At 42.6% G+C, this 121,896-nt stretch overlaps 1 protein-coding gene across 3 annotated transcripts; it reads right to left on the bottom strand.

Annotated features, from left to right (window-relative positions):
• Positions 1 to 212: 212 nt before the first annotated feature.
• On the bottom strand, positions 213 to 120,505 carry syk (spleen tyrosine kinase). 3 transcript variants are annotated; one of them, XM_067983238.1, is made up of 14 exons: positions 120,208 to 120,505; positions 62,478 to 62,944; positions 54,235 to 54,395; positions 45,364 to 45,502; positions 38,619 to 38,700; positions 37,237 to 37,286; positions 28,958 to 29,026; positions 23,334 to 23,424; positions 20,749 to 20,926; positions 18,385 to 18,588; positions 14,105 to 14,294; positions 13,509 to 13,649; positions 8,310 to 8,422; positions 213 to 3,672 (listed from the first exon to the last, which is right to left on the bottom strand). In XM_067983238.1, the coding sequence occupies exons 2-14, from the start codon at positions 62,877 to 62,879 to the stop codon at positions 3,597 to 3,599; spliced, it is 1,896 nt and encodes a 631-aa protein (XP_067839339.1). In that variant the 5' UTR covers positions 62,880 to 62,944; positions 120,208 to 120,505; the 3' UTR covers positions 213 to 3,596. The 3 variants fall into 3 exon arrangements, with proteins under 3 accessions (XP_067839339.1, XP_067839340.1, XP_067839341.1); XM_067983239.1 differs by lacking the exon at positions 120,208 to 120,505 and adding an exon at positions 119,733 to 119,813; XM_067983240.1 differs by lacking the exon at positions 28,958 to 29,026.
• Between the last annotated feature and the right edge of the window lie 1,391 nt (positions 120,506 to 121,896).

Raw genomic sequence — 121,896 nt, 5'->3', positions numbered from 1 at the left:
TTTAATGACTAGTTTTCAGAGTTTGTTGGCAAACAGTTAAATTACCAGTTCTTTCTGACTAAATAGAAAACTAAATAACCCGTCATCACTCCATTGCGTAATTCAAAGCATTAGTCGTCAATAAACTCATCTTTGGCAAATCTGTTACTAGAATGACTTCCTACAAGTAGGGTCAACGAGGTGTTAATTATGAAACAGACCAAATTCATCAATTTGAATGAGACTTTTTTATTTAAACAAGTTTTGCAAATTGAATCCACACTCATTTTTTTCTGCACATACTTATAGCAATTTTTTTTTCGATAAACACAAAAGATGAAACAATGGCTATCACAAATATAATCATTAAAAAAGTTGTTATACAAGGAACTCATTATAAAAATTTTAAATATTCCCTCTGTCCCCCAGCGAAATTACCTGCCCCTGTTCTGAGTCATATAGAGAAATCTAACTTGTAACTACATTGTTACACCACTGGAGGGTGCTTTTGCTTCTCTTACAGAACACATTCTAGCTGGATGACATCCCTGTTGCTGGCTTGAACAGCCTTTGGGGCACTTTTATAAAATCGCTCTCCTGGCGGGGAGCCTCACCTGCTGGGGGTGCAGATCGGGAACTCTCCACAATTATCTATCCATTAATTTTTAGTTCCTGATTTGTGCTCCCTGTAGACCAGGTTCTATGCCAGGTGTACCATTCAGTAAAATTATCCCTCATAACTTGTCCAGATTTGTGACTTATAAATGGAACAGATATTTATCGTCACATCAAGCTCTTACCCCGGTTTTCAACTTGGTAAAAGGTAGCAATCGCAGCCTAAATTTTCTGTGTCTGTACCAGCAACGAGGCACCTTGCCCTTCACCAGAGGAGATGAAAAAAGCACGGACACTTATGATTTTCTGATACGCACCGGCAGCAGCCACGGTACTTCACTGCCAGCACAGCTAGGAACATTTACCCCCTAATGTTATCTTTTCTAGAAAACATCATGTGGAGATAACAGTGAAACCCTGGTGTTGAGAAAATGCAGCATTGGATTCCTTCACAGCACAATACTGTTTGCATCCCCTGAAGGAAGATTTGGTTTTAAACAGGATAAAATAACACTGACCAGACTTTTATAAATTTTCAAAAATAAAAAGCACATTTTTATAATACTTGTGTATGGCCTACAGAACTTTGGATCGTAAAAAGAAAATATTTTTATACTTGTCTGTCAGAATTATGCTCCTTGAACATGTTCAAAACATTTCCTGTATGTATTCTCCTTGCATTTTGTCTGTATATCCTTGACAAATTTCTTTGATGAGAATGGGTGAGAATGCATCAAAAATGCATGGAAATAGTGGAACTATTAACATATTTTGTTCAAGTGATTACAGTGTAATATTTTAAAGTCATGCATCCAATGACCTTTACACCTGGGCCATTCAGCCCCTTGAGCCTGTTCCGCTATTCGATTAGATCATGGCACCTCAACTCCATTTACCCGCCTTTGCTCCATATCTCTTGATACCCTTAACTAACAAATATTTTTCAATCTCAGTCTTGAAAATTTCAAGTGACCCAGCATCTACAGCCTTTTGGGGAACAGAGTTCCACATTTTCATATCTACTGTATTGAATCCATTTATCATTTTAAATGCCTCATTTAGATCACCCCCTCAACCTTCTAAACTCAAGGTTGTGGACCTGATTTTTCCATTGACTTTGTGGAAATTCCAGTAAATACAGCAGTGCCATTATTACTCTGTAATTCTAGCCTTAAACAGACATAATGTTAATGAAAAATGCTTGGTAAACCTTTAGAATTTATTTGTAATGACATAAATTGTATGGAGGCGCACCATTACATTACTTTCATGTAATATCATTGTGATAACATTTTTAAGCGCATCTGCGATTAACCACACTTTTTCATGGAGACAGATCCATTTTGAGAAAATAAAATAAGCAACGAAAAACTAATGTTATAAACAGAATAATTCATGAAGGGCCCTGTAAAGTGGTTTCGTCAGTCTTGAGTCTTGCAGATAACTCAATTTGAAACTAAATGCCACAACAGAATTGGTGAATTATTGGCTTCCACCAATTTTTAAAAAATTCTCAGTGTTTCAAACAATACAAATTTATAAATTATATCAAATTAGCAGAAGGCAATGATAGCCACATGTAATGTGCCAGGAGACTGCAGGAAGAACCACAACATATTAGGCTCTGTTGTACTTTCACTGTAGACAGACAAATTGGATCTTCCATTTAAACATCAACTAAAGATCTGAAAGTTAAAAAGATGAACAACATGTTTGCTTTGTCTGTTATGAAGGAATGAGAGTGTGTTTTCTCTGTATCCCTGCCAATAAGACTATATTATCTGGCTATTCATGGTCAGAAAATCCAGCCCAAAAATAACCAGACAAAATGCTAAACAGTAATTTTTGAATATTAGTTAGTGCCTGAATATTAGACTGCCGATTTAATTACTTGTAATATTTTAATCAAAAAGTTGTATTTTTTCAATAATAGCACTATTTTGTAGTATCTGTAGACTTTGAAATAAAGACTGCATTTACATAGCCCGTGACCATGTCTCTCAGAAATGTCTCAAAGCATTTCACATACAATGAACTACTTTTAACTGTAGTGGCTGTTGTTATGTTGGAAAAATGTCAACAACTTTGCACCGAGCAAGATCCCATAAACAACAATGAGATGAATCTGTTTTTGGTGGTGTTGATCCAGAGAAGAGTGTTGGCCAGCACACTGGGAAAACTCCGTCCCCTTCTTCAAATGTTGCCAAGGAATTTTTAATATCCATCTGATGTACCATGTTAATGTACCACTGGTACTAGCAACAGGGCCTCAGTTTAATCATTGACCCAAAAGTCGGTACCTCCAACAATGCAGCACTGTCTCACTACTGCAGTGGAGTGTCAAACTAGAGTATCTGCTTAAGTCCTGGAGTGGGACTTGAACTCACAGCCTTCTAACTCAGAAGTGAAAGTGCTTTTGGATGCTTTGTTTCATGATAAATTAAAATATAAGGACTGTCCCACTAAATATAATGGCCTGAAATTCTTGGGGTCACTCAGCCAGTGCAAGTGCAGCAGAATGGAACCAATATCCACCCTAGCACAAGCCAGAGACCCTGTCCCAAATCCCAGGATCAATTACCTTTCACTAGCAAAGGTTTTGGGCATCTTAAGATCTTCAGTTGGCAGGAGATCCACTGAGGGCTTCGGAGGGTGCAAAGGGCTGAATTCCATGGGTAGCGTGGGAACTCTCCCAGACACATCCCCTCAACAAGGGTGGAAGATCTGCCCTTGGTCCCACCTACTGGAATTTAAAGGGCAACAGCAGGTAGGGCAAAATCCTGGCATAGCCAGTTTGTGCCCCAAATTCCTGGTCTCCCAGGTGGAAACAGGGTTTTCCACCCTTTCCAGCCCCCAAAATTTTTGGTCCATTTTTTTTATATATAATGTAATGAGGCAGTTTCATGTTGATCAAAGAGTATAACTTGCAGATGAATAGCATGGAAAATCTAAATCTTTTTCAGTCCTGTCTAAAATTATCCATGAGATTATTACTAAGCATTCTATTCCTTTGAAATAGTGTAGTAGTAGTCACGCAGCCTGTGCTCCACAGTGACAAATCCTGGTCGTTCATTAGCTCTGAAGAGACAAAAGAGAAAATGCAGAATAACTATACTTTGCAGTGGGTTAACCTGGCAACAGATTTGTCACTTCCTTTACACAAAGCCTTTCCCAGCTGCAGGTCTTGGCTCCTGCTATTGGCAGATTCAACAGATGACATCAAATTATAATACGTGCTAGATTTTCTGACCGGTGGTAGTAGGTAGTCACTCATGGCAGATCAATTCTTTTTTGACCTGGTTACTGTGGTAAACACAAGCTTCTCTTTAGTACCAGCAATAAAGTTTTTCTCTTTGGTGGCTGTTGGTGGAGGGAGATAAGACCAGCTTTCATCATGGTAACTAGAAACTCTTCTCAGCAGCTGTACGTCATCTCAAAGATGGGGAAATCCCATAACTGCAGAACTCAGCTGGGCGTCTCGCTGCTAAGGCGGGAACTGATGCTCCTGATTTTTGTCTGAATACGTTCCTGTGAAGTGCCTACATTAAAGGCACTATATAAATGCAAGCTGTTGTTGATGCTGCTGTTCTACAATGGAGTAAAAGTAGGGAGGCAAAGCGGCAACGTGAGGCAACAGGCAGGAACAGGTATTTGAAACATAGGGAATAAGCAGGAGTGCAGATTCCTCCTCACTTTAGGAATAGGCTGAAGAGAAGGTTAGGGAATGTCTTCAGCCATGACGTCACAGTAGAATCTTGCAATGGTCTATCAAAATTTTCGGGTGGTGGGGGCAGGATAGGAATGTGGCCAGTTATATGTGTGTGAAATCTGAAATATGGAATGTGAATGCAGGAATACAAATCATATTTCAGAATCTTTCATTGGAAATGCAAAGTGCATCCTCTGGTGAAATGAATAGGATTCTGTTGTATGGTTAGACATGTGTTCAGCTATTTAGAATGTTGATTGATAAATCAAAACCCCTCCAAAAACAGATCTGAGTTTTAAAAAAAATTCCAATTATCATCACTGCAAACTTTCTCAGCTTTAATAATAAAAATTACTAAAGGGTAAATAATTACAAAGAGTAGGAAAGTGTCATAAAGGTAATCAAGGAGCGCAGAATACTAACAGATTAAGTCCAAGCAGGTATTATTAAATAGATCAGAATAAATGAATTTGTACTTCTTATTTAAGAATGAAGGTGCTTTCTGTTTACAGGCTGCGCTATGATTTATTGTATGAAAGTAGGTAAGGGTAGAAATTGTGGAGGTACTGGCCATAATTTTCCAAACATCCTTAGGTACAGAGGTGGTGACAAAGGACTGGAAAATTGTGAATGTTGCACACTTGTTCAAAAAAGGGTTTAAGGATAAACCCAGCAACTACAGGCCAGTCAGTTTAACCTCAGTGGTGGGGAAACTTTTCGAAACAATAATCCAGGACAAAATTAACAGTCACTTGGACAAGTGTGGATTGATGAGGGAAAGCCAGATTAGGGAAAGCCAGCATGGATTTGTTAAAGGCAAATTGTGTTTAACTAACTTGATAGAGTTTTTTGATGAGGTAACAGAGAGGGTAGATGAGGGCAATGCAGTTGATGTGGTGTGTATGGACTTTCAAAAGGTGTTTGATAAAGTGCCACATAATAGGCTTGTCATCAAGATTGTGGCCCATGGAATAAAAGGGGCAGTAGCAACATGGATACAGAATTGGCAAAGTAACAGGAAACAGAGAGTGGTGGTGAACGGTTGTTTTTCGGACTTGAGGGAGGTGTACAGTGGTGTTCCCCAGGGATCGGTACTGGGACCACTGCTTTTTTTGATATATATTAATGACTTGGACTTGGGTGTACAGGGCACAATTTCAAAATTTGCAGATGACACAAAACTTGGAGGTGTAGTGAACAGTGAGAAGGATAGTGATAGACTTCAAGAGGATATAGACAGGCTGGTGGCATGGGCGGACATGTGGTAGATGAAATTTAACGCAGAAAAATGCGAGATGCTACATTTCAGTAGGAAGAATGAGGAGAGGCAATATAAACTACAGGGTAGAATTCTAAAAGGGGTACAGGAACAGAGAGATCTGGGGGTACATTTACACAAATCTTTGAAGGTGGCAGGGCAGGTTGAGAAAGTGTTTAAAAAACATACGGGATTTTGGGCTTTATAAATAGAGGCATAGAGTACAAAAGCAAGGAAGTCATGATGAACCTTTATAAAACACTGGTTCGGCCACAACTGGAGAATTGTGTCAAGTTCTGGGCACCGCACTTTAGGAAAGATGTGAAGGCCTTAGAGAGAGTGCAGAAGAGATTTACTAGAATGATTCCAGGGATGAGGGACTTTAGTTACATGGATAGACTGGAGAAGCTGGGTTGTTCTCCTTGGAACAGAGAAGGTTGTGAGGAGATTTGATAGAGGTATTCAAAATCGTGAAAGGTCTGGACAGAGTAAATAGAGAGAAACTGTTCCCATTGGCGGAAGGGTCAAGAACCAGAGGACATAGGTTTAAGGTGATTGGCAAAAGAACCAAAGGTGATATGAGGAAAAACTTTTTTACACAGCGAGTGGTTAGGATCTGGAATGCATCGCCCGAGGGGGTGGTGGAGATTCAATCGTGGCTTTCAAAATGAGAACTGGATAAGTACTTGAAAGTAAAAAATTTGCAAGGCTACGGGGATAGGGCGGGGGAGTGGGACTAGCTGGATTGCTCTTGCATAGAGCTGGTACGGACTCAATGGACCGAATGGCCTCCTTCCATGCTGTAACCTTTCTATGATTCTATGATAAGGCTCCCATTATTTATGTTCTTTATTATCTGTGAGAATTGTCAATGTTTGCCAGTGATTTTTTTCTGTGCCTGCTGGTAAGAGCAGCTGGTGCTTGAACAGCTGAACTGCTGGCTCAAAACTCCCCTACAACCTACTAGCGATTCCAGCTGCTTGGACCCAAAAGACATGGCCAAATAGCTTGCCCAATTATAACTGTAGTCTCACAGCTATAGAAGCCTTCTATTTCAGTGTTTGATGACTCTCTGCAAAAAGTAATACTTCCTGGCACCTAACTGAACTCTATGGGGTAGATCTTGACTTTTTGCGATAGTATAAAACAGGTGATAGCAAGTCGGCAGCCCGTTTCACATCTCTCCCAATGGAAATAAAAATTGGGAGAGATGTAAAATAGGCTGCCAACTCACTTTCACCTGTTTCACACTATCACACAAAGTCAAGATCCACCCCTACGTTTTTGTATTTTGTACTGATATCTCCAGTCTCTCCTCTCTATCTAGCTCAAAAAACCTATCCACCCAAACAGAATCTATTCCCTTTATCATTTTAAAGTCCTCAAACAAGTCACTTCAAAATCTTCAGTTCTCAAGATATTGAGTTCTGTGCCCAGTTTTGATCCCTTCACATGTGGGGAATATCACGACCCTAATGCAGAGAAGGGCCACTAGAATGGTACCAAGTTTTAGGCCTTTTAGTTAATGGGATGGGCTCAGGGAGTGAGGGCTTTTTTCGCTGGAGAAACATAGGAGGTAATTTGCAACTTGCCACCCGTGTGTAAAACTGGCGTTGTGTGTCGACCGCCTCTTATAGAAATCAGCCGGTTTTAATTTCCATTGATTTCTATAATGGCCGGCCAATCTGCAATCTGCAACAGGTGGTTGAAAATTGCCCCATAGACTTTGAGGTGTGAAACTGTGGAAAGGCGGATTAAACAGCATCTACAGTGTTATTCAAGGGTTTTTACAGATCTCCCACCAAAGTTAAGGTCTGATGAGCGGGAGTACCCCTGAGGAAATTTACTCCCTAAGAGTCTTCAAAAGACTTCTCAAAGTCTACCTCTTTGTGCTTTTAGTTACCCCTTATAACTTCTTTCTTATTCTCTACTCAGTGTCCAGTGCTCCCCCTTTTAAGTGGCTTGGGCTGCTTTGTTACGTGAAAGGTGCCATATAAATGTGTTGAATGATTCCTTGGTTGATGCAGGATCGCTAGGGATAGGTTCATGCTGCCTTGCTTCAGTGCTGGTGGACTGTCAGGGAAGCATTTGTGGCCAACTCTCTTAGGTTTAGTGACTGGAGCCAACAAATAAAGGAAACTTTCCATCCATTTTTTTTCCATAGAAATGTCCCAGTGGCAGTTTGGTGTACAGTTTCTTTATTTGTCTGTTTTTTTGTGACTTTGGCTTCCTGTGTGATGGAGGCTCAATATTGGGCCGGACTTGATTTTCAATACCCAGTGAGACAGAGATTCTTCGATGCATAATTAACATATTCAGCTGAAATTTGTCTTTTAACAAAGTTGACAACCTATTTATTCCAAATGTGTCATTGACTTTAAAAAGCAGAGGAATTTCACCTGAACGCCTTAACCATTGTTCCAAATATCACAGAGGAATGTGCATGCCGGTGCAATTATTAATTAATCCTTTGAGCGATTAACTTCCTCTGTAACCCTCAGAATATATGCTTAAGTTTTGTATCATGCAACTACTGTAGAAGAGATAACTTCCTAGAAAGTAAATCAGAGGATAATGGAGAACCACTTCATATTTCTTAATCAGCAATATCTAGAATAAACAGAGAGCAGAGGTTGTATAATAACCTACCAAAGGTCTATGTAACATTGCTTAAAAAAAGTCACCCATACATAGCTTATGATTTACGCTACATTAAAAATTCAACTGAGACAAGGGGAAAGGACTCACTTGTATGTCCAACATTCTCGCATCAATTCATACATTTCAGCAGGACATCTAGCTGGAGCGTCCAGTCGCCCGCCCGATTCGATCATTTGTACAACTTCTTGACCTTTCATTCCCTATGCAGACAAATCAAAGACAGATACAGGCTCTTAAAACATGTTGCAAACAAATGTAATGAACAACTAGATACTAGTTTACAGTATTTAATCTTATGATGTGAAAGGAGGGTCACCAGGAAACACCAGGTCTGGTGTCGATGTTCTACCATCGACAGATCATTATTTTACAAATTCTTCCTAATTCTTCGGCCTAGTCCAACCTCTTCAGCTCATTACTGGAATCTCTTCACCAAATGTGGACTAATTTCCCTGCCCCTGCCCCCCACATTGGGTAATAGACAAGCACAAAGTGCCTTAAGTCCTCTGTGCCTCTCAAGGCCTCAGATTGCCTGAATATTCTGTCCTAGGCATTAGCATGGCCCAGGCACACTCACAGCATAGGGGAACCCCTGGCAGGACCTTGCACCAGGAAGCAAAGGCAGTAGTTACACTCCTGTGTGGTAGCCTTGGGACCTTTTGGCTGATGCTGGAAGAGAAGAAAAGTGGTAAAGGGGAACGTTGGCCCATTAAGGGCAGATGCAGGCGAGGCTATAATGGACAATAAGGAAATGGCAGACTTGTTAAATAATACTTTATATCCATTTTCACAGTGGAGGAAGAGGACAAAATTCCAGTGATTCAAGGAAACCTAAAAATAAGTCATAGGGAGGAACCTAGTAGATTTAATATAAGTAAAAAATGGTAATAGAGAAAATAGCAGGACTTAAGATAGAGAAATCTCCAGGACTTGATAATTTCTACCCCGGAATATTAAAAGAAATAGGTGAGGAAATTGCAGATGCATTTATCTTAATTTTCCAAATCTCTCTAGATTCAAGAACAATGCCTTTGGAGTTCTCACTCCATTATTTAAGAAGGGAGGGAGAAAGAAACCGGTTCACTATAAACCTATCAGTTGTGGAGAAGTTACTGGAATCTATCATCAGAGATGGAACGACTGAGCACATGGACAAGTAGGAGCTGATCAAAGAGAGTCAGCATGGATTTGTGAAGGTTAGGTTGTGTATGAGTAATCTAGTTGAATTTTTTGAGGAGGTAACCAACATGGTGGATAGGGGAGTGTCCATAGATGTTGTCTGTATGGACCTCCAGGGCATTTAATAAGGTTCCTCACAAAAGATTATTTGAAAAAATGAAAGCGCATGGAATTGTTGGTAACCTTGTGACATGAGTTGGTAATTGGTTGGGAGGTAAGAGACCGAGAGTAGGGGATAAAGAGAATGTTCTCTGATTGGTAGGATGTGACAAGTGGTGTTCCCCAGGGATCTGAACTGGGAACTCAGCTTTTCACACTATATATTAATAACTTGGTTGAAGGAATATAGAATTGTTTATCCAAGATTGTAAATGACACTAAGTTACAAGGTACAGCAAGTTATGTAAGTCGGAGCAGGAAGTTACATAGACATACTAGGTCAGTGGGCAAAACTACAGCAGATGGAGTTCAAAGTCAGGAAGTGTGAGGTCAGAACTTTTGTTCTCAGAAAGACAAATCAGAATATTTTCTGAACAGTGAGAGTTTGGAAGCTATGGGAAAGCAAAGGGATTTAGGTATACAAATCACTAAAAACTAGTGCACAGGTACACAAAGCAATCAAAATGGCTAATGGAACATTGTAAGGAATCTTACAACACCAGGTTATAGTCCAACAGTTTTATTTGAAAATCACAAGCTTTCGGAGGCTTTCTCCTTCGTCAGGTGACAAAGGAGAAAGCCTCCGAAAGCTTGTGATTTTCAAATAAAACTGTTGGACTATAACCTGGTGTTGTAAGATTCCTTACATTTGTCAACCCCAGTCCATCACCGGCATCTCCACATAATGGAACATTGGCCTATCTCAAGAGGATTGGAATACAAAAGTGAGGAAGTGATGCTACAGTTGTACAGAGCCTTGGTCAGACCCCGTCTGGTGTACTGAATTCAGTTTTGGGCACCAAACCTCAGAAAAGACATATTGGCCTTGGAAGGGGTACAGCATAAATCCAACAGAATAATACCAGGGCTTAAAGAGTTAAATTACAAGGACAGGTTGCATAAAATTGGCTTGTATTCCTTTGAGTTTAGAAGGTTGAGGGTAATCTAATCGAGGTCTTTAAAGTGATAAAGGGATTCCATAGGATACATACAGAAAAAATACTTCCTCTGGTTGGGGAATCCAGAACGAGAGGACATAATCTTCAAATTAGGTCATTTAGGAATGAAGTCAGGAAGCACTTTTGTACACACAGCCCAGTGAATATTTGTAACTCTCCCCCAAAAGGCTGTCAATGCTGGGTCAATTGAAAGTTTCAAGACTGAGATCAATATTTTTTTTATTAGGTTGGTTAATCAAGGGATATGAAGCATAGGCGGGTAAATGGAGTTGAGCTATAGATCACCCATGATCTAATTGAATGGCGGAACATGCTTGAGGGGCTAAATGGCATGCTCCTGTTCCTATGGTCCTATGGAAGCATGGGGATGGTGGGGGTGGGGATGGGGGGGTGGAGGCAAGAACACAAGAAGCCCGACCTCTGGGTAAAAAGGGCCAGAAACCCGGTGGAATCATCCCCCACCTGACCTACACATCAGAAGTGCCAACACAGTATTTTGCGGCTTCCTGAGACAGGCAGACTCCTAAGATGTGCCACTAATAGTGCGGGCGCCTGCTACTCATTTTTAAATTTCGGGCTCTATGATTCGGTACTATAGCCCAGTGCATTAACCAACCGAGCTCTCAGGGGGAGTGCTGCTGAGTGATCCCTGATGGGACCGAACACTAAAACAAATTATTTATCAGTTCTACGAGATGCATTGCCCCTGTTGTTCATATTTGTAGTTTATAGAACAGCATTTCCATGTTTTCACTATTTACATTTTTACTACCGTATCAGCATTATGTGAAAAAGAAACATCGATACAGAATAATCTTAAGAAAAGGAAGGCTATAATTAATACTTTGACACCGCCTGATGATGCTTGATATTTAATATATTTTGACAGAAAGGAAATGCCAATCTGTTTTCTAAAGAAGTGTTTTTAGTTTTATCAATGCCAACAGTTAACTTTGTCTAAACTATTGCATTAAAAAAGACTATGTTGGAGATTGTGCAGTGAGTTTAACAAAACAAACACCTTGATTAAAATGATGGGACTGAAAATTTGTGGCCCTTCAGGTGCACTCCTCCCATAACTCTAGAGAGAGTATAGCAGATGGGCCTCAAACAAGGCTCAGGAATTTCCAGTGGCTTACATTTGGGATGGGGGTGGAACCTCCACCCACTCAAATATGGCCATTGATGTAGAGGGTGTAGGCTTGGGGCAGGGACACTGAAGCCCAAAAGTTTCCATGGGCTCAGCTTGGCAAACGGCAGTTTGGGGAATAGTGCCTGGTATGCACAGAAACGTGTACTGGTCTCAGAAATGGTGAGGCCCACACCGGATGTTCACGTCTGGAGTGTGGCCTAGACCCCCGCAGAGGTGAATTTTTAGAGTGGCTCCCTTGGCTAGGTTTCTTAGCAAGCCAGAAAGTTTCTGGGGGTGGCAGGCTCTAACGCCACGTTGGCCCAGCCGTCAACACTGTATTTTGCAGCCTGTTCGGGCAGGCAGACGCCAAAGATACGATCCTAGCGGTGCTGGCTGACCATTTTTAAGTTGGATGAACTCTGTCTGACCCAGGATACTCTGAGGAGGTCAGCGGCAGAGGCGGGACTGTTGGGATCACTGGTCTTACTATAAATGAAAGTGTAGGGTAAATAATCCCGATTATTACATTTTTAAATGTATAATTTGCTGAAGTCATGGAAAATAGCCTGTAATTTAGGAGAGGCGTTAGAGGAGAATGGTGTGGTCAACCATGTCAAAGGCTGCAGACAGATCGAGAAGGATGAGGAGGGATAGTTTACATGGTCACAGTCACATAGGATGTCATTTGTGACTTTGATAAGGGCCATTTCAGTACTGTGGCAGGGGTGAAACCTGATTGGAGGGATTCAAACATGGAGTTGCAGGAAAGATGGGCATGGATTTGGGAAGCAACAACATCTTCAAGGACTTTGGAGAGGAAAGGGAGGTTGGAAGGACAGAGGGGTCAAGGGTGGGTTTTTTGAGGGAGGGGGTGATAACGGCAGATTTGAAGGGGAGGACCAGAGTAACTGAGGTTCTTAAAACTGAAATTCACGAGTAGATGTTGTAACTGATGGAATTGAAATCTAGACCATCAATTACGCTGTTCACGTGCATGACATCAGTAACATCGCCTGTCTCCGCCCCAGCCTCAGCTCATCTGCTGCTGAAACCCTCATTCATGTCTTTGTTACCTCTAGACTCGACTACTTATGCTTTCCTGGCTGGCCTCCCATCTTCCACCCTCCGTAAACTTGAGCTCATCCAAAACTCTGCTGTCTGTATCCTAACTTGCAGCAAGTTCCATTCATCCATCACCCCTATGCTTGCTGACCTACAATGACTCCCAGTCCGGCAACACCTCAATTTTAAAATTCCTATCCTTGTTTTCAAATCACTCCATGGCCTCACTCCTCCCTATCTTTGTCACCTCCACCAACCCTACAACCCTCCGAGATCTCTGCGCTCCTCCAAATCCGACCTCTTGCCCAACACCAATTTTCGTCACTCCATCATTGGTGGCCATACCTTCAGCTGCCTAGGCCCTAAGCTCTGGAATTCCCTCCCTAAATGTCTCCGCCTCTCAACTTCTCTCTCCTCCTTGGACACTCCTTAAAACCTACCTCTTTGATCAAACTTCTGGTCACCTGTCCTAATGCCTCCTTATGTGGTTCGGTGTCAAATTTTGTTTGCTAACGCTCCTGTGAAGCACCTTGGGACGTTTCATTATGTTAAAGGCAGTATATAAATGCAAGTTGCTTTTGTTGTGAGCCCCACAAAAAGGCTAAATAATTCAACACAGTCTCAATTTGTTACAGTATTCACTATAAATTGCAGCATTGATTTGAATAGCACCATGACAAACCCATTAATCTGTGATACCTTTGATTTCAGGACAACACTGCAATTAGGGGAGGGGACACACTGGCATTAAAGAAGCAACATTATTATATTGTATTACAGAAAAAAGGAACTCACTTTGTATGGCTTCTGACCGTAGGAAAACGCTTCCCACATCATCACACCAAAGCTCCAGACATCGCTTTTGCTGGAAAACTTGAAGAAATTAATGGATTCTGGTGCGTACCACTTTATTGGCCATTTGCCTGTACTTTTGGCCTAAAATAAATTTAAAAGTAAAAAGAACCTGTTGATTTTGTAGCAGTCAGCATTCTTACAAAAAATAAAATGTAACGTAGTCTCATAATATTCACTTATTTCTGTATGCTGCACTTCAGCACTAACATTGTGGCCATTCTCAATAAGAAGTACAATTTAGTGCCCATTTTTATACTCTGAACTGGGTAGAGCACAAAATTAACAACTAAAGCACTTCACAAAGGCAAAACAGATAGTGAGCAGTAGTAGGAGGAGAACTGAGACAAGTGACTGAAGGCTTGTTTGCAGGGTATGAAAGTTTTCTTCAAGAATTGGATAAACTTTCAATCCAACCACAGTCCACCATGGATTACATATTATGCCACACAAGAGATATGAGCTTGAAATTAATGAAATAAGGCATCAATGATACTTACGAATGGTTGAAATCAGAAAAGGACTTTTTTGAAACTTACTTTATAGTAATTCTCCTCAGAGTTAATGGCCTTCGACAGGCCAAAGTCACTGATTTTAGCATAATGCTGAGTTACAAGGAGTACATTCCTTGCAGCCAAATCCCTGTGTACATAGTTTTTCTCCTCCAAGTATTTCATGCCCATGGACACCTGATGTACCAATTCAACAATGTTGTTTACGCTAACATCCCTGAAAATGTAAGACATTTTTATTAAAATGTTGTTGGAGGAGAAGCACAAACAAAATAGCTTCATTATCAATCACTGAATGACATATATTTACAAGGATTGCAGCATGTGGATCCTCATGGCAGATTTTCTAACCCATGCTCCTCAGATTTTGTATTTTTGTTGCTAGTTTCTTGATGTATTAATTTGCTTTTGTGTAATTATAAATTTTGTAAATAAATCCAATTGCTCCTGGGGCAGTGTGTTGTTTTCCACATTTTTGGGTGACAAGATGCACGATGTGCAGCCCATGCAATCTCAATAACAATAACTTGCATTTATATGGTGCCTTTAACATAAAAAAATGACCCAAGATACTTCACAGATAAGTGAAGTACCTTCACATTTAATCAGACAAAAATGGACACCAAGGCAAAGGAGGAAATATTAGGATGGATGATCAAAAGCTTGGTCAAAGAAGTGGGTTTTAAGGAGTGCCTTAAAGGAGGAGAGGTGGAGAGAGTTCCAGAGAATGAGGCCAAAATGATTGAAGCTACGGCCACCAATGGTGGGGTGAAGTGGCAAAAGCACAAAAGGTCAGAGTCAGAGGAGAGTTGTAAGGCTGGAGGAGGTTACAGAGGTCTGGGGGTAATTTTAACCCCCAAGAACGGGTGGGTTGGGGGCAGGTGGTAGGTTAAAATAACAGCTTTTTGGAGCTAGACCGCATCCCGGCTTCAACCCGCCCACTGCTGGGTTTAACCCAGGCAGGTTTGTCTGCGTATGCGCAACAGACACCAGGAAGTCCCACCCCTACTTAAAACCAGCGGGCCGATATTTAAAGGGGCAATGTACCTCATTGAAATACTTGAGGTATTTAGTTCTTTGAGTATTGGGAAACTTAAATGAATTTAATCATATCTGTTCAATTTCCCATCGCTTCCGATTCACGAAGGTTCACCAGACTGATTCCTGGGATGGCAGGACTGTCGTATGAGGAGAGATTGGGTCAACTCGGCCTGTATTCACTTGAGTTTAGAAGAATGAGAGGGGATCTCATTGAAACATATAAAATTCTGACAGGGCTAGACAGACTGGATGCAGGGAGGATGTTTTCCCTGGCTGGGGAGTCCAGAACGAGGGGTCACAGTCTCAGGATATGGGGTAGGACATTTAGGACTGAGATGAGGAGTGCTTCATCCAGGCCCAACAAGATCAATTGGTCGGCAGCACCCCGCGATTGTCCCCCTCCCCATCACGGTGGCCCCCCAACCCTAGATGGTGGCCCCTCCCAACTACCTTTGAATCTTCATCTGACCTCCAATCTCCAAGTCCTGGCCCTCCGATCTCCTTGGTGGCCCATCCGATCACCTCCCCGGCCCATGATCCCTCCCTCCCTCCCTTCGATCCCCGGTTGTGGCCTGCTACCACAAGCCTTCCTGCCCGCCAGCCAGCCAACCTGTCAATCAGGCTGGCTGCTGGGCGCGAAGCCCGGAAGTAAAATTTGTCGACCTCATTAAGCGATCACAACCCACCAACTTACCTTCTGGGTTTTGCATCCGAAAATCATCCCCCCTGCTCCCTTCCTAGCTCGAGGTCAAAATTCTGCCCACGGAGGAGCAAGACCGTAAAGGGATTTAAACACGAGGATGTGAATTTTAAATTGGAGGGTTTTTTAAATTCATTCTCGAGATATCAGTGTCGCTAGCAAGGCCAGCATTTATTGCCCATCCATAGTTGATCTTGAGAAGGTGGTGGTGAGCCACCTTCTTGAGCCGCTGCAGTCCATGTGGTGAAGGTGATCCCACAATGCTGTTAGGCAGGGAGTTCCAGGATTTTGACCCAGTAACAATGAAGGAATGGCGATATATTTCCAAGTTGAGATGGTGTGTGCCTTAGAGGGGAATTTGGAGGTGATGGTGGCCCGATGCACCTGCAGCCCTAATCCTTCTGGGAACATAGGAACAGGCATAGGCCATTCAGCCCCTTGAGCTTGTTCTGCCATTCAATTTGATCATGGCAGATCTGTATCTTTACTCTATTTACCCGCCTTGGTGCCGTATCCCTTACCTAACAAAAATCTATCAAGCTCAGTTTTGAAATTTTCACTTGTCCTAGCCACAACAGCTTTTTGGGGAAAGAGTTCCAGATTTCCATCACACTTTGTGTGACATCACACCTGAACGGCCTACTCTAATTTTAAGGTTATGCCCCCCTTGTTCTGGGCTCCCCACCAGAGGAAATAATTTTTCTCTATCTACCCTATCAAATCCTTTAATCGTCTTAATCACCTCAATTAGATCGCCCCTTAATCTTCTATAGTCAAGACAATACAAGCCGAGTCTGTGCAACCTGTCCTCATAACTTAACCCGTTTAGCCCCGGTATCATTCTGGTGACTCTGTGCTGCACCCCCTCCAAGATCAATATATCCTTCCTGAGGTGCGGTACCCACAACTGAATGCAGTTCTCTAGATGCGATCTAACCAGCCCCCTTTGAGATAAAGGCTAGCCTTTTTAGTTATTTTTTGTACCTGTCCACTAGTTTTTAGTGATTTCTGTACTTGGACCCCTGCTCTGCTCCTCCACAGTTCCTAGCTTCTCACCATTTAGAAAATACACTGAACTATCTTTCTGATTTATCTTTCTTATGTCCAAAGTGGATGACCTCACACTTCACCACACCGAACTCCATTTGCCACAGTTTTGCCCACTCAATTAATCTATCTTTTGCAATTTTCTGCTCCCATCTACTCTACTTATAGTGCCACCTAACTCAGGTGGTGGAGGTCGCGAGTTTGAGAGGTGTTACCAAATTAGCCTTGGCAAGTTGCTGCAATGCATCCTGTAGATAGTACACACTGCAGCCATGGTGTGCCAGGGTGGAGGAAGTGGTTGTTGGGGGAACTGGGAGCCAATGCAGGCCAACAAGGATAAGGGTGATGGTGAGCAGGATTTGATGTGGGATAGGCTACAGGCTGCAGAGTTTTGTATGTGCTGAAGTTTTATGAAGGGTGGAGAGTGTGAAACTGGACAGGAGAGCTTTGCCATAGTCAAGTCTGGAGGTGATAAAGGCGGGGATGAGGCTGAAGCAGGGGCTCAGGTGAGCGATGTTACCACGGTGAAAGTAAACACAGTATATGAGGTCGGACGCTCAACTCCGAGTTGAATAGGATGCCGAGACCGCAAATAGTCTTTTTCAGCCTGAGGCAATGGCCGGGATAGGTGATGGAATCGGTGGCGAGAGTACAGAGTTTGTGGTGGGGGCCAAAGATGATGGTTTCAGTCTTTCCAATGTTTAACTGGCGGAGATTGCGGTTCATCCAAGACTGGATATTGAACAAACCAGTGCAAAACAGCAAAAGAATAATTGTTAATCCTGTGGTTTTATACTCTCAATCAAGACACACATAAGAATGCAAGTTCCAGATTGTGGCAGATGCAGGTCTGCTTATGGAAACTGCCTTTTCCTTTAAACACAAATAAAGAGAGTTGGGAGAGAGCCTGATCTTGTTTTCAAATGCACAGTTTCTGAGGCAACAATGTATTCTCAGCTATTCAAAGTGCTGACAAGTGAGACTTGCATTAATGAATGTAACACAAACTAGATATTGTGATCTGTTTGTCAATAATCTGTGGTCTTCTGCTTGGCATTTTAAACAGCTGAGCATTACGTCGGGAGGAGGCTGCACAGAGAGGACTTGTCAAAATGCCTGATTTTTCAAAAACATCAGAATTGACCAGTTTAGTATTGTTCTAAGTGCTACTTCTAATTCAGAAAGTAGTGTGCTGGGTCAGCAATTGTCCAGTGAACTATTACTTGGTTATTCAATAGCAACATTCCTTAAAAGGAACAGATACAATGGGGTTTGATGTTTGCAACTCATTTTATTCATATTCAGAAGCAAAGTAATCTGAATTAACTATTTAAAAAATAACCACAGTATAGGTTCGTATAATGTTATGGATACCCAGGCATACAGACTAATGAAATACTGATTAATTACACTCCAATATGTGATTAAAAACCTTCACACTGACAAACCTACAGGGAACTATTTGAGCGATTTATTATAAACTGCAACATCACACCATGCAAGGAAAAATTGGACTCACTTGTGAGCCTGTAGAAATTTGTTCATCTGGCCTTGCTCTGCGAGTTCCATCACCAGCATCAAACACTCCCGTTCACAGATACCAATTATGCGGACAATGTAAGGGTTATCAAGCTGGTGCATGAATTGTGCCTCCTTCATCAGCTCATCCTTTACTGCAGGATCATCACTTTTCAACACTTTTACTGCTACACTTATCTCCTTCCTGTTAAAACAAATGCAAAAACAATGATTCTGAAAGTTGATCCGTTCTTAAAAGTAGGGGACATCAAAAGGGTTACAAGTGATAACTTCTGTTTCCACCCCCCCCCCCCAGTACAATGCAAGATGTAAATCTGGAACCTTGATCTTTGCACCAAATGTTTCTGTGGGTCTATCAATATCTCGCTGGTTAAAAATGGAGGTAAATTGATTATCAGTGTCGCTGTTGTTAATTATGTTGTGTTGCCAAGTTATTATAGTAACACATCCAGCCAGCATTTCTGTTTAAAGTGATTCTGTGCTGTTAAATTATTATTAAACAATAACCTGCTAGCATTTGTGTTTACAATGATATACCGTCAGATTATTATAGGGGTGCACAATTTGTCTGTTTATGGTGGTATGTTGTCAGGTTATTGCAGAGATGACCTACGTCAGGTCCTTGTTCTGTAATGATTAGGGTTCCTCATTTACAGCTTTTATTTTTTCCTCAAACAAATCCAGGTGAAAATCAGGAAAAAAATTATTTTCTGATTTTATTTTATCTTAAAAAAATTATAATTATTACTTATGTGATCTAGGTCCTTTATTGCCAATGTACTTCCCTTTTCTCCCTCCTCGATACTGACCCTGACTGGGGCACATTTCCAAGTACAATGGCAGCCCTCTGTTTTCCAACCCACAGTAGGTTATTTTATCATGAAAAGCATCACACCAGACAGAGTGAATTTCCCGCTTGGTTGTTCCAAGTGTGGAACCAAGATCACCAGATGTCGAGAAATTGTGCACCTGCAATGTGTGATTTTCCACTGTGGTCTGTGATACTGGGAGAACCGTCACCATACGGACTGCAGCGGTTCAAGAAGGCGGCTCACCACCACCTTCTCAAGGGCAATTAGGGATGGGCAATAAATGCCGGCCTTGCCAGCGACGCCCACATCCCATGAACGAATAAAAAAAAAACTTTTTCTCATCTGCCCTCAAGTAAACCATCAAAAGCTAAGTTACTTTAAGCTAGGTCAGCCTTATATCCTATTCTTAATCAGTATCTACTGACCCTGCTGGAAAATACTCATATGTAAATGTCGGCTGAGGACAAGATTGAGCCCAGCTGTGATGCTTTCCACAGTCAAGTAGTCTGCTGACCCTTAATGTCAAAACTGACATTTCAAAATTGACAATTTGGATGAGATACTACAGTGCTGCTGATGCACAGAAAATCACAGGCTATGGGTGCACAAATTTATAATATGCGCTCCAAGCTGGCACAATTCCTCACTGGGAGCACTAAAGCAGGAAATTAATCTGACTATCCCTACGTACAGCTGAGGGAGGCGTACAGAGCTAAATGACGGCAAACTCACAAAATCAGTGAGATTTTGTGGGATCATATGTATTGGGAAGTTCAGAATTTTTGGGGGGTGAAAATCAGTTAAATCTGGAGTTTCATCAGCATAAACTGAAAATAAAGATATTTATTAATGATCAAGGCCAACAGTTTGCGGTTCCCACAGAAAAATAGCAGAATTGTGTAAATGCAATCGCCAAAACACCAGTTAAAATCCTGGAAAATCCTAAGGAGTAATTTTAACCCAACTTGCTGAGCAGGAAACCCACGGGATTGGGTGGAATGTCGGTTTTACATATCGCCCAATATTACTCTCCATTGACTTTAATGGAGAGTAAAATCAGGCGGGGTATAAAACCAGCGTTGCGCCTGATGGGTTAGGTTAAAATTGCTCCCATAATCCTGTATAACAACAATGGAATTTGACCTATTCAATCACCATAAACCAGTAACCCTAATAATGACATATTATCAGGTTATTATAATGCCTCCATTTTCTTTAACTTGGCCAGGAGAGATAGAACTGCAAGCAATGCTGTATTTTCTTCATGATTATGAAAATATAATTTAAAATAGTTTCTGGCCTAATGTTTATAATGAGTTGTTGGAATAAACCCTAATTATTGCTTATATGCTTTGTGTGTTAGTTTAATTTGGAGCGGAGGCTTCTGACAGATCTTGAGAATGAAGTTGGTCTAGTGATGGCCCTTGAACTATCTAAAATATAACCAATAAGGAGCTGGAGACATCTTTTATCTTGCCCTCTTTGCATTTTGTGTCATGTCTGTTTGTTCCATCTAACTCACAAACACTTACTTTCTCATTTTGTAGACTCCCTTCTTTACTGTGCCAAAGTTACCAGACCCAAGTTCCTTTTCTTCCAAAATGAGGCAATCATTTTTCAAGTAGAGCGTCTTTTCCTGCAGCTCATCAGGGTCAGCATATGGACTTTCATAGACGTTGGTATCCATAGGCATGGCATCTTTACGAGTACCTGCAGAATGGTGGATATGTGTTCAGTGCTGACCTTAATTATGTTAACCCATTGCACTTATGCTGCAGTTATTGGTTTGACACGAAAAGCATTTGACAACACGGCTATTTGGCAGCACCAAGTTATACTGATCATGACACAATCCCTGATCATGCCTTTAAGTATGCACGTCTTATGTTTTACTTACTGGCCTTCAACACCCAGTGGAATTTCTAACGTTAGAAAAGAGTTGATTGGATAGTTGACCGTGAGAGTGAATTTCCGCGGGGGTTCTCCCAAATGTCTGCCATGACTTCAGTGGAAAAGCTAGGATTTCCGTGGGACCTTCTGCCGAAGTCATGACGAACAATCGGAAGAACCCTCATGAAAACTCAACCCCTATGTGTTTAATATTAGAAATGTAATGGTGGCTCAAGCTTTAGGTCTGCTTGAACCACCATTTTTGAGGATAAAACAGAAATATTACTAGCAGATAGCTATGCCTTCTTCCTCACTTATTTTAAGTGATGTGGCTGATGAGCATAAAACGATGCCATGGAGTGTAGGGTGTAGGTTATGCTCATAGTTTTCAATTTAGCCAGTTTCTAATATCAAGCAGCCCAGTTAGCAGAGGCACAGACTGGAGAAGAGGTGCTTCCCTATGGTTGGGGGAAGGGGAAGAAAAACCAATGGGTATTTCACTCGAACCAAAGAGTGGTACTGACAGAGCATGTCTATAATTCCCCTTCTATTGGTGTGCTGCAGAGACAAAAAAGGAGAGAACATTTACATTTAAATTAGGATGATTTTGCAAATCAAAAAATTGCATTATAAGATCCCTGTCTGGCCAAGAATGGGAATATAATCCATGTATTGGAAGACTGGAATGAAGTCAATACTGTGTGGCAGACACAGTAATCTGACAGCTGAGTCTGGCAGGATGAAATATTCTAGGAAACTACTATGATTGACAGACAATCCAGCTCATTAATAGGCTCTGTAGGGATAGAACCATCACTAGGACTGGAATTCTTTAAAGATGACTCCAGATAACCTTGCAAGCCAATGCCCTAAGTAGTAGGGTGGTCCTCGCCAGACAAACAGCAAGAATATTATTAATCCTTTTGCTAATATGTTGCTTGGTTTTAGCTTGTTAAACTCCAGTGTCCCTGTTCACCATTGGGGGTTCCTGAGCATCAGCCCCTCCCAACTTGTGCCCATGTTCTCCGGGTTTAGGTAAGTGAGACATGTGGGGTAATTTTAACCCCAAAGACTGGGGGTTGGGGCGGGTGGGAAGGTAAAAATTGTAATAATGTAAAATCCGACCCCAACTCGCCAACTTCCGGTTTTAATGGAGGCGGGTCGAGGGGCGCGCGACCAACTTGCTCTCAGGAGGCGGGTCAGTCAACAAAATCTTTTAAGGAGGCTGTGTCCTTCCATTTGAAAAGTTTTTTATTTTTAGCTCCTGGGGGCCGGGATTCCTGGGCCTTCTGATTCTCGCCACGTAAGAGGAGGCGAGAAGGCCCGGATCAACAGGTGAGTGCCTTTATTGCACTGCTTGTGGGCCAGGAGGAGCAGGTGTGTTTCCTCCAGGCCCAACAAGCTTACCTGCCGCAATCCCTCACAAGCGATTGACCAACCCTCCCCCCCCATATCTGAACCCCCCACGATCTCTGTGTCACCACCCCCCCACGATCTCCGACCCCAAGCCCCATGACTGACCTACCTTCCCCCCTCCACCACCGATGACCGACTCCCCTCCCGATGTCCAGCCCCAAACCCCTCCCTTGATGTCCCACTTACTTGGCATCCGCTCCCCAGCTGCTTTCCTGTCCAAACAGGCAGCCAGCCTGTCAATCATGCTGCATGTCAGGCAGAAAACTGCTAAAAAAATTTAAAAGACATCCTGACATCAAAATCGTCAGGATGTCCGGGAAAGCTGTACTTCCGGGTTTCCCGTCCGGAAATCCTCCCCCCCACCCCGTTCTCTTCATGGCCCCGAGTAAATAACGGGCCATGACGCCTACAGGGAGAGAATACGTTTTCCATATCAGGCAAATACTCTCTTTGTATGGATTTCTCAGTACTGTAGTTTGGAGACTCTTAAGCATAGTGATGGGTTTCCAAATATGTTGGAGCAAAAAAATAACAGGCTTTATACCATAGGTAAACAAAAATCTTTTCCTTCTGCTTAGATGAAGCATATGCACTGCTGTAGTCTGGTACATCCTTTCTGAATCGGTACTGATGTTGACAGGCAGTGTCAGGCCAGCCAAGGAGACGAAAATAGCTTAGCCATAGTCACATCTTTTTGCAATAGTAACATTTGCATTTTTGTTTCATTGTGACGATTTCAATCATTTATGTTTTACTGTAGCAGAATGAATAGTTGCAACTGTTAATAATTGAAAACAATAGCATGACTCACCAGAATATGCTCCTCCAGTCAGTCTATTGGGGCTGGACATGTATGGGTTAAGATTTGCTGCACTAACAGACCGATCGGGCTTGGATGACTTCTAAACAAATATAAATCAACATTAATAAGGAGTGCATATTTTAATGTCTTTATTTATTGGGGGAAGGTTTGTATACTTTAAAAAAGGGAAAGAAAAATGTTAATTCTCAAGACCATTCCACTCTAAGCATGTAAATAAAGCATGTGCCACAATTCGTGTCAGTGCCTGATATGCCAGCTCAGTGTAGGGAAGTGGATGTAAGCAATGAAGTGGAATAATTAGAGGTGAAAGAGTCATTGAAAGGTCACCCAGTGCATAATTAAAAGACCAAATATTAGATTACCAGTTCTTGTGAGAAGAGTTTGAGTGTAATATAGTTTCTTTCTATTTCATTCTACTGATCTGAAATTAAAAATCAGATTCAAAATAATATCAATGGGGAAGTCTCGACAGGTCAGGTGAGCATTAGGATTGCACCTGAATTCCTTGGTGGACTAGTGAAGGCTGGGAGAGGGTTGCTCTAGTGGGGATATGTCACAGTGAAGAATGGATCTTCCTAACCTTCTTCCCAATTCAACCCCATCCCTGTATACTCCTCCATCTCCACCCTGAGCCCTCATCAAACTTATTTCCCACAAACACAGTATATTACACTCAGAAACTCTCCCACCACCTGCTCCTTCAACCTCTTTCCAATCCAACTCCTAACCACTAAAGTTCCTCTTCTTGGCCCAAACTCACCTGACATTGTCAACCTCTCCTTTACTTCAGGTATTATTCACACTCCTTTTAAAATCACATTCATTGCCTTCCTTAAAAAGCCCACTCTAAACCCCTCTTATCCTTGCAAATAGTTGCCATTGTCTAACCTATATTTTCTCTCTGGTGTCTTCAAATAAGCCAATATTGCGCACCATTACCTGTTCAAGTGCCTCCAATCTGGATTTCTGACCAGCTCACAGAACACAGACCACTCTGCCAAAGTCCTGCCTGATGGCGACTATGACTAGCTGTCCCTCTTCAACCATTTTTCCGCTTTTAGCGCCATTGACTGCTCCACTCTTCTCTCTTCCATGGCACCGTGCTCTATGATTCCACTCCTACATATCCCAACACAGTCACTGCAGGATCGATTCACACTCCCAGTGAGCATATTGTGGGATCTTAATGGCCAGAAAATCATTGGCTGTGCACCGTGATTTCCTACGATGTGCTCCCTGTAAGTATTGCTCCCCACTGGAATGGCAGAATCAGTCCTGACTTCTCCTCAAACAGTTTCTCCCACCATGCCTGTGCCCACAGTTACCATCATTGTGCCTGAAGGCTGCATCCTTTGTTTCCTCTTGTTCATTAACCACATGCTACTCCATGGTGATTCAACCGTAAGCATAGGGTCAGCTTCCACACGTACAACAGTGACACTCAACTTTTCCATCTCCGTAATCACCATTCACTCCCTGGCTATTTCTGTACTATTCAACCGCCTATTCGACATTAAGTTCTGGATTAGTTGAAACTTCCTACACCTTAATATTGGCAAAATTATCCTGTTTGAGCCCCCACTAGCACATATGTGTCTCTGGCATCAATTCCTAACTCCTCTGGGTGTTCGCTCAGTTTGAGACAAGTAGTGCTCAATCTCAACTTTTTCTTTGACTCAAAGCTGAGCTTCCTACCCCACATCTGGTTCATCACCATGATTGTTTTCTTCTACCTCCAGAACATTGTCATTCACTTCTCTACCTCACACCCTTGCTGCTGAAATCTTTGTCCATGTGTTCATCATCCACAGAGATAATTTCTCAAATGTTTTCCTCAACGGCTTCCCACCTTCACCCTCCACAAATTTCAGTTAATCCAGAACATTATAGTCCCAGTCCTCTCCCATGCATACATCACTCATGTCCTTGACTAACTCCAATTACTTCCTATGCCCCAGTGAACCATCAAGATCTTTGTCTTTATTTTCAAATCCTTCACAATCTTGCCCTACTCTACTTGGGAAATTGTCTCTAGGCACACATCATAGTTCACATTCTCTATGCTTCTCACTCCGGATTGTTGCTTGTCTTCCTCATTCCGCATTGGAGGCTGATATTTTAGCCTTTGTGCTTCAGCACTTTGGAACCGTCTTCCAAAACTACTCAGTCTTGTAACCTCACTACCTACCATCAAAAGCTTCCTAAAATCTTATATTTTGACTGTACCTTTGATCTCCCTCTCATTAATTTTCTCTACGTCCTGCTCAGTATTTACCCGTGCTCTCTCATTGAGGGCTGACGTTCTTCTACATGAGGATTGTTGTTTAAATTAAAGCTCTTGTTCTCTATTGGGCTTGTGGGACTCATCTTGTTCTCTCAGTAATTTGGAATTAGACCATCTCAATTTTAATGTAAGGGAAGTGTCACAATCTGGATCTTGTCCAAATTCATCCCTAGCACCATATTTATCATATTAGAGTTGGCAGCAAAGTAACTTCTGCCCTCTCCTGACAGTCATCTCTTTTCTCATCTGTGTTATTTTCATGAGGCAAGAAGTGCGCGAGGATTACTTGTGCAAGGTCAGTATATACAGAATAGGATTTTATTGACTGTCAGCTTTCAGTTCAGTGCTGAGGTCAAGTCCAGTACTCCCGCATTGTGCTGTAGTACTTTGAAAATGTTCATGGAATAAGTATAATAGCCACACTCATGTTGATAAGCAGAAAAACTGCTATTATTTTAAAAAGTTAAAAATCAAAACCAGATATGTTTAAAGCAATATCTTTGACATCAGTAACAACAGAGGGCAGCACAAGACCAGTTTCTTCCAAATTCGTCATTTTTATCTAACCACCAGGGAGCTCCCTCTTACTAATAACTATACTTAAGGCTGCACCTTTGTCAGAGAGGTGTCTCTGGAGTCCAGATTCCATGATTTTTATGTTTATCACATAAAAACGGAAGATTGAGGTGGGTGTTATTAACCAAACGTGCTCATCTTTAAAATAAAATGCTGCCAAAAATCAGTCAGGAATAAAATAAACAAACAGTGCTGCCATTTCTCTCAGCAGGGGCCCACATGTCTATTTCCATGCCTCCTGCTTCTAGCAGTGCTCCCCTGCTCCTCCAGTTATGCTGTTCAGTCTGGTTACAGCAGCAATAAACACTGCTAAAGCAGCCCTTAGAGGCTCACATTGGGTTACCAAGTTTGAGAGTGTCAGCATTCTTGCTCTGCCCAACCCACAGACTGCACCCCCACAGAAGGCTACCAGCTAGGAGTAATCATATCCTTTCCCACAGTAACATTAATATAACCTGCGGGAGGTAAGGGACGAGGAGAGAGTAAACTATCTTAGGAGCAAGATTAAAATTGTTGAATCTGCAGAGAAGCAGGAAGATTAGGGGTCATATTAGGACTTTGCACTCCCACCAGGTGAGGCTTCGAGTCGGAAAGCAATCTCGTAAAATTACCCTATTGTGTTCTCCATTGAATTCTCCCTCCTAGTATTTCTGGGTGTTTTGATTCTCCTTGCATCACTTTCTGGTATTATTGAAATTATTAACGGCTGTTCATGATTTTTACTATGTTTCCCGTGGCTTTGGACATCTTTTCCCCAACATTTACTATAACAAAATCACAGTCCAAACTACACTTTACAACTGTTTATAGATAAGTTTCCATCTGCACCATCCCACAGTTGTTGCAACTAACAGTTTTTCTGACATATATTTTGTCACTAAACAAATCCACCTGCTCCCAAGCATCTCCCAATGCTGCTCCCAATGAGCCAAGTGCCAAGAGTTGTACAGGAGCATTCTGTGCAGGGTTATCAACACCAGGGAAAGGTTTGGAGTGAGGTTTCTGATCAAAATAGTGAGGCAGATTGCAAACCCATTTAAACAAATGAAGCTGGTTATTTTTAAAGAGTGTTATATGTCAAACTAATGACATTTTTAAAACAAAAGTAGTGAGCCTCACTCCAAAAAAGAATTGGCAGTTCTGGGATTGTGGAGGTAATTCTAACTTTCGGCAGTGACTTAAAATGGGCATTATTGGATCGGCTGCCCATTATACACCCTGCCCGATTTTCCTTTACATTGAAGTCAATAAAAAAAAAGAAAAATCAGGCGGGCAGCCGATCCGACATCACCCGTTTTACACCACCGCTGAAAGTTAAAATTACTCCATGAGTGAATCACCCTCTGATTTTCCTTCTTCTCCTGTGGAGAACAGCATAGCATTCAGCCCCAGTTCTCCTTGTAGGGATTGAGGATGTGTGCCCACAAGCTACCACTCTGTGGCACAGTTTGTTGCTACACCAATTAGATGCACCACTGTGTTATTTCAGTGCCCAGAACCTGCCTCAGCTACTAACTATACTGGGCATAAATAATAAAACCTGGAGGCCAGCGATCCTGGCAGCTGTGTGGAGATCACGCCCACTGGTAACCTCCATCGCTGAGTCTATTGGAGTCAGGCACTATTAGCATACCATGGGCAGACGTATCCGTGTACTAGGGGCGCATCTTAGGAACCCGCCTGTCTCACTCTGCCAGGAATTTTGGTGAATTCTGCCGGGTTGCGGTCTAAAGTTAGAATTCCTTAAGGTCTGTTGAGACCTGCCAAATGGTGGTAGCAGGGCCCACCTAAGAGTTCAGGCCACTATCCAGGTCTGGATCCACGAATGGGAAAAAGATTTGGGCAATGCTCAGTGGCCTCATTATAAGTAGTTCAGGACTCTTTCTGGATGACGTTGGCACCCTTTTTGGACCAGCAGCATTGGTCAGCTTTCCCAGCAGCTTGGAGCAGGCAGGCTCCTGAGATGTGCCTCTAGCAGCAATTTTATAATTTGGTTCCTCAATGCCTTGAGCTTTTTCAATAGGCATGTTGACATTCAGTGCATGAGTTCAGGATCACACTGAAAATTTGCATGCAGCGTGATCAAATCACAGGAGGCACACAAGCAATGCTCTAGTTGTAACGTTGTTGCTAACCTCGACAAATGGTCTTTTGCAAAAAAAAACACTGCATAAAAGAGCATTTTAGCAAATCATCGACAGCTTTCTAAATTTGGATTTTAAAGCTTGTTTCTTTGGGAGTAAGACCAAAGCAAGTTCCAGACCTTTGTCATGGAAATACACATCACTGGCCTAAAATGGTAACCAGAGTGGCATTTGCTGCTCCACTGCATTAATTGTTGAGCTAATAATGAACTCCAACCTGCAACAATTTCTATACAACATGAATGGATCAGGGATATTTCGTATTAGCTCAGCCAGCTCTCCATCATTAAATTCCCAGGCACTTGATTTCCTTTTAAAAGTATGAAACTAAAATCAGAAAGTGTAAGAGCAAATAATAATGCTTAAAAGGAATGAAGGCCACACGATTATGCATTATTAATTCATAGCAGACAGGAATGCGTTTGCATGCTTTAATTTCTGCACGTTCTTAAAAACTGTTAGTAGTGAGTGCAGAGAGAAAGCGATCCCAGAGATTTTATTAGTAGCTATAACCAAACATTAGTTGAGGTTATGCACAAATCATGTTAGGGATTCAACAGCCTACCAAACCTTTTGAAAATTGTGAAATAGTTACACGGGTCAAGCACCTTTTTGGAACCAGGCTTTGGAAAGGATGAGGATTTGATCCTTGAGAATATTCCACCTTCGCCCTCTTGCTGGAAACCACAATTTCAAAGAGGAAAATTTAATTTCTATTCAAAGTACCATAGTTAATCTTTCCATATTATAAAATATTTAATAGGTTCTTCAAAGAAGGACTTCAATGTAGTTTGCTTTGGATTTCAGCCCAAGGTTACAGCTCTTGGCCATTCCAAGAACTTCATCTGTTACAATTCTTCTTTAAATGGAAGTAAAACTGATGGGCAAATGCCAATGATTAAAAAGTAGAGGGATCTGTAATGGCACAGCATGGTGAGGTATATAATAGAGGAGAGAGATCCTAACTGGTCAGTCATAGGCTGAAGTCCCTGGAGTGCACATCACCCTAGTCCTCCTACTACATTTGAAATGGTAACATTGATGAACCTGGTTTGATGTGTAGAGAGTTTAAAAACAGGACAAAGCAGTCTGTTTCCTTAGCAAAGGTGTAATGAAGGTGTAAACAGTAGATATAGAACCTATATACAACCTATAGAACGTGTGCACCTGTGCACAAATGAACTGACCTCGCTGGGTAATGCATGGTCAGCCATTGAATAATTTTGTTGTGCTCCATGCATGTCTCTCACGATGTGCCTGGGATACTAAAGCCACAATATTGGGTAACAGCAGTCAGTGAAGAGCTGCTAGCTGCTTGTGACATTCTCGGCAACTGTCCAGCAAAAAGGAAAAGCACCACCCATGGGGTGGGGGAGGGTGAACTGGGAAAGGGGGCTGTGGTGCCAAGGGGTGGTGGTGTCCATAGTTTGTTTTGAAGCTTTTAACGGCTGGCTTCCTTTCAGCGCCAGTTCCAAACAGGTGTACTGGCTGCATTATTGGTGGCTGCCTAATTTAAATGGAACTCATAGGCCTAATGACCTCAGACATCCAGACTTCTTTACACTTGACATCAGCATGGAGGTGCACTGGAGCTCAGACCTCTGTCTGATTTTTGGCCATAGTATTACTGGCTTCATGTTAAAACAGAGAATATAATACCAAAATTATCTTTAACTGAATCCAATTTTACTGCAGCCTTCAGATTTTTCACCATTATCTCCATGTATCACCTCCTGTAGTCTCCACAATGCTGGGAAAAACTGCTTTTTTAAAATTGTTGACAAAAGGAGAAAGTTGCAAACATTTTTTCTTTCACTATCTTTCCCTCCATGTTCAAATATTCCAAGAGGTGCACAACACTGCAGCCTGACCGTAAACGGAGAAAAGTCATCCCAACTTTATAAGGAGGACGAAGGTGACAAGGTAGACTTGGGATTCAATTCCATGACTGGCTATGTCCTCTGTCACATACCTTATCATGCCGTACCATAACAAACCAGTTTTTAAAATTATTAATTGTCACTTTCTATTAGCTTCACTTACATTTAAAGGAGAATTGTTGTACTATAGAGGAGGTTTAGGGCAGTATCAGTTCTTTGTCCAAACCTGGTACATTAGGCATCTAAGAAAATTTGCATTGCAGAAGTTATATCTGCTACAGAATCAATGGTTGCTTTCAACAAGATTTTACATTAATTTTTTAACAATATTAACTGACAAATCTAACAAATATTAGGAGTAAACATGATTATGTAACTACATTAACAATTGTCACATTGCTTATTTATGCTTACAGACCTGTTAAAACAAGTGTCTATACCAAGACAAGAATAACACTTTAACTGTATCTTCCAAGGTAAAATGGTGCTTACGATGTACCAATTAAAATACTTTAAGAATTTCTGTGAGAATAATAATTAGCTGTCTATAGATGCTTCTGCTGATTAATATGTACTAATGCTACCTTCGGCAGCCATCTTGGAGCTGCAGTTATAAACTCTAACTAAACTGACTGTCACACTGAGCAGCATGGACTTTATTCATAGCTTCACTGCGTGGTTTTTGAGGTAGCTGAAGTACTTTTAAAAAGGATAAATGTCTAAGTTTGAAGAACAGGTTATAAATTCTTAAAACAGTCGTAAGAAAACAGAACAACCAGTAACATTCTATTATTTCAATATTTCTAGCCATAAACAGAAAGCAGAAGACAATTTCAAAATAGAGGCAAAAAAACTCTACCCCACAGAAAAAAAGAACTAATCTTGTTAGCAACAAAATGGATGAAATAGTCATACAGTTAACGATCAGAAAAGGGATGGGGGGGGGGTGGGGTGGAGGGAGAGCTATTGTGAAAAATATCTTTGAAACTGTCATCCATGTACACGTCTGAAAAATAAAAACAAAGTCCTCAGTTGTATTAGAGAATCATAGAATGGTTACAGCACAGAAGGGGGCCATTCAGACCGTCGAGCCTGTGCTGGCTCTCTGCATGAGCAATCCAGCTAGTCTCACTCACCCGCCCTTTCCCCATAGCCCTGCAAATTTTTTCCCTTCAAGTACTTGTCCAATTCCCTTTTGAAAGCCAAGATTGAATCTGCCTCCACCACCCCCTCAGGCAGTGCATTCCAGATCATAATCACTTGCTGTGTAAAAAAGTTTTTCCTCATGTCGCCCTTGGTTATTTGTCAATCACTTTAAATCTATGTCCTCTGGTTCTTGACCCTTCTGCCAATGGGAACAGTGTCTCTCTGTCTACTCTGTCTAGACCCTTCATGATTTTGAATACCTCTATCAAATCTCTTCTCAAACTTCTCTGCTTGAATGAGAACAACCTCAGCTTCTCCAGTCTATCCACGTAACTGAAGTTCCTCATCCCTAGAACCATTCCAGTAAATCTTTTCTGCACCCTCTCTAAGGCCTTCACATCCTTCCTAAAGTGCAGTGCCCAGAATTGGACACAATACTGCAGTTGTGGCTGAACCAGTGTTTTATAAAGGTTCATCATAACCTCCTTGCTTCTGTACTCTATGCCTCTATTTATAAAGCCTAGGATCCTGTATGCCTTTTTTAACTGCTTTCTCAACCTGCCCTACCACCTTCAACGATTTGTGCACATATATCCCAAGGTCTCTCTGTTCCTGCACCCCCTTTTGAATTGTATCCGTTAGTTTATTTAATTCTTCTCCTCATTCTTCCTACCAAAATGTATCACTTCGCACTTCTCTGTGTTAAGTTTCATCTGTAATGTGTCCACCCATTCCACCAGCCTGTCTACGTCCTTTTGAAGTCTATCAATATCCTCCACACTGTTCATTACACGTCCAAGTTTTGTGTCATCTGCAAATTTTGAAATTGTGCCCTGTACACCCAAGTCTAAGTCATTAATATATATCAAGAAAAGCAGTGGTCCTAGTACCGACCCTTGGGGAACACCACTGTGTACCTTCCTCCAGTCCGAAAAACAACCATTCACCACTACTCTCTGTTTCCTGTCACTTAGCCATTTTCGCATCCATGCTGCCACTGCCCTTTTTATTCCATGGGCTTCAACTTTGATGACAAGCCTATTATCTGGCACTTTATCAAACACCTTTTGGAAGTCCATATACACAACATCAGCCGCATTGCCCTCATCAACCCTCTCTGTTAGCGCCTCAAAAAAATCAATCAAGTTAGTTAAGCACGATTTGCCTTTAACAAATCCAAGCTGGCTTTCCTTAATTAATCCACACTTGTCCAAGTGGCTGCTAATTTTGTCCCAGGTTATTGTTTCTAAAAGTTTCCCCACCATTGAGGTTGGCTGACTGGCCTGTAGTTGCTGGGTTTATCCTTACACCCTTTTTTAAACAAGGCAGAGGAATAGAATATAAATAAAAATTATGATATTGTTGCTATATAAATTAGACCCCATCTGGCATACCATGTGCAGTTCTGGTCTGCTGGTTAGGTCTCAGGAACTTAAGCTATGAAGATAGGTTAAAGAAGTTGGGCTTATTCTCACTGGAAAAGAGGAAAACTTCAATTAGGTCACCTCAAGGATTCCTAGTTATGAAGAGAATTGATAAAGTTGATCAAGGAAAATTGTTCACACTGGTAAATGTTTCAGAAATGAGGGAACATGATTTAAAAGTGTGGAAATTAGGGGTAAATAAGGATTTCAAGTAGAACTATTTCACATAAAAGATAATAAACATCTGAAATAAGTTACCAGGGAAGGTCATTGAAGCAAATAATAAAATGGGTTCAAAAGACAATTAGAACTTTTCTCAAGAGGGGACAGAGCAATAGTTGAGAATAGGAAAAAGTGGGGCTGCGATTAAAGATGGGACAAATGAGGTTTTGTTGTTCTTAAAAATTCCTGTGCCCTATAATTTTGGTAGAAATCGTTACCAATAGTTAGAAATCTTTTTTGAATTGTGTCCATAACAACCGAAATAGCTTTATATTGTATTTCTGTCCTATTGGTTAATTATGTCACTTCTAAAACTCTATAGTATATGAATGAGTGAGTTACTGGCCAGAACTTTAGAGTTCAAAATTTCACAGATTCTTTCAAAGGGCAGAATTGCGGATGGGTGGGACTTCCGCCTGCTGCCCTGCCCAGCTGTTGATCCAGTCGCAAATTGCAGGCATGGGGTCATTTACATAGGAGGGGCTGGTGGCCCATGCCTGAAGTGCACAACAGAGGGTCCAGTGATGTGGTGGAACTCGGACCAAAGATTTAATCAGGTAAAAATAATATTATTCCCTTCAAGGAACATCTGGACAGTAGGCTTAAGGTAATCAATCTTTCTGGGATCAATTACCTTTGATTTCTTTACTGTTAGGGACTTCAGGGCTCAAAACAGAATCCATGCCTGCTGGACCTATCAGGTGGCGAGCTGGGTGGAATTCCCAGGATAGTCGAGGAATGCCCTCCAGACATATTCCCAAAGTGCTCTATGGGTGTAATAGGGTGGGCCTAAGTAGTAATCAGCATGGGCAGGCAGCCCTTCAAATTGTTTGAGATGATGCAAAAAAGAGTGTGTTGACCAGAGAGAACTTGGTGGTAGCCCGACAAGGCAAGTGAACTCTTCCACTTCTTTTTCTTGGTTCCTCCTTCAAACTCATTTACTAACATGCAGACACATCTGCCTAGTAGCAACATGGCTCCCAATGTATTGGCATTGGTATTGTGTGCTCAAATATTTCATGCAGACACTCTGGTAACATGTGTTCCCTTTCTATTTGTATAGGGGCCTCCTAAGATGATGCACCTGCCACCAGAGAGGAGCAGGATGCTGAGCCATCTCAGGAGCCTGCACATACACTCCTGAGCATGGTGGCCCCAGATCCGATACGTCCAACTCAGGGAAAATTAGATAGGGAGGTGAAGAAGAAGCATCCAGCACACAAGTGAGGAATAACAAGTGGAAGTGACTGCAGAGAAGTAGGACCAATCTGAACGAAGGGCTTAGCCCAGCTTGCTGCACATCTCAGATTCTCACCTTATGGTGGGGAGTTTATTAGCAGAAGCACTTCATGCAGCCCTTTCAGAATATTCAGAGCATGGTATGTCAGAACCTCTGCAGAAATGCTGTTCTGCCATCTATGCAGTAATAAGAGAGATATACTGGGAAACCTGCAGTCTACCATGAAGCCAACAGCAATTCCTGGGGCACCTGCAAGTGACTCTCTGAGAGTTTCAATGTGCAAATGGTCAGTTGATAGCCATGTATGGTAGTAGAGGCAGAGTTGATGATTAGGCAGGACATGTTGCTCATGCGGCCACCATATTGTGCTCAAGACAACAGGACTGTTCATGCACAGGCATGTTGACAGAGTTAAATCAAAGTCCTGTCTTTCAATGATTGATGCACTTGTATCCTCCTCTTTCTCTTCTTCTGCCAAATCTTCAAACTGCCCTTCCTAATCTTGCATGGTTACTCCTCTATGGATGGTGAAATTGTGCAATGTACAGCCAATGCAGAGAATTTTGGACATTTGTCAGGGCTGCAGAGCAGGATCCCCGCTACTCCTTCAAATAGGCAGAGTGGACTGGCAAAAAATGAGGGCATTTTGGCTGCATTTTCTGTTCCAATGGTCCAACACTACTTTCACATTAACAGAACAGACGACCTCCTTATTCACATATGCCATGGTGTTGTTGTTAGGGTTGATGGCCACAATCTGGATGGATCATAAGGAAGTGTGGGGACAGTGCAGTAAAACAGTATATTATGGATCAGAGAACTTCAAGTTAACATTCAGTTTTGTTAATTTTAATGCTGAATTCTTCTGAAAGTCAGTAGCCAAAACAATATGATGTACTGTAAAATCCTGCAACATGGGGCCTGATTTTAACTCTGGGTGGGTGCCGAGTTGGGGTGGGACTCATCCACTGCTGCAGAAATCAGGCCTGGGCTATTTTCTGGCCTCATTAATATCCGGGCAGCAGCTGCTGGCCTCTGGAAATTGAGTGGCCCACAGCTGCCGCCAGCAGCCCGGTAAATGTAGGGAAGTGGGTCTGGAAGGATCTCATGGGTGGGAAGAACTCTGGGGCGGGGAGCCCTAAACTTTCCTTGTTGGGCCTGGAGGAGCTCTCCTGCTCCTCCTGGTCTCACAAAAGGAAAGTAAAAATCGATCCTGTTTGGGCATCTATCTTCTTGGCAGGTCCTGGCTCTATTCAGTCTGGTGGAAAGCCACAGTGGGTACTCCACTCAGGCTGAATTAAAATAGCAATCAGGGCTCAATGGACCCTGATCTGCAGATTTAAAGAAAGCACCTTTGCTTTCCATCCAGAAGCCCGCGTAACAATTGCAGTTGGCAGGATCCGGGCAACTCAATGGCAGGTAAGTAATCTGGCCAATTTTAACCGTCCATCTATCTGTTTTCCAGTGAAGTGATGTTACAAAACTAATGCAAAGAAGGAACAACAATCATTTAAAAAAATAGTCACAGGAGGTCTGTCAGAATACGATATTTAGTTCTATAACGATAAATTTTGCAAGGCCCAGCTCCCGATACAGAGCCTCACCTGATGGGAGTGTTGTTTGGGAATTTGGTTGCAGATGTTTGTGGGCCAGATTTTTCAAAGACATCTGTACTTGATTTTCTGATCCATGTTCCTGTTGAGTGGGACTCTGCATCAGGAACACAGACTCACAAACTGTTCACTAAAATCCTGTGGTTCCTGTGGCAGATAAAGTACCTGCGTTTCCTTTTGTGGTGAATGACACTATTTGAAGCCTACTGTTAGCTTACTGCCTAGTGATCCTCTGCGGTAGAAATTATTATGAGCTGCGCTCGTATCTCTTGGTTCGGGCATGCTCTAGTTGCTAAGTGCCGAGTCTGGGCCCAAATATGTATGAGCCTCCTGCCTGTTACAGGCAGGAATTCTGGCACTAGGATCAAGGTCTGTCTGAAAGTCAGAATGGACAGGAACTCACCAGTAATTTGGCACTTTGACCAGTCATGCAATTTGGGTTCTGCTTCCGCCCTGTTCTTGTGCAAATGGGGAGGTGGCAAGATAAAAATCACCCCCCCTCCTGTATATGGTATGGTAAGGCCTTGTCTTATGTAACAGCTCAGCATTGTCCAAGATTTTCCTGCACAATGTAAATATAACTGTCCAAACACGACAAGGCTAGTTTCTTTCAAACAAATTACTTCTATAAAGTGTTCTCACTGGATGTTGTTGTTGTTACAAACAAAATACCCTTACTTACAGCACCTATTAGCCTTAAGCATCAACACAGCGATTTACTTTTAGCTGGAGGTGAGCACACTGAAGGATTTGTTATGTGCAAATCAAAATTTGTAAATCCAGTATAAGGAATCTTTTGTGAAAAGCCAAACTGAAGCCTATTCCGTGAAAACATTAGGTGGACTGGCTTAATAGATTAGGAAAATCAAAGTGCTATGGAATTATAGTAATCTGATAGTCCAGCACATTCGTCCATTAATGCACTCACTGAATTGGTTTTATCCCTGCAGTTCCCCATGCAGTAAAGTTCTGGTTTCAACAGGATCTTTGTGGGAAGAGCCAAGAAAAGACAAGCCTCTTCCCCAGAGAGAGGGTAAAAAAAAAATCAGTGGGAAAGTCACCCAGCACCACTCTAATGTGTCATCAAAGGAGCCATGAAAAACAGAAAGTAACTTGTTAGAGAGTTGAATAACCTGTATGTTAAACTAAACTTTTACTTTACACAAGTGTGTACCACTGGTTGTACTGCATATTATTTTACTGGAGATTATATTTCCAGTAATCCTAGTGAGTTAAGACAACACCTTTCAAGGTTTACCATAGTCAGATATGTTTGTGATAACTCAATGAGCACTTGAGTTATTTTGAAGAGTCTGTAAGCTACCCAGCTCTTTATCACATTGGTGATAAATACTTTCTTACCCGAGGATGGTTACTTGGAACAGGTGGTGCTATGGTTAATCCAAAGGAATCTAGAAAACAAAATCACAATAAGAATATCTGTGGGACACAATTAAAATTATAAAATCTATACATTAAGTATTTTTTTATGTGGAATTTCGATACTTTTTGAATACAGTCTATAGGGAAAACCAGTAATTCAAATAGAGTGCAGTACTGTTTTATTTGAAATCATGGACATGACATTTTCATGAACAGTTGCAGGCATGTTATTTTCAGCAAACTTGTTACATAGATGTGTAAATGACAGGCTGAAAGTTTACTGCATAAGTTGCAAATGTCACAGGAATTAACAGTTTTGACAATTCTACAGCACACTGCAAAATTCACAAGGAGGTGAAAGAGGTGCTCAAGATACCAGGATTGGGTGAAATACTTTCCTCCTCTAAAATCTTGCAGTCCCTTTGTAACACCAATCACTAGTGGATTGAAAAGTGTGAAGATACAATTTTGTTGCAATTAACCCAGTGCACGTCGCAATCCCACTCATCAATCCCAAAATGGGAAATTCTTTATACCTCTTCAAGAGACATAGCTTGCGATAAATTTTTAACTTTAGCACAAGTGGCTATTGAGGGATGGGAAACTATTCATTCACTGTAGAGAGTGTTGACAATTGTGTTCATTGATAATAGCGACATCATACCAGCCCTGTAGCACCATTACTCTTATCACCACCATGTCAAAGGCTGTGTAGTAATGACACCATGCAAGCATTGTTAGAAATAAAGAAACTGGCCTGTGTAGCATTAGGTCAAACATATCAGAAAATCCTACCTGTTATTCCCGGTCTATGCTGAGTTAACTGATCTCAGTCAGTCCCTCTGGACTATAGGTGGGCAAAAAAAAAATCAGCCAGGCTTCCTTCTCCTGATTGATATCAAGTGGCTTTTGTTGAAAAGTGCATGTCTACAGCTGTCAGGTGGGTACAGGAACAGGCTAGGCTGTGATGTCTCTGTAGTTGAATAGCCTGCTGAAATCATTGTCTGAGCTATATACATGAAGAAAGGCCATGTGGGCAAGGTACCCAAGGGGAGATGATGCCCATGAATTTGTACCCCATGAGGAGGCAGCAAGGTCAGGGGAAAAAAGGGAAAACACTGGGGGGATTGAAAGAAAATAAATATTTGATGTATTTCTATTTTAAAAAATCCTATTAAGGTCATTTTGTAGATAAATATCCTCAAGAAGAATAGTTTCATGTATGTTGAAATTTGAACACTCATGGTTCATTGCTTGTTTTGCTTTCACTCAGCAACCATCCATGATGCTAGCTCCCCTGCTACCTCCCTCCGACCCTGCCCACTACAATAAAAAGTAGAACTGCAAGAGTTGTAACATACCAACTGGCTGATCGGGATTTGGACAAGGTTCAGTGAGAACGCGAAGAAGTCCGTCCGACTTGTAACAGTAATGGTCAACCATCTAGAGAGAACATTTTCCGTAACATTAAAAATACATTCAACGGTGTTTTAGGTAGAAAAAATTGTCAGACTTCATCTTAACATCTCTTTTCTCCAGTTATAAGACATAACCAGTTACTTCATAACAGTTCTTCATCTGTTATAAGTAATGTAATATAACGTCCGAGTTTAATTTTCTCTGCGTTATTTTAATCTGTGAATGAGTGAACAAGTGCACAAAGAAATTTTAAGCAGACAGTTAATCAGTGCGCTACTAAAAGAAATGAAACCCTTTTTGCCTCTTTTTCTATAATGATGACTCTGCTTGTCTCCTCCTGACTAATTTTTTCTGTCTTCCTTTCTCTTTCTGTTCGTTATTTTTTTAGCCACTGGAATAGTTCAAATTGGTTCAGTTTTGACATTTCACTTTAAACCCCAGAATGTTGGGTGAAAAAAAAATCTGCCACAACCCGGAAAAGTAGACTTTTGCTGCTTGGTTTACATTAAAATATAAAGCCAGGTGCTCAAAAAACACTGTCCAGCCAAAAAACTGACCAGTGGATGTGTATACACACAATCAGATATATACACACAAACACACACATGATTGCACTCATACTTAATTAAGGTTTATCCAAGATAGTATGTTTTTCTGCACAGAAATATTCAATCCTTGGTAATTCTAGATTAACCAGCTGTTATCTTTTGTAATCTCCCATTTTTGTGCTCTTCCCTAAACCCAAGTGCACAGGGATCCAATTGCAAATGGATTCAGCAGAAACTCACTTTTCTGGTCTTCATGCTCTCACACTGGAAAGAGCACAACTGATTACGAGAAAAAAATAATGCCTGTTTTAAGGAAATGAATAGGGAAGCTTTCATGCAGAAGTTGACTTCTACAGTGTACACCATTTGGTTTTGGATAGTCGGGAAGATTCCAATTAGGATCAGGAGGGCAAATCAATGTTGGGTTGAGTAGAGAGGCCAGGTTGGGGTGAAATTGTACAAGGCAGAGAGGTGGGGATGGGGTCAGTTCTGGTCAAGTAGAGAAGCTTGGTTGTATGTAGATGTTGAGCAAGCTGTCTACAGTCAGAAGCGAGGTGAGATTTGGGTCAAGCAGAGCAGAGAGACTGAGCAGGTTACCACTAGGGCGAAAAAAATGTAAAAAGGGAAAAAAACTAAAAAGAATTAAAAACTGAAGGCTAAAATTGAAGGAATTTTTTTTAAAAAAAGGCTGCCTTATGCATTCTTGTGGTGATCTGACTAATTCATGGTGCCCTGTGGTTAGTGTAGACAACTGATAGGACCTAACTGGTCATTGGTGTCATTTGGCTAGCATAGATGAAACAATATTAAAACTGAATTTTTATTACCATAGAACCATGGAGTAATGATAATGAGGGACTTCAACTACCCAAATATAGGCTGGGTCAGTAATAGTGTAAAGGGCAAAGAAGGGGAAGAATTTCTGAAGTGTGTTCAGGAGAACTTTCTTGATCAGTATGTTTACGGCCCAACAAGGAAGGCGGTATTGCTAGATCTGGTTCTAGGGAATGAAGTGGGTCAGGTGGAGCAAGTGTCAGTGGAGGAACATTTAGGGAACAGTGATCATAGTATCATAAGGTTTAGATTAACTATGGAAAAGGCCACAGAGCAGTCTAGAGTAAAAATACTTTATTGAAGGGGGGCCAATTTCAGTGGGTTGAGAACGGATCTGGTCCGAGTAAATTGGATTCAAAGATTGGCAGGCAAAACTGTAATTGAAGAATGGGTGGCCTTTAAAGAGGAGATGGTTCAGGTACAGTCTAGGCACATTCCGAAGAGGGATAAAGGTAGGGCAACTAAAGCCAGAGCTCCCTGGATGATGAAAGAGATAGAGAGCAAGATGAAGCAGAAAAAGGGGGCGTATGACAGATATCAGGTTGTTAATATAAGTGAGAACCAGGCGGAGTGTAGAAAGTTCAGAGGGGAAATAAAAAAGGAAATAAGCGGGCAGAGAGTATGAGACTAGACTGGCAGCTAACATAAAAGGAAATCCGAAAGTCTTCTATAGGCATATAAATAGTAGATGGGTGGTAAGAGGAAGGGTGGATCTGATTAGGGACCAAAAAGGAGATATACACATGGAGGCAGAGGGCATGGCAGAGGTACTAAATGAGTACTTTGCATCTGTCTTTGCCAAGGAAGAAGTTACAGCCAAAGCCACAGTAAAAGAGGAGGTAGTTGAGATACTGTATAGGATAAAAATTGATAAAGAGGTACTAGAAAGTCTGGCTGTATTTAAAATAGATAAGTCACCAGGTCTGAATGGGATGCATCCTAGGTTGCTGAAGGAAGTAAGGGTGGAAATTGTGGAAGTACTGGCCACAATCTTCCAATCCTCCTTAGACAGAGGGATGGTGCTGGAGGACTGGAGAATTCCAAACATTACACCCTTGTTCAAAAAAGGATGTAAAGATAAACCCAGCAACTACAGGCCAGTCAGTTTAACCTCGGTGGTGGGGAAACTTTTAGAAACAATAATCCAGGACAAAATCAATAGTCACTTGGACAAGTGTGGATTAATAAGGGAAAGCCAACATGGATTTGTTAAAGGCAAATCATGTTTGACTAACTTGATTGAGTTTTTTGATGAGGTAACAGAGAGGATAGACGAGGGAATGCGGTTGATTTTGTGCATATGGACTTCTAAAAGGTGTTTGATAAAGTCCTACATGATAGGCTTGTCAATAAAATTAAAGCCCACAGAATAAAAAGGGCAGTGGCAACATGGATACGAAATTGGCTAAGTGACAGGAAACAGAGGGTGGTGGTGAACGGCTGTTTTTCAGACTGGAGGAAGGTATACAGTGGTGTTCCCCAGTGGTCGGTACTGGGATCACTGCTTTTCTTGATATATATTAATGACTTGGACTAGGGTGTACAGGGCACAATTTCAAAATTTGCAGATGACACAAAACTTGGAAGTGTAGTGAACAGTGAGGAGGATAGTCATAGACTTCAAGAGGACATGGACAGGCTGGTGGAATGGGTGGATACGTGGCAGATTAAATTTAACGCAGAGAAGTGCAAAGTGATACATTTTGGTAGGAAGAATGAGGAGAGGCAGAATAAACTAAAGGGTACAACTCTAAAGGGAGTACAGGAACAGAGCGACCTGGGGGTATATGTACACAGGTCGTTGAAGGTGGCAGGACAGGTTGAGAAAGTGGTTAAGAAAGCATACGGGATCCTGGGCTTTATAAATAGAGGCATAGAGTACAAAAGCAAGGAAGTTATGTTGAACCTTTATAATACACTGGTTCGGCCACAATTGGAGTATTGTGTCCAATTCTGGGCACCACACTTTAGGAAGGATGTGAAGACCTTAGAGAGGGTGCAGAAAAGATTTACTAGAATAGATCCAGAGATGAGGGACCTCAGTTACGTGGAGAGACTGGAAAAGCCAGGGTTGTTCTCCTTAGAGCAGAGAAGGTTGAGAGGAGATTCGATACAGGTATGCAAAATAATGAAGGATCTAGACAAAGTAAATAAAGGAAAACTGTTCCCACTGGCGGAAGGGTCGCGAACCAGAGGACACAGGTTTAAGCTGATTAGCAAAAGAACCAAAGGCGACATGAGGAAAAACTTTTTTACGCAGCGAGTGGTTAGAATCTGGAATGCACTGCCTGAAAGGGTAGTGGAAGCAGGGTCAATTGTGGCTTTCAAAAAGGAATTAGATAGGTACCTGATGGAGAAAAATTTGCAGGGCTATGGGGAAAGAGCGGGGGAGTGAGACTAGCTGGATTGCTCTTGCAGAGTGCTGGCGCAGGCTCGATGGGCTGAATGGCCTCCTTCTGTGCCATAACCATTTTGTGATTCTATGATTCTAATATTACATTCTTAGAATATCATAGACATACAACATTGCATTACAAACATACTTTTTTAATATAGAGATATATATGTGAAAACAGATAAGGACTACCCCTGAGCAACTGGCCTGGCCATTGCCGCTGTTTGAGAATTCAATAAAGAACTGTGCAGTAGATCAAGTCTCAGGATACATGGAATTTTCTGATAATTGGTCACCATAGGGATTTACTGCATAACTGAAATCTTCTTTGGGAATCAATTACAACATTTCTCTCCAAACCAACACCACCAAAAATGGATTAGCTGCTCATTCATCTTGTTGCTGTTTGTGGGATCTTAGTATGTGCTAAATGGCTGCTGCATTTGCTTAAACAACTATTAACTTTGAGATGATTCTGAGAGGTGTCATAAGGCACAAAATAAATGCAGGTCTTTCTTTCCCCAACTAGGACTCCTGGCTTCACCAGATTTCATGAAATTCCAGAATTAGCTGAGAGTCCAACATCTTTGTATTGGACTTTGGTGAAACACACATCAGAAATTTACTCGGAGGTTCTCCTGATTGGCGTCTGTAACTTCTCCGGAAGCTCTGTTCGCGTGGTATATCTAGAGTTTCCAATGAAATTACGGCGGCCGATTGGGAGAACTCCCGAGGACATTCCCAGTGACATTCCGTGCCTAACGACGTCTCTCAGAATCATCTTGAAGCACTTTTCAGACAATGAATTACTTGAAGTTATTGATGGGTGAGATAATACAGGAAGAAAATAATTACAGCCATCCTTCATATTGAAATGAAGTGGAAATGAATTGTCTACAACAAAGATGTTATGTGTATTTCTGCTTCTGCTGTGCAGTCAGTCGTATCTCTTCCACTGCACATATGTTGCACTGAGCAGTCTGTTTTTTTTATTATATTAGCGACACAGACAACATTTTGTGCCTCAGGGCCATCTCACTTTTAAAATACTGTCTGTAAGCAGAAAGCTAAATGGCATTTCAGATCCTATCACCAGTACAGTACTTCTCATACATTTGAGATGAGTATTTTTAAATTTTATTTTTATCTTTTTATCTACCACTTCCCATGACAGTATGCCAGCAAGTGGAATCAAGGAATTGAATTCAATCAAGCATCAAACCCATTGAAGATTGCTCTAGTCTCTGTTTAATTGCTGAGAAGCCAATCTCTTTTCAATCATTTTTTGGTCTCTAAAGTGGAATTCTTAAAAGGCACAATGTTGAGTTTTACACCACGCAATATAAATGGAAGTTTTGGCCTAAATTTGCAACAAGGAGAGAAATAATATAGATATATGTGGCCATAGTATTGAAAGGACATGCTCCAGTCTTCAAAAATGCACTCCCTTTTTCCAGTTCCCACACCAACCAACCTAGTAGTTTCTCTGAATAAATTGGCAATTTAGTAACAACTTGTGCTGAATTAATGGCAGTTTTGTGTTGTATACCTTTGCCTACTAGAAACTAATTTCAGATTGCCCAAAATTAATGTCCTATAGACTTGTACAACCAGCAGAGTTAGGGGGCTCATTCCATCAGCTTGAGCCAGACTTGCATCTAGGATACCAACCACTCCCACTTAAATGATTTTATTTCATCCCCATTTCCCTTCTCTAGGTTTACCTGTGAAATGTGTCACATTCTAGATCAGGATGTCCCTGTGAAGGAAATTTTGGGCATTAGGTAATGCCATATAATTATGTTTTAAAAAGAAGTAATTTTTTTCAAATGTTTTTTGCATTTAAAATTGTGCAATATGTACTGTCCTAGTGTTGCACAACTTTGCTGGTATTTGTTATCTTAAAGCATTAATAAAATATTATCCACCTCAGTGGTCAAGTAATAATTTGGAAAAAAGTTAATGAAACAATCAAAGGGCAAAAATCCAATTATTCAAGTCCAATCTACTTCACCGATTTACTTCCCCCACCCCGTTCTCTTCCCAGCTCCAAGTTAAAATCCAGACCTAGGTGCCTTCTCACAGGGATAGTGAAAAAGTTGAAGGTGAGCTTGTAGACTTGTTATTAGAATCCAGATGCAGATCATATTCTTGCCCTATTAACCAAGAAATAGTGTGTAACATAAAGTGATAGGAAAAGTTGATTGAAATTTAACCATAATGGCTCAGCTGGCAAATGCACCACCTGGTCTGGTGGAGACCAGGAAAATGCGATGCTTAATCCCTAACAAGTGATGTGAAAGCTGTCAGAATAGTGGGGGGATTCATGAATTGGCTTCAGTGTCCCTAGGCTAGAGAAGGTTAAAATTAGCCAAAGTTCCAATCCCACACTCTAGCTATAAACATTGCTGAAAAGTGTGCATATGTGACTATCGTCTAAGGACATGATAGTGTTCAGCTGGGAAACTCCCTATGGTCAAATAATCTGATCACATCCAATACCTAGGATCAGGCAAGAAGAAAGGCTCCTTGCTTAAATACCGGAGGACTGCTGGTACCTGTGGAACTGTATCCTGACATAAATCACTGTCTTCAGGATAGGATAGGAGGTGGGAAAATTAGGAGAAGCAAAGAAAAATAAAATTTATAAAATGGACAGTGTGGTCAGTGAGAGTTAAGCTATGTTTACGCATTAAATTATGACGAAGCATGGCTAGCTAGTACTTTATTCAAGAAAAATGTGTCACACCGAAGGATTTAATTTTGTCTATCTGCTATTATTAGCATACTGGTTGACACATTCATGTGTAGTGCTGTAGATTTTACGCTGAACAGATTTTGGGTAAAAGAGCAGCATCATGAAATATATTCAACTGATCAACAACACCTACGATCACTGAATTACTCTACCTGCCAGAGAGTGTCAAACTTTTTCCCATCTGTAATGGACAGCTTGCCCGTTTTTTCCCTGTCAATTCGGTAATGATATATTTTACCCTCGTGAATCAAGCAGAGAGCATACGATCCCTTGTCATCACGTTCTCTTACTCTGAAAAGAAGAAGAATTGCAGTGATTATTTAAGCAAAGTCACTATGTCAGTGTGCTATGGTATTTTCTCAGGGTGGTTCCCCTAACAACTTCAATTACATCAATTCTCTGCATCTTTGGTGAATTTATTGCCAATTAAAAAAATTCTACTATAGTTCTGCATAGGTTGTTGACCATTAGCATTTTTGAAAGTTTTGTAATAGATGGGTAAAACCAATGCCCAGCAATTCTTAGGATTCTGTTTATGCCACTGACAAGCAGACAAATTGGAATATGGCGAAGAGGCTTCATGCTTCCAATAACTTCTCCAATGCATGTCAAGTTTCTAACAGCAGAACTGTACTAGGGTGTAATAAGGTTAGCGCATAATCTTTGACTGCCTTTCTCTCAACTAGTTACTCATGCGATAGATGTACCAATCGAGTTTGTATTTTCGCATTATGTGGCAGCTTACTCCTAAGTGACAATTTTAAACATAGAAACATTGTCTTTTCCTTTTTTATAGAACCATTGATTGGCACAATAGCTTTAATATTAGCCAGGGCCAAACACTTTCCCCACAGACATTTTAGGTAGAAACCCAAGATAATGACCTGTTAAAACATAAGAAAACATAAGAAATAGGAGCTCGAGTAGGCCACACAGCCCCTCGAGCCTGCTCTGCCATTTAATAAGATCATGGCTGATGTTCACCCTCAACTCCACTTTCCCACCCGATCTCCATATCTCTTGATTCCCTTAGAGTCCAAAAATCTATCGATCTCAGTCTTGAATATACTCAACGACTGAGCATCCACAGCCCACTGGGGTAGAGAAAACATCTTCTTCCTGCCACTATTTATTCTAAAGATATTTCAGATTTTTCTGCTTGGGTCAATTTTTGAAGCATATATTTTGTCTACTGATGTTATTGACATCTGTTCTTCACCCCTGGGTTTCTGCCGACCATAGAACCAGAACCCAGGTGCAAAAGGCGGACGTGAGAGATATGACTACACAAACCACAGGTTGTTGAAATTGTTCTCCACCGTAAAGTAAAGTACTTTCATTGAGAGTAGCACTACAAGAAAAAGTTGTGACAAGTAGGCAGATTTACCTCTTACCTGACTCCAAAGGATCATATATGTGCTACAATGTCCCCAGTACTGCAGGACACCTCACATCAACCAAGAAAGTGATGGAACAGGACTATAAAGGTAAGATATGGAACTCAGATGGGATATGAATGATCCTTAGTTGCTCACAATGAGACAAACTAATCACCCTGTGCACATTTGCCAAATGTGGCCCAAGCAATTACACAAGTAAATTTGATATCACATGGCCAGTTCTGTACCTAGTTACTCCACTATCTCTTCCCCTAGTACTAAAAACTCGAGCAAACTGTAAACATACATTGATAGCCTTTCTGTAAAATATGACTCTAATGCAAGTGAACCATACCCCAAACAGGCTGCCTGTCTGTCAAATGCAGCAGTGGTAACCCTTCTCACACACATTCTATATTGTATTTGCTTGTCTACAATTCCTTTTTGCTTATGTCAAAACAACCTAAGCCTTTCAGTGCCAATCACACGTCCCTACATTGCAATTAAGGTCCAGGTAGCATTCCTGTTTCAGCCACTTGACAGGGAATTGGTTCTACTGTGGCCACTATTTTAGAGATTGTGCTTATCAATTTGCAATCATTGTTCATCTGATAATCACAAAATATCTGTTGCCCTAATCAATGCAGGAGACTTGTGAAAAGTGGGGGAAATTATGTGCAGCTTTTCAATTGTGAGATATAGGGGGAGAAATTGGACTTCGCCCAAAATGGGCAGCAAGTCGGCAGAATGATTGCTCTCCATGCTGATCTGTGCTGACCTAAGGCCAGAGCCAAATTCGGCATCGAAACTCATTTGAATTGAAGTGGCGAGCTGTTGGTGCCAAATAGCCATCCCGATGCAGCTCGCCAGTCGGAGCCCAATGAATTTCAGTTGGCTCCAATGCCAATATAGCCGCAGGTAGTTCTGGGTGGGGGCAGGCAAAGCAGAGGGGGCGAGCCTGGGTCATCAGTGGCCCGCAATATTTTTGTGGAGTCAAGAGAAGCAATCCTGATCTTTCTGGCATCCCAAAAATCTAACTTTGAAAAAGTTTCATGGCTGTTTTTGAGTGACCACTGGTTAGGCTGCTCAACACCTGGGGCAACTTGGTGATGCTTGCTCTGCCCATTTTTACCTGGATTTTGCATTGGGGTACTGGCGAAGGACCCTGATTTGCATAGTAAAACAGCCTGCCTGCTGATTCAGGCAGGCAAGCTGCTTGTCCATTTACAGGCCTGTCTGAATACGGCATCAGGTGTGCCTTGGGCACCAATGGGGGAGCTGAGGTGTCCCCCTCCGCCCGATTCACAGCCTCAAATTTCTCCCCTATATGGGCAGAAATTCTTCGGGTAGAAGGTTTGATGGGCGGCTGTGAAGATTGAGGAGACTTGGGCCCAGTTGGCCTTTGGGATTAAATTTCAGGCCACTTGGGAATTGAATTAAGGAGGTGAGGGCTCGAGCTCCAAGGTAGAGCTCAGGTTGATGAAGGTACAGGAGGAAATGTAAGCTTAGCTTTTAAGCACAAAATAAATAAGCAATAAGGAAAATAAATTAAAATAGATAGTATACATAAGAAACAATGTAAAATAACAATTAAAATGGTGATATAGGAGAAATGTTCATCATGGTAGTAGAGAATAATGACTGAAGAACTAAGGTTTTTAAAGTCATTGTAGTTACACGGGTATCTCACTTATTCCCAAAATTCCACGGTCTATTAAGGCGCGTAATTTTTTTGCGCCCAGATTACTTATGTATCTGGGTGCAAATGCAGAGGAAATTCCAGGCCATGATCCTTTTAACACAACACATAGGAAAATGAATGAACCCAGACCTGACTGATAGAATTTACCATATCAATTTAAGAACAGTCTCTTTACACTTAATCATTAATTTAGGCATAGATTCTCATTTAGTGCAAAAAATACAGACTCTGTTGAAGGATTTTCAAATGAAATTGGCCAGCATTAGATGAAAAATCAGCAGATATTTACTCTGCTGTTACATAAGTAACTAGTTGAGAAGCTAGCAGTTAAAGATTCTGCACCATACTACATGCTAGTACGAGTCTCTTGTTATTGACTTGCATTGGACAGTTTAAGGGAGATCTTCAGCCTCTTAGACATATTATAGATTGTCTGCTGGTAAGTTCAATGGAAATGGTGAATGCACCGGACATATTGAAGATGACAGATAGTAAATAGCTGCAGCTAAATTTTGAGCTGGCAGGAAACCTACCCTAAAGGCAAATTTACTTTATGTTGAGACTATCTCAAAGCTCAGAACACCGTGAGTTAACGATGACAACCATCAGCTGGACTGCAGGTTCAATGTGACTTTTGTCATTGCAAAAAAGATGAATCGAAGCAATGTCACTGACCCATAGTACAACAATCTCACAATTTGTCTGCATTCAAGAGGACTTGGACAGGCTAGTGGAATGGGTGGACATATGGCAGATGAAATTTAATGTAGAGAAGTGCAAAGTGATACATTTTGGCAGGAAGAATGAGGAGAGGCAATATGAGCTAAATGGTACAATTCTAAAGGATTCACAAATCGTTGAAGGTGGCAGGACAGGTTGAGAAAGCGGTTAAAAAAGCATATAGGATCCTGGGTTTTATAAATAGAGGCATGGAGTGCAAAAGCAAGGAAGTTATGTTGAACCTTTATAATACACTGGTTTGGCCACAACTGGAATATTGTGTCCAATTCTGGGCACTGCACTTTAGGAAGAATGTGAAGGCCTTAGAGAGGGTGCAGAAAAGATTTACTAGAATGGTTCCAGGGATGAGGGCCTCAGTTACGTGGATAGACTGGAGAAGCTGGGATTATTCTCCTTACAGCAGAGAAGGTTAAAAGGAGATTTGATAGAAGTGTTGAAAATCATGAAGAGTTTAGATAAAGTAAATAAAGAGAAACTGTTCCCATTGGTGGAAGGGTCGAGAACCAGAGGACACATATTTAAGGTGATTGGCAAAAAAACCAAAGGTGACATGAGGAAAAACCTTTTTACGCAGCGAGTAGTTATGATCTGGAATGCGCTGCCTCAAAGGGCGGTGGAAGCAAATTCAATCGTGGCTTTCAAAAAGGAATTGGATAAATACTTGAAGGAAAAAAATTTGCAGGGCTACGGGGAAAGAACAGGAGAATGGGACTAATTGGATTGCTCTTACAAAGAGCCGACACGGGCTCAATGGACCAAATGGCCTCCTTCTGTGCTGGAACCATTCTATGATTGTATGATTCTGGATTTTGTGTATTGCTATTTTGCCAGTCATGCTTGTTAGAAGGAAGTGACTCAAGGCTTCTTTGTTTTTACCCCAAATGTTTTATTTCAATTTAAAAAAATATCTCCAGTGTATTTTCCATAGTGATTTGGGGTATCGGTTCATTGCTCATCAGCCATTAATGGCTAGTGATTAATTTTATTTGATGATCTGGTGCCAGTAAGTGTGCAGCATTCTAAGTGGTCCCATGCAAATCTGTGTCTAATTCTCTGGAGTTCTAATACCAATCAGCATCTGATTCCTTGATGTTCAGTGACAATCTAATGTCTGACATTGGTTGAGCAGGGGTGGATGTAGGCATCTGGTTGCCTAGGGATCTAGGAAGGCTTTCTCTACTTGCAAAGTTTTTTGCACATTGAATTAATATAAACTGAACTCACCAGTGAGACTCTGCAAGAACTCCTTTGAGAACCATTGTTGCATCGTTATTGTCAGCATCTGCCTGCCACTTAACCACAGGTCAGTGCAGGAAGTACATGCACACATTCTTTCATTAAGCTATGAAACCACAAGCTTCCAGTAAATATCTTGACAACAATTTAAGTGCAACTGATGTTTTTTTTTAAAACTACTTTTTTAAACTTCCCTCCACCATTGGGCTGACACAATCATTTGTATGGACTGACCAGTAACCGTTTCTTTTGTTTTCTGACTACCAGACAGCTAAGCATTAGAAATGTTTTCTACCAAAGATTATGGGGTAGATTTTACGAATTCATGCTCTCAGTGCAGAGCTTTGCACTCCAGGAGCACATGTTGGGAGTTCAGGTGCAGAAGTCAGTGGGCTCCCCAGCATGTTCTGCCCATTAAATTAAAATTATTGGATGGGAAATTTTACAGGGCTTATTGATCTTGGCGTTCTTTTTTTATTATTCATTCATGGGATGTGGGCGTCGCTGGCGAGGCCAGCATTTATTGCTCATCCCTAATTGCCCTTGAGAAGGTGGTGGTGAGCTGCCTTCTTGAACTGCTGCAGTCCGTGTGGTGAAGGTTCTCCCACCAGTAACCTGACTGGCATTGGCATGGTTTAAATTAGGTGTTTCACACCTTAGCCTTCTCAAATGACTTATGAGGGAAGGGAGTTCCAGGAGTTTGACTCAGTGATGATGAAGGAATGGCAATATATTTCCAAGTCGGAATGGTGTGTGACTTGGAGGGGAACATGCAGGTGATGTTGTTCCCATGTGCCTGCTGCCCTTGTCCTTCTAGGTGGTAAAAGTCGCAGGTTTGGGAGGTGCTGTCGAAGAAGCCTTGGCGAGTGGCTGCAGTGCATCCTGTGGCTGGTACACACTGCAGCCACAGTGCGCTGGTAGTGAAGGGAGTAAATGTTTAGGGTGGTGGATGGGGTGCCAATCAAGCGTGCTGCTTTGTCCTGGATGGTGTCGAGCTTCTTGAGTGTTGTTGGAGCAGCACTCATCCAGGCAAGTGAAAAGTATTCCATCACACTCCTGACTTGTGCCTTGTAGATGGTGGAAAGGCTTTGGGGAGTCAGGAGGTGAGTCACTCGTCGCAGAATAACCAGCCTCTGACCTGCTCTTGTAGCCACAATATTTATATGGCTGGTCCAGTTAAGTTTCTGGTCAATGGTGAACCCCAGGATGTTGATGGTGGGGGATTCGGCGATGGTAATGCCATTGAATGTCAAGGGGAGGTGATTAGACTCTCTCTTGTTGGAGATGGTCATTGCCTGGCACTTGTCTGGCACGAATGTTACTTGCCACTTATCAGCCCAAGCCTGGATGTTGTCCAGGTCTTGCTGCATGCGGGCACGGACTGCTTCATTATCTGAGGGGTTGCGAATGGAACTGAACACTGTGCAATCATCAGCGAACATCCCCATTTCTGACCTTATGATGGAGGGAAGGTCATTGATGAAGCAGCTGAAGATGGTTGGACCTAGGACACTGCCCTGAGGAACTCCTGCAGCAATGTCCTGGGGCTGAGATGATTGGCCTCCAACAACCACTACCATCTTTCTTTGTGCTAGGTATGACTTCAGCCACTGGATAGTTTTCCCCCTGATTCCCATTGACTTCAATTTGACTCGGGCTCCTTGGTGCCACACTCGGTCAAATGCTACTATGCTACCGTACCCGAATTTGATTGTCCAATATGCACTCCCAGTGTGCAAAGCTGTGCACCTGTGGTGGATTTTTAAAATCTACCCTTATAATTCATTTGAGAAGGCTAAGGTGTGAAACACCTAATTTAAACCATGCCAATGCCAGTCAGGTTACTGGTTCAAACTTACGTAACTACATGGAAGCTGGCAAACAGATTAGTGCTGCTTTAAATACTTCAAAATGGTCAACTATTCCATCCTTCTCCACTACCTGTTTTCTGTAGTCCACTTCTATAACACTATCCTTTCATGGTATCTGGTCCCACCTATCCAAATGTAGTCTGCACATCTACTGTAATGCCTTCTGCTCCCAAGCTAACTCAGTAACATCCAGTATGCGCCAAGACTCTATTCTTGGCCCCCTCCTAATGCTCATCTACATATTGCTTCTCAACAACATTATCTGTTTATCTGTAAGCATGGGGTCATCTTCAAAATGTATGTCAATGACAGTATATCCTTAGGAGAGGTGTCTGTCCCCTTTGTCCTTCACATGCATTTCTGGGGGTATCCCAGAGCCTGAACAGACAGCTCCTGCCTGAATCAGGCGGGAACATTTAAGTAGAATGCAATTCTACATGGGAGTGATGTCAAAATGCCTCCATGTCATTTTCTTGGGTTTCCGCCTGAAAAGCAGCTCCCCCATTGAAAATGCCTTAGGGGTGGCCATCAGCCCCTTCAGATTGGAAGATCTGAAAAGAGGCTACCAGTAACCTCTTACAATTTTCACTGTTTCTGTTTTTCTGGGTCAGCAAAGAGGGGTAGCAAAGCTGGAGGCTAACTGGCTGCTGTTTTTGACAGCGGCTACAAGGCTCCAAAGCCAACGGGGCATTAGTTTTGCAGCAGGTCGCTCAGACCCGCACCAGCAGACACTTCCCTGACATCTCGGACATTCCCTGAGGTGTTTCTGCACCTACATGAAGGTTAATACATGTTAATTAACTGGACCCAGAAATTTATCTGGGCTCAGCTGTGTTTCAGTCAGGTGCAGTGCAGCAGCGCACTATCTAACTTGCGTCGATGTAGGAGGTAGAGGAAAATCAATCCCTTTTCTTTCATGTCAGGAGCTTGTGACATCCTTAAAATCAGATTTCAGCTCCATTATTTTCACATTACAAAGTCAACAAAGCACATTTCTCAAGAGTGTCAAATCTGGAGGTTATGTGATAGATTTTCCTAGCCCAGTGCTGCACAGGCGCAGCGTACCTGCAGTGTGCTGTCCCTGTCCAGGCACAGAAGTACCAGTATTTTTTGTCCAGGGCAAGCGCAGCATCGCTAGCACCAGAAAAAGGGAAGGAAATGCAATCACAGCTGCAGGCCTCCAGGCAAGCAAGCACGTTCCTGGCTGCTGCCCTTTGGGCTTTCTGTTTGCTATTTGACAAGAGCAGTCAGAAGGCCCCAAACTTTAAAGATCTGCAGGGTGAGTGAAATAAAAATTAAGACTTAACTTGTGAGCCCCTCTTTAGCCTAGTGTCAAGGCTCCTCAAACCCTCTGGTTTGATGAGCGTTTCCAGCTTAGACATATACCAGCTTTTTGGGGCACTCCGGCATCTGGGAACCTCATGGCCACAATTCCAGGAACACCCCCACCCGCCTCATTACCATCGCTATTTTGGGACTGTGCCTCCTGTAGGCCTCCTGCCCCCCAGGGAAGCGTGGAAATGGATTGGGTGAAAGCATCAGGGAAATCAGTCCCAATATTCAAACATTTATGGCTTATGGCCTCTGTTTTACCATTTAAATCAGATCCTCATCAAGTAATTCAGTTTAATACACCTATTAACAATACAAGATCACAAATAACTTTTTTCTTTTAATTTACATAATTGAATTAAGATGATTTCCACAAATGAAAATATAATAACTACATAGCACTGGCCTCACATGGCAGCCCATACTCAAAAGATACTGGGTAATTTATCAGGGTTCCAGCATTTTTAAAGTGCTCTTTTGGGAAGCTGCAAACAAGAACTGAATCACAATACAACATTATTAAAACATTCAGAGCAGTAACTAAGATTAATTACTGGATCTTTCCAATGATCAAGTATGACATGATTCAGAAATACTGAGCTCCTATTAGTTACTAGCTACCGTCACTTGAACTGAATGAATGATTTTACTACAAAACATACATAAAAGGCTAGTGAATATTTAGAGAAATTTATTGAAATTTCTAACAGTTCAGACGGAGAACAGCATTGCTTTTTATAAAAGTGCAATTTTGTTACTCACAAAAATTTGCCATTAGTCCGCGAGCCTCTGAGAATGCAACGCTCAGCATCATCTCGAGATTTCTTCCCATGGAACCAGGGCATTCGCTCATGGGCTGTTGTTGCAATTAGTTTCTCCAGCTGTGGCTTTTGACTAATGATCGCCTGTTCAAGAGCATCCCCCTGCACATGGAAATGAGAAGGTCTCCGTATTACTGTACTGATGTATAATTTCAACCTATTTTGTGAGAAAGAGCGAAATTGTTGGGAATATACAGCAGATCCGTCAGTACCTGTCAAAATTAATATTTTGGGAATAGATCCTTCATTGGAAACTGAAAGATCTGCAAGCCCCTAAATGGAACTGAACAAAACAAGGGAGGAGTAGATGGGAGAGAACAACTAGAAGCCATGAATCAGGAATACTGACTTCTGCTAGAGTTGAAATAATGGGTTGAATGTTCAACAAAGAGATTTTTTTGAAAAGCTGGAAAGAACTGAAAACTCATGGATGATATACAAAGATCATCTTAGTGAGGCAATACAAACACATTACTAGAACAAAAGGATTTGAAAATAGCTAAATGAGGTCGTGAAAAGGTGAAAAGATACACACAAAAGCACCTTCCATATTGTTGCCAGATAGTGATGCCAGATATGATCCTTACTGATCCTATCAGTAACTGGAATAATTTCTTAATAAATTGAGAAAAGGATAATGGGGAAATTCTCCTCTGCTTTGCACCCAGGATAATGCTTATTTCCTGGATGAAAGACAGAGGAAAAGGGGGCAGAGATCTATTACATCAGGCCATTTCTGAAGCTGTAGGCTTCTGGGCACAAATCCCAGCCAAGGTGCAGGTCTACACTGGCGGAAGCAGGGGTGGGGGGGAGGGGAATCACTGGCCCTAATTTTTTTGGGGGAGGGGAAATATAAGGTTGGCCTATGGATTTTCCAATTTCTCCCTGTTCAGGAAGCATAAAAGAAAATAGGATTTGCACTGGGTTATAAGTCGGGAACCACTCTCAATGATATGGGGCACGATTTTAACATTGAAAAGCGGGTGGGTTGGGGGAGGGGGGCATTGAAAATCGCACCCATTTCAGACCCGCCCCCAACCCGCTGATTTCCGGTTTTCACCAGGGTAGAACAAGGGGCGGGCAACCAACCCGCTCCCAGGAGGCGGGTTGGTGAGCAAAACCTTTCAAGGAGGCTGCACGCCTCCATTTTTACAGAATTTGCAATTTCACCCCGAGGGCTGGAATTCCCGGGCCTTCTCCTTCACGCCATGTGAAAGGAGGTGAGAAGGCCCGGAACTGCAGGTAAGTGCTGTTCTGGCACAGCTTGTGGGCCCGGAGGAGCAGGAGTGCTTCCCCCAGACCCAACAAGCCTACCTGCAGCAACAACCCCCAATGATCACGGATCCCCCCCAATTTCCGACCCCCCCCAACGATCGTGGACCCCCAATTCCGACATCCCCCCGTGACCCTCATGCCCACACATGGCCATTGGTGCCTCTGTGCCCACCAATGCCCCTGTGCCCACCCACGCCTCCCCCCATCCATACGATCAAAGACTTACTTGAAGACTTACCTTTTCACGTCCTCTCCTTGGCTGCACTCCCATCTGACTGAGGCCAGCCTATCAATCAGGCCAGCCAGTCAGATGGCAAACCGACAAAAAAAAATAAAAGACGTCCTTACGTCAAAATCTTAAGGACGTCCGGGAAACCCGTACTTCCGCATTTCCGGTCTGCAATTTGACCCCTCCATCCCCTTCCCGGCTCGGGGTCAAAATCATGCCCATGGTGTCACAGTATTGGATGCAAGAAATGTAATTGAGAAAGGTTGTGGAGATACACGACCTTCCAACAGGGCTGAAATATGATGTAGTGCCAAAGCAGAGCAAAATGGTTCTCTTTCTGAGTAACTTTTGTGAAAATGACTTTAAATTAGAAACAGGTTGTGTAATAATAAATATAGAAACAAGTGTGAAACCAGGTGGTAATGTCGCAGGTTGTTGTTACGCCAGCACACCGCACTAGTACAGGATCCTCCTCCTCGGTTCTCTGCATGGCAAGTTTCTGATCTTGACCATGCCATTGGGGAGGTACCGAGCAGCAGCTAGGTGCTTCCCCCTCTAACTTCCTTTGTTTCAGGCACTCTTCTGTACTTCCTGGCAGCTGGTTTAAGATTAGGGTTGGAAAGTGCTTGTGGCAACTTGTGGTGCACTTCTGGTGGGGGGATATGCTTCCTGGAAAAGTTTAAAGTTTACATTAAAAATGGTACATTCTGGTTCATTTTAAATACTTTTTATTTCAAAATTGGTAGATTTTTAATCTAAATAAAGGGAAAAACAAAGTGATATTTGAGTTTTCAACAGACCAACTAGGCCATCACGTCCCCAAAGGATATCTCTACAGTCACTCGCCCATGTCCAATCTCCTCCTCCCCTATCAACTGCAGCTCAGAGGTTCTGCCTCCTCTGGACCCAGTTCCTTCTCCATCCCAAAGCACCTCACCCATCTTCTTCCCTCTAAAGCACTGGTTTCAGCTTATTCCATCTCCCCTCCCAAATAGGCACTCCTGCCATCTCCTCACCCCCCTCTCCCCTCACTGCCCCAAATTACTTCCTCCTTCTTCCCTTTTCCCTCCTCCTTCAATTTCACTCCTTCACTTTCTTCCCCTCCCATCCTGGAGCATACATCAAACTAAACCATGACAACAGAACATGGGGACACGGGTTAAAAATAGTAAAAGGCAATTTTAGGACCGACAGCAGGAAGCTCTTCTTCACACAATGAGTGATCAACACATTGAATTAACTTTCAAATTGATGAATGAGCTAAGATGGGCCAAGTGGCTATCTGTCTATCTATCATCTCTCTACCTACCTATATATCCATCTATCAAAATAATCTTACTGATTTAGGGTATGTTGCACAACAGTTAACACCTGGTAGCTATCTTAGCTCTTTTTCTTTGTGTAGGCATTTTAATGTTCCAGCCTGTGAACCAGCTGCCTGGTATAGACTGGTGGGTTTTCAAATTCAACTTCTGCAGAAGTTTCCAAAATAGTTCTCATTTGAAATGCTGAGGATGATGGGAATGACTGAATGCAGGATGCATCTTAACTAGTGTAGTGGTGTAACATAGTCATACAGCTACATCAATAAAGACAGAGCATCCTGTGGGGGGTTAAGTAACATTATTTTTCTTCTGACAAGTGAACTGAATCATTTATGAATGACGTACGACTAGCTTATTAGAATGACTTTTTCCCCCAATTACTCCCCTTCTGTAATTAAGGAGTCATCCTGGAGAATGGCTCCATGAGTGGCAGCCACCCTCTGGTACTGTGGTACAATTTGATTGATTGAGTAGTAAGATACAGGTCTACAGTGGATACATGGTGAGGGATAAAATTTATATCCCAATGTGTGTGGGACAGTCAGCACCATAAGTATGATATGAATTGCATACTATGGCTCTTCATTTTATACTCTCTTTATATCACAGTTTAGATAAGCAATTAAGATTACTGTCTTCTCAGAGCAGGCACCTATGTTTGATTCATATCCAAATGGATGAGATCAAAGTCCCCTTCTCTGCTGATCTTGTGAATCTCATGTGAAGTAAATTGGGCTGTTTTTAAGTCAATTCTTACGCCCTTTTCTATTTATGGGATTGCTGCCATGGCAAGTCCTTCATTGTCAGCGACCTTGTAGTATAATCAACCCTCAGAGGCAGCAACAATCATCTAGAACTTGCTGCCTTTGACCCAAACTGGCGCCAGTGCTAAATATAAACAGCCAGCAGCCTATAGGTTGCATCTGCCAATTTGGGGTCTGATAGACCTAATTTGGGCATCACTGGCCTGTACAAACTTTACCTAACATTGGGAAATGTCCACTGTCCCCAGTACAACTTTGCACTAATTGCACATATTCAAGATTCACTCTTTTGTACAAGGTCTGTTAGGTTGATAATGTAACAAAAAAAGAAGTTTCACATTTATTATTGGACGTTACAGAGAAATAGAAACAGTGTTTTTTCGGGTTGTGGTTGTCGCTGGCAAGGTCGCCATTTATTGTGCATCTCTAGTTGCCCTGAGAAGGTGGTAATAAATGAATGACTTGCTAGGCCACTTCAGAGGGCACGTAAGAGTCAGCAATGCCGGGTAGGGAGGACAGGTTTCCTTCCCTAAAGGGCCAGTTGCATTTTTACGATAATCTGATAACTTAGTGGTCATTTTTACTAATACTTGCTTTTTATTTCCAGATATTTAAAACTGAATTCAAATTCTCAAACTATCATGGTGGGATTTGAACTCACACTCTTTACTAGTCCAATAACATAAACACTACAATACCTTACCCGAAGAAGCGCTGTGAATGGCTTACATCCTGGATAAAATTTATCCCTCAACCAACACCTAAAACAGATGATTTTACTGCTGTTTGTGGGACCTTGCTGTGCGCAAATTGACTGCCACGTTTCCTACATTACAACAGTGACTACACTTCAAAAGTACTTCATTGGTTGTAAAGCTCTTTGGGACGTCCTGAGGTAGTGAAAGGCGCTATATAAATGGACCTCTCTTTTTTTCTTTAACTGTAAGTAACGCACAACAAGCCATACATGTAGAAATGATGCCATCAAAATGCCAGACTTAAAATTTTGTATATCATTTAAGTACCTCCACAAATAAGGACAATTGGATAAATTTGGTTCTCGTGAAAATATCTATTTAACTCATTGCTAACCATGACATTTATGGAATTTCTGCGGGACTTCTTCCAATCTGCCACTGTAACTTTGGTGGAAGATAGGTGCAAACCCTGGAGAAATGGCGTAAATGGCCTTTCACATCATGACTGCAGGGTTTCCGCTAATCTTCCACTGAAGTTACCTCGGAAGATCGGGAAAACTCCGTAGGAATTCCAATCCTTTATTTCTAATTTAGAATATTTTCTGTGTGTTCTCACTGGAAAGCAAAATGTATTGAAAGTTTCCCCCAAGAAAATCAGAGAAAAATATCCAGTGATATTACTTTGTCATTGGAATGTCAGAGGAGCTGTAAGATTTTACACTATACCAGCAGATCTCCTATGGCATTGCTTGCAATGTTTTATAAGAGGAGCATTATGTCATGTAATGCCCAGTATATTATTCTGCTGCTAAAGTGAAGCTGTGTCCCTTTATGGCTACAAAGTCTAATTGATGTTAAATAAATGCTAGATTAACTGCCAATCAGGTTGGGGATTTGAACCAAGACTTCGTTTTTGGGGAAAGTCATTTATGGGCTGAAGACATTGTGGCTCTGGTATTTTCCTTTACATTTCAAATGATTACAAAGAAAACTGTCTAGAATAATTGGCATATAGTTAGCCTATGCCAAGTGTGACAAAGGAAGTATAATGCTCACATGACAGGAAGTGCAAGCAAACATACCATTTTTAATATTGCTACTAAATTACTGCCCATGGCATGGCCCAGGTAGTCTAAGGTCTGGGTCAGAGTGTGTTATTGTGCTGCTAATCTGCCTTGTCCGTATAAGGCCATTGCTCAATTACTCTCTCCAACAATAGCTATGGGACTATGTCATTTCCATAATATGTTTTTGATATTTAATGAAGGCAATGTTATCATCGAGAATAAATAACAGTGAGAAAAAAGCTAGTCATCATACATCCCTAGTCCATGGTAAGGTGTTTCATATCCAACATGACAGGTCTTCAGTGAGGTCCACAATTTTGAAATTTTCTTTTTAACTGGACACAAAACACAATTCTTTATATCTTTGCCTTCTTTCAATGTAGGTTGACTGCATACTTAAACTTTTGTTTAATTAAGGTAAATTAGGCAGGAATCCTGCTGTGGAGCTTTATGTTTTAAATTACAGATCCTGAGAAGCTGCTAATCTTCTGATTGGATCCTGGGATGCTGCCCTGTACAAGTGTTCCTATTTCAGGTGAAACAGTAAGAGGAGGCATTTCTAACCCCTGTTGGCCTAGTGTGTGAGGGGATAATGAAGAATGAGAGCAGAGCAAAGCAACACAGGGTACAGTAGTGTAGTGTTTATGTTACTGCACTAATAATCCAGAGGCCTGGACTAATAATTCAGAGAATGTCAGTTTTAATCCAACCACCACAGTTTGAGAATTTGAATTCAATTTCAAAAAGCTGGAAATAAGGCTTTTGGATTGTCATAAAAACCCAACTGGTTCAGTAATGACCTTTAGGGAAGGAAACAGACTGTCCTTACCCGATCTGGCCTATATGTGACTCCAGTCCCACACCTATGTAGTGGACTCTCAACTGCCCTCCGAAATGGCATAGCCAACCACTCAGTTGTATCAAACCGCTAAGAAGGCCTACCATCATCTTCTCAGAACAATTAGGGATGTACAATAAATGCAAGCCTTGCCAGTAACACCCACATCCTGAGAATGAATTAAACAAAAAGGCAGCACAACTCCATGGTGAACGTGGTCTCCGTTCTCAACCCAGAACAAGCTTCTCACAAACTCCATCTGTAAAGATGTCAATTTGTTGAGATTTGTGGGGGTAGCAGGAGTCGATGGTGACCGTCCACAAATGGTGAGCCAGAGCGATCAAGGTCATGTTCTGCAAAGTAGCTCCAGGACCGCATGTGTAAGTAAGCCATTAACTACTGTACTGAAACAAACACCGCAGATGACAGTTCAGCTCCATACAGCAGTCCGAAATGCAATGCAGCTGAATACAATTACCAATGCCGAGATGGAGCAATAAACAATTGTGAAGTTATGCTGAGTATTAAATATTCTGGTGTGTAATATTAACCCAGATTTTGCTGGAGTGGGGCATCTCGTAGCGTGCTCCACTAGTTAGACTTTTTCCCTCACCCTTGAACTTGAAAATGTTTTGCCCTGCAAGTTGCTAGATGTGCGAGCTGATAACAGGGCATCAAAAGCAATGGGGCATCTGGGACCTTAGTGAATGATGGGACCATCAGTCTATCACCTTAACCATTGAGATTTAAGGATTTAGAAAGAAATAGAGGAACGACGAAAAAGGTAATAGGTTGAATTGGAGTCAAATCAGATACAGGCAGAGAAATAAGGAGAGGGAAAGAAAGATTGGATTAAGAGAGAGAGAAATAAAAGTAAGATTTTTTTTAAAAAATGTTAAATTTAAAATATCTCCAACAATATATTAGCTGTAGGAATTAGACTCCACAGTTGCAATTGTTCCCTTTCTGGGCTGGAGAGTTTGAGTGGTATTGCAGGAACATAAATCTTGTCATTAAAAAGGTACTTACGCTGTTAAGTACTAGCCCCTAACTATCTTCGGCGAATTTAATCGGCAATTAATGTACAAATGCAACAACTTCTTGAAAGTCATGGGGAAGTTGAGGGTGAGCTGCCGTTTTTGCGAGGCTAGCAGCGGAGTGGCGTGAATCATCCAGCAACTTGTGGCGATTCACAATTCACGGGTTGTTTCTTCCTCACCACAAGTTGCTGGATGATTTAAACATCAATAACGGCGTGCGCATTAAACTTGCCGTTATTTTGGCAGCAAAATCTGGGCCTATAACTTTTTATAAAACAAAACTTATCAAAAACATCTATTGTACAAATTATAGTTTTGTAATATCGTTTTTAGCTTGTCTTCCTAGACCACATCAAATCTGTGCATCATCCTATATAACATTCCTCAACCGTGGTTTGCTTTTATTTGTCTTTGACCTCTTTCCTTTCCATGTATATAACAAAATTTCCTGGGCCAATTGAAATTTTCAAGACTGAGGTCGATAGATCTTTTAAGTAAGGGCATCAAGGAATATGGAGCAAAGGCGGGTTAATGGAGTTGAGGTACAGTTCAGCCATGATCGAAATGAATGGCAGCACAGGTTCAAGGGGCTGAACGGCCCACTCCTATGTTCGTTCTCATTTTCTTTATTTTTCTTTCCTTGCAAGTCACTTAACTATTCTTCCTCCAGATGGGAGGGTGGGATTAGCTGAACATTACCCACGCACTATAAATGCTGTCACATGATTGGCCGATGGAAAGAACAGGTCAAGTGTAGCAGATCAGATTATACCAATTTTTTGACTGTACCCAATCTGATCTCCAGACCTTACACTCCATCCATGTAATGTGTGAGAAACTCATGAGACTCAATACAGCCAGTGAGTCGTGTTGGGACTCCTACTTCTGAACATAACGCAAGCACATATACATCTGTTAAAAAAGATGTCAACAAGAAGTCTTTGCTACCTGTAGGTTCCACGTGTGTTGAACATATTCCCTAATCAGGTGGTCCTTCAGGTCTTCAAATGGTCCAATTTTTGGTTCGATTCCCTTTGGTCGATTGCATGTTTTTTTCAGAAGACAGACGAGACCATCGGTCTCTTCGGTATGGTACTCACAAACATCTACAGGAGTCTTGTGGGACTTTCCTCCAGCTATGACATAAGTTCCACTTAATTCTCTTTCTATTGTATAGTGACAACACTTTTTATCATATGCCACCGACAAAGCATAGCCCCCAAGGTAGTTGCGACTCTGGCGTAAAAGATAGAGGCCGTCAGCCATTCCAGCCTGCTTCAGAAAGTCTTCTGCTTCATCTCGTGTGATACTGCCATAGAAATAGGGCAGATGATTTACCCTGTCAACCATTTTATTCGTTGAATTTTAGATCTGGCACAAGTGTTCCTTTGGTCTTCTCAACTTCTGACTCTTTCCTTGAAAGAAGAACAACAACAGGTCCTTATGGTTAGTGGTCATTGTCCTGTTAAAACCTGAAACATTCAAACTTTTACATTTAAATTAAATTAATCCACATTCCTTGAAAAATATTTTGATATAAAAAAAGAGGTAATGAAATCACGTACATAATGAGATGTTTTGTTCAAGATATTTTGTTCATAATGTACAGCACATTGTATCATATACAATCGGTTGGGAAAAGTTGCTTACTAAGTGGACTGGTTGTACAAGTACCTAGTGTATAAGGTGTAAAACTGTTATCATTGTAACATATCAGGATGCTGCTACAAATACAAAACATTTGCCTGAGGAAGGAGGAAGCCTCCGAAAGCTTGTGAATTTAAAATAAAATTGCTGGACTATAACTTGGTGTTGTAAAATTGTTTACAGTTGTCAACCCCAGTCCATCACCGGCATCTCCACATCACAAATACATGAATCAGATTAAAAATTCAGTTACTCATGAAATTAAACAAATTCAATATTTGCCACCATTTTGAGATGCATTCCAAAAATCATTTGATGCATCACTACTAGGAGTTCACTGGGAACCTACTACTCTTTAGGGCTTCTCATACACTGACCACTACCGTCAGCTCAATTCCCACTTTTACTGGTAGGCTATCAAGGATTGAACAGGAACCAGCACAAGAATGCAGTCCCTTCCATAAAGGAATACAAGCTATTAGACATGTTCCCTACCAGGTGTTGAATGTCTACCCTGGTCCACTGTCATGTGCACAGAGGGACATTTTAAGCTTTTAGTAATTCATTTAATGCAGTCCACTCCTGTTAATTCAAAGTTGCTTAATTCAAATTATTTTTTAATTTGATTTTTTTTGTGCACAAAAAGCCTCCTTATTTAAATTATTCATTCATATTACAGGATAATTCAATTTCTTTCAGCGCCTAGTGATTTTAAATTAGCAGGAGTACACTGTATGGAGCTGAAATTCTGTGGCAGGTCTGCAGAATTTCGGCCGACATGTGTCTTGCTTCAACATAAGGACATAAGAGAAGTCCGGGATGAGAAGAATGAATTTGGCCCGTCGAAGCACATCCCTCTATAGAACCACTGTACTCTAGTTTCCCCATTAAAACATGAGATTAAACAATCAGTTGAACTCCTGATGCACGACTAACCATCTACACTTCAGGAGAAATTATTTTTATTTAAAATATGCCCAGCTAGTGTCCAAACAGCAAAATTGTACAAGTTCCAATGAGAGTAATGTAAAAGCAAATTCCACTGCACATGGCCAAACACCTGACTGAAAATCCCTGTGTAGCTTTTTAAGCATGTAATGTGTGCAAGCTTCACATAAGCTTTAGCTGTGAGCAGAGATGGAAGAAACTGAGGCTATAAAAATCTCCTTAGCCTCAGGCTGCGGAGGACCAGATGGTTCGCCATTCCCCCGGCTCCCCGATTGCATGACTCCCAGCTGGGTGTTAAAATCGGAGCTAAGTCACTGGGCAGAAATTGCGAGGAGGTAAAGAAAAAAGTACCTTTCAGCACAGCTAACTGAATGGTATTATTGCATCCTTGAAAATGAGGTACTTTGCACAAGCCCAAACTGCACAAATCAAATTTAGCTCACAGAGTCACAGTTCTGGGCAAAAATATCAAGTCCTGGCTTTTGGGAGAAGCCGAGGCCTTCAAGTAAGAACTTTAATGAAGCCATTAAAAGATACAAAATACATTTTAATGGCTTAATTTAAGCATATTGTTTTATTTAAATCTTTGTTTCGGACATTAGAAATTTCAGTTTTTGAGGAAAAAGTTGTGACTGAACAAAATTTCCAGGACACTTTGAGCGATTCATCGAAACCTGGGGGAAAATCTTAACCCCCCAGGACAGGTGGGAGAGGTGCGCGGTGTGGTAGGGCGGGTTACAAATTCAAAAATCTGAAATCCAACCCCAACCTGCCTCCACTTCTAGTTGTAACAGAGGTGGGTTGGGTGGGGGGGGTGGGCGACTAGTCTGGTCTCCAGAGGCGGGTCTGTCATTTAAATTTTTAATGAGGCTGCATACCTCAAATTTTAGCACAGTTTTAAATTTAATGGCTCTGGAAACCCTGCAGCTGAAAGGAGGTGAGAACAGCCGGATCCAGCTGGTAAGTGCCTTTCTAGCACTGCTTGTGGGCCAGGAGGAGCAGGAGTGCTTCCTCCCTTGGCTCCTCAAGCAAACCTGCTTCGCTCTCCACGATCAGTCGCAACCCCCTCCACCCCCCCCCCCCCCGACCCATGATTGGACCCCCGATCCGGTGCCACCCCCCTCCCCCGATCTACCTCCGGCCCGCGACCTCCTCCCCGGCCCCCAATTTCCTTCCCCATCTCCTCCCCCCCACCCCTCACCGCCCCCCCCCCCCCCCCGATTCCTGATTTCCAACCCGACCCACAGTCTCTCTCTCCCTCACTGACTCCTCTCCTCGCAATCTGACTGGCTTCCGGCCGGGAAACGGAGACAAAAAATTTAAATGAGGTCCTGCTGCTAAATTCGGCAGCGCCCCGGGGAAACCCAAATTTCCGGATTTCCCAGCCGCTACAACCCCCCACCTCCCAACCTCCCCATAAATATCGGGGCCCTGGTGACTAGATTGCACAATTTGAGGATAATATACTCTAAAAGGGGTAATTTTAACTAAACCCGCCCAACGGGAAACTGACCGGTCCAGTTTTGTCACCCGTTTTATACTTTGTGAAATTTTACTCAAAACCACATGATGTGTAAAACGGGTGCCTAACCCACACCGATCAGTATCCCGCCACACCTGGTTAACTATAAAATAGCAACTATTGCGTGTCACATGGTGTGACCATTTAACATAGAAAATACCTTTCAAAGCACCACATACAAGAGTAACAGATACTGTAGGCACTTATAATGAATTTTCGATGAAACATCTGCCCTATGTACCAATTTAATATATAATAGATATGAGGATAAAAACTCCTCTCGTTTGCCAGCAATGCAGACATTGGGAGGCATAAATTCAGAGGCATTGGTCTTGAGTTACAAAAGCATGGCTGACATACACTGCCTGGGGTTCTCCATCAGGCAGGGCTGCGGGACCAGGGGTTTGTGCTGCTCCAAGGTGCACGCCTCATTGAAGGCCCCAAAAAATTGCAACGTGGTGGTATGCCTCTCAGCCACTTTTTGCACTAGGAGAGTGTTGTTATGGGGCTGTGCCCCTAAAAGGAGATGCACAGAAATGGGCAGCAGGTGCACAACCTAGAAAAAACACATCCTGCTTTTCTTAACGTTGTCTGTGCAGTAATTTGGTGATTGTTTTTTTCTGGGGCCTAGTTTTCTTCTGTTGCTTTTGTTTAAGGGCATTGGTTTTTTTTGCACCGCACCTTAGAGAAATAAATATAGAGCCTTTCATGGTCTCAGAAAGTCCCAAAGTACTTCACAGCCAATGAGGTACTTTTGAAGTGTAGACACTGTTGTAATGCAGGGAAACACAGCAGCCAATTTGCGCACAGCAAGGTCCCACAAACAGCAATGAGATAAATTACTAGATAGCGAGGTAAGAGTTTCCACTTTCGGTGCAATCGGGAAATTGTGTCCAAAATGAGCTCAAAATTGCGCTGGTTAAGTTACAATTCAAGTTTCCGATAAAATTTGTTTGCATAATCACAACATAAAATGTTCAATGAACCAGCGCAATCAGGCAGCATAACTGTTGCTTTGATTTTCTTTCCATTAAAAAGTATTCCTTGATGTCTTTAAGAGTGGTAACCTGGTGCAGTTTTATTAATACAGCTGAAAATGGATTTATCGCCAAAAGTAAATATTTTTAATAAGAGTGTCCAGTCCACCGCCTGTGAGTAACCTGATTTAAAATCACTGAAAATGACTTTAAAAAACTATACTGAATCATTTAATATTTTCATTGGTGCACACTAGTCAGTTTCTTAGTAAATTAAATATTTTTTCATATGAAAAAACTTTTAAAATATTCCTACTAGTGCCTGTGCGCCTAAGAAAATGAGCACAATTTGAAGAGCCTTCCCGAACCAACGCAATTGGCTGAATCTCGCAATTTCGACCTGGGGGCGTGGCCAGTTTTGTGGTCGGGGCCTGATTCCGGAGAATTGAATATTGAACCAGTGTTAAAGATCGCAGAAAACACAAACGTAAGTGGTTTTGGGCGTAACTCACTTACATTTAAAATTCCCCAATCTTTTTTGCCAGTTCTGCTGATTTCAGCTGGATTGCGCTGATATTGCAAACAGAAACAAGCAAAAACTGCTGCTGAATCTGCTTTAGTGATGTTTGTTGAGGGATAAATATTGATCAGGATACCTGGAGAACTCCCCTGCTCTTCTTTGAAAAGCCTCATGGGACCTTTTACATCTAGCTTAGAGGGCAGATGAGGTCATGGTGTAACGTCTGATCCGAAAGATGGCACCTCAGACAGTGCAGCACTCCCTCAGTACTGTGCTGCATTTTAATTTAGACTTTTTTTTTGCTTTTTCTCTTTTCATCACTTATCAGTCTGAGAGTTTCACAACCATATGCAACAGCCCCACCCCTTGATCGGATAAACATTCTATTGGAATTCCTCTTATTCTCAGGGAGCCAGAGGACAATGAGGACTTCGAGAGGATTTGTCTATCTCTACCTGAGGGTTGCCCAGACCCACCTTTACCCATGTAGGCAAGTCCAGCGGCCCGCCAGATTTCCTTGGGCATCTATGCTTGACTAGGGATGCTTTTCTGCAGGTTGTATTTGTGACGTCAAGCCGGCATCTGGTTGCACCAGCAGAAAAGTCATCTTGAGAGATTAGAAGTTGAAGGAGCACATGCACAGCAACAGACATGTACACAATCTGTGTGCCAATTTGGGTGTCAGTTAGTGAGACGTACATAATTTGTATGCCAATCTGGGTGTTAGTTTGTGACTATGCATCATGCAGCTAGGTTGTTCTAAAATAACTTGAGGTGTTATGGCTTTGAAAGGTGCAATTGTTGCAAGGCTTCTGATTTGACATTACATCTTGAATGTGTGGCCTCATTAGGTATGCATGAGATGCAAAGAATATGGGCCAATTTTAAGGGCCCCTGCCTAGTATAAGCAGGGCGATAGCAGCCTGAAAATGGTGTCTGGTCTCTTACTGCCCCATTTACGTTGCGGGTCCAAAGCCATTATTAGACTACATTGAGTTGGCTCCTGACACGGGTGGCCGGAGCGCTTGCTTGTTTCAGATGGAAGGCCACTTGTAATATGCAAATTGGGGTTCTATGACATAGGACCCCAATTGCAATTTTGAGGTACAGATGGGCACAGCATGAGCTGTGCATGCTCCACCCATTTGTATCAGTGTTGAGTGGTCTAACCAGCAGTTCTTAAAAGAGACCGCTGGAGGCTGCTCAGAAAATGGCCAAAGGTTTCTTGTCGACTTTTATTTTTGTGGGGCCAACAATGCTCCTCTTAGACCCACAAAAACACTCCGGCCCAGAGCCAATTTCCTACCCAACCGGCGAGATGCCTTAGAGCATCTGTAGCTCGCTGGCCGCATGTAAATGCTGTTTAAAAAAAATAACGGGGTCCTTGGCTTTATAAATAGAGGCATAGAGTACAAAAGCATGGAAGTTATGCTAAATCTTTATAAATCACTGGTTAAGCCCCAGCTGGAGTATTATGTCCAATTCTGGCCACCACACTTTCAGAACGATGTCAAGGCTTTGGAGAGGGTTCAGAGGAGATTAACTAGAATGGTACCAGGGATGAGGGACTTCAGTTACGTGGCGAGAGTAGAGAAGCTGCGATTGGTCTCCTTAGAGCAGACAAGGTTAAGGGGAAATTTAATAGAGGCGTTCAAAATCATGAATGGTTTTGATAGAGTAAATAAGGAGAAACTGTTTCCAGTGGCAGAAGGGTCAGTAACCAGAGGACACAGATTTAAGGTAATTGGCAAAAGAGCCAGAGGTGAGATGAGGAGACATTTTTTTTACACTTTGAGTTATTATGATCTGGAATGCAGTGCCTGAATGGGTGGTGGAAGCAGATTCAACAGTAACTTTCAAAAGGGAATTGGATATAAATACTTTGAAAGGGAAAAATTTGAACAGGCTATGGGAAAAGAGGAGGGAAATGGGACTAATTGGATAGCTCTTTCAAAGAGCCGGCACAGGCACGGTCGGCCGAATGGCCTCCTCCTGTGTTTTAAGATTCTATGATTCTAGTGCTCGGGCCTCACAGCGGTAACAATATATGGGCAGCGGGTGCACTCCGCCCTCCCATTGTGCACCTCAAGTTAAAATCACCCTCAGTGAGTTGTAAAGGTATGTGAGGTTTTGATATTGGTGTGGAAGTACATGTGGAAAGGCTAACACTTTGCAGCGAGAAATCTTTGGTCATCATGGGATACATAGTGCAGCTGCACACATTTTCCTCACCAGATTCCTTTAAGTGTAGTGTGTTCTTCTCCATCTGGTCCCAGGTCCTGCAGGAAGTGTGTACAACTTTGAGCCTGCTCATCACCTGCTGCCATGAACAGTGCACTAATGTCTTTTGGGGAGGATACCCTCAAGGGCCAAATTGGACTATCCTTCTCGCACCCACATGTCCATTTAGCCATGCATCAAGCAAGGAGTCAGTGCTGTACCACCACGTCACTTGTCCACAGAATCGGTTTGTTGCCTCCACATTAAGTTTTTTTTCAATTCATTTATGTCTGCCACTTCCGTTTCAATTACTCAGGATTCACAAATATGTGAAATAGCTTTTGAAGGTTCAGAAAGGCTGAAATAAATATTTGTCCCCCTTAGCAGGCACTTAATCTTTAAGTGTGCGCATCCCTTTAATTTGGACATGCTGGCTAGAATTTCCACTTCAGGCATATCTCTACCCATTGAGAGTGTCTGGTGATTATCCTTTTCAATACAAAATACCTTAGTGCACTGTGTTCACAACTTTATGATTTGTCACTTTTTAATGTAGGTAAAACTGTGCATACATATTCCTTGTTTATGAAACTATACAGATTTATTCCCCACCACTTATTTCTTAAACACTAATTCTTGATAAAAGAAACAGGTCTACTTATAAATTTGTGCCTGTGCTGTAAATACATTCAACTGAGTCAAGGTGACTTGCCATTTTTCTGTCCCATAATAATCAGTAAGCCAATCATTCAAGTGCCTTTTACTTCTGTTTGGAATACACATCTCCTGAGAGTATTAGTTCCTCAGTAGTTACATTATTTGCACTTCAACATCTATTGTATTAACAGGCAATACAGTATGAAGGGAATGGGAAAAACATTGTGACTTTGCTGCTGCAGCCCTTTAAGTTGTTGCAGTGGCATTAGAAATCTTGCCTCCCTGTTACTGAGCTATGAAGCAGCCCGTTGCACAGGCAGAAGCTTGAACAGTATTCTTAATTGGATGGACTCTAAATATTCAGGTAGGAATGACCATGTGCAATACAATGGGCAAATTCCTGTTGGCACATTGTTCCTGTCCTGGGTTCATCCATTTCTAAAATACAATCCATTTCTTTTGGCGTAGAATTTTCTTCCCTAGAAGCATCAGAAGTGAGCCCCTCATTCCCCATATGATGAAATGGATTCAAAGAAGACAGATGTATTCTCTAATCCAACATTATCACTACGGACCAGACACTATCCCATTAATGTGCAATGAATCGGATGAGAGACCCTAGATCACAGCCAAATGAATAGCTTGCTTCTTCTACAGATTGGGAAAAGAGATCTTGTCGTTTTCACTGTGTCTGCTACATGTACTCTCTCAACAAATATCACAAAAGATGAGAAACTTGTTGCAACACATATAAAGTGGAGGTAAAAACAGTACTGGCACTTTTAAAGTGACAGACAAATCTGAACTTTCCAAATTCAGGCATTCATCAAACTAATAAAGCAGTTAAATTTGGGTCATACCTGGATTTGAATTCTATTTGCTGCTTTACTGTACATCATACCAATTGGAAAATGGTGAATTAGAGAAAACACAAGCTAGCGCCTTCTGCAAATTATATAATAACATTGCCAGTCAACACTTTCAGCATTTTCAACTGAGTAGTAAGAAAAAATTTTTTGAATGGAAGAAAGGAAATTGGCATGTTAGAGGCATAGAAATCCTGGGCCTGAAATTCTACTCCCAGTGCAATTGAGATTTTTGTGCTGTATTCTTGACTCAATGCCAGTGGAGCAGGGAACTGACTGCTCTGAATTTTCTGCTTCAGCTCATTTGAATAATTATTCATAGCTGCCAGTGCAGCTTTGCCTTTGTTTTGCTATTCCCATAGCACTTTTTTTTTAAACTTTCAGGGTTGACTTACAAAAATCTTGGAGAATACTTGAAGCTTTGTGCTAAGAGTACTTTCTGCATATTCTCATTTGCCGGAGCTTGGATTGTGCCCTACAGTTCTATAGGCCAGTTATATTACAGAGTCGCCATGCATGCAAGCAGTTTGGGCGGTGTATTGTAACTTGGGTGTACAGTCACCGAAACATACTGGGCAAGAGGTGGGAGATTGCCGCCAGTAAGTTGTCTTGAACCACTTGGCCTCTACAGCCACTGAAGTGTGAAGTGCAGCCTGGTATAAATCCAAGTTTAAATATGTCTCTCTTATAATTAATTTTAATCATTTCAATGTCCGCAGCATGCAAGCACACATGCTGAGAGCTCCATTGGCACTGGACAGGATGCAACACGTAAGCTGACAGTGCGGCTCAGTTTTGCCAACCATACGCTGCACACCTACAGGTATCGGTTTGTACAATGGTAAGTGCGTAATCACATACTTGAGAGAGCCAGAGGGAGTCTCAAGAAGGCACACTCAATGCACAGATTAGCAACTTGAATTGCTACTATGCATTGTAAAATCACACATCAATTGGGAATTGTTCAGCACGAATGTACAATAACTGTTCTACTGTTCCATCTTTCTGTGAAAATTAATCTGTGCTATTTTCAGCATGTGCGTAGTGATGTTATAAAAACGCCAACTATGATTATTTAAATGATGCTGTGATAATGTGAAAGGCAAAGGCGTGCTGGTTGCATCACTCTTGGAAAGACTGAGAATGTGAAAGGCATGATCCAGGTAAGATCTATCTTCACTGCTGGGCACTATCAAAAAAACATTATGGCTTCCTTGTTTTTTTAATTTGGTGCCAGTCTTTCACTATATCTTGGCATAAGGGAAACATGAATTGACAGTCCTGTAGGTTTTGTACAAATCAACAACCTAAGGGTTTAATTTCTATTTTTGGCGCACTGATTGGTGTTAAATTCCTGTCAGGGGTATTTCTGTTAATCTGTTTACAATAAATGGGTTAACTATGGTATTAAATAGCACAGACAGAATTTTAATGTAACACTGTGAAAGAATGCACTAAAACTAATTTAAAAACAAAGGTTAAACCTGCTCGAGTCAGTCACTGGCTGCTGAAATTTACATTCATTTGGAAAATGTCGAAGTAAACACAAAATTAATTGCGATCACAGACAACATTTGAAAGAACAATCCACTTGGGGGAAGAAAAGCAGAAAACATATATTTTTTTATTCGTTCACGGGATGTGGGCGTCGCTGACAAGGCCGGCATTTATTGCCCATGCCCTTGAGAAGGTGGTGGTGAGCCGCCTTCTTGAACCGCTGCAGTCCGTGTGGTGAAGGTTCTCCCACAGTGCTGTTAGGAAGGGAGTTCCAGGATTTTGACCCAGCGACGATGAAGGAACGGTGATATATTTCCAAGTCAGGATGGTGTGTGACTTGGAGGGGATCGTGCAGGTGGTGTTGTTCCCATGTGCCTGCTGCTCTTGTCCTTCTAGGTGGAAGAGGTCGCGGGTTTGGGAGGTGCTGTCGAAGAAGCCTTGGCGAGTTGCTGCAGTGCATCCTGTGGATGGTACACACTGCAGCCACAGTGCGCCGGTGGTGAAGGGAGTGAATGTTTAGGGTGGTGGATGGGGTGCCAATCAAGCGGGCTGCTTTGTCCTGGATGGTGTCGAGCTTCTTGAGTGTTGTTGGAGCTGCACTCATCCAGGCAAGTGGAGAGTATTCCATCACACTCCTGACTTGTGCCTTGTAGATGGTGGAAAGGCTTTGGGGAGTCAGGAAGTGAGTCACTCACCGCAGAATACCAGCCTCTGACCTGCTCTTGTAGCCACAGTATTTATATGGCTGGTCCAGTTAAGTTTCTGGTCAATGGTGACCCCCAGGATGTTGATGGTGGGGGATTCAGCGATGGTAATGCCGTTGAATGTCAAGGGGAGGTGGTTAGACTCCCTCTTGTTGGAGATGGTCATTGCCTGGCACTTATCTGGCGCGAATGTTACTTGCCACTTATCAGCCCAAGCCTGGATGTTGTCCAGGTCTTGCTGCATGCGGGCTCAGACTGCTTCATTATTTGAGGGGTTGCGAATGGAACTGAACACTGTGCAATCATCAGCGAACATCCCCATTTCTGACCTTATGATGAAGGGAAACTCATTGATGAAGCAGCTGAAGATGGTTGGGCCTAGGACACTGCCCTGAGGAACTCCTGCAGCAATGCCCTGGGGCTGAGATGATTGGCCTCCAACAACCACTACCATCTTCCTTTGTGCTAGGTATGACTCCAGCCACTGGAAAGTTTTCCCCCTGATTCCCATTGACTTCAATTTTACAAGGGCTCCTTGGTGCCATACTCGGTCAAATGCTGCTTTAATGTCAAGGGCAGTCACTCTCACCTCACCTTTGGAATTCAGCTCTTTTGTCCATGTTTGGACCAAGGCTGTAATGAGGTCTGGAGCCGAGTGGTCCTGGCGGAACCTAAACTGAGCATCGGTGAGCAGGTTATTGGTGAGTAAGTGCCGCTTGATAGCACTGTCGACGACGCCTTCCATCACTTTGCTGATGATTGAGAGTAGACTGATGGGGCGGTAATTGGCCAGATTGGATTGGTCCTGCTTTTTGTGGACAGGATATACCTGGGCAATTTTAAACATTGTCGGGTAGATGCCAGTGTTGTAGCTGTACTGGAACAGCTTGGCTCGAGGCACAGCTCGTTCTGGAGCACAAGTCTTCAGCATTACAGCTGGGATGTTGTCGGGGCCCATAGCCTTTGCTGTATCCAGTGCACTCAGCCGTTTCTTGATATCACGTGGAGTGAATCGAATTGGCCGAAGACTGGCTTCTGTGATGGTGGGGATATCGGGAGGAGGCCGAGATGGATCGTCCACTCGGCACTTCTGACTGAAGATGGTTGCAAACGCTTCAGCCTTGTCTTTTGCACTCACGTGCTGAACTCCGCCATCATTGAGGATGGGGATGTTTGTAGAGCCTCCTCCTCCCGTTAGTTGTTTAATTATCCACCACCATTCACGACTGGATGTGGCAGGACTGCAGAGCTTTAATCTGATCCGTTGGTTGTGGAATCGCTTAGCTCTGTCTATAGCATGTTGCTTCCGCTGTTTAGCATGCATGTAGTCCTGAGTTGTAGCTTCACCAAGTTGGCACCTCATTTTTAGGTACGCCTGGTGCTGCTCCTGGCATGCTCTTCTACACTCCTCATTGAACCAGGGTTGATCCCCTGGTTTGTTGGTAATGGTAGAGTGAGGAATATGCTGGGCCATGAGGTTACAGATTGTGCTGGAATACAATTCTGCTGCTGCTGATGGCCCACAGCGCCTCATGGATGCCCAGTTTTGAGCTGCTAGATCTGTTCTGAATCTATCCCATTTAGCACGGTGGTAGTGCCACACAACACGTTGGATGGTGTCCTCAGTGCGAAGACGGGACTTCATCTCCACGAGGACTGTGCGGTGGTCACTCCTACCAATACTGTCATGGACAGATGCATTTGCGACAGGTAGATTGGTGAGGACGAGGTGAAGTAAGTTTTTCCCTCGTGTTGGTTCGCTCACCACCTGCCGCAGCCCCAGTCTGGCAGCTATGTCCTTCAGGACTCGGCCAGCTCAGTCAGTAGTGGTGCTACCGAGCCACTCTTGGTGATGGACATTGAAGTCCCCCACCCAGAGTACATTTTGTGCCCTTGCTACCCTCAGTGCTTCCTCCAAGTGGTGCTCAACACGGAGGAGGACTGATTCATCAGCTGGTCACATAATAATATTTTGCTGGAGAGAAAAACTTCAGGGTCGCTTTTAACCTGCTGAAATCATGTGTTAATGGGACAGTAACGGCCTCAAAATGGGGTCGGTCGACTTCCCGGCCTGCTGCGACTTTCACAGGGGCCTACCGCTGGGCGACTGAAGCAACTGCCTGTTTCAGGCATTAGGCCCCTTTTAATATGCAAATAGAGTTCCTATAATGTACATAGTATCCGATTGCCATTTTAGGATAGAACTGGTTGCAGCCCGCACTGTGCAGGCTTTGACCAGTTTTACTGGCATCAGAGCCAAAGAGGCCCTGGAAAAGCAAGTCTTAAATTATTTTATTTTGTGGGGCCAGAAAGAGCAGGAGGGCCCCAGAAAAATACTGCAGCCCTCTGCCGACCCATGCTCACCCCCGCACACTCACCCCTTCACCACCACCCCCACCCCCAACCCAACCACCCCTAGGATCTACCTGCAGCTACCGCCGGAGTCCCAGCTGGCCAACATTCCTGCGGCCCAAAAAACGACGAGCTGCCTCAGGATGCACGTTTGGCGTTCGCAGGATTCAAATGAGGCCCAGCCCTTAAAATCGTGGCAGCCTAATCATCGCTGGAGCAGCCAGCTGATGGGAAGCTCTGCAGGTTGGTGCCTCAAAAGTCAAAATCTGCGTCTACATGTCTTAATTCAGTCCACAGTCGTTTCATCCAATTCTGCTGGAAATCCCCCTCACATTTCACTGACAGTTTGATCACATGACCATAAACTCAAACATTTCTTCTTCTTCTTTAAAGAATTGTACACTGGCTTAAAAATTGGTGTAGTTGTGCGCTTTATTTATGCAGTATTTATAAGGGTGTACATTGATATAAGTATGTCAATTAAACACCAAATTCTTTCCATTATCCCTGCTAAGACAATGAGATAGATTTTTAACTTGCCGCCTGGGCATAACCTGGTGTTGCCGATCAGTCGCCTGTTATAGAAACTGCCTGATTTAGAAAATCGTGTGGTTTCTATAACGGGTGGCTGATCTGCAACACCAGTTTTAAGCCCATGAGCCAATTTGAAAATCTACCCCAGCATTTCTAAAAGTGTAGCCGTGACGTTCATTGAGATATGTTAAGAACAGTCACTTGCACCCTTGAGGGTAAATTGCCATCCTCACTGAGGTACAGAAGGGATGATTTTAACCCTGCCCACCCAGTCGGGCAGTTAAAATGGCCTGTACAACTTACCCGCAGTTAACCTGTTCTTTTGAGAAAACAAGAGGGACATCCACCATAAGACAGCTAGGTCCTTTGTTGCAAATGCAGGTTGGGCTCTAACAATGTCATTGGGCCTGCTGAGGCTTCCCCATCAGGCCAACAAGGCAGCAAGAGGAGCCGGGGCCAGAATAGAATCATAGAAAGGTTACAGCACGGAAGGAGGCCATTCGCCTCATCGAGTCCGTGCCGGCTCTATGCAAGAGCAATCCAGCTAGTCCCACTCCCCTGCCCTATCCCCGTAGCACTGCAAACTTTTTCCTTTCAAGTACTTATCCAGTTACCTTTTGAAAGCCATGCTTGAATCTGCCTCCACCACCCACCCTGGCAGTGCACTCCAGATTCTAACCACTCGTTTCATTAAAAAGTTTTCCCTCATGTCACCTTTTGTTCTTTTGCCAATCATTTTAAATCTATGTCCTCTGGTTCTTGACCCTTCCACAAGTGGGAACAGTTTCCCTCTATCTACTCTACATTAAAACCCTTCATGATTTTAAATACCTCTATCAAATCTCCTCTCGACCTTCTCTGTTCCAAGGAGAACAGCCCCAGCTTATCCAGTCTATCCACGTAACTAAAGTCCCTCATCCCTGGAATTATTCTAGTAAATCTTTTCTGCACTCTCTCTAAGGTCTTAACATCTTTCCTAAAGTGCAGTTCCCACTGGACTAAATACTCCAGTTGTGGCCAAACCAGTGTTCTATAAAGGTTCATCATGACTTCCTTGCTTTTGTACTCTATTCCTCTATTTACAAAGCCCAGGATCCCGTATTCTTTTTTAACCGCTTTCTCAACCTGTCCTACCACTTTCAACGATTTGTGCACGTATACCCCCAGATCTCTCTGTTCCTGCACCCCTTTTAGAATTGTGCCCTCTAGTTTATATTGCCTCTCCTCATTCTTCCTACCGAAATGTATAACTTCGCATTTTTCTGCACTAAATTTCATCTGCCTCATGTCCACCCACTCCACCAGCCTGTCTATATCCTCTTGAAGTCTATCACTATCCTCCTTACTGTACACTACACTTCCAAGTTTTGTGTCATCTGCAAATTTAGAAATTGTGTCCTGTCCACCCATTAATGTGTATCAAGAAAAGCAGTGGTCCCAGCACCGACACCTGGGGAGCACCGCTGTACACCTCCCTCCAGTCCGAAAAACAACCGTTCACCACTACTCTCTGCTTCCTGTTACTTAGCCAATTTTGTATCCATGCTGCTACAGCCCCTTTTATTCCATGGATTTCAATCTTGATGACAAGCCTATTATGCGGCACTTTATCAATAGGCCCAGAAAGGTAAGTTAATTTTATTATTTCTTCTTTGTGGGCCAAGAGGAGCAGGAGTGCTTCTGAGCCGTGCAAGGAAACCTTAGGCCTCCCATGCCCTGCGCTTCCCTACCCTTCCCCCTGTCAGCGATGACCTCCCGACCCCCCCATCCGACCTGGAGACCATTCCTTGGATCCCCAGAGGTAGCCTCCTGTTGCCCGAAATCCTGTTAACGCCCAACGGCCAGTTAATGCTTCCCGTCAGGTTTGGGTGGGCTGTGGGAGACTGGTGGGGCCTATGCAGATTAAAATCACCCGAGCCTCACGCTGTGGAGGACGGCGTCGGCCCTCACCTGCACAATTCCCAGCCAGGAGTTAAAATCAGCCCTAGAGCTTGCAAATTACTATTGCAGTTTAATTTTTTTTTTGTTTTAAATTTTAGTACTTTGTGGGGTGCTTTTTGATACTAATATAAGCAAATGTAGGAAATACCCAGCATAACATATCTTGTTACCTAACATACCTTGTTACATAACATACCTTGCCAATAGAACGGCAAACCTAACATTACTTTGAGAAGCTGTCAGCATTTTTCTTAAATGAGAACTTTAGTATTTCAGACGAGTGATGCCAATACTCTGTAGAGTAGAACACTTTTGTGACTCAATGTCAACATCAAGCACTCCGACGTCAGGTATTGCACAGTTCGGATGCAAAAAAAAAGCATCGTTTACCTGAACTCAAAAATAGCTCCAGATTCAGAGGAGCACCACTTACTGCACCAATGTGATACTTTTCATTTCCCACACCAGCAATCCTCGAGTGAGATTGCCAATTTAATGGTCAGTTTTGTGAGGTTGCATTCTTGGCACGAAGCCACACTCGACAAGAACATGGATCAGAGAATTGGGCATGGTGGTTAAAGCATCCAATTAGCTGCATTCTCAATGTTTTAGTGTTTAAAATGCAGCCTCATGAAGTTTATCCTTTCGTGCCAATTTGTTGACTGTATTGCATTATGGCTTCACACCCACTAGAAGCTGGGTCAGGACCGCTCAAACTCAATTCAAATAAGAAATTACAGTTGCTTGACAGAAAAGACATTCATCCCATCAGTTTCGACTAAATTGAAGCCCAGGCACCATTATTGAAAAGACAGTATTTTAACCTGCACCACCTTAATACTGAATTGTTTAGCACACAGCCCTTTCACTTCATGGACCAGCGTTCCAATTCCAATGTTCCCACCAGCCACGATTCAACCTCAAGTCAAGTAATTTATGAAAGTTTTTTTTTTAAATGCTTGCGATTCACACAGAAAGTTCAAAAGAAACTGCCTCCATGACTCAGTTTCTTGCACAAATCATGCAGCTAAATTATCAGTGATGGAATTCAGATTAGAAGAAAATTTGTTTTGCAATTCGTGAACTCAGAGGGCCTAAAATATTTGGCTTCCTGCTCAAGCTGCTAATTGTGAAGACTGTTGACTCCATCCCGTGTGACGGGGATGGGGTCATTTTAATATTGGGACTGGTGGCCTATGCCTGTAGAAGGTGCAACAGCGCCCGCCACAAATTGCCAGTAGAAAATCAAAACTGTGCCCTGCCACTCTGGGGGTGGGTGTGTGGGGGTGGAAGACGCCCATATTGAGCCTAAATAGAAAGAAAAATTGGCACAGCTATACTCTGCGAGGTATAACTAGGAGTTTGGAGAGATCCATGAGCCGTCTATGTAGCCATGTGGGAAGGCCTCTCTGAGCTGCTGTCGACCGTGGACAACTCAAGGGCATGTGCAACAGAGCCCCCGGTGGCAGAAGCTGTAAGTTCAGCCTATTGCTCATGAATGTTCCCACTGCTGCTAAAGATGCCTTGGATATGCATCTACAAGAGGCTTTCTTGTCTAGCTTCAATTTGCTGAGGGATTTGATGGAGAACCATAATGCAGGGCTTAACCCAAATATATCACTGGTCATGCCGAGGATATGGCCATCAGCAAAGCACAATAGGCACAAATAAGGCTGCTTTCTTTTAAGGTGATGCCACAACAGGCCCATCAAGCCTCCACCCCTCCCTTCCTCATACAAATGGCAGTAGGTCTGGCAGAAATCGAGCAAAATCAGACAACCACTGCGGCAAACGACATAGCAGAAGCCATAGCAGGGTCATCTTAGGAACCAGCACAAAGAGGTACAGGACCACCTCAATCCCAAGCAACGCCTACTGAGACTGAGGAACCAGCTAGCATGCTTACTCCTTCATTGGGGAGTCACGTAGAAGTTACAGGTTAGGATTAGAAAAAGTGCACAAAATATACTAGTATGAAGGGGAGGCAAAAAATAACTAAAATCATGTGCATACAGCACAGAGTCGGGAAATAAATTGGTTGCACTTCATTTGACCTTTTTCCTGAGGGTTTCTTCCTGATGGTGTAGAATAAGGAAGCAGCTCAGCAATCGATTGGTATAGATGCTAGTTCAGATGATGCAGAGCACAAATTATGAGGGGCACAGATAGGATGGATACTAAGGAGCTTTTTCCCTTCGTTGAGGGTTCTATAACAAGGGGACATAGATTCAAGGTAAAAGGCGGGAGGTTTAGAGGGGATTTGAGAAAGAACTTTTTCACCCAGAGGGTGGTTGGAGTCTGGAACTCACTGCCTGAAAGGGTTGTGGAGGCAGGAACCCTCACAACATTCAAGAAGCATTTGGATGAGCACTTGAAATGCCATAGCATACAAGGCTACGGACCAAATGCTGGAATATGGGATTAGAGTAGACAGGGCTGATGGCCGGCGCGGACACGATGGGCCGAAGGGCCTCTATCCGTGCTGTATGACTCTATGACTCTATGACAATGCTGGGGATGGTACTTTGGGTCACTTGATTGAGAACACGTAGGCAGGAGGGTGGCTCTGTTACTTAGCTGAATGTGTCCTGTGTAACGTAATAGTCATCCTGGAATGTCTTCAAAGCTATTTCTGTGGTGACAGCTTTTGTGTCATTATTAGTCCCCTGGTCCGGCTTTGACTGCAGATGGGTCTCCTGCTCCTCCTCCATATGATTAGGCCACATTGTATTGGAAACATAATGCAGCAGATGGCAATTATCTTGGAGATTTCTGTTCGAAACATAGAAAATGGAGGGCTGCATAGCAATACCCTCATCTACAATAATTTTGAATGAATGATGAACTTCTTGGACATTCTGTTTAAGAGCTACAAATACCAACTGGAATGGATTGCTGCGAATTACAAGTGAGGGCCCAGCAATTTCAGTGGATCATAATTTTCCAGTCCCTGCTCGCATGATTAACCATTTGCAGAATCAGTTACGCCAAACAGGATTTCTACTCATGCAGTGAAAAGCTTGTGTCATAAGCATGTAGATCTAAGGGGAAGTTAGATAAATAAATGAGGGAGAAAGGAATAGAAGGATATGCTGATAGAGTTAGATGAAGTAGGGAGGGAGAAAGCTCATGTGGAGCATAAACACTGGCATGGACTTGTTGGGCTGAATGGCCTGTTTCTGTGCTATATATTCTATGTAATTATATGTCATCTATGAGGTCAAGAATTTCCATTTGGTTTGGCCTTTTCTGAGCAATATTTTAGCAGTGCTACACCTTAAGGGCAGCCAGCCTAAATTGAGAAACATTTTGTGATGGTGATAGTCTTAGTTGAAGGTCCAATCAGATTGGTTGGGAAGTAGGTCCCTAGAAGATCTGTGTGGTCACACATCCTTAATTTATTCTGTTTGATACAACATATAACAGTAAATTAAGCAATGTAATAAGTGTGTTAATATTAAGAAATGTGGATAATTGTTCAGAAATGAGGGTGAGTACATTTTTAGGTTTCTTTGCCTACCCTGCAGGTTCTGCTTTTTTTTAAGCACAACACATTTGCAAGGGAACAAGTGGTGAATCCACATGATTTCCTGTATTGTGGTTTCTCTACAGTCAGAACTGTCAAGTCCAGATGCCTTAAATTTCAACACCACACACTACTGCTTTTTGCAGATCTATTTAAACCTTCTGGCATGTCAGTGGCTATTCTGACATTAATTTCAAGCTATGAAGAGTCACTGATATTATGCATAGTAACAGAAACATTTTGTTTTATTTATTGATGGGGATTAGTGCCTTACATCCGGCTGATGCAGGCAATCAAAGGCAGCAGTATCATTGGTGTCTGCCTCTATCCAATCTTATATTCCCAGTGTGGACACAGCAACTACTATGAGCTGAATTTGTCCTAGTACATTGCTGGGTAGGATTTATTCTGGGAAAATTAGGAAGCAGCACAATGTAAACTTTTGGCAGATTCAACATAACAAGATCTATGTTCCTCTCCTTGTATTGATTCTGTGCTAGCCACAGAATATTTGACTAGAAACTCTATTATGTTTCCCTCTCACAAAAAGATCACCTATGTCTGAACAAGCACAAGCTGGTGGGTAGGGAAACTAGATTACAAAACTCACAAACTAAACATTCCCTTCAAGCTACTGGCATCAGATGGCAAAATTCGAAGAAGCATAAACTGTTACTCTAGCTTCTAAAGTGGTTCAAAGCATTCCACATCGGAATGATCTGAACTGAGGACTCTTTATTCTTTTAATTTTCCAAATATCTAAATGCCAGTAAAATGCTGCTGTGACTGATGTCCAACATTCCTAAGGTGGTAATGATGGAAAGTGTGACGTATGACATCAATTTGTCAATACTGCCTTATTTGATTACACCCACTCATATTTGGGCAGGTGCTTCTGGTGCAGATGTCTCTCGAAGATCAGTATAAGTGCAAGGGAGGAGAGGAAATCTGGCAGTATGGGTACTGAGGACATAGTATCATAGTACAGTACAGCATAGAAGGAGGCCATTCGGCCCATCGTGTTTGTGCCATCTCTTTGAAAAAGCCCACAGTTAGTCCCACTCCTCTGCTCTTTCCCCAAAGTCTTGTAGTTCTGTTCCCCTTCAAGCATTTACCCAATTCCCATTTGAAAGTTACTATTAAAACTGCTTGCAACACCCTTTCAGGCAGTGCATTCCAGATCATAACAACTTGCAGCATAAAGAAATGTTTCCTTGTGCCGCCTCTGGTTCTTTTGCCAATCACCATAAATCTGTGTCCTCTGGTTACTGACCCTTCTGCCACTGGAAACAGTTCTCCTTATTTCTATCAAAACCAGTCATGATTTTGAACACCTATCAAATCTCCTCTTAACCTTCTCTGCTCTAAGGAGAACAACCCCAGCTTCTCCAGTCTCTCCGCATAACTGAATTCCCTCATCCCTGGTAACACTGTGGTAAATCTCTTCCTTACCCTCTCTAAGGTGTTGGCAGCCTTCCTAAAGTGTGGTGCCCAGAATTGAATACAATACTCCAGCTGAGGCCTAACCAGGGTTGTATAAAGCTTTAGCATAACTTCCTTGCTTTTGTACTCTATACCTCTATTAATAAAGCCCAGGATCCCATATGCTTTTTAACAGCCATCTCAACTTGTCCCGCCATCTTCAAAGATTTGTGTACAAATACCCCCAGATCTCTCTGTTCCTGCACCCCCTTTAGAATTGTACCATTTGGTTTTTATTGCCTCTCTTTAATCTTCCTACCAAAATGTACCTCTTTACACCTCTCTACATTAAATTTCATGTGCCATGTATTTGCCCATTTCACCAGTCTGTCTATGTCCTCCTGAAGTCGTTTACTATCCTCCACACTGTTTACTACATTTCCGAGTTTCGTGTCTTCTGCAAACTTCGAAATTATACCCTCTATACCCAAGACCAGGGGCACAATTTTAAAAGGGCGGCGGGATGGCAGCTGGGGTGGGAGGGGGGCGATCAATGGGCGCGCGGCAAACCCGAATAATAAAAACTTACCATTCCCCATGCGATCGCGACTTAATTGGTGACCATTAATCTTGTTTCCGGGTTTGCCATCCGAAAGCTGAGCAGTGGGCGGACTGCGCACCCGCATGACAGGCTGTCAGCTGGAGTGTCTGGATTTAAAGGCCATTGCGCCAATGGATTTTGCTGGAGCAAAGAGCAAGAAGACCCAATGGAGCAGCACAGGGGCAAGGCTGCTCCAAAATTCAACGGTGCCTCACTTCAGGTGGTTGGGGTGAGGAGGAGGAAGGAATTATTTTTACCCGGACAAGAGGAAGCGCCCTGCCTTTGCCAACAAGAAGGCCTGGCTCGAGGTGGTAGAGGAGGTCAACAGCAGGAGCAACATATCCCGCACTTAGGTCCAGTGCAGGAAGCACTTCAATGACCTAACTAGGTCAGCAAAAGTGAGTACACTGACTGATTCTCCTGAATTCCGTGGTGCACATCACCCGCACCCCCCCCCCCAACTCATTCTGTCCTGCCAAGACTACTCCATCACATCACTCCTCACACCCACTTAAGGCTCATCCTCAACTTACCTTCACTTCCTGAGCTCCTCATTTGTGACCCCACAACTACCACTCACCCCAATCCTCATCCAATGTGACGTCTCTGTCTCATACTCACCCTCTGATGCACCTCTTTCACGGTCAGCCTCACTCAAAGCAATGCATTCATCAGTTGACCACTTCACCATCAATCACTCACACGTCTGTACTTTCTCCCTTCTAGAAGAGAGTGCAAAATGCACGTGAGAGGGTGAGGACCGCAGGGGGGCCCAACAAATAGTTGTCCTCACAGACGCAGAGGAAGAGGTCCTGGGGATCATCCGCACCCTCGAGTGTCTGTCCATCAGGGACGCAGAGACTGGGACCCCACAAACGTCTGGTGACACAACTTTAACATTCATCACACACAACATGAATTGATGTTAACAATGCTTGGCATGTTGAACACCTCCGTATGCTCATCGCAACATGACACATCAGTAATGATGCTTACTATTGCCTTCTGTTCTCTTACAGCCCCTTCAACGACCGCAGTGGCGGCAGAGGGCGATTCCTCAGAGGATCCACTGGCCTGAGAGCAATCCATCAGCGCAGATATTCACATCTCGGTGGGTCCTAGTAGTCTGTTAGTTGGGTTGGCACCTGGTGGATCACCACACACATGAGCACGAGCAGACACTGGTGACAGGGGCAGCTGTGGAGAGTCCGCGTCAGTGGGCGCACTTCTTTCCAGTCTCTGCTCAGCTGGACGCAGAAGCTAAACCCAGGGGCCATCCTTTAAAAGGAGAATGAACGAGGGACAGCAGCACATTTGCGAGGTACTGCAACAGGTGCCACACACGCTCTCCACAATCACGCAGAGGATGGAGGAGTCCAACTCCTGCATTAGTGGAATGGTGGCACAAGTACGTGAGGGAATCTCTGAGATAGTGTCGCAAGGACATGAGCATCTGACTGAGATAGTGTCGCACGTAACTGCGGAAATGTCTGAGATAGTGTCGAAGGTAAGTATGGGAATGTCTGCGATGGAGAGAAGGCTAGCCTCCGTTGAGATTCAAACATGGCTCCCAAATTAGTCCATTCAGGTCCTGACAATGTCTGTTCGGACTCAGGGTGAACAACATTCTGCCGCCTTAAACAGACAAACAGAAACTTTACAACTGGGCTTCTAAGGCATCATACATGTCCTCCAAACTGTTCTCCAGCAGAGTGGTAGGAGTGATGTGGCCTGGTCCAGGAGAGGGATGATGGTGATAGGGGACATGGAAGTGGGGACGGCACACAAAGCGCGTCCACGTCTCACCCATTGCTCCCCTTTCAACCAGTACTTGCAATGCTGCCTCCTCTCCAGGTGGCCGAGTCTGCCCCTGCACAGGTGCAGGTGGAGCAGTCTTTGGAGGGGCCCTCACGGGCTCCAAAACCCAGAGGGCCGTAGGCCGAAAGCATCTAAGCAGTGCGGACATGGACATGAGCAACCTGTCACTACCTCTGCTTCAGGGGATGCACCACATAGAAGTTGTAGGAAGAGAAAGTCTAAGGATTTGTGATCACGAAGGGTATGCACAAGGGTATCTGACAGACTGTCATGTTTTTCATTTATATTTGTTTTGTTAAAGTCTCATTAAATGTTATCATTCTCACCACTACTGCCACGTCTTTCCCATTCTTGACTGGCTTTTGTGATAGTGCCCTGTCATGTGCTTCACCATGAATGGTGACACTTGATGTCACCCAGTGGGTCACTTTACAGTGGGTGTAGGTGTAGTTGCAGGACTGTTTTGTGCAGGGAGGGGGGAAGGGAAGCTGGTGTTGCCGCTGCTCTTTCCAAGTGGTGAGAGGACTGGACTTTTCTCACTTTCTGATTATGAGTGACTCCCTGGCCTCTCGAGCAGCCAGGTGAGCCGCTGCTCTGCCCATGGGTTCGTCCTCCTCCTCCTCCTGCTCCTGCTCCTCCTCAATGTGGATGGCAGATATGGATGCTGGATGAGGGGATGGGGCCTCATCAACCAGTACCCCTCTCTGTTGCGCCATGTTGTGCAGCACACAACATGCTACTATATTGCGACCCACTTTCACTGGTACGTATTGAAGCGCTCCCCCAGAATGATCAAGGCACTGAAATCACACCTTTAGCAGCCCCATCACATGTTCAATTATGGTGGTGATGTGGCTGTCATTGTATCGACGCTGTTGCTCGCTGATGGGGCTCCTCAGAGGTGTCATCAGCCATGTGTGCAGGGGGTATCCCTTGTCCCCAAGGAGCCAGTCTTTAAGGATGTTCAGTGCATGGAAGAGGCCAGAGATGTTGGATTCCCTCAGAATGAATGAATCGTGGCAGCTGCCAGGGAATCTGGCGCACAGGTGAAGAAATCTTTTGCGCTGGTCACAAACGAGCTGAGTGTTGATGGAGTGATACCCCTTTCTGTTGATGAACAGTCCTGGTTCATGTGGATGTGCTCGGATTGCTATATGTGTGCAATCGATTGCACCCTGTACACGCGGGAAGCCAGCCACAGAGTGGAATCCACATTGCCACTGTCCCTTTAATCCTATGGGCTTTGATTTTGCTAACAAGTCTATTATGCAGTACTTTATCAAATGTCTTTTGAAAGTCCATATACACTCCGTTACTTCATCAAAGAACTCAATCAGGTTAGTCAAACACAATTTTCCTCTAACAAATCCGTGCTGACTTTCATTTAATAGCCCATACTTTTCCAAATGCCAATTAATTTTGTCCCGGATTATTGTCTCTAAACGTTTCCCCACCACCGACATTAGGCTGACCGGCTTGTAATTGCCGAGTTTATCCCTTTCTCCTTTTTTGAACAGCGGTGTAACATTTGCAATCCTCCAGTCCTCTGGTACCACTCCCATATCGAAGGAGGATTGGAAGATTGTGGCCAGAGCCTTCGCAATTCCACCCTTCCCTCAGCAACCTAGGATCCATCCCATCTGGTCCGGGTGACTTTTCTACTTTGAGTACTGCCAAACTTTTAAGTACCTCCCCTTTCTCTATTTTTATCCTATCCAATATCGCTACTACCTCCTCCTTTACTGCTACAATGACAGCATCCTCTTCTCTAGTGAAGACTGATGCAAAGTATTCACTTAGTACCTCAGCCCTATCCACTGCCTCCATAAGAAGGTCTCCTTTTTTGTCCCTAATCGGTCCCACCCGTCCTTTGACTACCCTTTTACTATTTATATGTTTATAAAAGACTTTCAGGTTCCCTTTTATGTTAGCCACTAATCTATTCTCATAGTCTTTCTTTGCCCCTCTTATTTCCTTTTTTAAATCTCCTCTATGCTTTGTGTTCAGCCTGGTTCTCTACTGTATTATGAACCTTACATTAGTCATAAGCCTCCTTTTTCTGTTTCATTTTAATCTCTATATCTTTAGTCATCCAGGGAGCTCTAGCTTTGGATGCCCTTCCTTTCCCCCTTATGAGAATGTGTCTACTCTGTACGCGAACCATCTCCTCCTTGAAGGCCTCCCATTGTTCAATTACTGTTTTGCCTAACAATTTCTGTTTCTAAACCAACTGGGCAAGGTCCCTTTTTAACTCACTGAGATTAGCCATCCTCCAGTTAAGGATTTTTAAGTTTGATTTAAATAAATTTAAAACAGAAATAGACAGTTTCCTAGAAGTAAAGGGAATTAGGGGTTACGGGAAGCGGGCAGGAAATTGGACATGAATTTAGATTTGAGGTTAGGATCAGATCAGCCATGATCTTATTGAATGGCGGAGCAGGCTCAAGGGGCCGAATGGCCTACTCCTGCTCCTATTTCTTATGTTCTTATGTTCTTATTGTTCCTTGTCTTTTTCCGTAGCTATTCTAAACCTGATGATATTGTGATCATTGTTCCCCAAATGCTCCCCCACTGAAACATGCTCCACTTGCCCCCCTTCATTCCTCGGAACTAGATCCAGCACTGCTTCCTTCCTCGTTGGGCTGGAAACACACTGATCAAGAAAGTTCTCTTGTACACATTTCAGGAATTCCTCCTTTTCTTTGCCCTTTACACTTTACTATTCCAGTCTAATTGGGATAATTGAAGTCCCCCATCTCTCCAAGATCTTTCCGGAGAGATTTAACTCCGGGGCCTCATTTATATATGCAAGATCAAGCTCCCGGCTGAACCCAGAAGGAATCACTGCCTGGCCAGCGGTGGGACTGGGAACTCGAGCTGCTGGAGGCCACTGTCAGAACCCGCGGGAATAGTCCCCGGCACAAGGTAAGTCCACTGGAGGGTTCCAAGAGGGGAATCCCCATCAGGTGGTGGGGTGGGAGCCCGGGGCAGGGGTGGCCCAAGGTTGTGGGGCCCGGAAAAGCACTCCTGCTCCTCTTGGCCTACAAAGAAACTAAAAGAAAAATGTAAAAGCTACCCCATTGGGCCTCTTTAGGCCCTGGCTGCTTTTCCCAACAGGTTTGGCCTGGCAGGAAAGCCGCCACTGCTTCCCCGCTCAGGTCTTGGGTTAAAATGGCAGTTTGGGCCCCATTGACATCATCAGAGTTGAATCTGCATATTTAAAGAGGACCCCGCCGGCTTGGGGCGGGTGTCCTTGCCGCCTGCAATTTAAAATTGCAGTTGGCTAAATCAGAACAGGAAAGGAAAGGGTAAGACCCCTGTTCCATTTTAACTGCTTCCCTTCCTGGTTTCTACCAGGCCGGGGGGTGGGGAGGAGGTTAAAAACGAGACCGAGATGGCATGCATGCACTGCCTAGATCGTTCCATAACATTGAAGGAAGATGTCATCATATTGCTGATGAAGCATGAGAGACCTGGAACCTAATTATTTGCAGACATGCTGTCATACATCCAGAATTTGGTGCTTATATTGATTGGGTTGCAGAGAGACAGACAGTTGCTGCTGAAGCTCTGCCCCTCCAAATAGTGGAACCAGTATTCCGTGGTGTATGGAGTGCCTTCATGCTGTGATCAGGAGGATGGCGGCAATGCACTCACACATTTTATGGTGAGTTGTGTTGCTGACTATACCACTTGGGAGGGGTTCTTAATACCTCCTGTCCACCCAGTGGTGGCCCAGACTCATATTTGTCAGTCACATAATGACCAACTAATGACTATCCTCCTTTGGGGAGAGGTAAGCAGGATATCTTTGGGATTGAGTTGACTCCAACCTGACATGTATGATGATTAGAACCAAGTGAATAATGTGGCAGGTTGGGTACCCAATACCTGAGCCTGCCCGGTCTGCAATACTTCAGGGTGATGTTGATGATTGTCCAACCAGGTTGGTTTATTTATGGAACATGGAAGGGTGAACTTGTCCCACGGGTCTGGGATTCATCTCATGCAGCTCCAGTAATCCTGCAAACCAAAGCCCTACGGTTGGGTGATCCTAGCTGGACAAACACCAGTAAGCTTATCACTGCTTTGTACTGGTAAGGTGTGCCATTTTAGCTAGTTAAACTTTAGTAGCATCTCTGCACAAAGTTGTGGGTCCCTAAGCCTTTGCTCTGGGCTTATGTCAGTGGGATGTGTCCCACAAAAGAGTGCATACACCCCACATCGACATGTGGATTTTACAGTAGCTTTATTTGGAACACGGTGATGGTCTCTGTGTAGTTCAGACACTCAACTGACCCAATAAAAATATCAAAGGGTCAGAAAGCAAGAAACAAACCCTCTCCTAGGCTTCTGCCAATGAGGTCTGAGACCAGCTGCTAGAAGATTCACCAGTGTAGCTCTGGGATGACTAATCTTATGATTCCTCTCTAATCACGTGCAGAAGCATATGGCTCTGCTTGGCTTGATACATCACCATTGTGTCAGGGCTGTGACTGATAACTTAGTATGCAAAGGATCTCAGGCACAAGCCCACACCCTGCCAGCCCATGCACAGCACATCAGTGGTCCACAATGTTGCATGATGTGACTATATATGTGGTTTTCTAACACGGATAAGAAAATAATTGGTCAGGTGGATATGTGCAACACCAGGATATAGATGCTCTGGTGGCATGGGCGGACACGTGGCAGATGAAGTTTAACACGGAAAAATGCGAGGTGATGCATTTCGGTAGGAAAAATGAGGAGAAGCAATATAAACTAAAGGGCACAATTCTAAAAGGGGTGGAGGAACAGAGGGATTTGGGGGTGTATGTGCATAAATCGTTGAAGGTGGTAGGGCAGGTTGAGAAAGTGGTTAAAAAAGCATACGGGGTCCTGAGCTTTATAAATAGAGGCATAGAGTACAAAAGCAAGGAAGTCATGATGAATCTTTATAAAATACTGTTTTAGCCACAACTGGAGTAGTGAATCCAGTTCTGGGCACCGCACTTTAGGAAGGATGTGAAGGCCTTAGAGAGGGTGCAGAGGAGATTTGCTAGAATGATTCCAGGGATGAAGGACTTAAATTATGGGGATAGACTGGAGAATCTGGGATTGTTCTCCTTGGAACAGAGAAGGTTGAGAGGAGATTTGATAGAGGTATTCAAAATCATGAAAGGTCTACACAGAGTGAAGGCCGAGGGGTATGGTTTAGTAGTCTCGGGTATTTTGTGTTTACGCCAACTTCCTGACCCAGAAAGCACCACCAGTATAAAAGTGGCAGTGCTGGAACCAGTCTGGCTAACCAGAGGCAGATCGTGAAGGGCAGAGGTCACTGAATACAGCACTCATGCAGGACTGTGAAGGGCAGAGGTCACTGAATACAGCACTCATGCAGGACTGTGAAGTCTGGCAGTAACTTCCATTAGACCACAACACTGAGTTAGCAGGGTTTAAAAAGGTAGTTGCTGCTATTTCCAACAAATTTAAAGTCAGAATGACAAGGACAGGTAGGAAGAGGAGGGAAGCCCAGAGAATCCAACAACATGTACACAGGTACCACCTGACATGAGATACCTACACCAGGGGTCTACAGACCAAGGAGGTCACATATGGACTTCTCATACATGTCGCTGTGGCTTCCTCCAGAATCAGTAAGTGAGTTATGCCAGATGCTGGCACTAGACTCTTTCTATCGGAGGCACAGCCTTGTCAATGGCTATAAAGGTAATAACCGCTCTGAATTTTTATGGCACTGGAGGTTCCTGGGCAGCTTTATTGAACATAAGTCAATCAGCAATGCATCATTATGTTAAATAGGTGATGAATACCCTGTTCAGGCAGACTCTAGATTTCATGTGGCGATTCTGCTCTTCAGAAAAGTTCAGGTGGGGCAGGACTTCCACCCAGCCCTCTGGATCCCCCCCAATCCCGACCCATTCTCCTGGCGTGGGATTCATTCTGCATGCTCATGGGGCTCGCAGCGGGATTCCTGTCATCAAGAGGGAGATTGCCTGTGCGAGAATGGAAAGTTCTGGCAGTGCTGCAGCAGGAAGAGGCAGAGAGGGACCTTAATAGGGCAGTAGTAACCTGAAGATGGCAGTATGGCTCCCACTGAAGGCCTCAGCCAACATCAAGCTTTCGAAAGATAAGTACTGGGCCCAATCTGGAGGAACAAGAGGCTGCCATGAGGCTCTTTCCCTCCACTGGGAGAACTCAGATCCTTTACAGCTGATTCCTGGGACCGACGTTCAACTTCCAAATGGCAGCCCTAGGAAGTGGCGTTAAGTGAGGCGGACAGGAGGAAAATCACTGGGACATGGGCCCCAACTCCTGCCACTATTTGCATGTGGCAGGCAGGGAAGGAATGGCCATTGCTGCTCCTGGCAGGGGTGGAGGGAGGGAAATCCCAATTGGGGCAGTGAGACAGCAGTAAGCCTCATTTTCCATTGTTCACAGCCATAATCCTCCCGACAAACTGCAGCTGAGCAATCACATTACCAACCTGAACCTGCTAGCTCTCCTCCAAATTCCCCATTTCCCACTACCTCCCCGGTGTGTCTGCCCAGGAGTTGGACAGCATCCTCCTCATGCCTACTTAAGGGCCTGATGGTCACCCTTCCTACACTCGTGGCACTTTGTTGAGGCTGATTATGGGCGACTTTTTCTGTTTCAAAGAACAAAACTATACAGAAGGGCTTGTGATTAACTCAAATTTGAACATCACCAAGGTTTCTGCAGGCAATCCATTGTGATTGTGCTTTCACGTGCAGGCTACACAGCAAGCTCTTCACTTTTTACTTAAATACTACAACTTTTGGCTTCAGAAAGTAGTATAAAGAACATGGAAAGGAAGGAGGAGGGGGGATGTTTTAGAAGTATTTGATGCATAATAGCTGTCGCATTCACCTCTTCATTTACACTGTGTGGACATGGATGGTGTTGGAAATGAGTCATGCTTCTAACATTATTTAAAATGTGCACAGGTATTTGTGCCTTCACTTACTTTGGCCAGCCCAGTGTGGCCATTAAAATATTTTCGGCACTGTATTACTGTTTGTGGAGTGGTTGATGTTGCACTAACTTGTCAGCACCACCTCCCTCCATTCCGTCAGCATCACCCTGTTCTGGGGCTTCCTGTTTTGGGTCCAAATAGCCTTGCTCTCCTAACCCTTATCTCTGCCAATATCACCTCCACGGAAGCTTCTGACAATCTTGCATCCTTGACCACAGCAGAAACCCTCGATGCTGGCCCACCTTCTGCCATTCACTTCTCATTGTCTTCTTGATCTGTCTCTGTCTTCTTAACACTTGGTTTGCCTTCTGGCCCTTGTAGCTCCATCAGTCTTTTAATTGCTGCAGCTGAACCTGATTTCCCGCCTATCCCGGATATCTCACTCAAGCAAATTATGGTTTCACAAAAAAAGAAATTTGATAAATTCTTTAAAATGCATAATTACCCAGATGGCTGCGAAAGGCAACTAGCGTTCATCTATTTATAAATGCTATTCCACTGAACTGAATATGACCCTATAATTGAAAAAAGTATGTAGGTCAACAGCTTCACTTCTCTTTAACTTAAAAAAGTTGTATGATTGCAGAATTTGCCTAAAATTACAATGTTGCACTTGTAGGTGTTGTGAATAAGGAACACAGACTTATATTTAAAACAATTCCAATATATTATACATTTGTTTCTTGTACCATCTTTTACAGCAATGTGCTCATACTCTATTCCTTAATCTTTCCTGTTTTAACACCAAGCTGACTTTTCACAAAGAACTAAAATGCATTAGCTATAGCTAAGGGAATGGTTGTGTCTATCACAAAACATGGAATGGAATGAATCTCATTATACTGCAGTAGTTAAGATATACATAGGTTTGATGCTGGCCATTAAGAAATGTAATAAGCAGCCCACAGGGTCATTTAGACTTTTGCTCAACTTATTGTCACTGAACTTTGTTACTGAAGAAATTAGTATTCATTTTTCTGCACTTGAAATTCAGCAGTTCTATTTTTTTACACCTCTGCAAACCTTTCACTTGTGCCATGCTTCCACTTGCTCCAAGTACAGAGGTCGGGGGGGGATCGTGGATTGGGGGGGTGAAAATCCCGGGGCGGGGTGTCCGATCGCAGGGAGGGGTGGTGTCCAATCACGGCGGGACGGGGTGGGTGCCGATCACAGGGTGGGAAGCAGGTTTGCTTGGTGGGCTGGGGTGGGGTGGGGGGGGTTACGGAAGCTCTCCTGGCCCGCAAGCAGTGCTGGAAAGGCACTTACCAGCTGGATCCAGCCGTTCCCGCCTCCCTCCAGCTGCCGAGTGCTGGGAAACCCAGCCCACAGGCATTAAAAACTCTACTATAATCTGAGGCACACAGCTTCATTAAAATTACAGACCTGCCTCTAGAGAGCAGGTTAGTTTCTCCCCCACCCCCCCACCCCACCAATCTGCTTCCGTTAAAATTGGAAATGGGGCGTTGAGGTGGTTGGGGTTGGGTTTCCGATTTTTGAATTTACAACCCTCCCCCCCCCCACCACCACCCCTCTCCCACCCGTCGGGGAGGGGGGGGGGGTTAATATTCCCCCATTGTGTTAATTGCATTTTTAGCAGTGCAAAAAAAAAGGACGGCGGAAGTTCAACCACAAAGATTGACAGTAAGTGAAATAGCTCTAATCAGCAGGATACTCTGCAATGTCACAGAAGATTCAATGATCTGACAAGAGCAGCAAAGGTAGATGCTAAGGCAGCTATGTGTCATCTCATTGAAATGTATAAAATTCTGACAGGGCGAGACAGTCAGGGAGGATGTTTCCCCTGGCTGGAGGGGTCTAGAAAAAAAGGGATCAGAGTCTCAGGATACAGGGTAGGCCATTTAGGACTGAGATGAGGAGAAGTTTCTTCACTCAGAGGGTGGTGAACCTGTGGCATTCTCTACCACAGAAGCCTGTGGAGGCCAAGTCGCTGAATATATTTAAAGAAGGAGCTAGATAGATTTCTAGACACAAAAGGCATCAAGGGGTATGGGGAGACAGCGGAAATATGGTACTGAGATAGAGGATCAGCCATGATCGTATTGAATGGCGGAGCAGGCTCAAAGGCCGAATGGCCTACTCCTGCTCCTATTTTCTATGATTCTATGCGTCAAGACTAATTAATATCATGGAACCAGAGAGACAAGTGGGCGCTGCATGCCATAAGTGTTTCAGTACTACCCTAGTGGGGTGCCACAGTTAACAGCTACTCACATGCACCCATGCAGCATGTGAAATGTCTCCTTTCAAGTTACAGTTCTCACCCAGCCTTTAATAGTTCCTTGAAAGTTAATAACCATGTATAGGAAAAGGTGCAGAGTCTCTTACAGACCATTAAAACTATTCCATCTTCATGCTCATAATACCAGAGTATGCCAGGCAACATGTGGAGGACCACCAAATATCAGGGAGATCCTATGTAGCAACTCCTCAAGAGCAGCAGAAGACAGAGAAGTTGGAGACCCTGCAACCTAAGTGGGTTTCTACAGGCCAACCGAGTGCTTAGGAATTTAAAGAAACCTTATATGCATCATATCTGTGTAGGTCCCCTAATAAAGCAGAAAAGTAATTGCTAACAATTGCCTCATATCTATGAAGGTCTTTGTTAATATTTTTATCTCCCCTGAAGCTAGAACATAAAATTGACAGAAGATGGCCCAGAGGAAGAGGTTCCAGGACCATCATCACTGGGACATGCCACCAGAAATTCCCCCATTCCGTCATTCGTCCCATGAGTAGCACTCACCAGCCCAAAAAAGAGGCACTTGGGAAGAAATGAATAATGTCGATAAAGAACTGTTAACGGGTGAGTCACAGTGCACAATGAAGTCAGAGGGTGTGACGGCAGAAGAGAAACCTGATGCTCCTCAGTGGAGGCTAAGGAAAAGTCAGTGTCTGGCGCTAGAGCAGATAGATGGGGTATCTCAGGGGTCCTGCCATGAAGAGAAGGATACCAGTGGAACATCACACACGTGTGGAGGCTCCGAGAACTCTCTCACATGATGTGAAGTAGATGGAATGAAAATTGGGCAGGTTCCAAAAGGGGCATGTGATCCATTCCATCAGATTACTGCCCAGGCAGTGAAGACAAAAATCTACTCCATGGTTTTCCCAGACTTATCCTGCTTTTTCACCCGAGGATTTGTCAATACTGTCAGCTGATTAAACATATGGCTCCACAGAGGTCACGTTGTAAGACTGAAGCGTATTATTTAGTTGCTAGGTTTCTGCACAGAACAAAACAGACTTTCAGCTTTATCTAATGCGTATCTAATCATTTGGAGTAGGAATGTAAGAATCTAGTAATGACAATGTCATTCAGCCCAACTAACAAATTTCACTACCTTGTAGAGTCAAGAATGGACATAATTTGCAAATATCCAACTGATTGAAATTGTGTCGCACAAAGGGTTTCATCCCAACTAAGTCACAATTTTTGAATCTTATCCCTACATCCAGAAAATAAGACCTGGCTTGAAGTCTGAAATTTGCATCCTATTTTGAAATGTTAATTCAGGGAAATTAATTCAGAGACTTTTTGAGTGGACCTCGATTTAGGTGGTCAGCGCTCCCACCAAAAACAGGCAGGGGCCTAATTGAAATCTTCAAATAGGGGTTAACTGTCATTGTCAGGACCCCTGGTGCAATTTTTGTGCCAATCTGCACTGCCACCACTACTTCCTCAACCCGCCCACAAACCATGGGCAGTACAGGTTGGGAGGTGCCCATTTACAGCGCTATGTAAAGAAATCATTAACTGCAGTAAGGGAAAGCAGGAAGGATTTGAGAGTTTTGAACATTAAAGTCTTCCCTAAGTTCGTCTCCTTGCTATTGGATGTGCTCATTAAATTTCCATGACACTGAAATATGCTGCTCTGTGTACCCCTTGATGTTTCCAACCGTCCCCTTTAAAGGTGCTGCTGCCCATGATCAGCATCTGCCCCTACCAAATAGCAAGCTGCCTTTAACCAGCATGATTAATGCTGGCTGCTCGACTCTTACATGCAGATGAGGCTCCACCACCAAAATCGACCAGGCCTCCTGCTGAAGTCATCGAGCGGCAAAGCAGTTGCCCTGCCCACCTCCAATGTATGCTCAACATGGAATCGACTCCTGTGTATCCCATGTACACTCCATCAGGAAATGGAACACATCCTGAATCCTTTCATCAAAATTACATTACAGTTAATGATAAACAAACTGGGTTCTGAACGATAGAAAGTTGCGTATTAATTTGTTAATTGGAAAAAGTCAATTTAAAGTCCCGGTCCAACACAAATTTACAACAACCAGAACTTTCTACTGTAAAAAAATCTAAGGGCTGAGAAGACAAAATAAGTAAAATTAATTGCTGAAAGCATCAGATTATGAAGAACAGATAGAGATTGCAAATTCAGAGAAATACAAATTAGTGGTGGTAAATGGGGATACAGCTGATCTTTAAGTAATGACTCCTTGGTATTTGCAACAAAGGATCGCAGCAATATTCCTACCATTGCAATCATTGTGCAGTTCCTGGTAAAAGTATATAAACGAATATTAGGGAGGAAATGGTTATTAGGAAACTAAACCAGTTGAAGCCAAATAAAGAAACAGCAGAATGTTAAATGTTTGAGAAAAAAATATGAAGTATGCTTATATCAATCCTAACTTTAAAATTGTATTTTTAAAATTTCCTCCCATTAAATGCGGAAAAATTTGTGATGGTCAAATGGAAGAATGAATTGAACAAAAACTTGAATTAGTGAGAAAGCACAGCTGCAAATGGTTAAAATGGATATTGTAACCAGGAGGGCCCCTGATTTGATACTCAGTGATGAGTTAGCTTCATCTGAAGAGGCAGGTGGATTGGTACAACTGGCCTCAGCGCACTCTGGTTAGGCAAAGAACAGAAAAAAAAATCAGCCAGGGCATCTGCTCCTACCCAGTGACCCCTGCTAGAAAGTCCTAGAAATAATGAAGAACTTGTATTTACTTGGTCCCTTTCACATCCTCAAGACCTCCCAAAGTACTTTACAACAAAAGCATAGCTTTCGAAGTGCAATCATGGCTGGGAATTTTCTCAGAGATGCTCTAGCTCCACTGCTAAAACTTTTGCCGGAAGTGTGGCAGGAAGCCCGTTTAAGCATGAATACGGGGTTTCCACCGCAATTCCAGTGAAGTTATGGCAGTGGAGTGGGGGCAGCACGGAGGAAATTCCTGGCCGATGCTATTTAGGCAAACATGGCAGATAACTTGCACACAGCAAGGTTGCACAAACAGCAAATAAATGATTGACTGGATAACCTGGTTTTGAATGAGAGAGTAATGTTGACCAGGACACTGAGATTACTCCAAGCTCTTCTTGAAATAGTGGTATGGGATTATTTTTTTTTTACAGTCGCTTGAGCGGGCGGGCCTCAGTTTAACATCCAAAAGAGACCACCACCGCAGTGGCATGCTCGCAGTGCTACACTGAACTGTCAGCCTAGATTAAGTTCTCAAATCCATAGGGGGGTTGAACCTACAATCTTCTAACAGAGAGTCGGAAGTGCCACCAAAAGAACCAAGCTGACACTTGAAAACAAAATCCTAAAAAGAACTGCAATTTCCATTATATAATAGAGAAATAAAGAACTAATGCTTATAAGGGAAAATTTCATACAAACTACCAAAGCAGGTCTTTCTGATAGATACTTTTCCTAATAACACTCATAAGGAGAGCTGGGATAACCCTGGAACTGAAGGAATTCTCCAACAAAAAGGAGTTATATTAAAGTATACAATTCTTCAGGCCCCTCTAAAACGGAAATGTCATAAATTACCGTGCATCGAACAACAACAATAGGTATTCTTTAAGTTCAGACTGTCTGCAAAATACAACCTATAAATCATATTTGTTTAAAGTAACCATGTTATCCAGAGTTTTTATTAGAGAAAACTCAAGCATGTGAACCTACATATGGGCTTATTTGGTGATCGTGGGGTAACTGAAATGATGATGGGAAGATAATCCACCAGAAAAATGGGGCCAAGGTTAGATTCCTGTCCATTCATATTCAATGGGTTCGAAATTTTGTTCAAAAATATTTATTGCAATTAGCTAAAGCTCCTGGGTTCATTGCTCTTTTAGAATTAACTTCAAGCCAGCAAGAAAACAGAACTGTATTTTATCCGTTTGCTCTGAAGCAACAAATACATGCGTTTGAATGCAAAACATACCAATTTCTCATCTAGGTATAATATTGCATTATTGCCTTTAGGTTCTGGGAAAAAGCCAATCAAACATAACAAGGAAATTATATAATAGTTTACCAACATGTTATTTAATACTTCAGCTGTTTCCCTCTTACTTTCCTCTATCATATAATATTATTACTTCTAATATTGTTGTCATGCTGTGTGAAACAATTTTCCTCATTGCTTTTACCAAATATCTTCTCAAGATTGCTTCAATTAAAGTGCAAGAAATGAATCCATGAATAGGCAGTTGAGACATAGAATACACAATAGGGCTCAGTAATCAACTGAAAGCGAGTATCAGACTGCAGAACTCATCCAAGGTATTGGCTTATGACAGTATTTGGCAAATTTATTAGAGTTATTTGAGGATGTAATTAGCAGGGTAATAAAGGGGAACCAGTGGATGTAGTATATTTGAATTTTCAAAAGGCATTCGATAAGGTGCCACATAAAAGGTTATTGCACAAGGTAAGGGCTCATGGCGTTGGGGATAATATATTAGCATGGACAGAGGATTGGTTAAAGAACAGAAAACAGAGAGTAGGGTTAAACGGGTCATTCTAAGGTTGGCAGGCTGTAACTAGTGGGGTGCCGCAAGGATCGGTGCTTGGGCCTCGGCCATTTACAATCTATATTAATGACTTAGATGAAGGGACCGGGTGTAATGTATCCAAGTTTGCTGATGATACAAAGCTAGGTGGGAAAGCAAGCTGTGAGGAGGACACAAAGAGTCTGCAAAGGGATATAGACAGATTAAGTGAATGGGCAAGAAGATGGCAGATGGAGTATAATGTGAGGTTATTCACTTTGGTAGGAAGAACAGAAAAACAGAATATTTTTTAAATGGTGAGAAACTATTAAATGTTGGTGTTCAGAGAGACTTGGGTGTCCTCGTACAAGAAACACAAAGTTAGTATGCAGGTATAGCAGGCAATTAGGAAAGCAAATGGCATGTTGGCCTTTATTGCAAGGGGGTTGGAATACAAGAGTAAGGAAGTCTTACTACAGTTGTACAGGGCTTTAGTGAGGCCTCACCCGGAGTACTGCGTACAGTTTTGGTCTCCTAATCTAAGGAAAGATATACTTGCCTTGGAGGCGGTGGAATGAAGGTTCACTAGATTAATTCCTGGGATGAGAGGGTTATCCTATGAAGAGAGGTTGAGTAGAATGGGCCTAAACTCTCTGGAGTTTAGAAGAATGAGAGGTGATCTCATTGAAACATAAGGTTCTGAGGGGGCTTGACAGGGTAGATGCTGAGACATTGTTTCCCCCGGCTGGAGAATCTAAAACTAGGGGGCATAGTCGCAGGATAAGGGGTGGGCCATTAAAGACTGAGATGAGGAGGAATTTCTTCACGCAGACGGTTGTGAATCTTTGGAATTCTCTATCCCAGGGGGCTGGGATGCTGAGTTATTGAATATATTCAAGGCTGAGATAGATAGATTTTTGGACTCTAGGGGAATCAAGGGATATGGGGATCGGATGGGAAAGTGGAGTTGAGGTCGAAGATCAGCCATGAACTGATTGAATGGCGGAGCAGGCTCACGGGGCCATATGGCCTACTCCTATTTCTTATGTTCTTACTGAATCGCAATGTGTGTCTTACTTATGCCAGGCGTCAGTGGTTTTGTGGTTATTCCAATTTATGAGTTTTATTCTGGCTATTCATTTGCCCCATAATCAAACCATGCTTGGGTTAGTCGTGTCTTGAGATGAGGGGGGGTGTGAGGAAGAATAACCTAAAAGCTAACAGGACCAGTCCAACAGAAATGTCCCTACTCTTTGCCTAACAGAGAAATATTGGCTGCACTGCACTGCAGCCAATATAGGCAGCCAGAGCACAGAATGTCAATCCTTACAAAAAAGATAATCAGCAGATGGCTGAAGAGGGATTCTTGTTGAAAAAAGATACATTAATTTAGAAAAATCAATATTTAGAAAGATTAGATTCATTGTTGCTACAGTGCCCTACGTCTGGCTGTGAGATTATGTCGATATTAACATTATTACTGAAATAAAGAATGGAGGCTTCTCTGGCTGTGCACACTTTATAAAGAAAAAACTATTTTCTGCAGATCTCTTGGTTTAGAAGCCAGCAGACTTTTGTGGACCTGTGGACATGTTGAAATATTCAAATCTTTTCTAACTCTACCCTACAGTGTCTTCAACGTGTGAGCATGTCAGATAAACTGCATCTGGGAAGCTTTCTGAATATTTATCATATCTCCATAGACAAAAGTTTAAACTCTGTATTGCATTGTTTTAGAATCATAGAATTATACAATTTACAGCAGAAAAAGAAATCATTCAGCCCATTGGGCCTGTGCCAGTGATATCTCTAACAGGAGCTATCTAATCATTAGTTCCTTGTCCTTTTCCCATATTACTTTATATTATCCCTTTACACATATTTATCCAATTCCCTTTTAAATAATAGTTGTAAACAATTTTACAACACCAAGTTATAGTCCAACAATTTTATTTGAAATTCACAAGCTTTCGGAGGCTTCCTCCTTCCTCAGGTGAATGTTGTGGAAATGAAATTGTTGGACTATAACTTGGTGTTGTAAAATTGTTTACAATTGTCAACCCCAGTCCATCACCGGCATTTCCACATCATGGCTACCATCGACACCACAAACTGCCGGCTCACAGTGGAAAGGATATCCAAGAAGATCGCGCATATAGACACCTGAGGAAGGAGGAAGCCTCCGAAAGCTTGTGAATTTCAAATAAAATTGTTGGACTATAACTTGGTGTTGTAAAATTGTTTACAATTGTCAACCCCAGTCCATCACCGGCATCTCCACATCATCACTTTTAAATAATATTATAGTCTCTTCTCAGTGGCCGCAGGCAGGAGGCCATTGCATGCTGTGGTAACCCCCTGGGCAGAAAATTTCTTATAATTTCCCCACCAGTACTTTTAGTGATAATCGTGACTTTATGGTCTCTTGTTGTGGATTCACCAACTAGTGAAAACAATTGTATATTTATCTTCTCAGAACCTTTCCTAATTTTGAAACCTATGTTAGATCCCCCTCAACCTTCTCTACGCCAGTGAAAAAAGAACCAATTTTTCACGCCGTTCTTCATTAACTATAGCCTTTTATTCCTAGTATCATTCTAATAAATCCTGCTGTACATTTTGCATGGCTTTAATTTTCTTGCTAGAATGACATGCCCAGAACTGCATGCAATACTCCTACTGTGACCTAACTAGTGTCCTGGGCAAACTCAGCATCAGTTCCATGCCCCTATATATAAACTCAAAATCCCATTTGACTTTTTTATGGATCTTTTCAGCCTGCACCCTCACCCTTAAAGATTCATTATCTGTACCCCGAGATCTCTGTTCCTCCACTACATTAGTAATCTTACCTTTTAACGAATACTTCCTTTCACTGGTGTTCTTCCCAAAATCGACCATTTCACATTTTTCTGCACTAAACTGCATCTGCCATATATCTATCTACTTTGCTAATCTGTCTATGTCCTACTTCATTCTTCCTCATGGTTTGCCATGCCCCCTTATTTGGGGTCATCAGCAAACTTCAATAAAATATCTCTGTGTCGATTCCCAAATCATGTATATAAATAAAAAACAAAAAAGAGGTCCCATCACACATCTCTGGATCACACCACTGCTCATACCTTGCCAAGTCCAAAACATCTATTTAGCCCTATTTTCTGCTTGCTGTTCCCTAGCTATCTTTTCCTTTAATGAAAAGAAAGAACTTGCAGTTATATAGTGCCTTTGTGTCCTCAGGACATTCCAATTCACAGCCAATGAAGTACTTTTTAAACTGTAGTAATTCCTGAATACTGGATTGAAAACCAGCAGAGGTACTTGCCACCCCAGCCATCGTAACAAGGCTCTTCAGGCATTGTTTCAGCCCACTTAGGAGAAGGTAGTCCGAAGATAAAAACCGTGAGGAAGGCAAAAGGAAACCACCTCAGCAACTCTTTCCTGGTAAGTGGCTCAAGAATCTCGTGTGAGATTTGAGTTAGGACCTGCCCTAGGGCAGAACACAATGGACGGATGGACTGTTGTAATGTAGGGAAATGCAGCAGCCAATATGTGCAAGCAAATAGCAATGAGATAGAAGACCATATAATTTGTTTTAGTGGTGTTGAGGGATAAATGTTGGCCAGGACAACTGCCCCGGTCTTCTTCATATAATGCCATGGCCTCAGTTTAACATCATCATCCAAAACTAAGTATCTCCAACAGTACAGCACTCCATCAATACTGCACTGAAGTGTTAGCTTAGATTATGTACTTCAGTCCCTGGAGCGGGCTTGAATCCACATCCTTCTGAGAATGCTACCACTGAGCCAAGGCTGACGCTTAATGCCTTAGTTTTCGCACAAGTATCTTATCTATCATCATATCAAACACCTTCTGAAATTCATTATATATACTGACTACATTCCCTTTATTTATGGGATACGGTAGTGTAGTGATTAGTGGCTATGTAGTGATATGTTACTGATTTAGTACCCAGAGATCTGGACTAATAATCCAGAGAACCTGCTTTCAAATCCCACCATGGCAGTTTGAGAATTTGAATTCAGTTTAAAAGACCTGGAAATGAAAAGTTGGTATCCGTGACCATGAAGCTGTTAAGTTGTTGCAAAAACCCAACTGGTTCACTAAGGCCTTTTAGGGAAATAAACTTGCTGCGCTTAACTGGACTGGCCTAAGTGACTCCAATCTCACACCAATCTGGTTGATTCCTAGCAATCGACTCAGTTGTATGAAACCGCTATCAGCAGTTCAAGGAGAAGGCCCACCACCACTTTTTCAGGCAACTAGAGATGGACAATAAATGTGGGCCTTGCCAGTGACACCCAAATAACGAGAATGAATGAATAAAAAAGCAGTTCCCAATCTAACAATTCAAAAAATAGCTTACGACTAAAAAACAGCTGTGATTAAAGGCCTCTGACCAAGTCTACTGTTTCAAAGCAACAAAGTTAAATTCCTTTTTATTACTTTGAATTTCAGCAAAAGGATTCTCAGAGGTTATAACAATGGCTAGTGCGAAAAATGTCAATACAGTTAGGAATTTTCATCTTTGGGGTATAGGCACATTTTTGGGCTGAGTAGATGAGCTTTACTCAGCATTTGGCCCATGCTTTTTCATGTGTTTCATTCTCTATTACTGAAATCCTTCAACTTTACAACTACAAAAATTCACAAACAATTAAAAGGACAGAAACAAAATACTGCGGATACTGGAAATCTGAAATAAAAACAGAAAATGCTGGAAATACTCAGCAGGTCTGGCAGCATCTGTGGAGAAAGAAACAGAGTTAACGTTGCAGGTCGATGACCTTTCGTCAGAACTGGAAGAAGTTGAAGATTAAACAATTTTTAAGCAAGTACAAAGCCAGGGAAAGGGGAGGGGAGGAAAGAACAAAAGGGAAGGTCTGTGATAGGGTGGAGGGCAGGAGTGATTAAATGACAAAAGGGATGATGGTGCAAGGCAAGGAGGGTGGTAATAGAACAAGTAAAGAAGAAAAGATGGGGCTCGAGGAGCTGTAAATGGCAACATCAGAACCATTACCAGCAACTGTTGTCCGAAAAATGAGAGCAGTGGTTATGATTTGAGGTTATTGAAATCAATGTTGAGTCCAGAAGGGACCGAACACCTCCATTTAGTCCGCAATCATGACCCTGGCCTTCATAGAAACATTGAAAATAGGAGCAGGACTAGGCTATTCGGCCCTTCGAGCCTGCTCTGCCCTTCAATGTGATCATGGCTGATCTTCTATCACAATATCATATTTCTGCTCTCTCCCCATACCCCTTGATGCCTTTTGTACGAGAAATCTATCTAGCTTCTTCTTAAATATATTCAGTGACTTGGCCTCCATAGCCTTCTTGGTAGAGAATTCCACAGGTTCACCACCCTTTGAGTGAAGAGATTTCTCCTCATCTCAGTCCTAAATGTCCTACCCTGTATCCTAAGACTGTGACCCCTCATTCTGGACTCCCCAGCCAGGGGAAACATCCTCCCTGCATCCAGTCTGTCTAGCCCTGTCAGATTTTTATGTTTCAATGAGATCCCCTCTCATTCTTCTAAACTCGAGTGAATACAGACCGAGTCGACTCAATCTCTCCTCATATGACAGTCCTGCCATCCCAGGAATCAGTCTGGTGAACCTTCACTGCACTCCCTCTATGGCAAGTATATCCTTTCTTAGGTAAGGAGACCAAAACTGCACACAATACTCCAGGTGTGGTCTCATCAAGGCCCTGTATAACTGCTCCTATACTCAAATCCTCTTGCAATGAAGGCCAAAATACCATTTGCCTTCCTAACTGCTTGCTGCACCTGCATGTTTGCTTTCAGTGACTGGTGTACAAGGACACCCAGGTCCCTTTGTATATCAACATTCCCCAATCTATCACCATTTAAATAATACTCTGCCTTTCTGTTTTTCCTTCCAAAGTGGATAACTTCACATTTATCCACATTATACTGCATCTGCCATGTATTTGCCCACTCACTCAACTTGTCTAAATCGCCCTGAAGCCTCTTTTCATCCTCCTCACAACTCACGATCCCACCTAGTTTTGTGTCTTCAACAAACTTGGAAATATTACATTTGGTTCCCTCATCTAAATCATTGATATATATTGTGAAGAGCTGGGGCCCAAGCACTGATCCCTGCGGTACCCCACTAGTCACTGCCTGCCACCCCGAAAAAGACCCATTTATTCCGACTCTCAGTTTCCTGTCTGTTAACCAATTTTCAATTTGTGTCAGTATATTACCCCCAATCCCACATGCTTTAATTTTGCACACTAACCTCTTATGTGGGACTTCCGGTCGCACTCGCCATTTTAATTCCCCGTCCCACTCCCACTCTGACCTCGGCCTCTTACACTGTTCCAATGAAGCTCAACAGAAGCTCAAGGAACAGCACCTCATCTTTTGATTAGGCACTTTACCATCTCCTGGACTCAACATTGATTTCAATAACTTTTTGTCACACCTGGCAGTCAAAATTGGATGTAACATCTATAATTCCTTTGAAATTAAGCAATAATGTCTCTTCAGCTTACTATTACTCACCTTTCAAGTCTCCCTATACTAGGTGCCACTGCTGTCCCTCCAAAGTCCATCTCTCACGTCTGTTCATCTAGGTGGTACTAAATTTTATTTTAAATTCACGAGTTTGCTATTGGACCCCTCCTGCTGTTCAAGGCCTGTTCCCCTAGGCCCACAGCCTCGTCACCCAATTCCTTGGCCTGCAGCCTTTTGTGTTTGGTTCCTTCCTGGGCCCATGGCCTCCTGCTCCCATACCCGCTGTCTAAACTTTGCAGGTTATGAAAACAGCTTGGGCTAATACCTCCTGTCCCCGCTGCCTCATCTTCACCAGTTTCACATACCAGAACTTTTGTTTTCAAAGGGCTATGAGCACTCATTATGTATTTACCACTCTCCAAACTGTCAATGTCACAGGGGCACTTGAATCAGACATTTGAATCAGAATCATTCAGCACTCACAGCTCAGCACTGATACTGCAATCCAAGCAGGCTGTCAGTCATTACTGAATCCACTACCAGATTTCAGCTCAGTTTTTATAATTCTGGCTTGAATAACTCTGAAAGACTTGGGTGAACTGAGATGATATGGCTTTGAGCAAGCAAAAAATTAATCACAATAACTGTAGCCAAATGAATGATTTCCAAACACTGTTTTGTTTTGTGTGGATGAAGATTTGGTCAGCGCATAATTTCTTAGTATAATTCACGGATAGTTTGCCAGTGTATGAAAAGTTGACAATATTGTCTACTTAGTATTTATTGATCCAAAATCTCAGCAACAGAAGCAGCTCATTGATCTGTCTGCATAAGGGACAATGTGCAATTGTAAGAACTGCTCTTTCACTAAGCAGCAATAAGTTGAGAGATAAAACTTAATGTGAAACTGATAAAAACATCAATTCAGACGTGACATTCATATGGTAAGTCATAAGTCTGTGAGGAATAAGTTGATTAATAGTTAAACTGAGCTGAGAAGAGTGTTATTACTGGCCAAAATAAACAGATTATGGTCCAGAGTTTATAATCCAGAGTCCAGAGTTCATTCAAAAGTAAAATACTGTGTATGCTGGAAATCTGAAATAAAACCAGAAAATGCTGGAGAAGCCCAGCAAGTCAGGCAACATCTGTGGAGAGAGAAACAGAGTTAACGTTTCAGGTCGAAGACCCTTCGTCAGAACTGGAAGATGTTAAAAGAATTAAAGTTTTTGAACAAGTACAGTGCCAGGGAAAGGGGGGGGGGGCGGAGGGAAGAAAGAACAAAATGGAAGGTCTGTGATCGGGTAGAGGGCACTAGTGATTAAATGACAAAAGGGATGATGGTGCAAGGCAAGGAAGGTGGTAATGGGACAGGTTAAGAAATAAAAGATTGATCAGGAGTAGCTGTAAATGGCAGCAACAGAATCAGCACCAGCACTAGTTGACTGAAAAAATGGGAGCAGTGGTTATGATCTGAAGTTATTGAAATCAATGTTAAGTCCGGAAGGTTGTAAAGTGTCTAAACGAAAGATGAGGTGCTGTTCCTCGAGCTTACGATGAGCTTAATTGGAACAGTGTAAGAGGCCGAAGACAGAGAGTTCAGAGTAGAAATGGGAAGGGGAATTAAAATGGCAAGTGACCGGCAGGTTAGGGTCACTGTTGCGGACAGAGTGGAGATGTTCAGCAAAGCGATTACCCAGTCTGCATTTGTAGAGAAGATCGCATTGTGTGCACCGGATACAGTATATTAAATTGAAAGAAGTACCAGTAAACTGCTGTTTCACCTGGAAGGAGTGTTTGGGGCCCTGGATGGTGGGAAGGGAGGAGGTGAAGGGGCAGGTGTTGCATCTCTTGCGCTCGCACGGGAAGGTGCCGTGGGGAGGAGAGCAGGTGTTGGGGGTGATGCGGGGGGAGCGGTCCCTTGGGAATACTGAAAGGGGAGAGGAGGGGTAGATGTGTTTGGTGGTCGGATCAGGCTGGAGGTGCCAGAAGTGGCGGAGGATGATACGTTGAATGTGGAGGCTGGTGGGGTGGAAGGTGAGGACAAGGGGGACCTTATCACAGTTCTGGGAGGGAAGGGAAGGAGTGAGGGCAGAAGTGCGGGAAATGGAATGGACACGGTCGAGGGCCCCATCAACTACACGTAAAAGGTGTCGCGATGGGAACCTGTATGGGTTCCAGCTATGCCTGTCATTTTGTGGGATACGTGGAACATTTCTTGTTCCTGTCCTACTCAGGTCCCCTCCATCACCTCTTTTTCCGGTATACTGATGACTGTATTGGTGCAGTTTCCTGCTCTTGCCCTGAACTTTCATCAACTTTGCTTCCAATTTTCACCCATCCCTCGCCTTCACATGGTCCATCTCCGACTCTTCCCTTCCTCGAATTCTCTATCTCTGTTTCTGGGGATAGGCTGTCAACCAATATCTATTATAAGCCCAACGACTCCCATAGCTAACTTGATTACACTTCCTCCCACCTCGCTTCCAGTAAGGACTCTATTCCCTTCTCCCAGTTTCTCCGTCTCCATCGCATCTGTTCTGACATACCACCTTCTGCACCGGTGCTTCCAGTGTGTCTTCCTTTTTCCTCAGCCAAGTATTCCCTCCACTGTACTTGACAGGGCCCTCCACTGTGTCCGTCCTATTTCCCGCACTTCTGCCCTCACCCCTTCCCTTCCCTCCCAGAACCATGATAGGGTCCCCCTTATCCTCACCTTCCACCCCACCAGCCTCCACATTCAACGTATCATCCTCTGCCACTTCCGCCACCTCCAGCCCGATCCAACCACCAATCACATCTTCCCGTCCTCCCCCCTTTCAGTATTCCCAAGGGACCGCTCCCCCCGCAGCACCCTGGTCCACTCTTCCATCAACCCAACACCTGCTCTCCTCCCCACGGCACCTTCCCATGCAAGCGCAGGAGATGCAACACCTGCCCTTCACCTCCTTTCTTCCCACCATCCAGGGCCCCAAACACTCCTTCCAGGTGAAATAGCAGTTTACTTGTACTTCTTTCAATTTAGTATACTGTATTCACTACTCACGATGCAGTCTCCCCTACACTGAGGAGACCAAATGCAGACTGGGTAATTGCTTTGCTGAACACCTCCGCTCTGTCCGCAAGCATGACCCTGACCTACCGGTCACTTGCCATTTTAATTCCCCTTCCCACTCCTACTCTGACCTCTCTGTCCTCGGCCTCTTACACTGTTCCACTGAAGTTCAACGTAAGCTCGAGGAACAGCACCTCATCTTTCGTTTAGGCACTTTACAACCTTCCGGACTCAACATCGATTTCAATAATTTCGGATCATAACCACTGCTCCCATTTTTTCGGTCAGCTAGTGCTGGTGATGGTTCTGCTGTTGCCATTTACAGCTGCTCCTGATCAATCTTTTATTTCTCAACCTGTCCCATTACCACATTCCTTGTCTTGCACCATCATCCCTTTTGTTAAATCTTTAACAACTTCCAGTTCTGATGAAAGGTCTTCGACCTGAAACTTTAACTCTGTTTCTTTCTCACAGATGCTGCCTGACTTGCTGAGTATTTCCAGCATTTTCTGTTTTTAGTCCAGAGTTCATTGATGGAGTCAAGGAAGTAGATTTAAATGTGCTTTTATCTTTTGTCCCGAAACCTTCCAGTACAAGGAAGTAATGATATTTAGCTTCCAAGAACATTTATCAGTAAGTAAGATAATCTATGGGAGTATATAATAAATATCACTCAAAGTTACTCAAACTTTCTAAACAAATGTATTTAAATTATAGGTGCCAGCGTTATTGGTGAAAATTCCTTTTGCATATTGTTCTCAGCTTATCTTCCACAAGTGAAAACATGTTGGCTGGGATCATCCTATGCAGTAAAATAACTACACATTTAGCTCTTAAAGCAGAAAGGTTATTACGATAAATTAACTGTGAAAATTTGAGTTATCACAGTACTAATGGATTGCCACACAGTGATTAAAACACCAACTGAGTTAATTGTTATGGGATGATCTGACTAAAATAAGCCAAGTTGCAAATTTCTTGTATACTAAAGTGGTGTGCTCTAAATTACATTGGATTTTGGATTTAATACCTATGTTAGACAAATGCTGTGACCCTTCTAGATCCAGATTTAGCTTACTTGACGTTCTCATTTTAGAATACAAAGAGTGGAGTGGGAGAAACATATCTTGCGATAAATCCTTAACATGTTAAATTGAAATAAAAATACAAACACAGCTGCAAGCTTTTGCTGTATTCAAATACAAACATTCACATTAAAAAAAATGTCATACAAGAGCTTTAAATTCTGGAAAAAGGAACATGACTGCTTAGACATTATCATCTCCCTTAAAGCCTTAGAATGTAAAGAAGTCTTGACAGCTCCCAGGCTTACATGCTTTGAGATAATTCAGATGCAATTAAGCTGTGCAGATTGAATCCAGAGCCACTGTATATTTGATACTGTACTACTATCCACAATCCAAACACAAATGATCTACAAGATCCAATATGACTGCATAGATCCCAAGTCATGAAACTCAGAAAACCTGACAAACAACTTCAAAAACCTCAACACCAACAACAGCCAATCTCCGGAAGCCATCCTACAACTCATCCGCTTCATCCTGGATCACAATGTCTTCACCTTCGATAACCAGTTCTTTACCCAAACACACGGAACAGCCATGGGGACCAAATTCGCACCCCAATACGCCAACATTTTCATGCACAAGTTCGAGCAGGACTTCTTCACTGCACAAGACCTCCAACCAACACTATACACCAGATACATCGACGACATTTTCTTTCTATGGACCCACGGCAAGGAATCACTAAAGAGACTACACGATAACATCAACAAGTTCCATCCCACCATCAAGCTCACCATGGACTACTCCTCAGAATCAGTTTCTTTCTTGGACACACGAATCTCCATCAAAGACGGGCACCTCAGCACCTCACTCTACCGCAAGCCCACGGACAACCTCACGATGCTCCACTTTTCCAGCTTCCACCCTAACCACGTCAAAGAGGCCATCCCCTATGGACAGGCCCTGCGAATACACAGGGTCTGCTCAGACGAGGAGGAACGCGATGGACACCTACAGACGCTGAAAGACGCCCTAGTAAGAACGGGATATGACGCTCGACTCATCGATCGACAGTTCCGACGGGCCACAGCAAAAAATCGCATAGACCTCCTCAGGAGACTAACACGGGACGCAACCAACAGAGTACCCTTTGTCGTCCAGTACTTCCCCGGAGCGGAGAAACTACGCCATGTTCTCCGCAGCCTTCAACATGTCATCAATGAGGACAAACACCTCGCTATGGCCATCCCCACACCTCCACTACTCGCCTTTAAACAGCCACCCAACCTCAAACAGACCATCGTTCGCAGCAAACTACCTAGCTTTCAAGAGAACAGCGTCCACGACGCCACACAACCCTGCCACGGTAACCTCTGCAAGACATGCCAGATCATCGACACAGATACCACCATCACACGAGAGGACACCACCCACCAGGTGCATGGTTCATACTCCTGTGACTCGGCCAACGTTGTCTACCTCATACGTTGCAGGAAAGGATGCCCCAGAGCATGGTACATTGGCGAGACCATGCAGACGCTGCGACAACGGATGAACGGACACCGCGCAACAATCGCCAAACAGGAGGGTTCCCTCCCAGTCGGGGAACACTTCAGCAGTCATGGACATTCATCCACCGACCTTCGGGTAAGCGTACTCCAAGGCGGCCTTCGAGACACACGACAACGCAAAATCGTCGAGCAGAAATTGATAGCCAAGTTCCGCACCCATGAGGACGGCCTCAACCGGGATCTTGGGTTCATGTCACGCTACACGTTACCCCACCAGCGAACAAATGTTATCTGTTTTTAATATAATGGGTCATTTGCTGGCTCTCTCTGCCTTCCGGATGTTTCTGCCTCTCTCTGTTTTTTTTCTCTGTTTTTTTTCCCTGTTTGTTTTTTTGTTGAATGTGTATTCGGGGGTTCTGCAGGTGACACCTCTCTGTCTGAACACGGTGATTGCCTTGGCAACGGGCAGTTGCAGGGGCAGTCTGTAAACACCATGTATTGTTCTATATGTATAAATGCGTAGGCTTCAAGGAGCTCTTGAAACATTTGCCTGAGGAAGGAGGAAATCTCCGAAAGCTTGTGAATTTAAAATAAAATTGCTGGACTATAACTTGGTGTTGTAAAATTGTTTACAATTGTCAACCCCAGTCCATCACCGGCATCTCCACATTCAAAAAAGCTGACACAGTTCCCAGAAAAAACTAAACTCATAAACCTCTTTACGACTGAAAAACGGCTGTGATTAAAGGCCTCGGACCAAGTCCGCAGTTTCAAGGCGACAAAGTTAAACTCCTTTTTATTACTTCGAATTTCATGAGTTTTATTAGTGTTTAATTTATTAGAGTTTTATTAGAATTTCGCTAGCAAAAAACAAAAGGTCTTTGAGTTGGTGCATCTCCACTGAGCAGTAAGAACTATTGACAATGGCCTGCTCAAAAAGTACCCTGCAGGGTGTCAGCAGAAACAAGTTACCCAGATATAGTAACAATGCATTGAACATCCTACATCCACAATGCTAAATGTGCTAATCACATCATTTTAAAACCATCACTTCTAGTAACCAAACTCAGACAAGTCTCAGAATGAAGTCAACATGGAGTTCACATGTACTTTAAACTTTGCACATTTACATCCCACCAGAACAACATACCAGTTGCAGTAAACAGTAATTTTGTTATTATCATACTCTTTCTACTTTATCGCACGTTTAAAACTCAAAAGGCATCATTTCAACGCAAAAGATAAATTCCTTGCTTTGTAAAGCCTGGTTTTCATTGTAGAAAGGGATGGAGCAAATGTTGCTACATTCCAATTTAGAATTGATTAGACAGTGGTAATACTGCAAGTGTTGATATTCAGAGACAATCATATTATCTGATTAGTATCCACTATGAGCATTTAACAACAGATTTGCAAATTACTATCCTTGCCAATCTTACAATAAATTTGCAAGGATACACACTGTGCCAAGGGAAGAGTAGCCATAGGCTTGCGTTCTTCATAAGCACATAAATAATCACAGAAATAAGCACAGCTATCTCCATGGTTGAGTTCCCTCATTTCAGATCTTGAAAATGTTGCTAAAGTTTCACATTACTCATGCTTTGGGAGATCAGTTGTATCAGTCAGCCTGCAAAAACCATTACATTAATCTTCACTTGCGTGCAAGACACACCGGATTCATACGTGCTGTTTCCCAACCCTGTTTGTGCTGTTAGCAAAGCTGCGATAAACCACATTCCAAGTACTAATACACAATTTCAACAATATTGCCTATTCTGGTTTCCTCTAAAACCTAGCACATCACTATGTATGTGCACACTTACTATTGTGATAATCTATTTTGTGCATGTGCCCAAGTTTCAGAGGGAACCAGCGGGCCTACTCTATGTGTGCCTTGCTTCACTTGGATGATCACATGATGAATCCACCTACCATTATGAGTCTGTCCTGCTTGTCCGAGGATGGGCTCAGCCTTACACCGGTACAAAGAAAAAAGAAAGTTTAAATGTTTGCTACAACATCTCTCTGGGTTTGGGTGCTATTTTGGTTCCAGCTACAAGGCTGAAGTTGGTTCCCTTGGTATCAAAGTTTCAGTGAAAGCAAAGCAACTGACTCGGAGTGCAATTTGGGTGCCTGCTACTACTATTTTTCAGTTTAATTTACACTGGCAACATGGGTTTATTCTCCAAAATCAAGTTATCTTGGGGAGTATACACAAAAGATACTACAGGCATGTATTCAGCTTGAAAACTGTTACATATACATCTAAAATTTAAAATCTCAGTTTGACCATGTAAATATAATCTAAATCAATGACAACACCAATTTAATGTACTGCAATTATAGTGGTTTTGTTTGCAAAAGCGTGCCTCTGTGATTGGAGAGAGGTAATAGCTGTATTTGTGAATCGGGGCAAGGGAAGGAATGCATCTTTGAATGAGGAAAATAAGTGCCTTTGTAAATGGGGAAAAGGTAAGGAAAACCTCTGAATGGGGGAGAGCGAAGAGTGTGTCAATGAATGGGGGAAGAGGCAAGAAATGCCTCAGAATGGGAAAACGAGTACCTATATAAATAGGGAAGGAATGCCTCTGTGAATAGGGGAAAGAGAAAGGAGAGCGTCTGTGAATGGGAGGAGGAGAAGGAGTTAAATCGAGTCTACAGTGCAGAAACAGGTCATTCGGCCCACTGGTCTATGCAGGCGTTTATGATTCATACAAGCGTCCTCCCACCCCTCTTCATCTAACCCTATCAACAAATCCTTCTTTTCCTTTCTTCCTCGTGTGCTTATCTAGTTATCTAGCTTCCCCTTAAATGAATCTATGCAATTTGCCTTGTGGTAGTGCATTCCACATTCTTAGCACTCTTTGAGTAAAGAAGTTTCTCCTGAATTCTCTGTTGGATTTATTAGTGACTATCCTATATTTATGGCCTCTAGTTTTGGATTCCTCCACAAATGGAAACATTTTCTCGATGTCTATCCTATCAAACCCTTTCATTATCTTAAGGACCTCTATCAGGTCACCCTTTAGCCTTCTCTTTTCTTGAGAAAAGAGCCCCAGCCTGCTCAGCCTTTCCTGATAAGTATATCCTCTCATCCTCTCAGATCTGGTATCATCCTTGTGAATTTTTTTTGCAACTTCTTCGATGTCTCTATATTCTTTTTATAATATGGAGACCAGATCTGTGCACAGTACTCCAAATGTGGTCCAACCAAGGTTCTATACAAGTTTAGCATAACTTCTGTGCTTTTCAATTCTATCCCTCTAGAAATGAGCCCCAGTAGTTTGCTATTTTTAAGGGCCTTGTTAACTTGCGCCGCTACTTCTGTGAACGGGGGAAGGAGTGGCTGAGAACAGGGAGGGGGAAAGGGGGGAAAAGGAGTGCCTGTGAACGGGGGAGGGGGGGGGGGAAGGAGTGCCTGTCAACGGGGGAGGGGAAGGAGTGCCTGTGAACGGGGGAGGGGAAGGAGTGCCTGTGAACGGGGGAGGGGAAGGAGTGCCTGTGAACGGGGGAGGGGAAGGAGTGCCTGTGAACGGGGGAGGGGAAGGAGTGCCTGTGAACGGGGGAGGGGGGGGAGGAGTGCCTGTGAACGGGGGGGGGGGGGGGGGGAGGGAGTGCCTGTGAACGGGGGAGGGGGGGGAAGGAGTGCCTGTGAACGGGGGGGGGTGGGGTGGGAGAGGAGTGCCTGTGAACGGGGGAGAGGAGGGAGGAGTGCCTGTGAACGGGGGAGAGGAGGGAGGAGTGCCTGTGAACGGGGGAGAGGAGGAAGGAGTGCCTGTGAACGGGGGAGAGGAGGAAGGAGTGCCTGTGAACGGGGGAGAGGAGGAAGGAGTGCCTGTGAACGGGGGAGAGGAGGGAGGAGTGCCTGTGAACGGGGGAGAGGAGGGAGGAGTGCCTGTGAACGGGGGAGAGGAGGGAGGAGTGCCTGTGAACGCCGGGGGGGGGGAGGAGTGCCTGTGAACGGGGGGGGAGGAGTGCCTGTGAACGTGGGGGGGGGGTGGGGGAGGAGTGCCTGTGAACGTGGGGGGGGGGGGGGGAGGAGTGCCTGTGAACGTGGGGGGGGGGGGGAGGTGTGCCTGTGAACGGGGGGGGGGGGGGGGGGGGGGGGGAGTGCCTGTGAACGGGGGGGGGGCGGGGAGGAGTGCCTGTGAACGTGAGGGGGTGGGGGGGGGGGGGGGGGAGGTGTGCCTGTGAACTGGGGGGGGGGGGGGGGAGTGCCTGTGAACGGGGGAGAGGAGGAAGGAGTCCTTTTAGATTTAAAAAATCATTTGTTAAATAAAAAAGATGTTCTAAAATTAACCAGAATGCACCATTTTAAATGTAAAATTAAAAATTTGAGGGCCCCATATGTTCCTACTCCCTAAAAATGCATATAACAATTTGCACGAGAAGGGTGGGGCAGCATTTGGAGAAAGTGTGTAAATTTCTCTATTTACTGGCTACACTTTGATATCAAAGGTTGTTCCTTGATTCACCGCATTGTCGATGTAATTGTCTCCTTCGAAACATTTTATTTTTAACTGTCAAATTTTTATATTTTTCACTTTGCTATATTCAACTGCAGCCTTTAAAGGGTTAAGATAATCAGCATTCAGAAATCTGCTCTAAGTACCACCAAAACCAATATGGGTCACTCACCTTAGCTCTACATGCACACACACATATGGCTTACGTTTACACATACTTCATTATCATCGGCATCTATCAAATCAGCAACATGTCCAGCGTGAACTGGCAGCCAAGAATGGACATAGGTGCGTTCAGCTTTAACAACTTCCTTTGTACTTTTGCAGAATGACAAACTAAAAGATATTTGATCAAGAGGCCTAAAAATAATCTTGTGCCTTTTTTCTTTCATTTTAGGTTAACTTATTTGGACCACAGTGAATTTCTCTAAGAACGTAAGAAAACTAAGTGCAAAACCCAAAAGCCATTTCCTGTCAATGTCCACACCCACACACACTCTTCATTTTAAAAAGCTCAGGTTTTATGATTATCATTGTGTCAGTACAAATGTAGTTACAAAATCTTGCTTCGCATTCTCCCCAAAGTAATTGAATTTTGGGGAATGGCTGGTGCAACTGATATTGATATTTATGTATTCATCTCATTACCATTAGTAGATGTGAACCTTATGTAGTAAGGACTTTATACAAGAAACATATGTACATTCAGCCCAAATAACATTTAATTAAGCTTCGGTAAAATTATATGTTGTACAATGCATTTAAGGACATCCCAGGTTTCTTAATCATTAATTCTACAATATCAAAAATACAATTTTCTCTGGTAACATTAACATTTTTAGATTGTTTTAATTGTGCGATTATTTGATCACTGAATTAAATCCAGTTACTTTAAGCTCAAAATAATTTTAAATTTTTTGGAATGTTTAACGGACGTATATTCAAGTATAAGTAATACTCGCTCTCATTAGTCATGTAATGTGACTGAAAATAATATATAAACAAAACTGAATTTCAGAATTCAATGAAGTAGTGATATAGATTTTATTTTTTGCTCAGCTGGGTGTCTAACATTCATGGAAACCCAACTCCATACTTATTTCAGCAAACAAAACACTTGAGATTTTATTTGTGGTTATATTTTCTTAAAAGTCATTTTTTGTTGTTGTAAAGGCATACAAAAATTATACTATGCAGCAGCTTGTAATTGAGAATTTTCACAGTAAAATGTTACTTTTATAACAAAATATACTTTCAGAACTTCAGAATGCAATTATTAATTGTAAGCATAAATGTACAAGATATGATTGTCAATGGTCCATCAGGACTTGGTATTGATGGGTGACTGATACTAAAGTTGTTAAGGTCACATAGATTCCAAACTGCTATCGTAAAGTGTCCATGATGTGGAGATGCCGGTGATGGACTGGGGTTGACAAATGTAAAGAATCTTACAACACCAGGTTATAGTCCAACAAATTGTTGGACTATAACCTGGTGTTGTAAGATTCTTTACAATCGTAAAGTGAGCCATAAACCTTACACTGAGATAAGTTTCTAGCTTTCTGTTTTGACTGTCAGTGTCCTCAGTCATTCCCAGTTGTATTAGTGAGAATAATTTAATTATGTTAGTTTTGTAGCCTGCAAATCAAATGTAATTAATTTGTAATTAACGATTAATAAATTGTATAGTATTGGTACCCGTGATGCTCACTTGTATTTGTATTTTTCAATTAAGAACATAGTTAATCATCCCCAACCATAACAGCAATAACCATTTGGTGGTGTTAATTATTAACTGGCCTGAGAATTAAACATAAAAAAAATTGTGATAATATTTCTAAACCAGCCCTATTGTAGGATCTGGTAGAAGACTGTCTCAACATATGGTTTGATTAAATTATTTGCCAGTTTAGCCTCCATAATGCGCTCTTATAATGTGCTCTTCTGCAAGATATCTAAACAAATAAACCCCATTGCACACAACTAAATCAAAAAATGATTATATTGGCATCACTCATAAAAGGCTCAGTGCTATGCATCTTACCAAGAAACATTTACAAAAAAAAAATCATAATTATATAAGGATAGCTCATTGATACCTTTCTTTCTTAACAATTCTCATTTTTCATCACCAGTTATGTCATACACAGAGTAGAAGTTCTCCAATGTACACACAGCATCCTTTTTACCATCAAAAAAGAGTAGCAGCGAACTTGCACACTGCACAGTCCCACAAACAGCAATGAGATAATTGACCAGATAATCTGTTTTTGGTGGTGTTGTTGAGGGATAAATGTTGTCAAGCACAACTCCCCTGCTCTTCTTTAAGAAGTACCATGGGATCTTTCAAATCCACCTGAGAGGGTGGACAGGATTTCAGTTTAACATATTTCATCTGAAGGCAGCACTGTCAACAGTGCAGCAATCCCTCAGAACTGCACTGAAGTGTCAGCCTAGATAAAGTGCTCAAGTCTCTGGACTGGTACTTGAACCCACAATCTTCTGACTCAGGCAAGAGTGCTGCCAGCGAGCCACAGTTGACACTTGTGAAAAGTGTACTAACATTTTGGTACTTCTCTGTTAGTTTCCTGTGTAGTGTCAGGGGTCTAAACTTGGAGTATCTGAATAAATTGTTGCTGCCAAGTTACAGTCAAACCTACTAAAATACACTAAAACCTGCCATCAAACACCAATAAACTTAAAATGTAGCAGTGCACCAACAAAAGAGACCATTAAGCCACCAAACTATTCTAGTTTTTAACAATTATTTTAAAACGTTATTTTTTAGAGTGACATTTTATGTACACATACTGCAAAACCCGTTTGGAGTAACAGAAACACAAATGAAATTCTCTAGATGGTAAACCAAATACAAGAGCTGCCCGTTAGTTATGTATCTAGATTTTTCTCATTGATTTCCCACCACGAGCAACGGCACGTACAGAATGCAGAAGTGAGGAAGAGAGAAGTTAACTTTTCATAATTTCATGTTTAAAGAAAATTTGCTTTGGAAGCTTTTCAGGATTGATATCCTCTGCAGATGTAATTGATAGCACTTGTTCGCAGGTGCGTTTTTACTTGTTCTCAAAAATGTGGCCCTAATACAGATACAAAATTTGGCGCTTGTGTGGCCGGACGGTGACACGACTGTGTCTGCACGGGGTTCATCACAAACTGCTTCGGGGTCGATGCGAACTATATGTACACATGTTTTAAAATGGCTATATATAGACATTACATATATGTCTCAAAAACGCTCGCAACCTGTCTGCAGCCAAAGTTCCTGTTCCCACTTTGGGTCGTTTCTGATTACAAAGTCAGACAACAGGTTTTACAAAAAAACCCTCAAATATCATGCAAGTTAATGAGATGCAACTTGTTTTTTTTAACATCAGATGCGCCTGCATTAGCAGCGTAAGGTGACTTTCAAATTAGTTCCGATTAAACAAAGTGAGTCTGTGTATGGATTTTTTTTACATGCTGGCTGATATGATTATCATATTCTTATTTCATTAAAATACGTTTGAAATGCAAGAAGACCGACGAGTGATGCCGCCTAAAATCCACCCCACTTTGGTTTCCCACAAATTTGTTGAACTATCAAAGAACAACGTTTTCAATTAGATTCACCGTTCTGTAAAGCAACAAACCAAAGAAAATGAAAAGAGAGAAAGTTGGAGAGACACAAGGTCAGAAAGAACAGAGAAGTTAACGTTTTGGTTGTGGATCAACGGTCTTGTCTCTCCACTGTCTCTCTTTGTTTTTAATTCAGATTTCCAGCACCTTGCTTTTAAGGAAAATGAAGACAGTAATAACACAACCAAGGCATTTCAATGCTACTGAAGTTGTGAGAACATAAAAGTACAAGTATTTAAATGCTTGGGTCAATAAGATCGCGTTGACTCCAAATTGATTGATCCAGTGTCATTTCCAGACCCATGCTTAACCTTCAATGTAATTCAATGCCCCCAGTTCCTTTTTTTTGTGTCAAATTATTTAGCAAAGTACACATCACTACATCAAATCTGACAATACAAACGAACAAAAAGCAGACAATTCTAAAGGTTTGCATTAATGGTGAAGTATGTCCTGGTTGAATTACCACTGCTCCTGCTAACTCTCCACTGGATCAAAGTCCCCTCTGTCATTGCACTAAAGTGACCGAATTCAGCTCGTTGGTTCGAAATTCAATTCGTTGTCAAAACAAAAGAACCGTACAATTTAATCTAGGCCATGGAAACACTATCCAGGACAAGCCAATTTCCCTATTTTCTGCCGCTGCAAAGTGCCTGGAGGAACTTGGGTATGTTGTAAAACACGAACCAATTCCATTCCGCACGCACTCCCTTGTAATGTTCGCTAAACAAACTTTTAAACCGGAAAAGGACAACATAAACCTTTTTTTATTAGAACGAAAGGAAACAAATGAGTGCTCACAGGTTTTCATTTTTAAATTATAAAATGCTTCCTCTGAGTTAAATTGCTAAATATGATGTGGCGATAATGCACTACAAATGAATCCGTAATTTACACTCCACATTTTCCATGGATCTACTCCTTAATCCCAATGTTCTTACCTTGGCGGCTTTTTCTCGCTGAATCTACTTCTCGCAGTCACCGCTTCATATTAAAATATAACTAATGAAAGGTTCCGTTTTTGATATTAATACAATTTACTAAATAACGATGCGAGTCTCTACAAAAAAAGGGCCTTGGGAAAAACACTACACGTTTAACGACACTATAGTGAGTGTCTGTATTAAAAGAAAAACACTTCACACTATTATTGTTTGATCCGGAATGGGTGTTGAAGATTTAACAGTTTTGGACATTCGATGTTAGTCGAAAGAGAGTGAGCTGTGAAAGGGGCAGTTACTTCCTCTTACAATCTAGAGTCCAGTCCTCATTGTTACTTCCTGGTGTCAATTTATTCTGAAAACTTCCCTCTTTCACAAGTCAGCAACTGACAAGCAAATATTGGCGTAAAAAGCTTCCATTTATTAATTAACAACATTGGAAATTGCAATGTTATCCCAAAGATGTAGATTTTTAAAAATTGTAAACATAGTTGTCACTTAATCCAATTGGTTTAATAAATAAATAAATCTCTTTCATCATATTTACCTCAACAAACCATACTCATGACCTTCTGGGAAGATCCTCCCAAAGCAACAAACTTTAAGTTGTTTTGTTTATGTTTGAAGGGATTTGCATCAATTGCTTTGTTAGTAAGCACATAACCTTTAACTGCTTACTGCAAGAACGACAATGTGAATAATCTAATTTTTTGCATCAGCCGTAAAGTGGGCTTTTAAAAAATTGTTCTCAGGATATGGGCGACGTTGGCAAGGCCGGATTCTATTGTCCATCCCTGGTTGCCTTAAGAAGGTGGTGGTAGGTGATGGTTTAAATTGACCTGAACACATCAATATAATTAAAAGTTTTGCATCGAGAGCCTACCCTTAGTGTGTGGGAAAGGTATTTTATGTCAAAAAAAGCAAATAGTATCAAATTTAAAAACCTTACACTTGAAAGTGTCACGTGTTCAAAGTGTATGCCACACTTGTATCTAATTGAATCAATAACTACTATCTGTTAGCTTAACCATAGTGATTTGTCCAAATATAGGCAGCTAGAAAATCTACCAAAGGTTTACCGTACATAGGTAGGAAAAATAACCAATCATGAACTACCATCCAACACAAGATCAACCAATCAAATAGCCCAATGCTTTTCCAAGTTACTAATTAGGAACCAGCAAGTACCACAAAAGCAACCAATCAAATTGCCAAAGATTTCAAAGTTGTTCCAGTGGCCTTTTTTTTCTGACCCACTGCACTATATATCTAGATAACAATTACATTTATAACATAATACATTAAAATTACATAATTCTTAAAAATCTCAATAAACTAAACTATAAAGATGACTTAAACAACTTCCCCTCTTCCATCGATCCCACGGTGAATACCATCAGGCCTCCCAACATCCTGGGCCACATATTTTTCCATCTATAGCCAGCCAGCTTTCCCTTCAATCTAATGATACAAAATGCACAAGTACAGACTGGCAACCCTGCCACACACACACAGGCACTGGGAGCTTAAGGATTGGAATTTAAACACCATTTCAAACTCCACTTCAATGAAACATGACATGGGTTGAATGTAGCCAGACCCCAATCCTTTAAGTACTACCAAACACACAGCCTTTCGTGATTGCTGTCAGACCCCAACAACTTCCAGACTGAGGTCCTCTTCGCAAAA

The sequence above is a fragment of the Heptranchias perlo genome, chromosome 4, assembly GCF_035084215.1.
Source record: "Heptranchias perlo isolate sHepPer1 chromosome 4, sHepPer1.hap1, whole genome shotgun sequence".
Taxonomy (NCBI): Eukaryota; Metazoa; Chordata; class Chondrichthyes; order Hexanchiformes; family Hexanchidae; genus Heptranchias; species Heptranchias perlo.
Note: the sequence above shows the minus strand (reverse complement) of the source record. Positions and strands in the feature narration are given on the sequence as shown.

Excerpts from the sequence above, each read along its gene's own strand:
- syk (XM_067983238.1), bottom strand. The coding sequence starts at position 62,879 with ATGGTTGACAGGGTAAATCATCTGCCCTATTTCTATGGCAGTATCACA. Across the intron at positions 54,396-62,477 it reads AACACACGTGGAACCTACAG|GGGGATGCTCTTGAACAGGC; the intron begins GTAGCAAAGACT and ends TTCCATGTGCAG. Across the intron at positions 20,927-23,333 it reads GACTGGAGGAGCATATTCTG|GTACTCGTAAAGATGCCATG; the intron begins GTGAGTCATGCT and ends ACCATTCTGCAG.